Source organism: Eschrichtius robustus, chromosome 13 (assembly GCF_028021215.1).
Source record: "Eschrichtius robustus isolate mEscRob2 chromosome 13, mEscRob2.pri, whole genome shotgun sequence".
Classification (NCBI taxonomy): Eukaryota; Metazoa; Chordata; class Mammalia; order Artiodactyla; family Eschrichtiidae; genus Eschrichtius; species Eschrichtius robustus.
This window is the reverse complement of record NC_090836.1, coordinates 14,978,390-15,122,568: the sequence shown is the minus strand read 5'-3', so window position 1 is coordinate 15,122,568 and position 144,179 is coordinate 14,978,390. Positions and strand designations below refer to the sequence as shown.

The 144,179-nt window shown below is 34.7% G+C and overlaps 1 protein-coding gene and 1 pseudogene across 1 annotated transcript; one reads left to right on the top strand and one right to left on the bottom strand.

Moving 5' to 3' along the window:
- Positions 1-5,936: 5,936 nt before the first annotated feature.
- On the top strand, positions 5,937-14,513 carry RERGL (RERG like). The gene is made up of 5 exons (XM_068561463.1): positions 5,937-6,012; positions 7,119-7,175; positions 11,235-11,308; positions 11,799-11,947; positions 14,226-14,513. The coding sequence occupies exons 1-5, from the start codon at positions 5,961-5,963 to the stop codon at positions 14,506-14,508; spliced, it is 615 nt and encodes a 204-aa protein (XP_068417564.1). The 5' UTR covers positions 5,937-5,960; the 3' UTR covers positions 14,509-14,513.
- Positions 14,514-25,456: 10,943 nt separating this feature from the next.
- Positions 25,457-91,664, bottom strand: LOC137775757 (telomere zinc finger-associated protein pseudogene; annotated as a pseudogene).
- Positions 91,665-144,179: the final 52,515 nt, after the last annotated feature.

Genomic DNA, 144,179 nt, shown 5'->3' with positions numbered 1-144,179 from the left:
TATTAGTCAGAGTATTCTAGAGGAACAGAGACAATAGGGTCTGATATAGATAGATAGATGATAGATAGATAGATAGATAGATAGATATGTGTGTGTGTGTATACACACACGTATACATATATTAGTTGGGCCGAAAAGTTCGTTCGGGTTTTTCCGTAAGATGTTATGGCAACACAGCAATCTTAATTCTGAAAATTTAATTTTAATTTTGGAATATTTATTTCTAAAGGGTAATGAAAGAGTAGAGAAAATATGAATGACATTTTTCTCACATCTGCCTTGCTCAGCTTTTTAAACTCATTATTTCTGCAGAATGTGCACTCAATCAGGCTTCCTGTTGCAGCAGCTGTGTTACAGAAGGAAGACTGTTTTTGAAGACCACGCTTTTGAATCTACTGGCCAACTTCAAGTGATTAAGAAAGAGCTAACTAGAATTTTAGCCTACTTATGACTTTTGAGGAGAACTAAAGTAGCTTCAAAGATTTCTCGTGTCTGTGGAAAGATGACATAAATTTGTAGAGGAGACAAAGAGGGTAACTAGCTGAGTCGTAATTACTGTTAGCTATCATGTTTTAACTATTATAAACGTAGCGGGAAACTAAAACCTTATGAAACAATAAACACCTCAAGAATAATTTAAAAGAGTAAAATAAATACTGAGTCATTACCTTCAAAAGATAATTGCAATTAAAGTATACATGCTGAGAAAAACTAGCAAAGCCATTCAATTATTTAGTCTCACATATGCTTTGAAAACCCTTGAAAATTGGTGAAGTATTCATCATTTTTCTTTTGCCAAAAAAGCCCATGTAATTTAGTTAATTACTAACATTACATATTGAATAAAACATTTCTTTAGAATTTGATACCCTAGTGAAAGATTATCTTTCAAACCTTTTTCTAAAAGTGATTTAGAATAATAAAGGCATGAGTGTCATAGGTCAATTCTATTAATGATGTCAACTGAGTTTTTAAATTGCTTGGGGATGATATAAACATCTTTACCTTGTTCAGTTGCAATTTACACCCACACACACTTATCATAGAGAAAAAAATCATATGCTATAAATATATTAACACATAAATGTTTATTGTAACATAGAACAATACTAGTTCATAAAGGTGAATTTTATTACGATGAGGATTATGTCCAGTTACAAATTCTACTACAAAAGTTATCAAACTTTATCTTTTTCTGTAAATTGAATTTAATGTATGAAGTATTTTTTTTACAATACTAGCAAACAAGAAAGCACTCTTCTTCATAGTAACTACTTTTCATATTAATGGAAGTTTTGTATTGTAGCCACTATTGCAATATCTTCATCATTTGGTTATTAGAGTAAATGTCTGGATTTGAATAATTTCTTTGGAAGAGGTTTTGGAGGATTTGTGATTGCAGAGAAATTGCTTCTGATCTCTGGCTGGGAATGTTACCTGTGCTATTCGTGCCATGATGAATTGCAAAAAGTGCTTTGAGAACAGAAAAAAAACAGAGCTTAGCAATCAAATGTTGTTGTTGTTTTTTCTGTAAAATTTTCCCTTTAGATTCCTTACCTAACCCACTATAATGTGCAAATGTTCGTACACCTCAGTGCAGTTTAAATCTGTTAGCTGTTTGAAAACATGTGCTTTGTGAGATTAGAATAGCATTTTCTTCTTCTTAAAAAAATCCACTACTCTTCCATGATGAATTTCCATATTAGCACATAAAAGTATCCAGAAGTAATTCCATCTTAAAAACATTTGTTTCTGCTAGAACTTTAATTCCTTCAGTAACTTGCACTATAATTAGAGGTGAGATGAGTACCTCCATTCTGATTAAAAATGATCCATTTGTATGTAGATACTTATTGTGCTATTAATAAATCTACAAATGCACTCACTTTGGTAAATAATCCCATGGGACTAACATAACTGACACTTAAAGTTCAATTACGAAAAGTCACTGGATTATTTTCTTCTATATGTATTTTTCCTTTGTCTTTGGATTCGTTTTTTGCCTAGGAAGATTTTACCCTCCTCGAGATTATTTGGAAGATTCCCATATATATGTCAATTTGACCCTTTTCTAGTTTTTCATGCTAAGGTTTTTAATATTCATAATTCATTTTTCTGCATGTGAGGTACAAACATAACTTATTATTCAGTGACTTTTTCTGATAGTATCAATGCAATTTAATGACAGCACATATTAAAAACTTTATATTTATAATAAAATTAACTTCTATGTACTCAATTTCTATACTTAAATATCTATTCTATTAATGAGCATATCAATCCAGTTCTAATAAAGTAGCATTTAATTATTTTTTGGTATGATTTGGCTCATAAGAGATATTTTCTTACTATTTTACCTTAATTTCTCAATTATTCTTGCATATTTTCTTTTCCAAAACAGGCTGTCCACATTCAATTAAACAATCTTTGTTGGGATTTTAATTGTCATTACATTTTGCTTGCAGATTAATTTGGCAGTAATTACAACATTGAGTCTTTCTAGTCATGTTTGTCCACATAGTCAAAGTTTGTTTTATAATCTTCAGTAAAGGATTAGAGAATTTATCATATAAATGTTATACATTCCCTTTTAGCTTTATTCTTCTTTGCATCCTTTTTCCCCTCTTCTTTCTTTGTGAAAAGGACTGTATTTCTATCATGTTAGAAGTTATTAATGATACCTACTTCATGAAGTTTCTCAGAGGATTAAATATTGTATACCTGGAAAACATTTTTAAAAATTGTCTGTTATTATACTGTGTTAAACACGTGTTAGCTGCTAGTTTTACCGTTTGGAATTATTGCTTTGTTATGGTATCTTTTATCTGTCCACCTTACTGAATGGCTTTAATGCATGCTAATAATGCAGATAATATAGCTATAGAAAACTATCATTTGTAGATAATAATCATTTTGTCTCCTCTTTTTCATATGTGCTATTTCCTCATTGTGTTGGATAGGACTACCAATTCCATGCTAAAAAGTAACAGACAATATCCTCTTTTTAGAGGAAAATTAGGAGCAATAAATCTATAGGCATTTTTTTGATATTTGGATTTCTAAAAATTATAACCTTAATCACGTTAAGAAATCCCCTATTTTTAGATTACAAAAGTTGTTTTTTTTTTTAAGTAGCTGTTAAATTTCATGAAATGCTTTTGGGAGCATATAAGACATATAGTTTTTCTCCTTTATCTTGGTAATGTATTAAAATAGTCTACCAAGCGTCCTAATGTTCAACCAATTTGACATTTTTAGAATAAGTTCTACTAGCTCATGATGCTTGGCTCTTTAAATACGTTTCTGGATTTGATTTGCTCATATTCTTAGGACCTGGGCTCTATATTCATAAATGACATTGGTTATTTCTTTGTTCTCTCTCTGTGTGTGTATACCATTTATGTCTGGTTTAGGTTTATGATAGACACAGAAAATAAGTTGGGAAGTATTTCATCTTTTCAAGATCTGGAACAGGATAATGGAACAAAGATACTCTTTCTCCTTAGGTATTTGTTTGAATCACTCCGCTCTTGTGAATCTGAAGCTTTTGATGGAAATTATGCATCTACTCTAACAGAAACTATAGGGAAATGAGATTAGCTGAGAAGGGCTGGTTAATCTGACCTCAGAGAAACAAAACTAAACAGATTAAACTATAACATTCATGAATACCGATATGTAACTAGTTTTTTTTTTTTTTAGTGTTACTTGTCCATCTCCTATGACCAGAATCTATGAATACTTTGTTTATTGATATGTTTTTAGCAGTGAAGATTAGTGCCAAGCTCATGGTAGACACTCAATAGATTTTTGCTCATTCAGTAAATGAATAAAGTAATAAATGATTTTGCTTTGGTTGTGAATGGATGTTTCTTTAGGGAGATGTGAGAAAATTCTAGGTAGTATAATAATGTGTCTATCAGAATATTAACTTTTTAGCACCCTTTACATGAGGTCGAAAGAATATATATATATTGGCACTCTGTTTCTTAGAAAAGTATGTGCATAACTATATTCTCTTTGTTCAGGTTTATAACTTCACTCTGTTCTAGCCCCAGGCTGCTTTCTTAACTAGATTTACTTTGGGATACCAATGGACGTAGGGAGGAAGAGGCTATGATGAAAGAATGCAGGTGTCTTGATAACAGCCCTTCATATGTTGTTTTCAGTGTCATGCATGTCATGAAATGAAGTTCTTCCTTCCTATCAGTAGATATACTAAACTTCCTAAAGACATCAATCAGAAGTTTCTTAGGAAGATAAGAATAGGATTTCTCCAAAAAGAAGAAAAACATTTAATTCCATAGTGTACTAAATCAACTGTTAAACTTCCTTAAAAAAAAACCACTCTGTTACTTTTAATACAGTGGCATGGATTAAAGAGAAAACATAGCTTATTTAAAATTTTTTTATAATTTGTAATAAAAGGAAAAAATCTAAGTTATTCAGATGTTACCTTGTTGATCCCACAAACTGATATACTCTCTCTTGCCTTTTTTTCTTTACAGAGTCTGTTTCTTCTTTTAGAGCAGACACATCTCCCCAATCACTTTTTCCTTCCTCTTTTCCCTCCCCAATCACTTTTTCCTTCCTCTCTCTGTAGGTCCTGATCATGTTTCAAACTTTACCTACTTTTTGAAGACCTTTCTATCTACCGATCTGCTTTCTCCAGCTCTTGATCAGAGCCCCATTTTAGCAATGATAATATTCGTTGTAGTTCTGTTTCCATTTTTCTCTTGGTAGACTGTAGACTCCATCAGGTCAGAAAATTCATTATTTAATTGTTGACCTATTTAATTAAACCAAATATAGCTTTAACAGAGAGTGGCAATTAATCAATATTTGTTAAATAAATGCATTTTTAAGAAGCATGTATTTCTGTGATAGACCCAACCTGGAAATGAAACTTCTTTACCTGGGTCTTAAAATGTAGTCCACAAAAGTTGAATTCTTCTATTTTTCTGTTGTACTCTTTTCTCAACTTTCAAATTTATACATATACAAATGGGGAGAAAGAAAGGGAAGAAAATAATTTGGGGACTTGGAGTAGCAGGGACAATTGATGAAAAGAAGTATAAGAGAGTGATAATTGTGCATATCAAATTTGCCTTTTTATTTCATAGCAGGAGTGAATTATGTCAGAACACCCCTTCCAAATGTTCTTTTCTTTTAAAAAAGTACTGTGTAAGGAAACATGACATGTTCCTGTTTAGTGCTATTTAAACAACATGAGGCTGATTGCTTTATTGTTTTTTCCAGAAATCTTACTGTTGTCTATTGGTATAACACTTTTTTAAAAAGAAAGAGAAAAGTTACTTTTTAAGGAAGACATTGGAAAGGTGAAACTCTGGGGTTCCCACATTTCTCCTTGAGAGCCTCAAATGACACAGAAACATGGGCTGGATATTCACGTGCATTGCTGTCAACACTAAACTAATCCATCCAAGAGAGCCATCCTCTCCCTTCTCTCATTCCTTTTCATGATTGAATTAACTTATTCCCCCTTGTCTTTCACAGGAGAAACCCAAGAAGATGTAGCCTCAGGTATTAATAGAAAAAGCAAAACTGATCCACTCAAAGGAAATTTACAGGAATGTTTACCCATCCTCTAAAAACTTTCTTAATGAAGAGAGATCATTTTTCTAGGTTCTAGGAGAAGGTAGATTCCAGGTACATGAAAGTAGAAGATGAGGAGCTATGCTTCTGTTAAACTCTTAACTATTGGCTTAGTAAACCTTTGTGTCTAAATAGTAAGCCCACTGTTTTTTTATGAGACATGTTCAAAACTACTGTAGGAAAATATTTTTAAAGTTATTATTGGATGGTAGGAGTATGGGGTGGAGTTGACCTTAGGGAAACGAGAGCAGCAATAATAAAAAGGATTTTGGAAAACATATGCTTGGCTCAAGTCAGTATATCTCCAGAAGTCAGGACGGACCAAGAAGGAGCAGAAGAGCAAGATGAATGATGTGAAACTTGCTGTCTTGGGTGGTGAAGGAACGGGCAAATCTGGTAAGTGGTGTTGTTTTCTGTGGCATGGTGTAGAGTACATAAAGAGTGAGAAATATATTGACATGATATGTATTACATTATAACATATTATATGTAGATAAACTTGATATAACTATATATTATTTTTAAGTAGGAGTTTTCATTTTATAAGCAAGTAATGCAATTACCTGTATATAAAATTTATATACAGGTTGAGGAATATAACTGTTTGAAGTATTAATTTGTATCTTGTTCTACTGATGTTTGAAATTCATTGGAATAACAGGAAATCCCTCCCATCACTATCCCACCTACTTTTCACTCCAGCACACCTGCCTCCACACCTACCAGTGGCCAAACAATGCCCTTGAATAGATTCTGCTGCCCTGAGACTAAGGGTGGAGAGAGATGCGTGGAGACCTATGAATTATTTTTTAAATGCCATTTTTTCGCATTATCAAAGTGAGAAAAACTTTGGAGGGGCATGGCTTTTTAAATGCCCAGAAATGAGCAAGAAGTGCCCAGACCTTGGAAGCTATGTTTTTGTTTTCTTTTGTTTTGTTTTTGGTCACATTATGATGGTACTAAGCATGCCACCAATAGAACCACCGTAGCCTAATGAATCTTAACAATGGGCCAGACCCAGGAGCTGCAATAAGATAAACCAACACTAGAGGTCGTTCCTCTGTTTCCTGGATTTTGAAGTCCCTTATTTCCTTAAACAATTGCAAATGCTTGATACCGTCCTGGCCACTATTAGCATGCAGCACCGTGGAGCCACAATTAATTTTATAAAGAAAATATAGAGATGTTATAGTTCTTGCATCTCATATTTAATGAGAAATCTGTCTCTGTTACAAAGGTGAGTTGTCTTACGTGTCTTTGCATTCGTAAATTACTTATGCAGTGATTTGAGTGGGCAGCACACTGAGATCACTTTCTTTGTAGCCTCCTAATTTTTATGGCTGTACAGTGGAAATTCATAGACCAGAATTTAGTAAAGTTTTAAGGTCTTCATTAATACTTAGTAAATTTTGAGCTGAGATGCTAGATGCTTATGTACATTACTAAATTATTTGTATCCTAAAACAGATAAGACCCCAAATCCAGCTTGTTTTGTTTTGCAGCCCTTACAGTAAGGTTTCTTACCAAGCGATTTATTGGAGAATATGCTTCTAATTTTGGTAAGTCACTACTTTAGACTTTTTCACCTTAAAACTTCAGCATCATAATTAATATCAGAGAAACATTTTAATAGAATCTTCCATTTTTGCACTTTTTAAAGAATAAATTTATTTATTTATTTTTGGCTGCATTGAGTCTTCGTTTCTGCGCGCGGGCTTTCTCTAGCTGCCGTGAGCGGGAGCTACACTTCGTTGCAGTGCACGGGTTTCTCATTGCGGTGGCTTCTCTTGTTGCAGAGCATGTGCTCTCGGCGTGCGGGCTTCAGTAGTTGTGGCCCACGGGCTTAGTTGCTCTGCGGCATGTGGGATCTTCCCGGACCAGGGCTTGAACCCGTGTGCCCTGCATTGGCAGGCGGATTCTTAGCCACTGCACCATCAGGGAAGTCCCCCATTTTTGCACTTTTAAGCAATTTATTTATTCATGGGTTCTGGTTAGACAAGCCCAAATAAGTAATTGAATTAATTGTTCTTTTATGATAAAAAGTTATCCAATTTGATGTTAAATAAAATGGATTAGAAATCCAGTTGGTTTCAGTCTAGAACCAGAAAAACATTAAAACTGGGACCTGCTGCCTGTACCAAGTGTTGTAGAGCATGTGAGTGTGGATTTTTTTGTAAGCTATGAAACAATTTGAAATTAAAGCAACATCTGTTGAAAAATAAAGACAAATTAATTATAAAAGCACAAGTAACTACAAAATAAATGCTTATTTTTATTGCAAAACCATGTGACAATAACTGGAAAATTATACTATGATTAAAGATCATATCATAATTAGCTAGGTTGCTTATGTAAGTTTCAGAGAAATTCTAAAACAGATGCCAGGGCACCTTGATATAATCTTAGGATCGTTTCACTAACTCTACTATAAATTTCTGTTATTTTGATCAGAATTAGCATGACATATGGGAAATGCCACAGTGGGGAATTAATAACAAGTGGGGAATTTTGCCAGAGGTTTGAATATATTTTTGGCTCAGCAATTAATCTATGTAATGCTACTAATATCTTACCTGACTGAAGGTGTGGTGAGGAAAGGTTTTGTGGGTTTTTTTAATAAGAACGAAGATTTTAAGAAATATGAGAACTGGGAGAAAGGGAAATTATTCTTTTGTTCAATAATACTGATTTAGAGTAAGAAGAAGTTATGATTGGAAGTGTTTTCATGAGAAATAAACAACAAAAATCTTTAGCATTCATTTATGATATAGCATTATTAGAGTGTTTTAGAAAATAACTTTAAAGTATTGCATTGTTTCCTATGTGTAGCCCATAGTATTTCAGTCCGTATGCCATTGTAAATGTTTTAGGGCAAGCACTTGAAAACTGATTATAGAAAGAAGAAATATATAGGAAGAGAAATTCTTATTGTTTCATTTCTCAGGTCAACAGCCTCAGTCAAAAAAGGTAACACACAAACTAGGAGTCAGGCATGAGAAAATGTTCTAAAACTATAAAACAAAACATAAATAAAAGAACACACACAAAAAGCAGTAACAGCAACAACAAAATAAAAACATCACCTTAATCTTTTATAAGATATATCAGTAGATATATAGGTATATCAATAGATACATAAGCAAACGAAGTGTACACATTTCTGGCTGTTACATCTATATTAAAAATATAAGACCTAGAGACATTCTTAAAGACAACCAAATGAGCAAAAGTTCACCACCACATGAGGATTAATTAGCAAAAAAATGACCCCATTTGTAAATGAGGGCTAGAAGGGGAAAATAATAAAATTCTAAAAAGTTAAGAGCTGGTGACCCCTGCTGGCAGTTTTTGAGTTTTGAGAGTGAGTATTTTAAAATGTCTTAGAAGGAAAGTATATGGTTCACAGTAGTAAGCTTATAAAGTTTAGAATAAACTGTCTGAAGACATTTTAAGATTTAATGAAACACTAACAAATTTCATTAAATGTAACCTAGAAGGATTTTAAAATTCATCCCTAACCTCCTGAAGTCGGCTTTCCCAAATGTCTGCTACATTTTGCTAACCACAGGTTACAGAGTATTTGCCAGAATGGGTCATGATTTTGTGTCAGTATGCAATTTTGGAGAGAAGTAGGTCTTGTATTAAAACACTGGAGGGACAGTTACAGAAATGAAGTCTTTCGTTCATTCAACAAATATTTATTGAATACCTGTCATGTGGCAGGTACTCTTCTAGGTAGAGAGGCTATAGTAATGAACAAATATCCGAGCCTTCATAAGATTTACAATCTGGAGGGAAGGGTCAGCTAATTAAAAATACATTTATCTATCTATATCTATACATATATATATCTACATATATATATATAATGTCTTATGGTGATAAATGTTATGAAGGAAAAGAAAGCATAGGGGAGTGGTGTGTGGTCATTTAAAATAGGGTAGTCAGGGTAGACCTGGCTAAGATGGAGACATTTCAACAGACCTGCAGGTGATAAAAACTGAGACATGAAGATATTTGGGCAATTATATTCCAGGTAGAAGAAACAGTTGCCAAAGTTCAGAGGAAGGAACTTTCTGAAAAATGTGAGGAATGGTATGGAGGACTGTGTAGCTTCAGTGGAGGAATGTGAGAGACAATAGCCAAAGAGGTCTACTGAGATCCTAGGGGTAATGGGAGACTAGATAACTAGGGAAATTCTCAGGCATTTTAAAAGCTTAGGTTTATCCAAATGAGCTGTGGAGCCATTGGAGAGATTTGATCAGGCAAGTGACATGATCTGGCTGCAAACTGGCTTTTGCTTCTGGATTGAGAATAAACTGAGAGCAAGAAGGGAGTTAGGGGAGGGATGAAGCAAAGATCTGAGTTAGGAGGTTTTCTAATAATACAGGCAAAAGTAATGATGGCTTGGACCAGAGTGTGAGCAAAGGAGGTGATGAGAGGCAGACAAATTCAAAATATTCTTTGAAGATAGAGTAAAAAGGAATTTTTAATAGAATAAATATAGGATGTAAGAGAAAGAAAGAATCAGGGATGCCCTTGACGCTTTTAACTCGCGAGACTAGTTATGGATATGTCATTTAATGAAATGGAAACTTGTGGGATATGCAGTCTTTGCGGGGAGATCAGAGGTTCCATTTTAAGCATGTTAAGGTTAGATGTCTATCAGGTATCTAATTGGAGGCACCCAGTGGTGGTAGATGCCTAGAGTCCAGGGAAGGGGTCCAGACTACAGAAATGGGTTTATCAGCAATAATTGTTATATAAAGACTCTGACTGGATGAGATTAGCAAGGGAGTGAGTGTAGATAGAGAAGAAATCCATAAACTGGAATCACAGTTGGAGTGAGAGAAGATATTGTGGGACAAATAAAAAAGATTAATACAAAGCAATATGGAATAAAGAAAAAACCCAGGAGAGTATGTTGCCTTGAAAGCCATGTGAAAGAAACATTTTGAGGAGGTAGGTGTGATCAACTATACTAAGATTACCGACAGGGCAGGTAAGATCAAGAACTTTCCACTGAGTCTAAAACCATAACCCTGATGAGAACAGTTTTAGTCAAGTAATTGGAGTTAAAGCCTGATTGTAATAATTTGAAGGTCATGGAAGGAGAGAATTTGGACACAGGGAGTATAGATATTTACCAAAAGGCCAGCAGAGAAATAGAGCAATAGTTGGGATCCAAAGGGTTGTTAAGTTAGGAGAAATTCAGCTGCTAGTAATGATATAATAAAGAGGAAAATTTTATGGTGCAGAAGAGAGAGGTAGAATTGTTGGAGCCATGTCTTTCAGCAGGTCAGAGGAAATAGTAACTAGTTCATAGTGAATGGACTGGCCTTAGAAACACAGATAATTCATCCATAGTAATAGAATGGATGATAAGTACATAGGCAGAAAAACATGTAGGTGAATAGATATAGTGGTAAAGTTCATTTGTAAGAAATATACATTAGCAAATATATGTTTTTTTGACCACTAGCAATAAAGAAAAGCTACTGTAGTACTCAACTAAAATATGGCTGGTTGACTTTGCAAGACTGCGATCCAAATATAAGGCCATTTTTTAAATTCTGGAGGATTTCCATACTGACAATGAGTATATGCATATTTTTCAGAATCTATCTATAAAAAGCATTTGTATTTGGAAGGGAAGCAATTGAATCTAGAAATATACGACTCTTGTTCTCAGGTAAGTAAAACAAAATATGTTTTCAATCATGATTTGAAGAAGATATCCCTCAAATCTTTTTAGCTAAATCTTATCAATACTGTGGTTTTTTTTTTTTACTGATTTAAATCTAGTACAAAAAATCAATACATATTCCATTTACTAATAAGGATAGAAAATATCATCTCTTTTCAAACATATATGTGGATATTGATTTTAAATGCAATTATTAGGGCTTATCAAATTTTCAGAAAAAGAGTTTTTTTAGAAAAAAGATATCAAATGAGATGGATATAACTTTATTATAGTTCTTTATTTTTTAAAATTTAATCAGTTTTGTTTAAAGAAAGAGGATGATAAAAAAGAAACAGAGACTACATTTTAGAAAATATCAGTATTTGGCTTACTGAATTCTTTTCCAGGTGAAATGGGTCTCCATTAATTAACTGTCTAACGGGTAAAATACAGGGATCAGATCCCACCACTTTCAATGTGCTTGGTTTATTTTCAGCCACAGAAAGCAAAATTTTCCCTCACAAGTGAGCTGCATTGGGCAGATGGGTTTGTTATTGTGTATGACATCAGTGACAGGTCTTCGTTTGCTTTTGCAAAAGCACTAATCTACAGAATTCGGGAGCCACAGACTAGTCATTGTAAAAGGTGAGGTATTTTTCTTTCCTCTCTCCTTTCTTTTTAATAAATCATCATAGAGCTGTAAGCATCATTAGGAAGAGTTTAATACAGGCTTCCAATTACAAAATTTAACAGCCCTGAACAATCCACCTTCCATTCCACAGGAGTTACACATGTAGTAAAAGGAATAAGATGAGAATACTTTATATCCTGGCTGACATAAACAGTTACTTGCCCCGAGTAAATGGCTATTTTACAAGACAGCTTCTATTGTTTACATGCCATTCACTTGCAACATAATGGTCCTCTGTACACAAGATAGTTCCCTTTCCACCTTTCTTTTTCATGCCCACAAAAATGTGAAGGATACTAAATAAATCCAGATTTATTACACTTGGCATCCAATTCCTAGTCATTGAGCTGTTCAGTCAATCAAAGCAAAATAGACTGAATAATCAAACTGTTACAGATTCTAAGTATGAGAATACCTTTTTCTCCATTTCACCTCCTAAAACAAAGAGCTGATCAACGACTCCGGATTGTTAATGTCTTGACACAAGTGACTATGAAGGAAAACATAACTGTGCCTTAAACTAATTTTGCATTAGTAGATATAAATGTAAACCTATGAATTTCCCATTTCAGTTTTCCTTTTTTTTTTAATTGTTTTAGCCTTTCCATTTAAAATATTTATTTTTGTTTAACCTGCTGGTATAAGGGATTCTTTGTGCTCTTAACCAGATTTGCCCTTAAAATCTAAAACAGCATTCTAATCTGGGAAGCAAAAAAGCACAATATTATTCCTGAAAATTGGTACCTGTGCTTTTTATATCATTTTAAATGCCTACTATCAATAAATCATCAGATAATAATTGATAAGTTATATTTCCCTAGAGTCATTTGATATAAATTCTTGTTTATATCTGATTGACCTTGGGTAAACCCTTTAATCTCTAGACCTCCTTTTTCTGACTGTAAAACTGATAGAAACACGGTAGGAGAAAAGAATGTGATTTTACTAAGGTACCTCATGGCTCTGATTTCCTATAATATTACTGATTTTGAGGGACCTCCATTGTTTCAAGTGTTAAATGCCTTATATTTAAGCACCATAACTTAGGTAAGGGAAAGTAATTAAAATTACTTTCTATTCTTACAAATCAAAAGAATCACTCACGAATAGGCAAAAAATATGTATATTTTAAAAATTCCTATATTTGACATTTTTCAGGCAAACTTTTTAATGTATTGACCAAATAATTTTTGAGTTTTTCCAGTTCTCAATCTCTAGGTAAACTAGAGTCTCTTATTTGTAGATAAAAAGCAAAATTATGGCATTGTTTTATAAAATTACATCTGATATTTGTGATTCACCCTTCAAAATATTTCATTTATTCTTCCCCATTAATTCTTCACAATAATTTTCTGAGCTCTATAGAAAAAGATACTCTTAGTGCCCTCAAAATCCAACACGTACAGTGCTTTTTCCCTTACGGCTCACACTGTCACGTGAATGAAACCAGCCTGAAGACTGTTTTCATTTTCCCATTTCTTCCCTATAGGAGATATCTTGGCAGAGTTCCATGCCATTTAAGACCTAGTAGCCTTACTGTATTCTTCAAATGAAACTCTGCTTTAGGAATGTTACATTGTAACCGAGGAGATTATATTGATATTTGCCAGACACTACCTTACCAAAGCAATATACTTCTTCAATAAACAGAAAAATTGTACAGGGTCACGAGACCTTTTCTTTAAAGTATGCTTAATGAATATTAACAAACAGCAACAAATATTGAATTAGTAAAGAGGCATTAGTTAGTCCTTCTCTTTCAGTTGATAAAGAAATGAAAGATAATACTTAGTAAGCCTATTTTATTGCCGGGCACTGGGCTAGATTTTTATACACATCTTCATTTAACCTCTGTGAGCATTCTGTGTGACGAGGACTATTTTACCTTTTTTTTTTTTTTTTTTTTTTTTTTTACATATAAGGGAATTGAAAGTGGAAAATGTTACAATCATGTCTTGTTAGTAAACAGAGCCATAATTCTGGGAATAGGTTTGTACCACTTCAAATGTTATGCTTTAAGAGCCTTCTTGCTTCTGTGTCATTTACACATTTTATCTAAAATAATTTTTATAAGTAAATGAGATACACACACACATGACCACAAATAACACACATACACACACAGTATTCTTTTTTTTGGTCCATAATTCTTTTTGATATAAACCTACTTAATAAAAAAAAAAAAGAGTTGTTAAAACAGTCTTGCCAAAGAATTGTGTATCTGTGTTTCAGAGCTGTGGAATCAGCTGTGCTTTTGGTGGGTAACAAGCAAGATCTCTGTCATGTGCGAGAGGTTGGCTGGGAAGAAGGGCAAAAACTGGCACTGGATAACCGGTGCCAATTCTGTGAACTGTCTGCAGCAGAGCAGTCTCTGGAGGTGGAAGTGATGTTTATCAGAATTATCAAGGGCATCCTGACAAACTTCAAACTCAAAGAAAAGAGAAGACCCAGTGGATCTAAATCCATGGCCAAACTGATCAATAATGTATTTGGAAAGAGAAGGAAATCTGTTTAATTGACATGTGATCCTAAGGGATTTTTATTATATCAGAGAGTTTCAAACATTTGTATGGTAATTAAATTTACCCTTTGTATGCAATTAAAAAATTCTCTTAGAGATATGAAATAATTGACCATGAACCACAACTGTGTTTTCAAATATATAGTTTGCCTTCTTAGTTGTTTGTATCTTGTACATTTTGCTTCACACTTAACCTTTTCTTTATTACACAGAATAATATGAGTATAACCTATTGGTGGATTACTATATAATTTTATTAAATTACCATTCCACAGGGCTCAATTTACCTTTATTTTATATATATCTTTTTAATGAAATATATAGTTATATTCATATAGTTAATATATTATAGGGCTTAACTTATTAATTTGTGAAATTCATGATCTATTTAATTAAAATGCATGGATTTATTTTTGAAAGTGTCTTTATAATAAACCAGTGAATTATTTGATATTACATACATTTTACTTACAACTAAGGCCTTAAGAAGTTAAATTCCTTACCTGTAAGTACATAGTTTACAGTTGGTCTGATGATGAAAACGTCTGCCTTTCCTTATTGTATGCTAAGCAAACAAGGGCAATTATCATAGAGAAATTAACTTATACAACTAAGATACTTTTTAGATTAAAAAATTAGGGTTTTTTTTAAGTTCATTTAGAAATCCATACCTCATAGGAGAAGAAAAAAGTAAAAACTGGTTGGTAAATATATAACCTTGAAGGCCTTATTGTCCTGAAAGAAATATTGTATTAGATACAAACATTTTGGGCCTTCTCAGATTACGTTGGGTACAATTTCCTTCAGAAGTCAACTGTCCACCTCCTGGACTGCAGCATCCCTTCTGCTGTCCTTGATGAGCTTGTCACCTGCTGCGTTTCAAGTTGCAGCCCTAGGCCTCCCTTCAGCCAAATCGCTGACAAGTAAGGTTAGACTTTGGAGAAGTTAGCCTAGGTGTACATGCAATGCTGCGTGCACACTTGGTTAACATGTGTCAGCACTAACCTGGGGACCACGTAGAAGATCTTGAGTAGAGGGTGGTAGACTGGAGTCAGGGAGGGTGACACAGACTATTAGTCTGGGCAGGAGAGAATTAAGTCATCGACATGGTCTTGTTCATCGTGAGTCATGATCCAACATTTAGCTTTTTTTGTTCTGTGGAAATCTAACCTGGATGATGCACTAGAGTAAAAGGAGTGGAAGTAAGGGAACTTTGTGTGGTAGTATACAAAATAGTCCAGAATGTTCATGAAGATGGGGGAGTTAGAATTGCTATGGTAGGTTGGACCCAAGAACCCACCATCTGACTGTGTTCTCTGGGACGATTCAGAGGAGCTTCCTTTACTAAGGAAGTGAGGAAAGCCATGGTGAGGAGGCAAAGACAACTTTGACAAGCTTCCTAGTCACTGTGCTCCATGGGTCAGAGTTGACAGTCGGGATGCTTCCACTGAATTGCGCTCCTCGATACTAAGACAGATGATAGACTCTTGGGACAGCAGAATCTGGATGCCAGCATTTAACCTGATGCCTGTTTAACCTCGTAACCTGTTTACCCACTCACTCAGCCCCCAGAGAAATAGTGCCATATCCAGGGTAGAGGCTCCATTTCTGATGCTGGCTTGTTGGAAACCTAGAGGCTATATTGCGACAAAGTCCATATTGTGGCCTCAAGCATTGCTCCCATCCCTGCCACCAAGGCCACTGTTATCGTGGGTCCATTACATATAAGCACAAAGGTAGTCAAGAAAAAAGGCAGGTTATCTGTAGGGCAGTTCATCTTGTCCATTTGGTTGTAAAGTGACTTCTCATTGGTGGATGCTTTCCGGTTGGCATTAAAGTGATACATAAAGATCTGTAAATATGATGCCCTCTCTGAGAGATCCATTCACATGCTTATTCTCCAGTCCTTCTTGACACTGTTCTTCCAGTCTCACCTCTTTACAGATACCTCTGACCAACTGGCGAAACCACTGATCACAGCCTAGGACTCTCTACCACATTATACCTTTCTTGACTTATGAGGTACACAACAAAGTGTACTTCTTGAAGCTTTGGCAAATGAGATAATTTCCTTTTACTGATGAGCTTCATGGTTACCTCTGGGCAGAACTGTCATGAGGCCCAGTCTTCTTTTGCCTGGCACTAACACATCAAGCTTAAGTGAGGAGTGCTTCTTACCAACTAGGAATATTCAGATTAGATTGCTTTGTAAATGAGAAATAAACTTTTATTGTGTAGTTATTCTAGTAAATTCAGTTATATAGTTTTTTGATCAACTATTTATAGGGATTTTAGTAATCTTTTATAATATTAATCTTGACTATATAAGTATATGTGTATGTACATATATATCAGCCTAAGCATTTATACTTTAATCATTTTTTGGTTTTATTTTGTTCTTATTATTTGCCTGAATAATCTTAGAGTTTTGGTCTTCATTCTTTAAAATTCTTTTCCTAGTTAACGAAAGATTCTTTTGGGATGATTTTGCATTAAAAATAACATATTTATCCATGTTATATGGAAGAACTCTACTGTCAAAATGGTATGAAAATTCTTTTATAGCTTAATCTATGACTTAATCTTAATCTTAATCATAGCTTCATCTTAATTTCATAGCATATGTATCTGTGATGAGTCAGAGTTCAAAATTTCTCTGGTAAGTATACTACTCATATTTGTATATATTAAATTGTTTTTCCCTATTATACCCTGACTTTTTAGCAAGAGGATCTGAGATGACACATCTTGTTATAAGGAGTCTATGGAACAAAGGAATAAGAACAAGCTTTCTCACCAAAAAGAAAAAAAAAAGATAACTATGTGAGGTGATAGATGTGTTAGTTAACTTAGTTGTGGTAATCATTTCACACTCTATACATCTAAGAAATCATTATGTTGTACACTTTAAATAAATTGAAAATTTGTCAATTATACCTTGTTAAAGCTGAAAAAATTGTTTTACATTAAAAAAAGAATTTATATTTTAAAAATAGTTTCTGTGAGGCAACTTTAGAAATGAACCACTGATTATTTTTCATAGTGATATTTAAAAGTCCTGGGTTAATTTCCCCTTTTATAATGTGACAGTTATAAAACATGTCCACACATTTTTTGATACTTCTCCCATTAAAATGTTGAGTCGGATTCCCCTCCCCTTGATTGTGGATCATCCTTGTTGACTCTCTTTTAACACACGGAATGAGGTGGAAGTAATGGGAAGGACTCATGAGACCAGGTTGGAAAGAGCTCGAGCTCCCATCTCTTCCTGGGACTCTGCATTGTTCAGAATCAGCATGGATCAACCTGGCTGCCCTGAAGGCACTAGGCCAGAGATACCACATGGGGTTAGTGACTAAACAACCGACAAACAGACAAGCTAATCTTCAGGTGATTTCAGCCTCTAACCTTGGACTACTCTAGCCGATGCCAAGTAGAGCAGGGATGAGTTATCCCCACTTGCAGAATTGTGATCCCAGTGTGTATCCTTGTTTTGTTAGGGGAAGGTTGTTATGTGGCAATAGATAACCAGAACCGATAACTCATTAAAACCCCCAGTAACTCAGCCAATATGAAATGTTTGGCTTTCTTATTGGGCAAAAACAGGGTGAAAAAAAGGATTGTCTACAACATAAAGTTCTCCCAGTATCAGTTTTCTTGCGAATATAATTCATGTGTAAAGCAACTTGCAAAAACCTAAAAATAATAAACTGCAGTTTTCTAAAATGAGAGAAACCACATCTACTTACAGTAGAGAAACAAATACATCAACATAAGGCCATAGAATGTTGTAGGTTGAAGGTAGCAAGTGTGTCTAAATCTCAAAGATAGTTAAGCTGTAGCACTAGACTGGGAATTGCCTATGCTGCTTCTAGTAAAAAAAGATGCTGTCATTCACTTTGGATGAGCTTCAGTGAGATAACACATGATGAGGGGCAACAGCTGAGGAAGGGAATGTCAAAGGGGAGGGGCCTTTAAAACGGTTTTGATTTAATACAAGGCATGCACTATTAATAAAGAAGTTGAATGATACCTATATGTTTTATAGGCTTATAAATTGGCTGTAGTAAAATATTTTACATCTTAGATCACTAGGTATTGTTTCAGCTTATTATGGGAGATATCTATCTAGAGTTGACTGAATTGTATTAATCTGAACCTAGTTTAATGATGCCTTAACATTTTTATGGGGGAATTTAATGTTTGCAATATCCATGTTCCTTCTTTGAAAGTGTGACTTATAGGTTTTTCATTTTCCTTAAATTATGAAATCCTTCAGCTAATAAAGGAAAATGATTATAGTTTGCAAAAAAGGCAAAGTCATTTAACAATCCATATAACTGTCTGTTGTAGGACTTTGCATAATAATTGTAATTTAGCTATTAGGGATTCTAAAGGCAGTTATCAGTCATACTCTACACTTCTGGGGGAATCAGGCAAAGCCCAAATTATTTTAAGTATTTAAAATTCCCAAGGGAAAAAAAAAAAAGACACTATAAATTGGGAATATACTTCTTAGTGACAACATATTATTTCAAAGCAAAGAAGAAGTTCATCATAATATTCAGATGTATAAACCACCAAACATTCTTTTTGTTTATTTTGGATAGAGATATAATTTGTTTATTTTTAATAATGGAACTATTAGTTCCTGTAAGGAGGGAATTAGCAGATGAAAAGTATCAGTTGCAATGTGAAATTTGACCGACATTTTAGTAATCCTGGAACAACTAAGACATAAAGAATTAGGAAAAAACAGAAAATTGAAGAGTAAGATATGGAATTATTTGCCCCATTATGTGGAAGTATGACCATGCGTTACCTCTGTAGTTTTTAGACCATTTTATAAGACTGAGTATTTAACAACTCAGTTTTAGTTGTTTAGTCAACTCAGTTTTAGTTGTTTAGTCAACTCAGTTTTAAAAATGAGTATTAAACAACTAGATACATGAAAACATTTCAAAACACATATTAAATTAAACTGATATTTTTTCCAGATATAAATTTACTTTCAAGGTAAGAAACTATTTAGGTTTGCAAAATTTGGGGTTATTTCTACACACAGACATATTTGGGGTTAAAATTTTGGTGTTGAGTTGGGGACAGAAAGTTTAATTCATTCAAACAATAATTGTAAAAAAATAACCAGTTGGTTGACATTTATCAGAAGATTTTGAAGCCTTACGTAAAAGAAGTCTATATTTTACTCATATTGTTCTCCACAACAGGAGAGGTTTTGAGCAAGACCTGCTCAAAAATAGTTTAAAAATTTTGGAATTTGGTCATTCTAAATTAATATTTATTGTTTCCTTAATAACATCTTTTTGAAGATAAACATATTTGTTGGTAGACTTAAAACTAATACACACATATGGTGTAGTGTATATAGATATACTGTATATCTATACTATATATCTATCTCTATATCTCTCTAATGATGTTCTTTTATTAAATATATTTAAACAAACTGAATTCATCTATAAGAAAAATATAAAACAACACAGCTTTTGTGATTTTATTTCACCTTTACATAACCACCAGTAAGGGATCATCTATTACAGAACTTTAATATTGGACACATATTGGCATATATTATTTAATCATGGGGGTTTAATTGAGACATTGACTAGTTAAGAGGACTGAATCTGCCATTTCACAATTTTCTGTTAAAATTCAATTTTTAAAGTTGAATAATGACATTTTATAATAACATTGAAGTTTCATATAACAGAAGTCATATAACAGAAATTCAGTGTTTCACTAACTGAATCGAGAATAGAAATCAGAGATAAAATCATAGCTATCTTTGTGCTATCTTCTGGACTAAAAATGCAGTTTGCCTATATTACCCTTTTCTTAAGTCCTCGCTTCACATAAGCTCTGCACAACCAGAAAAGAGACCAGCTGCCCCTTCCCTCCATGAGAGTGATTTTCTGAACCATACACCTTATCTCTTATTACTCAGGACCCACTACCAACATCTATCTTTCTTTAAACTTACACAGCTTGAGGAATAAGAAGAACAATAGTGGCAAACTTTCTTAATCTGTATTGTACTCATGGATAAAGGCAAACACAGATGAAGTAGAGATTTGGTTGTTGGAAATGTTGGGGCAGGGTTTCAGAGAGCTGTGATTTAGAATTATTCATGGATAGCATTTGTTAAAAATAGACAAAAACAAAACAATTTGTGTCATGTTATTCATTATATATCTGTTCTTCCTTGTAATGAGAACATGGCAAGTTTGGGAACCCTCTCCACCTCCACAAAGCACAGCCAAACTCAATCAATTCTGATTATGCATAGAAATTATGCTGAGATGGCACAACAATCAGACTTCAAGTATGAGATTTGAGAAAGCTACACTATCCCTTTCCAAAATAATGACTGAGAGGGTGATGAAGATAAGGATAAAAATGGAAGCACCATATGTTGGCAAACCAGACCACAAAATATCCTTCCTTTTATAAGGGTCAAGAAACATAAAACAGAACAAACAGTTAAATGCCCCCCCACCATACGTACACATTAATAATAATGGATTTTTGAAAATATTACTCAAGACAAGAACATAGAAATATTAATCTGAAATGGGAAAGTATATATCCTAAAATAATTTTTTAAATGAAGAATAAATAGAAAGTCTAGAACAGACTTTAAAATATGCATTTTAGGCAACGAAGAGTTGCATTGGCATTACCGAAAATCAGTTCAGTGACACTGATGTAAAACAAGAGGAGATTTTTTTAGAATCCAAAGAAGGACAAAGAAATGAATATATTAAAACATATCGTAATACAATATAAATAAATATTATAGGCATGAAGATTAGAATCTAGCCTAAAATAATTATAATAAACTCAGAAATCTATAGTAGAAACAACAGTCCCTGCCTTCGTAATGCAAGGAGATAGGTAAAATTGTAAGTCTCAAATAGGATTCAGCGTGTTTCAGAAAAAAAAAAAAAAAATTACAGTCTGGTCTCCCAGAAAGAAAAAGCAGGTAAATGGAAAAATTTAATATGGCTTAAATTTCTTTGCAAGTACATGATAAGTTAGTTAAGAAAAGTGAAAAGTCTAAAGAGTTTTGAGGGAAACTTTTGCAAAATTCTAGTTATAAAGACAAAAATTCTGGTTGAAATATGACGACAAAGAATTTCAAATATGCAAGTGCTCTGAAAAATATACTCAATTAGTATTACTGAAAGATTATCAATGTTTCAATTCCAATAAACAGAGAATAATTAAAATTAAGAGTTTATGAACCAGAGGGCTATAGTATAAAACATTGTGATAAGACTGATTATATGCATAGAATGATATGTGTGATGTTATTTATCATCAGTGACCCTAAGCTGACAAGTCTTGACATCTAGGCTATGGTTAATCAGAAAATCAGACTAGTTCAGGTACACTTCATTAAAACAGAGAAAATTTGAAACAATAACATTGTCTAAAAGTGTGGTTAAAATAATTGTGGTATGTGAACTGTATAATCACTTACTGAGTACATGCTAGGTACATAGCACAGTGCTAGATGGTTTAAATACATTTTATATAAATATATAAAGGTGCCCTGCAAAGAAGATATTGTTATCTCATTTTGCCTAACTTAGTTATATCATTTACACACCTCAACACAGACAAAAAGATTAATCTAGTCAAAGGCTAGCTATTGGCTAAGCTGGGATTCAGAAAGGAATGTAGCTGGGTCTATATACTGTTTTCTCTACCACACCACACTCCCTCAGTACCACTGAAAAACAGACACACATTTAAAATCATATCTACAAATGGTTTTTAATCTGGGGGGTGATGCCTATGTTTTGATAATAAATGTGAAAGCCAGATACAAAAGTATAGGTAAGTATAATTTCATTCATGTACAAACGTATCTTTGAAAAATGATTGCCATAGAATATGCCAAATGATTATTAGCCCTTGGATGATTTTCTATCTGTGATTCCAAAGTTTCTGTAAATAAACATTGATTAATTTTGTAATCAAAGGACAACTAAAGATTATTTCATATTTACAAATATTGAAAGAGTCTATTGGGCTGATTTGCACAGTAAAATTTTTATATGGATTCTAAAACTCTCCTCAGTTTATTACTAATATCTATAGATTTTTATTTGTCAATCTAAATCTAATCCCAAATCTTATTAATCACATTTATTAATTTTCTATTTCAAAGATGGATTACCTCTCACTAATTTTCTACAAGACCAGGTGTTATAATTTAGAAAACAAAATATATACACTTTTGCATTTTTGATTAAGACAATTTACATACAATAAAATGCACATATTTTATGTGCACAGTTCAGTGAATTTTAACAAATGTATTCACCTGTGTAACCACTGTCAAATCATGATGTAGAACATTTCCGTCATTCTGGAAGCTGCCCTTGTGCCCCTTTCCAAGCAATCTGGAAATCAGTTTGCTGTATTTTCACAAATATAAATGTAACTTTATAAACAATAGAAAGTACATGCAATCTTTAGGCAATGAACAGACCCATATTACATTACTTCAAGCTCCAAGAAAGTGGAGTTCTTGCGATTCTTTTTCACTACCATCTACCCTGGGTCTTACCACAGTGTCTGGCATATAATTGGAGCCCATAACATGCTTACTGAAAAAAATGTTTGAGTGCATATTATATAGCAGGCACTGTGCTATTTTTTTAATGGTTAGTTTTATTATAATAGTCTTTGGTGATAGAAATACATGCTGTTAATAAGAAGAAAGTGCTTAAAATAATATGAAAGTATAAAGAACAAAAATGCTGGTAGTTCCCTTATACCATTCTCAAATGGTCACTCCCAGAGTAGTCAGTATTATTAGTTTGGTGTATTTCTTTCATTCTTATCTTTGCACTTACAAACATAAAACACGTATATTCTTTTAAAAAACAAAACAATTAATGTTTATCGATAATCTCTTATGGGTCAGGCTTTGTTCTAAACTTTGGAAATATAGCAGCAAACAAAATATAGTAAATGCCATATCTTCATAAAGCCTATAGTTTAATGGGAAGAGACAATGATAAAGAAAGTATGTAAATGATACAGGATGTTAGATAATGTTGAGTGCACAAGGACTGCAGAGGAAAACTAAGCAGCCAAGAAGGACACGCATGTCTCAGGAGTGGGCGAAAGCAGGGTGGCTATTTTAAATGGAAGTTAGGTATGGACTTCTTGAGAAGATCTTATGAGCAAAACATGAAGGTGGTCAGGAGTAAAGCATTCAAAAAAAAATTCATTTATTTTTTTAGAGTCCAAAGCCCTGTGGCTTACTGGGGGCCAGGGCCAAGTGGGCTGTGGTGGGCAGGGGAGCTACGTGTCACCTTTCTCAGAGATGGCAGCCGTGAGGATGAATGAGGGATGCAGGACCCCCGGCTCTCCTCTGCACACAGATGCTGACCAGGCCGCCCTGGGCCAGGGACTTCACCATCTCAGCTGAGCCCAACACCATTGTCTGGTTTTCAGTGACCAGGGTCCAGCTTGTGCTCTGGTGGATTGCAGTTCAGCACAGGTCATAGGTGGGCCTACTGGGTGAACTTGGAGCCACGGTCGGTGCAGTTGAACTTCGTCACTCCCTTGTGCTGTCAGACGTGCCTACGCAGCTGTGCCATCACTTTAAAGGTCTTCCCACAGATCTGGCAGAAGTGGGACCCTCCTGGTGGCCACCCTGCTGGTGGCGGCCAGTCATGTAATAGGGCAGAGTGGGCACGCAGCCATTAGCGAGTAACCACCATTGCTCAACAGTCAGCACGGGGGTCACATGTCCTGCTCCGGCAACAGTGGTCCTTGGTGCATTGAATGTGGCTGGAGGTGGATTCTGGCTTTCTCCCCAGGGCCTTCCAGGCCTTCTGGCCTCCGGGCCGGCAGGTGAGCTTGGGGGCCGGGGACAGGCTAAGGGCTGTGTCCTGCAGAGCTCCAGAGCCCTCACCAGGGCCTCCCGCTGGCCTTGAAGTAGCGGCGAACCTCTCCCCCATCCCCACCTCTGCGACCTAATGGCGGCAGGCGTCTCCATGGGTCGCGGTCCACGGAGGCCTCGGCAGCTGGAGACTATGGATGCTGTCATTAAGGTGACAGCTTCAGCCAGCTTCAGTCTCTCTGTGCAAGTTTCAAAACTTGGTCCAGCTGAGATCAGTTGTCTACCGCTAGGAGCTGGCCAGAGGTCAGGGTTAAGTAGCAAGGACATTGCACATCATTACCTCAGGTCCACCTCTGTGTTGGGGCTATTCTCAAAGAAGGGCAATTGCTGTGAGCTGGGAATTCACCTGACGGGTATTTGCTACAACCTGTATTCCTATTGATCCTATACAAATCATTCTCTCCAGTTTAAATGAAAAGCCTGAGGGCTGGCTGGGTCGTGGCTCCTGGCTCCCTCGGTGATGACAGCTGGGCAGGGTCTGGGCATCTGACTCTGAGGCGCCGTCAGCTGAGATCTGCCTCTTCAGCCAGGCCTGGGCCCTGGCAGGAGGAGCCAGACCGGGTGCTGGATGAGTGCCCCCAGGCAGGGTGACCAGCCTGCACAGGCCACTCCCCTCCCCCTTAGCCAGGGCCTGGACCTCAGAAGGCGAAAGCTGAGCCTTGGGACCTTGCCCTTTCTTTTCAGAACAGAGAGTAACATTTGTTTTGGTGGAAATTTACAGGAACATCATGACCTGATGGTGACCTGACCTCAAGAACAAAGGCTCTGACACCAAGAAGTGTGCACCAACTAGCCACGCCCCTCCCTCGCCTTTCCTATAAAAGGGCTTTGCTGAAAGCTTTCGGGGAGTTCGGGGTCTTTAAGGCGTGAGCCACCCTCCTGTTGCATAACCCTGCAATAAGCCTTTCTATGTTCCAAACTCCGACATTTTGGTGGTGTTCGGCCTCACTGTGCATCAGGCACAGGGCCTCGCGTTTGGTAACAGTCCCGTGCTTCTCAGCAGGGGCCCTTCTGGGTGCTGAACTCACAGCTGCAGGCCTCTCCCTGGTGTGGTGCTGTCGTGCTTCTCCAGGCCAGCTTGGGTGCAGAAGGTGTAGCCACAGAGGTGGCACTGGAAGGGCTTCTGGCCCACGTGCCTGCGCAGGTGCAGGTTGAGACCTGCCTTCTGGGTAAAGGCGTGGCTGCAGAATTTGCAGACACATGCCCTCTAATCCCTGTGTTTGGCCTTGGTGTGCATCTGCAGGCCATTCTGGGTGCACGCGGCAGAACTCCTCGCACTCAAACAGCTCACCGCAGTGCTTAAAAGCCTGGTGCAGCTGCAGTTCCCTTTGGGACAAAAGGAACTTGGCCCGGGTGGGACAGGTGTGGAGCTTGGGAGCTCCATGCAGTTTGGTCCCTTGGCTCTGCATGAACTTCTTCTTCCTGAACGGCTGCGAGCAGGCACAGCACTTGGAGGGCATCTCCCCCCGTGTGGGATGCCAAGTGTACCGGCAGCTCCGTCCTCCAGCAGAAGGCCTCCAGGCACTTCCCGCACGTGAAGACGTGTTAACGATTGGTTCAGACAGCTCCGGGCTTCATGCTTCAAGATGTTCTCCTTTGGAAGATAACACATTCCAAATCTGGGGCGCTAGAAGGTTTTCTCCCCAGTGTGTTTCCTGTTGTGCACTTTTTGATATTTGCTGAGGAACTTTTTGGAAGAAAAAAGAGGGTAAGAGTCTTTCTTTCACCTGCTGTTTAAGTGCCTTGAAGTCAAAATACTCAATGTGCCAAAGTGGCATATTTTGGTGTGACCTATTCTGATTTCCTTCAAACGGATATAGCTATCTTCTAGGATTATAGGGTTCTGTGCTTATTTTTGTGGTACAGAATGGAGTGGGGAAACAGTACTTAGAATGAAGTATTTCAAGCCTATCCAAAAAAAAAAAAAAAAAAAAAAAATCCTCTATGTACATGAGAACTGACCAGAACGTCAGGTTAGGACAGCAGTCAGGGAGGAGACAATGTGTAATGTATGGTGTAGAATGCTTGGCCCCGAAGAAATTCACAAAGTGTACAGGGGATCTGGTTAGAATTAACCAAATAAATTTGTCTAATATATTGTTTCTAGCTCAGAATCTTGTATGTTTACAGTTGTCTGACAAATATCTCACTATGCAAATTCCTAATCCTTTACCTAATTTTAGGATAAAAGATGTGTGTGCCTACATCTGGAATTATGATGACAGATTGAGTGAATGCACTTTGTAAAAGCAGGCTCTATCTGACTCGCATATGGATGAGAAACCATCTTAGCAGTATGCACTGGTGGGTATGTCTCTGGAATTTTTAATCCTCTTATTTTATTATCATGCTGGTTTATGTTTTAAACGTATTAAAATGGCTTGTGTTTTTATTTCTAAACATCTAATGTAAAAGTCATAACTCACATTGCTCCTTTAAAACACAATTAGAAAAGCATTTCTGGGATTATCATTCAATTTATTACATTCAGTGATATTTTGTTACTTGTACCATAGGAAGCTAATAGGCCTCATGAACTGTATCTAGAATACAAGTTGTACTGCTAGCATATTCCAACCTCTAAGTGCCTTTCATGTCAGCATGAGAGATACCATCAGGCATTTGAAAGCTCCGGCCTATTTATAAAGATACCATCAAAACCTGCCTGATGCAGCTGACTTATGAATCAATTATCTGAACTACACCAAGTGATATATCTATTCTGAAATTTAGAGTCATATATTTGAAGTTAAACTACAAACAGATAAACTATTCAACAGCCTATCATGATTCTTATCTCTATGTCTATATCTGTCAAATGCCGGGAGAAAAAAAAGGCAAAATCTTACTGATTTTACTGGGAAGAGTTTTAAAAAATAAATCACACAGATACAAATTCTCTCTCTCTCTCTCTTTCTCTCTTGCTCTATCTCCCTCTCTCTCTCTAACACATATACACAAACACACACACACACACCTAGCTATCAAATTACTTATGACCTGAGGGAAAATTTAAATAAAATCAAGAGCGTGCAAGGGATGACTCCCGTTGTAAAAGGGGAAAAATAACAATAAATAATATTAATTCTCTTAAATTTTATGTCTTCAATGAAATGGCTGAGTATTTCAGTAAATAGAAATGCCACTGTTAGGACAAAAGGTACAAAGCCACTGCGTGCAGAGAGACAACAGTTACGTTTCATCCCAGATGTTGTTGAAAATAAGCCAAACCTAAGACAGATGCGTGTCCTTTTGTTTTGTTTTTAGGCGATACCTCACAAGATGTATTCTATTTCAGGATCTACTCTTCATTTCTAAATATTAATGATCTCAGTTTTACTGCTTTGCCTGGTAGAGTTCAGATTTCAGGAACGTTTTATTCATGCTGACCAAAGTCATGAGAGACACGTGCACTAGGATGACAAACTATTAATGTAAAATGAGGAAATGTAGTAACTTTCAACTACACAATGAGTTATCTTCTCAATAGGAAAACTTGTATAAGAGACAAAATTAATATCAGAAGTCTGCTTTTCTCCAAAGAATTAAAATAAAAGAAACTCAACATTTTACTGCTTCCTTGAAAAAGTGACTTCTATGGTGAGTAAAAAAAAAAAATAAGAGGCAGTTAGGCAAGAAACGCTGAAAAAGGCCTTTGGAGTATAATACAATACAAGCCAAAGTTTCTGAAGTTGTGTCTCCTCATCAGAATCTCTTGGCGGTGGTGGGGTGGGGATGGCCTGAGATGGTGCAGGAGGTAAAGTTAATTTAAAATGCAAAGTTCTGAGCTCCACCCTGGGTTTACTAAATGAAAATCTGTGGGTATATGATAAGAATCAGTCTGAATATACTTTTTAGTAATTCTTGGCACACTCAAGCTTGTAAACCTTTTTGTCAAAGAAGAATGCAAGAAAAAATCTGGCATGATAAGCAGGAGACAGGTCAGGAATGGGTTAGGCACGGTGATTAGGGGTTTGGGATTTACGCTGAAACTAACGGGTACCCACGGGGCAAGGGAGTAATGTGCACACATTTGTGCTTTAAAAATATGATTCTACCTGCAACATAAAGAAAGGCAATGTGAAGGAAAGAATGGAATCAGGGAAACCAGAGTTAGGAGGTGGTTGGGTTGCCATGATCTAACCATGAGGTGGTAGTGACTTGCACTAATAAGGATTAACAATATTAAAAGTCAAAGCTAACATTTGCTGAACAATTATGCACCAGGAAAAGTGCTTTACAAGAATTTCTCATCTATATTTTAAAAGTACCCTATGAGGTACATGGGAACTATTATTATCCTTATACAGACAAAACAGAAAACCTGAACTCAGGGTAATTAAGTTACTTTATATAATTAGTAAATGGTAAGACAAGGATTCAGATCCACATCTCTGACTCAGCTACCATATTCTTAACAGCTATGTTATTCTGTCTAACAAATGAAGTGGCAGAATAGGGAGCTACATAGAAGGTAGAGTTGATAGGATTGATGGTTGCTTATAGGACAAAAGAGATAGAGAGGATGGAGATGATGCCTGGGATTTGAGGTGGGTTATGATGCTTTTCACCGGCACAAATGGATATAATAGGAGTGGGTTAGAGAGGAAAGAGAATACAGTCATTTTTAGACATCGGGTTTACGGTGCCTCTGGAACATCCATGTAGCATGTCCAGTAGGAGATGAGTATAACATTTTTGAGTTCAGGATATAAGCGTGTGTGTTACAGTTTGAAGAGTCAGATGTACATAGGAGAAATTCAAAGTCTTATAAATGGACGTTAATGTCTTGAGACTTGAATATAGGGAGAAGAAAAGCAGGCCTAGTACAGAAACCTTGAGAGGAGTAACAGGCAGAGGAGGAAATAACTAAGACTATTAACACATAATTTATTTTTCAAAAGAGGTCACTCAAGAGTGAAAGAGACACTAGTAATAATTACAGTGATAAGAGGTGATGGGCATAAATGGGTTCTGACCCAGACCAGGCAGGACATAGGACCGCCCTTCTCTAAGGAGGCTGAGAAATGAGAATTTTAAAAGGCAGGAAGAAAACCAGCTGAGAGTGTTAACCTGGAACCTGGAGGGTCTATAATATTATTGTAATACTTATATGGCATAAACGTACTTACTTTCATGAAGCCTACAATTTTAATCATGATTCCAGTTCTCACAATGAGTGCAAACAGGTAGGAAAAATCACCTAAAGATTACTTGTCTAATCTGGCTTTCCCAAGTATCATCTGCATCCAAATTTGTATTCCATTTAAGGATAAAATTTCTAAATGGATTTAAATGCTCATTTCAGTAGAAATTTCATCTCTTTTTTTCTTCAGTATTTTTCATTTGTTATGAAAATTTCCCATAACTTATATTGCTTCTTGAAAGACTCTATAATATCTTCATTTTTAGAGAAACACTGAGAAATCATAATGAAGATTAGGCAGCCCCCTTTATTTCATGCTGCCCAGAAATTCTCTCTTAAGTATACATCTCTGGGAAAATGTCTGTATATGACTAATCTAATCTGTGGTTATTTATTTTTGTGAACATATTTTTTTCGGAGAGTGGCATTTTTATGATAGTAATTTCAAATTGTGGGTTAAGCCTTATTTCAGTTTGGTAGCCTGATATGAACTTGCTGATATTATTTTCTTAAAATTAATGAGGAGAATATTCTCAGGATCAATTATGTCTCTTATTAGAAGAGTAATCTCAGGGCTTCCCTGGTGGCGCAGTGGTTGAGAATCTGCCTGCCAAATGCAGGAGACACGGGTTCGAGCCCTGGTCTGGCTGGGAAGATCCCACATGCCGCGGAGCGACTAGGCCCGTGCGCCACAACTACTGAGCCTGCGCGTCTGGAGCCTGTGCTCCGCAACAAGAGAGGCCGCGGTAGTGAGAGGCCCGCGCACCGCGATGACGAGTGGCCCCCACTTGCCGCAACTAAAGGAAGCCTTCGCACAGAAACGAAGACCCAACACAGCCATAAATAAATAAAACAAAATAAAATAAAAATCAATGAGCCACTTCAAAAAAAAAAAAAAAGAAGAGTAATCTCAGTGCCTAATAATGCCACTCAATTTCCTATTCTTCCATAAACATTTCCAGCATACTCTAGCCAAATAGGTTCCTTTTTCTTTTTTCATTCTCTGTAGTATTAGTGGTTAATTCTTTCCTTCATACCACTTGGGCTATTTTATAACTGTCTCTTAAGGCATGAAATATTTCTAGTTCATTATGCTGTTTCTAAGTGGATATATTCAGATTTTTATAAGTAGATGTGTGGAAAAAATTAATCTTTGATAGATGTATTTTTGTCCATTAATAATATTATGAAGCCATAATGGTGTAGGAAATTTACATGCATGGTCTAAGAATATAATAAGTATGCAAAAATCATTTATTGAAGGGAATGAAATTTCAGAATTATTCAAGTAGGGAATAGTATTTTGTATAAAGTAGATACAGAAAATTTAAGTTGGCACTGATAACCTAGTCCCTGTGATAGAAAGTGCCCGTCTTGTAGAACAGGGCTTGATATTAAAATGCCCCATTCTATTCTCTGCATTTATTAATGTTTTGGGGGGGATTTTCAAAATGCACTGGACCATTTTGGATAATTGAGTATCCCTTAGTAAAGGGATAGATAAATTGACCATTATTTACAGAAGCATTGAAGTTGCCATGTAAATATACTTTAGTTATTGAAACATCTCACAATGTAACTGTAAAAAATTCTTCTAATTTAAGGTTTATTATATCCTTAGAAATAATGAAAAATATAACAAAAGACACTATAATAGATCTGCCTTTGCACAGGATCTGATCAGAAAGTGTTCTTTCTCACACATTATATGTATTAAAAACAAAATATAAAAGTCAAGAGCTGCAAAAAAAATTCAGTTAATGATGAGTAAGGATGTCATAAAAATTTAAATATTTTATTTGTGGTAAGAAATAAATAAAACCAGTGAACTTCCAGAGCATATTTCTTTAATTTTTAGGTGATAAATGTCATGTCTTCAATACTTAATGTTGTCTCATAAATCAAAAGAAAATAAAAACAGCAGCAATGCCATATAAAATGAGTAAAGGTCACAAAGAAGAAAATACAAATAGCCGATGAATAGATCAAAAATCATTCAAGTTCCTCTTAACCAGAGAAATTAAAATACGAAACTGAAAATATTGTTTGGCCTATCATATTGACAAATGTTAAGATGAAGATAATGTTCAATGCCAAAACCAGTACAGTGAGGTTGGCATTTCCATACCCTGCTGGTAGCGTACACATTGATTCAACTTCACATAATCTATTTGTCATTATGTATCAAGAGCCTACGTACTAAAAATCTGATTTTCTTCATCTTTGTGTGTGACAATGCATAGATTTAGTGTTTTATGAAAAAATAAAATCAAATTAAAATTACAAAATAACATTTTAAATAACTCTATTATTCACTTTTTTTCTGACATAATTGTTACTTTATTACTAAATTTAGAGAGGGGTAGGACAAGAAAATATATGTATATTCCTTTTTTTTTCATTTTGGCCACTTCCACAAAAGTTATACACCCTATGATTTTATATAAATTTTCAAATTTAGAATAGTCAAAAGCATACCAAAATTAGTAGGTTGGTTTGAATTTCTATAATTTTTTTTAAAAGTTTAAATTATTTCAGTTACATTTTTATGTGAAAAGGAGAAATAAATTCTGATTTCCTTGTACCATTATGCATAGTTATATTCCATTTGATTACAGAAAGTATATGTATGCAAATTGTTTTTGAAGTTTAAATGATATGTCTTGGAGTGGTTATATACAATACTTAAGATATAGTTAAGACCCTAAAGAAAGTCCCTCCCTCCCTCCCTCCTTCCTTTCCTTCCTTCTTTCTATTTAAAAAAATTTTTAAAAATAGCACCCATTGTTTTCCAAACCCAATATTGACTTGGGTCAGAATTATTAGCTGCACTTTAATCATTGTTTCTAATTTTTTTCTTTTAATAGATCACATTTACTTCAAAGCCTAGTCCAAGTTGACTTTTGGTAAGAGTTCTTACCCCTCCCAGTGTACTCTTTTATTATTTCATTGGGTATTTTAAGGATTAAATGTACAACTTGGAAGTTTTAAATTTCTCGTGAACTAGGAGGGGAAGGTAGAAATAATACATAGGGAAATTATGCCCCCTTTAATACAATTCCTTCAAGACACACAGAGACACATACACCTCAGTCTTGTGAAATAATATTTGTATCTTTTTGTCATGAAATACTATTTCAGGAATCATTTTGCAAATTGTTTTCATTTCATGGGAAAAATAAGAAATTTTAAAGTTTTCACTAATTATCTAATTAATACATATTGCTGATTTTATAGATGCTGTGTCTTTAGCATAATATTATTTATCATTTCAGTTTTATACATTAAAAAATTCCACAAAGTAAATTATAAAGTTATATTTTATCTGATTTTAACCATCTATGTGACAATATTTTTTTTCACATAATTATCTTAAATTTCATCATCTTATTTTATGAGTGTAACACTTATTTAATCAATGCTCTATAGATACACATTTATGTTTTTTCAATTTTGTTATAATAAATAATGCTGTCATATGTATTATCATGCATGTATTTTTCCATAGAATCATTATATAAATAAGATAACATTCTAGAATAGGAAAATGTCAAATGCTATGCATTGTTTTAAGACTTTTGATACATATTGCCAAATTACTTTCTTGGAAAGTCTTCAAACTTACACCATCTCCAGCACTGTATGATAGCACATTTGCTTATCCATTCTTTCTTTGGTTTCTCAGCATCTCCTGCATTTAGTCCCCAGGGGATTTTCCTTATTGTAAAATGCATTTTCTATGTTTGAAAATATTCAATTCTCTTATGGAAGAAAGGAAAGTGAATGGAATAATTTACGTGGTAAGCAGAGGTAAATTAGTAAACTGTGATGCATTTTAGAAAGACAAAGTAGGTCATATATGAGTGAATATAGAAAGGGATGGAAGAGCGCAGAGATACCTACCTAATATTCACGAGGTACCTGGGACATTAGGTATTCCATGACATACGAAATATATATGAGACATTTAATATTCCTTTAGTCTTAATTCAGCCAAAGTTTGATGACTCCCATCATGGCCCCACGAATCCTCCACCCAAGAAACACTCAAACATCACTTTTTATCCTTGCGTCCAAACCATCAGTGGGGAAGGCTGATTTAGCAGAGAGACATATGAATATTAAAATCCCCCGGAATCAGGAAGTGTCCTTTCAATTTAATTGCATGATATCCTAAGCCCATTAACTCACCCATCTCTTTCACTTTGCTTTGTGCTGTGTGCTTTAAGTTGACTAAAAGAATTCAATTTTCCGTGATTTTTTCCTTTCCCTGATCTCTGTGAAACTTGTCTGGTAGGGTGCTTGGAAGCTACCTTTGTGTGAAGGTAATTTCCCACATGACACTTTCTTACTTTTGCAGCTATGCATTTAAATTTTTAAAAAATACATTTTAAAGAGGGTAGGGGGGAGAAAAGAAAAGAGAGAGGGAGAGAAAACGAGAGAGAGAGAGAAGGTAAGTATTTCCAAGAAGCAGGGTACTAGATTCTAATTTTATCACTAATATATGATATTGTGGACAAGTCACTCACTATTTTTATTGTGGTTAAACATGCATAACATATGATCTATCTTTTAACAAACTTTTAAGTGTATAGTGCAGTGTTGTTAACTCTACACACAATGTTGTGCAGCTGATCTCTAGAAAGTTTTCATCTTGGAAAAGCCACTCACTTTTATAAGTGTTCTTCCTGCATCTTAGGGGAGTTCTGAGTTTTAAGGAGTGAACTGATGAGAGTATGTTTTGAATGGCATAACATGATATACGAGAATAAAAGATTTTGGTATTTTGGTTATCTTATTCTTGGCTTTCTGTTGGTGCACCAAAGTCAACTGTTTAAAAGCACATTTTTAAACACTGATAAGAACTTTCTTCCTTATCCTGTAGTATAACTGCTACCGTAGTGAAACAGATGTTTGTATTATGTGTAGTCAGAGAAGACAGTATTTTCAGTTTCACTTTGAATAAATCCATACATGAGGCAGAATGAATCATTCGAGATTCTTTCTTTACTACTGTGAGTTACCAGGAAGCATGCAGAATGTGTTAGCTGCTGCTACTAGAATCATCCCATGATATACGTGTCCTATATGAAGATTAGGAAGTATCAGTACATAGGAGAAAGTACTCACCACTTTGACAAGTGAGGATGACAAGCTATGGGCACATGGGAGGCTGTCTAGGCTTAGGAAGAATAATTCTCTAGGGATATAGAGTGAAACTCTTTTCCTTCCATAGGCACCAAATAGTGTTCCTTTACCTTTTTGAACTGAAAGAGGGACCTCACACTTACATAGTAAAATTAAAGTTCCAAGACTCTTAGATCAAGTGGAATACTTTTATAAAACTATTCACTGAACACAACCATAAAAGAGATGAACAACTAGTGTAGTTGTCACAAAATAACCTCTATCGAGCAATAATTTAACTGCAGTCTTGAAATAACCGTGGTTTTATTATTAATGAAGTGTATATTTTTTAAGAATTGAGAGCTTGGAATTAAAGAATAAAACAGATGCCCCAGAAGTCATTTAATCTATACATTCACTGAGTTTTAATTAAAATCTTATATACTACTTGCTAAAAGTACTCTTGTGGTAGCTATTGTATGTGTTTTCTAGTTTATGGTTTCACACAAACGAAGACCTAACAGATTCACTACTCCCTCAGAAGAATACCTTGATATAAGGGTCACTAGCTGTATAAGGAGGAAGACAGTGAATTACATAAGCACCTGTAAATTCTAGATAAAGAACAGATGACATGCTTGTGTGCATTTCTCTCATGTAGGAATAAGGAACCCTCGGCAGGCTCTTAAATTTCTATTGACTGAGGTCATAGTCGGGGCTACACATGGATACACCTGCGCCTGCAAGAGGAAATGGTGTCACCTATAGTATAGAAGAGAAAGGACTGGGAAAATAAGCACCAAGGCATATGACACTTATTCTCGAGGAATTCACTATCAGTGGGAACACCTACAACTAATTCTAACATAACATCCATTCCACTGCTCTAGTTGTTGAGCTGTCCTGAAGCCAATTTCAGCATCAACGTATATTCAAAAGAGTCACCAATTTGAAGTCTGCAAAGCACCGAAAAGCAATTTATATCTTCACTAAAATTTCTCAGATAAGTGGCAAAAGAAATTATATCACATGTCACAGAGCAAACCCCCTAAAATTCCACTTACCTTTGCTAGTCTCCCCAAAGTCCTAAATATTACAGATGTCCTCCTACAATTTTTGTAATTCCATCTAAAACAAAAGTCTTTTCCTCTCTCAAAACACTAGTCCTAACTTGGTAATATTTTCTCCTCTTTCTTTTGTATTATTTTATAGCCTAATTTAATTGCCCTTGACATGGCAACTCTCCTTCCGTTATCACAAATAACTCAATAGTTTCAGCTGGAAATCTCCTTATAAAGCGGAGTAAGGGGAAAAGTTTGCTGTTTATCTGGATCACACTAGTGGTATAAAAGTGCCTTGGGACTATAGAGGAGTTTTCTTGTCTTCTCTTTAATTTTATTTTTTTTCCTCCTTTTCCTTTTTTCTTTAATTTCCTATTCTTTTTTTTTTTCTTTCCTTTTTAGTTTTTCTTTGTTAGGTCTCTGTCCCTTATTTTTTTCTCTTGTACAGATCAGAAAATGTTTCACAAAGGGAAATACAAATTGGCCATTTCTCCAGAAGCTTCCTTGCCATTAAAGTCAATAATCTTTACCGTGGCCTGAAATGCTTTCTCTATTATCTTCCTGTGTCAACCTATTGGGCCTTATCTAGTTACAGAATACAAAGTCATTGAGAAGGACTGCAGTTAATTCTTGGTGTTAATATGGATGATGGTAAATATTGTAATCGTATGAACACCACCAAATATACTCAAAACGCATCCTTTCTCTCTGTCTCTGTCTCTCTCTGTTTCTTTCTCTCTCCCTCTCTTTCTCTCTACACCTCCTTCTCTTAGGTCATTCCTAATGGAATCTTCTAAGCAATAAAATGGACTATATATAAAATGGAAGGAGAAAATGTGAAAAATTAAGCAAGTGGTCATCGGATTTGGGGGAATCTATAGCACTGCCTCACCAGAAGTTCATGAAGATAATGAAGTTGTTTTTAGGCACTCATTCTCTTCTTCTCCTTTAAAACTTTCCACCTTCTATTTGTCTGTAACTTTTACATTTAATATCTACTGGGTGGGAAAATTTGGACATACCTGCTTTTCAAATTAAAGATTCATACTCAGTAGCCTCGAGATTTGTGGCAAGGTGCTAAACTTTGTTTGTTGCAGTTGTTGCATCTTGAACATAAAAATAGCAATGTCTATTTTATAAAATTGGAGGTGTTAAATCAGCTAGCATATTTAAAGCAACTAGTATACTGTACAACAAGCAAAAGCCAGTCAATAAGTGTTTCTTACCTCTTCATCTACTTTTCTTTATTAAAATATATTTTCTTGAAAGGGTCTAATATCAGGAAATTACACTAAGGGGAGTTTTGTGAATGAATTGCTTGTTCTGAGGGCCTTCAAATTTTAAGCTTTATATGTAATAGTAAAGTATCAAATTTATTCTGTATTAAAGGGGATTCTAAAATGTTTAAGCTGGTGGAATTGAGATACAGTTTCTTTCAGTAAGTCTTATCTGTAGGAGGTGATAATACAGTTGACTCTTGAACAATGGCGAGGGTTAGAGGTGACAACCCCTTGTGAAATAAAAAATCCACATATAATTTTACAGTTGGCCCTCTGTTTCCAAGGTTCCACATCCATGGATTCAACCAATCATGCATCATGTAGTACTGTAGTATGTATTTATTTTAAAAAATCTCTGTATAAGTGGACCTGAGCAGTTCAAACCTGTGTTGTCCAAGTGTCACTCTATTTGAATATTTGGCTCTATTAGTCACAAAACTTCTATCACTATATTATTGTCAATAAAATCATTTAAATATATAATCATGGAAAAAATGAAACTTTATGATTTCCAAATCTTTACCTGGATATAGATTATCAACGTGTGAAGATCACAGTTTTACCATAAACACAATAATGTTTTATATCCTGTGCTACATATCATAAGAACCATTAATCTCTATGCCTATTAAAACTTCATAACTAGTTAAGTGCAGTTGTTAAATAATTTCCTTTTATAGTAAAAGCTTTACAATTAACAAGCTAGGCACTGATTCAAGTCATTATCAATTTCTCTGTGATTATTATAGCTTCCATAATAATCTGCATTCTATTAACATAGATTAGGCAGCACTTTAAAGACCAGCATCATTAGCTTTAGTTTCACGAAAAGATGAGAAGAAACCAGACTTAATTTCATGGAGTCTCATAGTTGCAGAGTAACACCAAAGCTCTCAGACAAAAGATATAAACAAATAATAATGTATATAATTTTGAATGTGACCCTTTCCTGGTTCTAAAACTATCTTTGGGAGCTTAGTGCATTAATATTTTTTTACAATTGTCTATTTTTCATTTAGATTTCAAAGTTAAACAGAGTAGCACCTAGAAACTCAGGCAGTTACACAGCAGACTTAATTAGTTATGATTTATGTTTATTATCCAAAGGATGTACATATAAGAAACATAAAAATACTCCCAGAAGGAAAGTCCAAGATGTAACAGTAATGCATCAGATATATTGTAAATGTAGTTGAATCTAGAGAAACAATGACAGTGTAAAACAGTAAGAATATTATGTCAGTTGAATAGATAAAGGTTCAAAACAGGACTAGAATGCTAGAAAAGAGCATGAATTTTCAGAAGAAGATTAAAGAAAATAATTAACTTTATATATTGTTAAGTTACAAATGTACTTATGATTTTTGCCTTGGGAATTTTCAGCTCTGATTAAGATATGGTAGTTAACAGCAGATGAGCATTCCCATCTAGTATAGATAAACATAAATAAAATACATACAATAAATAAAATACATCAAATATAGCTAAAATACAGAAAAAAAAAACCTGAAGGAAATGGAGGGTTGCTGGGGTCAAAAGAACTCAAGAAAATTCTGGGAGAAAAAACTTGGAGATGAAAGATGGCTTCTGAAACACTTAACAACCTGTGGGCATTTGCTAAGCCCAGGCATTTGAAGAAGCTGGAAGTCCATTACAAAATCCAAGAGAAGTTACTGAGAAAGGGCAGAGAAAATCAAAGACTTTGGATGTAAATTTAGAGACTCAAGTATATTGCTAATTTTCCTTCAGTACACTTGCCAAATGCTGGGGCTCCATGGAGTCCAAGGATAAGAATAGCAGAAAAAACTGAAGAACATAAGAGAGTTTTCAGCATTCTCATGAGAATAGAGATTAGAGTTTTTTACCTAGTAGGGAAAGCACCCCACAGAGTACACCATATTCTTAGTTAAAAATAAAAACAAAACAAAAACCTAGAAAGCAGTATAAATCAGAGGTAGATTAAACCTTACTAGAACTTCACTCCCTTTAATTTATCATAATCTGGTTGGATTAAGATGATCAGTCACTGCTCTATCTGTACAGTGAAACGAAAGATAGGCTTTTCCCAGATATAGAAAATAACATTTGAAAATATGATATGAAACTCTACAATATTTTAGAGTCATAATATCTGAAATTCAATCAGAAGTTAAAAAGCATGGCAAAAGACAGTATCATAAAGACAAAAACCAAGAGGAAAACAGAAAATATAAATGGGCATCTATGTAATGCAGACAGATGTAGATTCTTTTATTATATATTTATTTATCTTTAGGCAAAATGACTCATTAACAGAGTCTAACATTAGATTAGATACAGCAGATGATAGGATTACAGAACTAAATATTATGACAATGGAAGATATTTGAACATTTGCATAGAGAAAAATTATAAACATTGGGGAAAAAAGAGTGTCAGAGTAAATGTCAGACTCAGAAAGAAGGTCTAACATTGATATTGATGAAGTCCAGGAATAGAGGACATGGAATGTGGGGAAAAATTAATATAAGAACCATTAATATTAGAAAATAGTGGAATACTTTATACTAGAAAATATTGGAAAAATTAGTTAAAGCACTCAAGAAGTACTGAAAAACTCAATAAATATGAATACAGTAAAAATTACATCTAAGTACATACTGTTAAGACCATTGAAAATCATATATATATATATGTATATATATATGCACACACACATATGGTATATACATATATATCATAAAAAATGAAATATTGCCATTTGCCAAAACATAGATGGACCTAGAGGGGTATTATGCTAAGTGTAATAAGTCAGACAGAGAAAGACAAATACTGAATGAGCTCACTTATATGTAGAATCTAAGAAAACAAAAGAAATGAAACAAACATAACTAAATAGGAACAGAGTCATAGATACAGAAACTAAGCAGATGGTTGCCACAGGGGGAGCGGGGACGAAGGGAGGAGAGAAATAGGGGAAGGAAATGAAGAGGTACAAACTTTCAGTTACAAAATAATTGCGCCATGTGTATGAAATGTACAATGTGGGAAATATAGTCAATATAACTAATTAATTAATATGTGGAAAAACTCGGAACTTGCTTTTACAGAGTGATTGTTATTTTAGGAATTTTTCTATGTGGTTGGATATTTTACACATGTAATGATAATCATAGGTATTATAGTGACATAATAGTGAACCACTTGGAATCACCAGTGAGGCACTGGGTAGTTAATTTACATATTTTCTGTTTTATCCTTCTCCACACTTGTCAAGGAACATATTTTCGTCTCCATCTTACATGTGAAGAACTGCTACTCAGGGACATATTAAAATGGTTTGACTAGTAAGTGGCAAATTGGACTTAAACTATTCTAACTCCAAGACCTCACATTTTTAACAGGGTGATGGATCATGAGCCCATAACTAATAATACTGCAGAAAATAGCATAGCCTAAGCTATAGTATCCCTCTATGAACAACATGATCACTTTTTGTAGGTGCAGCTGAAAGCAAAATTAATTTACTTTCCAGGGACTATATAGGTGGTGAGAGTCCTATCTAAAATTTTTGAGATTCCGATTCAACCATCTGACTAAACTTGATTTCAATCCACTACAACTTTCTCCTCATCAAGCAGAAATAAATTGATTCTGACCAACTGGGTCTTTCCAGGTCCCGCTTCTCTTCATCCTCTGCTGTTTTTACTCAGTATCACCTTTCCTTTGCTGATAATCTGACCCTGATTTCAGGCTCTTCTTCTGAGCACAGAGGCCCATCTTGTTCTATAATCCCCTCTCCATTTGAGTTCTAGGTAGGGTCATTTGGTTGCAAGGAACAGAGGCTCATTCCAGCTGCTTTAATAAACATGTGATTTGTAATTAGGAATCACATGGACTGAACCTGGAATGACCTACAAGTTTGGGTTCTTGGAAAATATTTTGATTCGTCTTCTGTAAAATACAGATGATAGTAACACCTACTCTATAGGCTTGTGATAATTAAATGATTTTAGTACATCTAAAGCAGTTAAATTTTGACTGGGTCATAGTAAACCCTAGGTATGTGTGAGCTTTGCTACTGCTTTGCATAGATTTCGAAGTCACTTTTTTTCTTTATGTTTTGTTGATGTGAAATTCACATACAAGTTACCATTAAAAATTCACATTCACCATTTTAGTAAATTTGTATGCAGTACCTTCAACATGTTATGCAACCACCACCTCTACCTAGTTCTAAACCATTTTTTATCACCCCCAAAAGAAAACTGCATGCCTACTAAGCAATCTATCTCCATTCTCCCCTCACTCCAGAGCCATTTTTTAAAAAATTGTGGTAAAAACGAGTAACACGAAATTTACCATCTTAACCATTTTAAAGTGTACAGTTCAATGTTAACCGAGTTCACACTGTTGTACAACAAACCTTTAGGAGTTTTTCATCTTATAAAACTGAAACTCTGTGCCCATTCACCAACAACTGCCCACCCTTACCCCAGTCTTTGGCAGCTACCATTCTATTTACGGTTTCTGAAGTTTGACTGCTTTAGATACCTTGCACAGGTGGAATCCTACACTATTTGTCTTATTGTGACCAGCTTATTTCACTTGGCATAATAACCTCTGGGTTCATCAGTGTTGGAGCATCTGGCAGGATTTTCTTCTTCTTTTTAAATTAAGGCTGAATAATATTCTACTGTGTATTTATATCACATTTTCTTTATCCATTCATCTGACAATGGACATTCAGATGGCTATCACTTCTTGGTTACTGTGAATAATGCTACAATGTGCTCACAGCTACTACTGAATTTTTACTTTGTCTGCAAGTTCTCATTATTCTTCTCCTCTTACTACACACTTACATATTGTTTCCTTCCAATTCTTAATATCTTTCCCTACCTCATAGGTTTTGCTTATAATACCATTCTTAAGTTAATCATTATTAGTCTGATTTCATTACATGATATCACAAAGCATCAAATTTTGGTGGCAGATTTATTACTTTTGTGTATCAGTTATGATGGTTTCAGTAGCAAGATATAGACAAATGCAACTCAAACTGGGATTTGTTCACATGAACAAATATCCAGCAGCAGAAGCTCATGACTGAGGCTTTTCTGTGGATCTCACCTTTGCCCTCCATTTGCAACTGGCTTCTTTATCATGGCAACAAGATGACTTCTGTCAATTCAGGGGCTAAAGGCTTCCTCCTTCACAGAAAAAGAGAGGTCTTCTTTCCTTTATCAACAACAAATCTTGAGTTTTCCTTTGACTGGTTTGAAGTAGAACAAGTATTTATGGCTAAAGTGACCATCCCCACACCTGCACTGCAGCTAAGGGGTTTTGGCATACATCGAATGATTTAGCCAAGTCAGGGGACGCCCTCTGGAAATTCAGAGCCTCATTAAGAAGACATAAAGGGGAAATGAATGTTGGAGAAACAACCAAGAACAACCTACTTGCTCGGAATATTTTTCCTCCAACGATAGCTTCCAATGTCCTGTTGCTGTCATCTTGTTAAGTCGGTATAATCACGCTTTCTGAGTTTTCTAGTGGTTCTATCACATCATGCTTTTATTTACGGTCACAGTTCTTCAGGAACTGTGTATTCAGAATGCTCTGACATTATGCAGGATAGAAACACCTTGAGGGTAACTGCAAAATATCATACTCCTATCTTGATATCAGTTATTGTGACCAAGCACTGAGGCAATTAATAGACTCAGAAACATTGTCTTGACCTGGGGCATTTCTGATACATCCCGAGAGCATCTTTCTAGGAAAGTGAGGATTTTCTTTCTCTCCTGGTTTCCAAACTCAGGTACATAACTCACCCTTATTTATCTAGGAAGGGAACACATGAGGTTTGCATACAATTCAGAAAAGTGAATGATACTCTGGTGTGAAAATTAAACTCATATATCTCTGGATTATATTCATATCTGTGTTCACTCACACTACCTTGCACTAAATAATAAATACTAAACTTGTTTTAGTGTTATTATTCTCATTTTATAGATCAAGATACTGAGGCTCTGAGTTAGTACTCTTTTTATAAGAAAAAAAAATCACTTAATTTGTGTTGCAAGAAGTGAAGCAGCGATTAGAACTTCAGTCTTTCGAGTTCCAAATCCTCTTGTTGTTGTCTGTTTTAGAGGAATTTCACTCTTGGCAGTCTTCTTTACCATGTTCCATAAGTGTGCAATTTTATTTATAGTAATCTATTGTCTTACTTGAGCCTGTAGGTATCGTTTGGAAAGGTATTTCTTTACTTTGGATGTTGAAAACTTCTAGACTGTGCTGGCAGTGGACACACTGTCATTGTCAACTATTTTGTCAGGCTGTCTTTATTTTTTTAATTTTTATTTATTTATTTATTTAACATCTTTATTGGTATAATTGCTTTACAATGGTGTGTTAGTTTCTGCTTTATAACAAAGTGAATCAGCTATACATATACATATATCCCCATATATCTTCCCTCTTGCGTCTCCCTCCCTCCTACCCTCCCTATCCCACCCCTCTAGGTGGTCACAAAGCACCGAGCTGATCTCCCTGTGCTATGCGGCTGCTTCCCAAGAGCTATCGGTTTTACATTTGGTAGTGTATACATGTCCATGCCACTCTCTCACTTTGTCCCAGCTTCCCCTTCCCCTTCCCTGTGTCCTCAAGTCCATTCTCTAGTAGGTCTGCGTCTTTATTCCCGTCCTGCCCCTAGGTTCTTCAGAACCGTTTTTTTTTTTTTTTTTTCAGGCTGCCTTTAATATGTTAGTAGAACAAATCAGAAACTAGTTTTAAAATAAAACTAAATAATTGAAAAAATATTACTGTAGAGAACATGTCTTAACTAGCTACTTGCATCCTTCAGTGGGTTAAGTTATACGGTAAGCATCAATCACTAGAAAACAATTAATTGCAGAATTTTACTAATAAGAATTTGAAGTTAATTTTCCTAACTAGCATTTGAAGCTGGAAAAAATGAACTCCAGGTTTTCTAGTTGCAGTTTCCAACTCTGACATTTTAATTCAATGCCTTCATTCATGAAAGAACAGAATACAGATATGGTATTCTCTGAATGTGAATTGCTCTCCTTGGGCACAGTTTTAATATCACACTCCATAAGAAAGGCTAATTTTCCTGTTGGGAAGTTAGGACACATTTTGGAAATATTTTCTGTGGGATAGAAATAGTTTTTATATGGTTTTGTTTGTGGCAATTTTGTATAAGATGATTTTGTTGGTGCATGAATGTGTGTTTGTGAGCCTCTATTTTTGTGTCTATGCCAGGATTTTATTGTTTCATAAATATTGTATTTCTGATAAGCTCAAACCTTAATTTGCTATTTGTTATACCTAGGAAGCCAAGTCTATCAGACATATTCTGCACTTATGTGAAAGTCTTTTTCTTATTTGCTGAGTGGTTCTCTAGCACACTTGCAGATTCAGTGGCTTCATTCCATTAAAGTACTTGTTTTCCAATTTAAGACAGCAACAGGGAATTAGAAAACTATTTAAATTGGAATGTGCTGGTCTCTTCCAAACTGGATCTAGCCTTACACTAGTGCACACCAGTAAATACAGGGGGAAAAAAAAAAAAAGTATGCTCACTGGGCAAGATTTAACTTTAACTAGGGAGAATATTAATGAGATGTTCTGAAATATGCGCTTACATCTAAATACCTATACACCAGCTATTCTGTATATGCGTGTATATGCACGATTCTTTGCCTATTTGAACTGTACTTTCCATATGGCACTCAAATCACTCAGAATTTTTCTATTTAACAACTTAATTCAAAATGTAGCTGAGAATCAGAAGTACAATGAAGAAATCTTTCAAATATATATGAAAAAGTCACAAACTCATGAACAGAAGATTTTGCCTTCCCCTTTAAGCCCACTATTTAGATGACCTCATTGTTGCTGTGTAGCTGTCAGTACTCGGAAGGACAGAGTTGTAGGGGAGGAGCACCCCAAATGGTGTCCCTTTGGCATGAGAATTAATTTAGGCTGACTTCTTTTAAGCCCCAAAAGACTTAGGAAGAAACTCTGACTTTCCCCATAACTGCCAAAAAGAATGTAGACAGAGGACCTGTTCCAGGAAGGGAGCTCTCACCATAAATAACTATAGCATGAACTACGTGTGTAGACAGGGAGAAAACTTGCAAAGTCTGCTTGTTAAAATTCATCTCTTTGGGGCTTATGCCTCTAAAATAGTGTCATGATCTGTAGGATTAAAATCAACGTTAAATGCTATCAGACCTTACTAAAACATTCTAGATTATTTGTTTAAAAGTTTAAAAAATGCCAAAATTTTGCTTCTTCTCTGGTCCCATTAAAATGTGAACAATGATTCATGTTTTGAAGTAGTCGCTGTATAAGAATTTGAAGAACTTGGAAAACAAGCTATTTTCCACAGTCTTAAGCTTAACAGGGATATAACACATTTCAATATTTCTAACTAAACTGACATAATAGGTGATGATAACATCTGTTTTTTTGTAATAAAACCTATTGATGTGGCTGACCTGAATGTTTCTTATCTGTAAAAGACAACAAATGAAGATAAGTAGAGTTATAAAGGAGGAAAAAAGTCACCACAAAATAGCTAATTCTGTAACTCCAATATTAATTACCTCCTAGAAATAATATTCAAGAAACCTTTATTTAATAAACATTAAATATGAATTTTTCAGGGTATTTAAGAGATATTTGAACATAGATATAAAAGGTGCTACAAAAGTTTCTTTTTCTCTCAAAAATATATTCAGGTAAAAATTTATTCTCTTTAAGAGAATTTAACTTTTAAGTCACAAGTCAATAAAAAATTTAAGCCATTCATACCTATTAGAAATTTAAAAATTTTTGCTTTTTTGGTGTTTGTACAATAAAAATAAAAAGCCTCTGTGAATGACTGGACAACACTGTCAATGTTAGAACAAAGTAAGTTACCTTGTGTCTAACCCTTAAAACGTGACCAATAAAATTACACTAAAAGAGAGAAATAGGGCTATAGTAAAAAAAACATGGTTTGCAATGTTTGACATTACAGCAGAGATTTTTGCAATACAGAAACAGAAGTTTCTTAGAAAGCAGTCATATTTCTAAGCAGAGGATGGCATCCCTAATCATCATCAACTTCTGCAGTTTGACTCTAAGATGGCGGCCGTGTCAACAGATGTGTCGACACAAAAAACACACTGAGAGCTGGTCCTTTCAAACAGCCCAGAAGTAAATTACCCATGAACAAAATAATGCTACTTAACTTGTAATTGTGACAACCAGAACCAAAAATTACATCCAGGCTGGGCAAGCAGCATGTGCGCTTCCTTCTCTGTAATTATGCTGTTTATATTTTCTCATCTTTATCTTCTTTTCGGGCTAAAAGAATTACTCCATTTAGTATTTGTATTCTTTTTATTTCTAGAAGGTCTGCATTTTGTTTGTTTTCCACAGTGTTTAATTTGGTCATAATATTGTCTTATCTTTTGACTTTTTGGGCGGATTGTTGAAAGCAAAACAGTGTTTGGTGTGAGTAATTTACGCAAATAATGCGTGTGGGAGGTCTGCCACTAGGCGGAGGGCAAATACAGACTTGTGTGAGCTGGGGGAAGAGGAAGGGGACTTAACGTGTATTGAGAATGTACTCTCCCTGGACCTTGAGGCTTGGCATTTTTATACATATTACATACAATTATGTAATTCTTACAATAGCTTTGAAGATAGGACTTCTGTATTTAAGGGTAAATAGCCTTTCTGACACTCACAAATGCTGGGATTGGCCCCAGGGAATAGAATTAGAAAGCACTGGAGGCTGAATTTCAACCCAGGCTTACATCCTTGCTCCCCAGTTGGGGGTGCTGATAGTTCCTGATAGTAGAAGGAGGGGTTGAGAAAAATTATGACAACACTGGAAAGAGTTTTCATTATCCCCACCACTTTCTGACACTCCCTTTCTGACACTCCCTTTCCCACTGACACACAGACACAGACACACAAAGATCAAAGATTCTCAGTGTGAGATACACCAGAAGTCGCCAGAGGTGGGATCAGGGCACCAAGGTGCATGGCTGACTGGCCAGAGGTCTTCTACTGTGGTTCTCTCACCTCCTGCTGGAAAGTCAGAGTGGAGAAGTGCGGTGGTGGAAATGAAGACACACTTTCCTTTCTGCAATTGTGAGAAATGCAGGCATATTTTCTTATAATTGAGGCTCTGGATGCATTTAACTTCCATTACACTGCACGTTTTTTGTTTGATATATTATTGTTTATAATCTTGCTTTAACAATGCCTATACAGTAGTTTTGGGCTGTTCAAGTTGGCATCTTTTCCTACCTGTTTCGGTGGAATTCAGTGTTAACTGAGGTCGTATATCAAATAGTGTTATCACCTACTAACAAGGCTTATATATAAAGGTCAATTTTACAGAGCAATGTCCTAAAAATTTCTGTATTAGCATACCAAAGAGTTTTTCTTTTAGTCGTAATGAATGAAAGATATAAGGATGTATCTGACACCTTATATTTGACATATGATGAATGTCTCAGTTACTAACTTATTTTTCCCTATATTTTACCATGCTATACAAGAACTTTTCTAGCTATTGATTATAACCAGAATTATTTTTATTATACATAAATTACCAAAAAAAGGAACTAATTCAAGTGCCCTTTCTTTAGAGTTCAAAAGCAGCCTGACACTTAGATCAGCTACCTGGACATTCAAAGAATGAACAAAAAATTCTGATCCCTTGTTTTTATATACTAAAAACAAAACATCTGCTTTCAGGAAATGCATATGTGACATTACTTTTATAGAGCATTATTGAGGCAAATGTTTAAAAAATATATTTATAATACAATACTCTTTTTAACTTGTGTAAGGAAAAAATTTAATTAAATACAGAAAAAAATAATGTTCTGCTTTTCTTTTTGTCTTTCTAGACGTCTGGAACATGAATATCAAATTCTATTACAAAAAATGCTAATGAAGCGAAAAATCCCTCTGTAAGCAGAACACACACACATTTTTTCAAAAAGGTAAGTCCTAGCAGATTTAAAGCTCTTATTTCAAACAATATTTAATGCAAAATAATTTCAGTAGCGCAAGATATTTTGAACAATCTCTGTTATTCACTGTATGTGATTCAATAGACATGGCTTTCGTTCTATAATAGCCCTGATGCTTAAATACAGGGTAACCTTTTTTTAAAAAAATGAATAGCCTTTAAATCAAGTTTATTTTGGAGTTTTATTGCTGTTCTTGTGATATTCACATCCTAATGGTCGTGAAACCAGGATTGAATGCTGCTAGGTATTCGTGGCACATAAAGTAAATTATCTTATCAGCACCTCTTCCACTTCCTTGTGGCCTTTCCTTTGTTGTGCAGATGTGAAATGCTGAAGACTGCATTTTCAGGACTACCTTATAGCAAGAATTCTGGATGTAATTTGGTTTCTACTGATCATGTGTACTCATGTAAGACTTGAATTCAGAGCTGCGCTAAGTAGAGAGAAGGGCCTAGCATCAATCTGGCTGGGGGAGCAGAGCCTGCAGCCAGCCTTTCTGGTGGAGCCTCGTTATTCCTGGATCACAGCAGGCCGTGTGTTCCCCAAACCAGCAATTGCAATGCAGCTCTCTGCTCTCCAAGTTCCTGCTAAGATTTTGTGATCCTGAAGCCAGAATTTGGGAGAGCAGTGTCTTCATTTCATTTCCTGATTTTGGCAGTCTAGTGGTCAATTCCGTGACGTGATTTTGGAATTATTCAAAGAGGCCCAAACATTGATTTTTGTTAGCATTTAATTCCTTTTTAGTGCCTTTTCTGCAGAAATACCTACAGCAGTTTCTGGTAGCTGAGAGCTAGACCCTGACTGATGCCGGTATTTTCACAAAATGATTCAGTGATAAAATGAGAACAAAGCGAAGAATTTCTGAAGATGTTTGAAAAAATTACCTGTTAGAATAGAGTATCAGAGAGAGAGAGAGAGGGAGAAGGATGAAGAGATTGAGAGAGAATCCCGATACGTTGTATCTGGGGACAAGCGTGGGACAAGCGTAGAACAAGGGAATTTGAAATGATTTAGGAGACGATTCTTAGACAACTCAAAGACGAGACCAGTTCTACCTCAGTGGCCTCATTTCAGTTACCAGAAAAGCAAACTGTTTGCCGACTTATCATTATGTTTTAAAAGATGACAAAAACCTTTGTGACTTTCCTCTCTACAGAAGAGTATGAGTATTGTTCTAAACAGTCTTTCATGGTTTTGTAAAGAAACATTTGCAAAAGTATAACTCAAAATTAATGTTCTTCATCTCAGCATCATAGATTTGTGAATTCCCTCACGTGGTCTCTGACACTCTGAAGCTAAATGCAGAATGTTGTGTATGTAGATATGGAAAATTTTCCAGTGAATGATCTTCCAATGCAAGTGATCTCCAGATTCTCAAAAGGTCCCATGATTCAAAGGCCAAGAAACAAAAAGGATCCTATAGACCATACAGGAAAATCACTCTTTCTACACTGTAGTTACACTTCCTATGTGCATAAGAGAATTCCTATGTTCATGTGATATTGTATTTAATTTTTATCATAATTTTGTGTAAAGCACTCAGGATAATTCTTTGGCTTTTGATGATAGCCCAATGATGAAAATATTTAGCCCTATTCTATGTCCAGTTTAATGTAGGAAACTAAAGGCTTACATTTAGTTATTAATCATCGGCTCCGTATTTGAAATAAAAAGTCATTGGTTTACCCAAATAAGCATCTGTCTCAAAATGTTGGAAATTTTATATATTACTTTCTATGATTTGCCATAAGTAACTTGGTTATTTTTTAAAATTTCAAATCAGTACAGTCATCACATGATGGCATGACATGGATGAATCTCATAATGTTGACTGAAAGCAGAGTACATAGTATATGATTCCACTTATGTTAAATTCAAGAGGAGACAAGAAAATCTATGATGTTTCTTTTGGAAAGGAGAGGGGTAGTTATATTTGGCAGGAATTCAAGGGCATTTCCCTGGCATCAGTAATGTTCTATATCTTTACCTGGTTGTGTTCTCTTTCTGATGATTAATTTTACTGCACATTAATGATTTATCTACTCTTTCTTTTTTTTGTGTTATCCTTCAATAAAACATATTTTAGAAATTCCTAAAAAGTTCACCAAACACTATATTTGTATTAACTACTTGGTCAAGCTCTATGGATTCCCCTTTCTTTCACCATGTTTTCCTTCCTACCTTAAACCCCTCTAATATTCTGCCAGGCATCACCATTTATCTTTAGTTACTTTGGTGGTCACATCCAGTATTCGAAGGGAAGAGGTCCCTTAAGATATTTGCTCTGGGCATTAGCTGAAGGAAGCCTATGGGCTTGCTTGTGGCCAGGTGGGGAGTGGGAGGTAACAGTATTCTCATTTGATCTTTCATTTATTTGATCTCTTATTTATTTGTCATTTGATTTTTCATTTATTTGGTATAATCCTCTTCATTTCCAAGACTCAAAAAATTCTATGAAATAAATTTCATACTCATCTCTTCAGTATTTTATTTGTTACATATCCTAGATTCAGGAAGAGACCTAGTTAGTGAATTTTAGTCTCACAAGTTCTACTACTTTATCGACTGAATATGCAAAATTAGAACTCTAGAGGCTACTTCTTTCTGGGTACCAGTACTTACATATGAGAAAATTGCTACTTATAAATGGTATCTATTCTTAGAATGAGCTCAAGGTCTAAAAAGCTAAATTTGTCATTTAGCTAAAAAATAGAACCTATAGGAATACACATCCTTTTTGCAATTACTAATGATTTTTTACAAATCTTTTAAATTTAATAATACATTTAAACAATAATTAATTCTAAGGAGAATTAAAAGAAATACATATATCTAGGTATAAAAAGACCCTTTTAAAATACATTTTTGGAAATAACCTTAAAATCTTCAACTACGGTTTAATATACCCTAAGTTTTTTCTAAGAAGATAGCAATGTAATTTAACCTGTATTTGAATATAGAGAATCTTACCTCTAGGAACAGTCAAAACCTTATATCAAAATCCTTTCAAGTCATTTTTCTCCATTTATCTTCTATCCATCATAACCATACTAGTTACTATTTTTACATGATTAACTGGTGAGTGAGATAAGCTAATTTGCTTTTCCTATCACTACCAATCAGAAGAATCAGCAACCTCAAGTAAACTCCAAGGTTCATCATTCTTTTTTATGAAAACGTAATTTTGAGTTCAAGTTAACGTGGGAAGCACTGCAACCTATAACCGCCTCTTGAATACTTACAACTCACATCAGTATACTAAAACTTCCAAGAAGTTTTTCAGAAATAACACTTGACTAACTTTCTTTAAGCATTTTTAAAATGTATCTGCTAGAATTTTGTTTTGTATAACACTTCTTAATATTCTACTTATGTGCTCCGCAGAATACACTTTGAGTAACTCTAATATAGATCACTGAGGAATTATTACTCACTTCTGCGATTTCATAAACATTGTGTACTGGGCACAAGGTATAGAGCTTCATGCCATTACGTAGATCCTCATGAAGCGTACAAGCTAATGACATGCTTCCTCTATCTTACACCTTTCCTTTCACCTTAAGGCAAAGAAGAAAGAGCTCACTTTTCATAGTATGTGGAAAAGTCTTGCATAAGCCTACCCAACTCTTAGCAACTATCACCAAAATTTGTGTTATGATTTTGATGGGGTTTCCTCCTTCCTCCAGGTATAAATCCAAGCTTTCCAATGCATATTTAAATACAAACATTGTAGAATTAAGATATTCATTTTTTCTTATATTTACACTTTTTCTAACATTTCTTCTAGTGGTGAATAGAAAAATGATAAATAGAGTTTGTGGGCAAGTATTTAACTACTCACCAGTCAGAAAGAGAAGAAGAAAGTAGAATTAGGAAGAAGATGACGTTGTTCAAAGCATTCCAAATAAAACAATGACCTTCATACTGCCCAACCCAAGGGAATTTATTCACATTATTTTCTGTGGTTATGTAACAATAATGCAAATGGCACTCCCTAGACTTGGGCAAGGTGTTGGAAACATTTACAAGCTTTCAAAGGAAATATTCATAATCTTTTGGGATAGTTCAAAGAGGAATTTTATAGAGTGAAGTAGTTAAGATTATGTACCCAAATCTTGGTACTGAGTGTTGTTGGCTGTTAGAAAAATTCCCTCTGTGGCTCACTTTTCTGATCTGAAACATGATAACAGTAGTGGTGTTTCAATCATTTAATGCTAAGAAAAGAACGTGATATAATGAATATTAGTTTTATTAATTTCAAGTGCTTTCTAGTTACTGATGCTTAGAACATATTTGGAATTGTTAGATGATTTGATAGCTGTTCATTCATTAGCACAACAAAGACAAGGTGCTTACAATGTACTTTGTGAAATTCTGAGTTGAAAACCTGCACTGTGCTCATGGTGCCTGTATCTCTGCTCTCAGGGAGCACATACTCTAGTTAGAGTAGGCAGACAATAAATAATCTAAACGTGATAATAGAATTAAGACCCAGATGATACGATGGCGTTTGGCAACTGAGAATCTGAGAAAACAGCATCAGTTAAAAAAGATCTGATGTCAAATGGATAGATGGAAAAAGAGAGTATGTGTGCAAGTCAGAGACTACTGACTCTGACTACTTACCAGTCAGAGGAAGCAGAAGGGAGAACAATTAAGGGGTGTATTTGAGAACCAGGAGGAACTCCAGTGTGTCTGGGCAGTCATAAGCTTAATGAAATCAAATTATTAGGGAGTAAAACAGACATAATCCCACCTTTGTGGATGTTATTGCCTTGTATAATATTAACCTTTTAATTTTAGGAAAGCTCATTGATTTGAAAGTATCCCAAATGAAGCTGGTGCATTGCCCTCAGAATATTAAAATTTAATACAGGTATTGTTTATGACACTCAACTTCTTCAAATGTATTCTCTCATCTCTAAGACAAGGGTAGTTACAATTGTTCTGCGTACTTCGTAAGGTTATTGATAGCCTTGAATCTGATGATATATCAAGAATATTGTGCAAAATAGAAAACGATAAGCCGTTGGAAATTATTATTACAAATACCTGATATTTTTTCTATAAGGTGGCTTACTATCGCCTCTCTTTCTAGTCCATTACTATTGCATTGAGGACTACCCCATTATACTTTTTAAAATTAAAAACAACCACTAGCAGTCTCTCTTCACCTTACATGAGTTTATATTTTTTCCACAGCGTTTACATATTTATCACCTGCAATATAATAGGGTGAAGGTAGAAATTCTTGTCTATATCATCACTGCATTATCCTCCATATCTAGAACAGTATCTGGCACAGAGTAAGTAGTCAGTAAATATTTGTTGTATGAATGAATCAATTTTAAAAAGGGGTTTAGTTTACAGATCACCATTAACTTCATTGTAAGAATTATTTTTTGCATTGTTAGCATATGTTAAAAGAGACAAGGAAGATAGAATTATTGTCAAGGTGAAAAGCAGACGAGTCAGAGAGAAAAGAAAAATAGCCTAGTGGACACTCTTGCCTTGATTCTCTTTATATGACATCAGAGCACATCTCTGAATTGCAGTTCCTCTCTGTCAGCTATACATAACTATACCTCCTTACCCTGCTTTACAGATTGGTTAAGGGGATAAAATTGATATGGAGTATGAAAGCTCTTTGACATTATCTAGCTTACACAAATACCAAAATATTATCATAAATAAAGGCTAAAACAAAAAGTAATTATCTAGATACCAGGTGATCTGTGCCGAACAGGAGAACCACAGTCTTTAACAATTTTCTACTTAACCTAAGTTAGCCTCAGCACAATTTAACTTCTTACTTTAAAAGTTGCTTAGCATATACTGTATTTCAACCCTAATGATTGGATTTTACTCCTTTAATCAAGATAGTATATTAAAAGAATGAGTAGGGTTTTTTTATGCTAAGCAAATTATACTAGTAACTAGTTTTTAATTTGTGATTGTGCATGATTCTGATAGTGAAGAGATTTCATTATAGGTAGGTTGAAAAAGCAGAATGCATGGGCATTTGCACGTGTGGATGCAGGTAAATAAATAGTAAAACTCATTGATAACAAAGGCCATTATAATTTGAATAAGACTATATTCTCTCTAGGAGAGATAAAGGGTAATGAAAGACAATTCAGAGCTAGTTTGTTATTACTTCATCAAATACCTCAGCCTCAAGCTGATAAAACTCGCTTGTGTGGCTCCCTTGAGACATTAACGACAACGCCTGGACATATGCAATGAAAAGATAATTTCCCAGTGAAACTAACAAGGGGCCTTAATGACATATTAATTATGTTACGTATCAAAACTCAGAATTAAATAGTAACTTTATTTGCTTAAATCCTATTAACCAAATTTTAAAATAAGCACTTTCTTTTGCAAATACTAATTATGTTGGCTTTTTACAGATTACATTCATACTTATTGTCTTTATTGCTCCTTAATATATCAGTTCTTTGTGTGTAATCTTCCCTAACCATAGAGCCACAGATAGTTATTTCTGGAACAGATGATCTCCAGATTATGGTACAAAAGGTGATTTGGCATTTTGTTTTGGTTTAACGGAGTGTCTGTTCAATAAGAGGGTAGGTTGCATTTTGCCACAATTCACCTGGATATGATGCAAAATATCTACAAAGCTTTTAAAGTGCATAAATCAATCAATCAGTAAATAGTGATAGAACATCCTAGTTTTAAGCAGATATGTAAGATTAGACATATTGTCTTGCATCTGACAGTTACCGCTTTGAAAATTGTTACTTTAAATTCCAAACCTTAGTGTCATGATAGCTTTTTGCACCCAGTTTGCTTCCTGTTGATTATTAATTGTGACTGTAACTCAATAGGACACATCCTTTTAAAGAGAGGATTTTTTGAGCAGGAGCAAAATCCTAGTTTTTTGAAAAATATGAGGGTTGTTGATGGAAAAATGAATAAGGATATCTACAAGATAAAATATTCTATCAGAAGAGAAATTTTTACTTATATAACTTGTTTCACTGAAAAAATTCAGTCACATGACAATAGGTAGAGCTGTTTAATTTTTACATATGCCTCTATAAAATAAAAACTAATTATAAGAGTTAGAATACTCCAGATATCTTATAAAGCATAGACCTTATCATATAGTTACCAACACATATTTTATCATCTCATATTTTTTATTTTATTTTTTAATTGCCCTAATTGCACATAAAAAAATTAAATTACCATGGCCCTAGCAAAACCTTCTGCCCTTGCATAGACTGCACTTGGATGGAGTTGCTTGTGGATCCACAAAGGGATCTATTAAGTAGTAGCATTTGACAGCTTGCCTTTGGGGGTAAAATTTAACCTCACTGAGTGAACACTTGGTTATGCTGTCTCCTCTGCCTGCTTCTTGCCTTGTCATTCTTCCAGCTTCTGCGGTCGGGAGCAGCTTTTCAACTACATATATGTGAGTTCTATCCACAGATGGTCATCTCTTCTTGACAATTTTCTCAGCTGTGGTTCCCTGCCCCAGTAGGGAGTCCTCAACCTTGTTCCTATCTGTGCTTTAGTCTGATTACCTGTTGTATCCTCAGCCTATCTTGTTCTCCACCTTTAGTCTCAATAAAATACATTGTTTACCGGATTCCAGCTCTGATTTGCTGGCTCTGACAGCTGACTCACTGGGCAGCTGATACCTGGACATTACTGCAGAACTTTGCAGCCCGCCTTCCCTCACCCCACACATGTTCAGTCCTGACAGGCTCCTGATTATCCTATGCTTCTCTCTAGCCTCACACTTCAAAGAGCTAACATCAAAGTTGTCCGGTATTTGTGTCCAAGAAACTCTACCAGAGTTACCTTACAATTACTTCCGCACACATTTCATGCTTTATCAATTTTTTGCGGTTCCATCATCAGAGAACACATCCTATAGTTTTCCCCATCTCTGTGGCTTCCTTTATTTGCATTTATTCTTCTGCATAACATTTAATACCTAGTTGTTTTCTCCTTGTTTTTCTCCACCCTTCTCAACTGATGGTTATTTTGCTTCCTAAATACTTCCGGAAATGATTTCTCCTCTACAGCCCTGTTTACTATTCCCGCCATTCAGGTCCTTACCATTTCTCATTTGGATTGTTTCAGAGGCTCCTTACTAGTGTTCCTGGCCTCAGCTTTACTCCTTTGAATGCCATCTTCTAACCAGGTGCCAGATTAATCTTTCTAAATGGTTTACCATTAATATTTTTAAACATCTTTCAAAGGCTTCTTACTATTTGCAGGAAAAAAAATAGGAGATAGTCTTAAGTTACAGTGACCTTACAATTTATTGTTCAAATTAGGACATGTGAATAAAAGGGAATATTATTTCTAGTTGTGTCAGTGCAAACAAAATCTGGTCCAATGGAAATATATGGTTGCTTAGGTTAAGATGCTTTCTATAGTCTGTTATCTGACTTCTGCTCCAGTCTCAACTTTTCTGATCCCAATCTCAAAATTTGCATTCAGGTCCTATATCTGCCTCTATTATTCCACATCTCAAAGTCTTTTCATGCTGTCCCATCTGTCTGGACTACCGCCCATCACCCATCCTTTACCTGGTTAATGCCTACTTGTTCTTTACTACTCAGTTTAGGGGCCACCTCCTCTAGGAAGCTTTCCTTGACTCCCTCAGGGTATGGTCTCAAATTATATATATATATCTGCCAGAGTGCTTATTATATTGCTGTCTAATTTTTTTTGCCCATTTATTCTGCTAAACTTTAAGGAAACTTAAGGAAAGATAATTTTTTTATAAAGATACTTTTTTATGTTTTATTTTTTATTTCTGAAAGCTTAGAAAAAAAATTAGTAGTAATAACAGAGGAAGTAGTAGTAGTAGTAGTAGTAGTAGTAGTAGTAGTGGTAGTAGTAGTATTTATGGATATATATGTAATACTTATTGATATGAAAAGATACCATACTTGAAGTCAGGAACCTTACAGCCTTTTGGAGAGACAGATAGATAATAAAGCAGTATATATTAATAGAGAGAATATTCTAAAGAAATCAGGGAAGTCTTAAGAAAATAGGTGGAATCTGAACCTTACCTTGAGGTTGAGCAGGAGTTTGGAATAAGTAGAGGAAGGCATCAATCCATGCGTCCTTTACTCAAAGGATGACAAGGAACTTCACTTGACCAAATCATCAGAATCAATCATGGTCACCAATGAGGTTAAACGCTTCAGATTTTATTCTATGTCAATTTTCTGAAAATTAATGAATAATAATGCCCTCTCCTCCCTCAAGAGCAATTTGCTTAAAAACAAACAAAAAAACAACTTGTCAAATATTTCAATGGGAGGAAAGACTGAGTCACAAAAAACTTGTTGGAACTTGGGAATATTATATGAACTACATTTCCTGTCTTAAGAGTTAGGGAAAAGAGAGGAGTTGCAGGGAATGGATACCATTTTTTCCTATATGTCTTTTTATATCCATCATGTGCACAGAGAAACACATACACACTTAGATTCTTGCATATTAAAATCAAACTTGGCTTGTCAATGTACAAGATGGAAGTTTGGTCTGCACATGATTATTCACATTTCTAAGACAACTTAAAATTGCATTGTGCATATAGAATATTGAGCATATTATGTGTTTCAATATCTGATACATCGAACGTGTTTTTGTTTTTCTCTGTTGTGATGTTTTTTGAATCAGTACAAATTATACACCACTGGCACTTTAAAACAACTATCCTAATTGCTATGTCTTTTAAAATTGTAGGATTTATATACTATAAATAAATAGAGAAACAAGAAGTTTTATCAATTTGGTAGAAATTTGCAGAATCACGCAATAGGAAAGACACAGACTAGATTTAAAATGTGTTAAAAGAAAGAAATTCATTGCCATTTATAAAACCTTGACATTTGTGACATGCATAAGTCTTGAAATAGAAAAATAGAAAAAATAGACACAAAAGTATCTATCCAAAAATATTGCACTGAACTTTTAACATGAATTGGCACAAGCATGACATTTTATAAATATTTTTAAAAGTTTGTAAGAATACTTTTGAGGCATAAATATTTTGGTTATCTGGCTTTTGAGGACTGTGTCTGCATCCAGATAATATGTATTTATTTCTATTTTTTATTACAGCAAAAAGCAATAGTTTGTGCATAGTAGATGATCACAGAAGTTTTAAAAAATTTTGTTTAGCCAATTACCTTATTAATTACATGAAAATAAAATATTTGCCTATTTCAAATATTATGCCAGCTCTTCCGTTAGTTTCTGGAAGAACAAGTATGCAGGACTCCTGGTTAATGCATTGAGGTAGCAAATAATATTGTAGAAATTTAGGATATTTTTCTAAGACAAAGTAAACCAATTAATACAATGGCTTCAATAAAAATGTAGAGAGTCATCTATTTGTTTATACTATTACCAAGCAACTGGTTGCTACCATATTTGTAAGGTCATTAGATTGTGTAAGTATTGTGTAAGCATATTATGTTTTAAAGATCCGGTCTCACATCATTTGTAGATTTCAGTTGTAGTATCTTTCAGATTTTTGATGGATGTTAATCAAAAAAAAAAATGGGTAAAAGATTTGACCAGATATTTCACCAAATAACATATTTGTATGACAATAAGCACATGAAAAGATGCTGAGAATCATTAGTCATTAAGAGAGTGCAAATGAAAGCCACAATGAGATATCATTTCACACCTAATACAATGTCAAAAATTAAAAATAATTGCTATATCAAGAGTTTGCAAAAATGTAGAGAAACTGGAACTCTTGTACATGGTTGATGGAGTGTAAAATTGTACTTTGGAAAACAATTTGATAGTTTGTTACAACTTTAAACATACATGTACCCTAAGATGTGGCCTTTTCACTACTGGGTATTTACCTAGAAAAATAAAAATGTATGTACATAGAAATATTTGTACACAAATATTCATAGAAGCTTTATTTCTAACTGAAAACCACTCAAATGTTTATCAGCAGGTAAATGAATTTTTTAAAATGTGGTAAACCCACATAATGGACAATTGACTAGCAATAAAATAATCAGCTATCTATATACAAAATCAGACACATAGATCAATGGAACAAAATAGAGAGCTCAGAAATGAACCCATATTTATATGGGCAATTAATCTACAACAAAGGAGGCAAAAATATATTGATACAATGGGGAAAAGACAAACTCTTCAATACATGGTGTTGGGAAAACTGGACAGCTACAGAAAAAAAAAAAAAAAACCAAACTGGACTACTCACTCATACCATGAATAAAAATAAATTCAAAATGGATTAAAGACTAAAATGTAAGACCTGAAACCATAAAACCTCCAGAAGAAAACATAGGCAGTATGCCCTTTGACATTGGTCTTAGTATATTTTTTTGGATATGTCTCTTCAGGCAAGGGGAACAAAAGCAAAAATAAACAAATGGGACTACCTCAAACTAAAAATCTTTTGCACAGTGAAGGAAACTATCAATAAAATGAAAAAGCAACCTACTTAATGGGAGAAGATATTTGTAAACGATATATCCAATTCGGGCTTAATATCCAAAATATATAAAGAACTCATACAACTCATCATCAAAAAAACAAACAACCAGTTAAAAAATGAATAGATACATTTTTCCAAAGAATACATACAGATGGCCAACAGGCACGTGAAAAGATGCTCAACATCACTAATCATCAGGGGAATGCATATCAAAACCACAATGAGATATCATCTCATGCCTGTCAGAATGGCTATTATCAAAAAGACAACAAACAAGAAGCATTGGTGAGGATGTGAAGAAAAGGGAACACTCGTGCACTCTTAGTGGCAATGTACATTGGTGCAGCCACTATGGAAAACAGTATAGAGATTTCTCAAAAAATTAAAAATAGAACTACCATGTGATCCAGCAATTCTACTCCTGGGTATTTATTCAAAGAAAATGAAAATACCAATTCAAAAAGATATATGCATTCCTGTGTTCATTGCAGCATTATTTACAATAACCAAGATATTGAAGCCACCTAAGTGTCCACTGATAGATGAATGGGTAAAGAAGATGTGGCATATATACAATGGAATATTTGTCCGCCATAAAAAAGAATGTAATTTTGCCATTTGTGACAACATGGATGAACTTGGAGGGCATTATGCTAAGTGAAATAAGTCAGACAGAGAGAGACAAATATTTTATGATTTCACTTGTATGTGGAAGCTGAAAAACAAAACAAACAAAACAGAAACAGATTCATAGATACGGAGAATAGACAGGTGGTTGCCAGAGGCAAGTGGGGTTGGAGGAGGAAAGAAATAGGTGAGAGAGGTTAAGAGGTACAAGCTTGCAGCTGCAAAATAAATGAGTCATGGATATGAAAAGTAGTGTGGGGAATATAGTCAATAACTATGTAGTATCTTAGTATGGTGACAGACCTTAACTAGACTTATTGTGGTGATCATTTTGAAATGTACAAATATATCAAATCACTATGCTGCGTAACAGGAACTAACATGGTGTTGTAGGTCAATTATACTTCAAAAATGAACAAACAAACTCATAGAAAAAGAGATCAGATTTGTGGTTACTAGAAGTGGTGGAAGCATGGGATGGGGAGGTGGGGAATTGGATAAAGACTGTCGGAAAAACTTCAAAAAACAAACAAAAATTAACTATTTAAATATACTACATAGGTAAATAGCAAAATAATTATGTTGAGTAAAATAAGTCATGAAAAAGAGTATGTGTTGCATAATTCCACTTATGCAAAATTTTAGAAAATGAAAACTAGACTATAGTGACAGAAGGCTTATCTGTGGTTGCTTGGGAACGGAGGGATGGGGTTAGGAAGCCGTGGGAAGGGAGAATTATAATGGGGCAAGGGTGATAGACGTTTCATTATCTTGGCAGTGGTAATTGTTTCAAGGGGGTATACATATGTCAAAACTTATCAAAATATACATCTTAAATATGTGCAGTTTATTTTATGTTACTTGCAGAGGGATATGGGTCAAAGGGATTGAAGGAGAACAGCAGCCTGCCAGAGACTGGGTAATCCATGAGCTATGGTGCAAATGACCTTTCTCCCTTTTGTTGTCCTTTCACATCTGACTACAAATAGAAGAGGGTATTGGTGTATTAGTGGGAAGACAACACATTTGGGGATATAGAAGAACTCCTACTGCAGATATTAAGGCATCTGCAGACATCCTTCATTTGCAAAAGTGAAAGCCTGGCTCACAGTGAAGAAACTTCAGATGACTTGCCTCATTTTCTGCTAACATTGCTTGCCTTCAAAAGACTCAAAGTCCACTGTTTAAATAAAAAGAATGCCCAGAACTTTGTAGTAGTTGCCTGTGATCAATTTTATTTCTTATAAACAATCATTAGATAAACAAATACATGTTACAGGTACAGATTTATGATTACTTAGGCAATCTGCACAAAGATAATTCTTTTGTCTGATTCACCAGAATACAAGAATAAATTCTGTTCTGTTTCCACAATAGAATTCTGCTTTGCGTAGAGGTCACTTAATTTTAACCTTTATAATCTGACAGGATGTGTTGTTAAAACAAAGAACAATGAGGGAATTCCCTGGCAGTGCAGTGGTTAGGACTCTGTGTTTTCACTGCTGAGGGCCCCGGTTAGATCCCTGGTCAGGGAACCAAGATCCCCACTAGCCATGTGGCATGGCCGGAAAAAAAAAAAAAAAATGAAAACATGTTACCCAAAAGTAGCTTTTAGGTCTATAGATTGCCTTAAGCCAGGTTAATGAATTCAAATGATGTAAACATGTAAACATGTTTTACTTGATATAAAGTTTTAGAATTTTCTCAAAGCACAGTTGTATACACTTATATACAAACTGATTGGCACATAAGGTAACACAATCTCTTCCAATCTTATTTAATTACAAACTATGGACAACCTCCTTTTCAATAAAATCTGCTTTCCAGATTTGTGCTTAAGCCTTTTACTTATTTAATCAGTGATGTGGAATATCCAAATACTTAGTTTTTACCTATATGGTCTTTGTTCACTGTAGTCTCAAACTTCTTACCTGGATACTTTGGGTAACTAATACACAGAGCCCAAGGATAGTTAAAGCATAAGTCTGAGATTCGTAAATCTAACTTCTATCCTTTTCCTGTCACAACTGACGGTAACCTTGAAGAAATCACTTAATCTCTTTTTGTGCCTTCATCATTTCACTATAAAACTTAGATAATGATACTTATCTCACTGGATAAGAAGGAGATGTTAATGTTTGTAAAGCCCTGGAGATCTTTAGATAAAGTAAACTAGCACAGAATTGCTAACATAAATAAATCGCTATTGTTATATTCCTTCCTCTAACAATTTCAAGATATATCTATATCTATAGATATGTAGATATATAAAATATATAAATGTATATATAAGTGGATCATTACAAGTACTTCATCCATGTTACTTTGTTTAAATTAGTCACTGGTAAATGTAATATACTAGATGTAGAAGTTTTTTGGTGTAATACATATCAGTTGCTCCATTAAAATTAATAAACTTCCTTTTTACCTGCCATTCTTTACAGATGAGATTCTCATATACAATAAATACACTTTTATAGAATACACCTTAACACCTGCCTTACATAGATCTAGGGAATCACAACTCTGAATTGTTTTTTATTTCTTAATTTCTAGTATCTACAAATTAATGAAATATTAATTATTGAAATAAATAAGCATCCAGAACCTTTGTCCTATATGTTTCATATTTTCTCAAAATGTCCATTAATTTTACTCAGGTGACTTCATCTATTTCAAAAAGGAGGAGAGCAGACTGTTAGGAAAAGAACTTTAGGAGATGCAATGATAAACTGGACAAAATTCCCTACTCAAGGATCCTATACTTTAGTAAAATACATAACTACCTCCAATACAGAACCTGAGAAGACGTGATGATCTACTACAAACTAAATATGAGGAAAGCGTAGGACTGACTCATTCTGGCCGGTGTATCTGAGAATGCTTTATGACAAAGAATGAATTTAACATGGGCCTAGAAGTATAGGTGCTTAGGATGGCATTGGGAAGAGAAAAGGGCAGGAGGTCCAAAGAAGCAATTCTGTGCAGATATGACACTCGAAATATGGTGTCAATGGGGATGACTGGGTTCAAGAACAGCAGAAGCCAGGTAGCAGCACATAATTGTCAGACCCAAGGTGGATGCAATTACTGTAATGAGCAACAAGACTGGAACGGCCAGCAGGGGGCATTGATACATAGAATATACGATAAGGGGGAATAAACCATTAAGTTATTAGACCTAAGAAAGATGGGCAGCCAATGAGGTCATTATTTGACTAAACATCAAAAACAATAAACAGCTGGCGAGCAGTAGACTGATGTTAGTCACCACAGTGGAAAATCATAATCCAGTTTCCTTACTTGCAATAGGTCTTCCAAGGGCTATTAGATATAAATCAGGAACTTAAGCAATACCAAGGAAGCTAAAACAGCACGATGGCCCTCCATTAGAGAGGAGGAACACACAGGTCAGGTGATAAATGCATTCCTGCCCTAAGTTTGCCCCACAGTGGATCCAATGGATAAGAGCACCAACCAGTGGTCATTTTTCCAGTCATGGGTACATAATAAGGATAAAAACACTTAGCAGCTGATAAAACTTTCACACTGACTTCCTGTGGAGTAAGAACCAAGACTTTACTGTAGGGAAGCTGAAGAGGATGCCTTTGAAACTGTATACACATCCTTGGCTCAGTTAGAAAATCAGAAGCAATACAATTATCTCAAGTTGAATGGCAGGAATTAGTGCTATTTTCAAAGACTTAAAGGATTTAGGTGTGGTAGTCTCACCATTTCACAGTTCAATTCATCAAAATACCCTCTGGATTAGCAAATGGTAGAAGACTCTGTTAAGGTAACCAAATAATAGTCCCCATCACAGCTGATATGCTGAATATGGGTTTGGTACAAGAACAAATCAACAAAGCCACTGGCACTCATATGCAGCTATTGATCTGGTGAATGCATTCTTTTTGTCCTTATGGAGAAAGAGGAACAGAAGAGAACAATTTGTGTTCCTTTGGAATGGACAGCAATACATCTTCATTGTTTTATGCTATAGCTTGAATTATTTTCTTGCTCTTTGTCACAATATAGTCCAAAGAAAACTTGATCATCTGGATATTCTATGAAATCTCAAATTGTTCTTTTATATTGATGACACATTTTAATTATATTTGGGAAGCAGGAGATGGAAAGAACTATGACAAAGTAGGAGACATGAGCATGAGAGGATACAAAATAAATCCAACAGAGATACAGTGGACTACTTTATTAGTGAATATTGTAGAGGTACAATGATCTAATATATCCCATCAAAGATAAAGAACAAGTCATTGCTCTTTGTAACTCCTACCTCTCAGAAAGATGCACAGTGCTTTGTGGGCCTTTTAGGATATTGTAGACATAAGTAGCATACTTAGTGACTCAAAAGACCACTGGTATAGAGTAGGCTACAGAGCAAGAGAAAGCTCTGCACAAATTCAAGCTTTAGAACAAATGATATGTGATAAAATGAGAATACTAGAAGTCATTTCTGGCAAGTCCCAAGGAAAAGGCTAAGAATGTAGCAGCAGAGAACCATAGATTGCTGGTCCAAGACCTTGTCCTCTGCAGCACAGGACTGTTTATCTTTCAAAATGCAGCTTGACATGCAACTGGGCGCTTATGGAGAGACATATATGTGCATCTATCAAAAGAGACAGACATGTGGAGCCTCAAGAGCCTTTGATAGAGCTAAGTAATGCTTTTTAGTAAACAGTGGCTTAGGACAGCTGGAGTTCAGAGAGGTCTGGCTCAAAATTTTAAATCTGGGAATCATGAATAAATGTATGTTTAGTGTATGAAGTTCTGCGTGAATTTAGGTGGATGAGATTGACTATAGAGGAAGTATAGAGTAGAAGAGAAGATGACCTTGGAGATGATCTATTAATGTCTTCTCCAATCACACACTTTCCAATCACCCTCAGTAACCTGATACATAGTAACCTGTATCAGGTTACTGAGTCTCAATGTGTTTTTCAAGTTTATTTGATGTAATTTTTGCTGCTGTGGATGATGACGACAAAGGAAAGTATTATGATAATCATAAAACAAATAGCAGCTAACATATATGGCATGTTTACTGTTTATAAAAGATGAGCAAGATATTTATATGTATGAGCTAGGTATTTTCATTCTAGTCCCATTTCACAAATAGAAAAACAAAATTACAATGAGGTTAAGTGTTTTTCCATGATCACGTATTAGAAAGTGCTCAAGTGCAGATGCAAATCCAAGCACTCACCCCCAGAAACTTTGCCATTAATCATTCTACTGTTCTAAGAGAATATACACCCTTTTAAGGTATACATTAATCATTTACTAGGTAAGACAATATTCTAGGTCATAAGAAATGTCTTCCATCCAAATACTAGCCAGGCCTGACCCTCCTTAGCTTCCGAGATCAGATGAGATCGGGTGCGTTCAGGGTGGTATGGCCATAGACAACTTCTTATACTTTAGTTTCCTCTTCATTGGAATGACTATAGGAATAGTAATAATATTAGCTAACATTCATTGAAATCTTGCTATGTGTCATGTCCTGTTTGAAAAAAAAAAAAAATATATATATATATAATTCTTACAACAACTGTAGGAAGAAACTACAATTATTTTCTTCATCTGAAGAATCCTCCTTTCTTCATCTGAAAATGAGGAAACTGAGACAGAGCGCAGTTATGTAAATTTCTCATGAATATTCATTTAGTAAGTGTGGTTGGGATTCATAATCTGATAGTCTAACTCCAGAGTCTGTATTTCTAACGATGAAGAAAAAAACTAAACTTTGTTCTGATAAAAGTTACTAAAATTGGGGAATTATTTTAATGCATCGTAGCCTACCAAAATCTGCTTAATACTTTGGTTCTCCTCTAACATTTCCTATCTTAGTTAATAATATTACCATACTTCTAACTGTGTAATCCCAAAATCTGGAAATCATTTTTGTCACCTCCTGCTCCCTCTTTCTCCATAACTATCCCACCACCATATCCTATTAATTTTAACTAATTTAGAACCATGTTCTCTGCTTCTACATGGACATTCATTTAGACAAAATTACCAACATCTCCCACCCATACTACTGCAATCTATTAACAGTTCATCTTATGTGTACTATTTTTCCCTCTTCTAATCCCTGCCTTAGTTCCCAAAGTCAGAGTGATCTTTTAAAAATGCAAATATCATCATGGCAGATGTTATCTGACAGTAGTGTCTGGTCCTTTACCATTAATTAAGAGAGAGAATATACATGTATATTATAGAACAACGTGAATGCAAATGTTGATGTTGCTAGAAAAAAGGAGAAATTCCGAAGGTAAGCTTGGTTGTGAGGAAGAATATTGAAATATATTTAAACTGAGTTTTACTTCCTAATTTGCCACCAACTAGCTATGTGACCCTGGACAAATCACTCAATCCCTCCAGTTTGCTCATCTCTAAAGTGTGGGCTTAAATGAGATAATTTCTTAAATACGATATTACTCTGAAATCATCTGATTATATTTTAAAATAGAGAATAATGCAACTTTGCTTCTATAGCAAAGCACAGGTTTGTAACTGTAATTTACACAAATGAACTAATCATTTGATTTATGGAGATAAGCAAACCTCACATGCTTATGGGGATAGACATATTGTCTGAATGCCAGTTTTGTTAGATGTTGAAAAGCCAAATGAATAGGCTCAAAAACCAGAATCAGAAGAACATCTTTTCAGGACTTCCCTGGCTGTCCAGTGGTTAAGACTTTGCACTTCCACTGCAGGGGACATAAGTTCAGTCCCAGGTCAGGGAACTAAGATCCTGCATACCGCGAGGCAAGGCCAAAAAAATTTAAAAATACAAAAAAACACCCCAGCTTTTCAACTTAAATAAGACCAGAATTCAAAAAGTAGCTTAATTTTTTTTAAAAAAATCATTCCTTGAGAGATCACCACTCTCCTTTTATCCAAATTTTGTTCCTTGCTGACATTTACAAGGGTAAATGTTCTTTTTTTTTCTTTTCTTTCTCTCCTTCAAATAAACAGTGGTGACAACAACAAATATGGGTATTTTTATATGTGATTTAGAGGATGGTAGTCAATTGGATATTTGCTCCTGACCCTGTCTCCAATAAAACTAAATTGATGTCATTGACAAGTAGTAGTATTTGATGGATGTGTTTATCAAAATGGTGAGGAATTCCTGTGGATGGCTCCTGGGAATGTAAGTAGAAGAGATGGGACAAAACTGAGCCGCTGAAATTACAGCCTGGACATCAGGACAATTGCCCTAACAGTGCTTTGACCTCTTTGGGGAAATTGCAAAAGATCTATTTTTTTTTCAGTACATTCAAAACTTATAAGATATCTGGCAACTGAAGTCTGAAGTTCAGACTTCTGAATTTCCCCTCATATTTGCTGCTTCTCTGTTGGAAGAGAGTTATAATTCTGAAACTAATTTTCTACAAAAAACCTTGTTTTTGGCTTTGATGCTTTTAGACCTATATTTAGTCTGTCAAATTTTTTTTGCTTGCTTACTTCTTTATGTAATTTGCCTTGACTCCATTTATTCAATTACTTATTTATTCAATTCTTCAAAAGGTATGGAGGAAATATCTTCACTAGATACATTTCTATAATGTCTTAATTTGACTATTACAACTTACTCTATTACTGGTCTTTTTTATTTTTTACATATTACTAGCAGTCACTACAACCCATGTCCAAGCTATTATTATGCTCTTAATCGTAATAGACACAGTAATGCTCCCAACCCCAAAACAAAGATGTCCACATCCTTATCCCAGGAACCTGTGAATATTTTACCTTATATGGAAAATGAATTTTGTAGATATGATTAAGGCTAAAGACCTTGATATGGGGAGATTGTTCTGGATTATCTCATTTGCCCAATCTAATCACAGAAATCTTTAAATGCAGAGAAACTTTCTTGGCTAGGGACAGAGAGAGACAGGTCAGAGAGATGAGATATTGCTGGCTTTGAAGATGGATGAAGGGGACCGTAAGCGACAGAATGCACGCAGCCTCTAGAGGCTGGAACAGACAAGGTAACAGATTCTCCCCTAGAGTTTACAGAAAGGAATGCAGCCTTGCCTTGATTTTAGCCCAGTGACACTCATGTCAGACTTCTACCCTATAGAGCTGCAAGATGATAAATTTTTAATATTTTATGCTACTAAGTTTGTGGTAATTTGTTATGGCAGCAATTAGAATCTAATAGAATATTAGTTCCTCATTGAACCATTTTATCCTTTTGATATGCTATCTATGAAGACATCCCCAAATTTTTCCATTCATTTTTCATTCACTTTTTTCCTACATATATATAATATATATATATTATATATATTCCTATACATAGGAGTATATATATGATATATAAATAATATACATACATATTTTTTAGTGGCTACATATATCTAGCATTGTGTTAGGTATAGGAACTGTGAAAATATATAAGATATGTTAAAAAGCTTACAGTCAAGTATGTTATTAATAATAAAGCTCACAGTCAAGGATGTGATTAATAATAATAAAGCAATTTAGTGAGTATATATATATATATATATATATACACACACACACATATAATGCAGTTGCTACTATCAGAATTTAGAAGAAGTAATTGATTTTACACAGGGGTGAAGTGATAGAAGTGGTATAAAAGGAAGCTTCGAAGAAGTGAAATTTAAAGGCTGAGTAGTTTCCACTAGATAGAAATGTGAGAAGATATGATTTAACTCTAAGTAGAACTAGATATATGCAAGAGATGTGTACAGCTGGGTATAATTGCTAAAATAAAATTTGTTGCTTAGCTTTTTTATTTCTATTAGAATGCAACTTGCTTATTAGAATGCATACTAGTATGAGAAAAGTTTTGTTTACTACTGCATCCGCAGCACCTAGAACAGTGCTAGCACATTGTTGGCATACAAACAAGGTTGAAAACCCTATGTTGTATGAGCAAATGCCTTTCTTCTTTAAAGTGATTTAAAGAAATTTTTTAAATACAGAAATATTTTATATGTAGCTTAACAGATTTGAAAAATACACTTAGATTTGCATTCCACAGTAACTTGAGGATACTATAGAGTTCAATGTGCCAAACTTTGCTAATACCTGGTACATAGGAAATAAAACTTGAAAAATTTGAAAGCTTATATACCAGTAGATATGATAGTACAAGACATTTCATGGGCCCTACTGTCACGTCTTAGTATATGCCAACTTTATTTCAATTTTTTAAATACTGATTTCATCTTTAAATAATGTCTATTTTCAACAGTACAAATAATACAGAATGAAATTTTTTCCAAGACTGTGGTCTCTATCACCAAGTTTAATACACTTAAAATTTTTCAAAGCATCTGATTTTAGATGATCTAAAATGTGAAGATACACTCTGCAACCACTCCAACTTTGTTATAAGTAGGAACAGATGTTCAGCAATATAAATTAATGAACTCTACTTTTTATTACTTTGATTAAGTATTTTAAACCTTTTAATAGATAATTAATTTTAAAATATTCTTTTAGTTTATTGTAAAAATGTATTTGTCTAAATTTATCCTTTGCATTGAATATTTTAAAGGATTTTTCTAAGCTTATTTCTTTATTTAAATAAAAGAAAAAATTCAAGCATCATTTCATGTTCAAAAGAGTTTATTTCTTATAGCTCGTATGATATTTCAGCTTTTGTTCACAACTGAACACTCATATTAGGGACAGAAACCAAATCTTCCAAAGGCAATTTTTCTAAAATTTCCATCTCAGTTGGAGAACAAAAATGTCAAAGGATATCATTTGAAGAAATCAGCAATACTCTGCTTTTAAACACTAGAATCTGTGTAAGGAGATACGGATCTCCTCACTTAAGGTGGTTTTCATTGAAGTTACTAGCTCAAGGTGTAGCTGGAGTTATTAAGGTGTTTTGGATACACTGAGTTGACGGGGCATTTTATTTTGGTATGTAGAAAAATAAATTTTATGAAGAGGAGAAAAAGCTCAGTCTTCTAATCAGGGGGCAGATGATTACTTCCTTTTGAATGAGTTATAAAAAAAAGAAAGAAATATAAAGATATTTGTGTTCTCAAAAAAATAAAACAGCCCTCTTTTCTTTTCTATAGCAACAGAAGGCCTGAGTGCAAGATGGTTATAAGATATATTTAGTCTTTTTGTTTTTTTTGGTAGCACCAATAATGACTAAAGCAGAGACTGAGGAATATGGTTGGTCTAAATGATAAATAATTGAGCCCTTGATGCCAAAAGCTTGACATTTGAAGACCAACTGCCCAACTGATAAAAAAAAAAGTTATTAACTACATACTAATATAAAGGAACAAACTTATAAAGGATATTTTAAATGCTGCCTAATTTTATTGTAATGAATCAGTTATTTTAAAAGTTATTTAAGCCAGAGAAAGACAGATATCATATGATATCACTTATATGTGGAATCTGAAAAAATGATACAAGTGAATTTATTTACAAAACAGAAAGAGACTCACAGACATAGAAAACAAAGTTATGGTTACCAAAGAGGAAAGGGTGGCGGGGGGAGGGATACATTAGGAAGTTGGGATTAGCATATACACACTACTATATATAAAATAGATAACCAACGAGGGCCTACTGTATAGCACAAAGAACTATACTCAGTATTTTGTAATAATCTATAAGGGAAAAGAATCTGAAAAGGAATATATATAACATGTATATGTGTATATATATATATATATAGCTGAATCACTGTGCTGTACACCTGAAACTAACACAATATTGTAAATCAACTGTACTTCAATAAAAATAAATTAAATTAAATTTTAAAAAGTTATCTAAACATGCAGATTTGCATTTAAGTCTATGTGATTGGAACCTGACCAGAGTGACTTAAACAAGTAACCAATTTGATGGTAATAAGTTCCTGAAATCAGCTGATATTGTGCTTCTAGTGCTGAAAGATCTAGGCATATTTCTTACTGGTCTGCTATTTTTTTTTAAGTTTTTTAAAGCTATTTTTCCCAGTGTTACTGAGAAATAATTGACATATATCTCTATTTAATTTTAAGGTGTACAGCATGATGGCTTGATTGATTGACATGTATTGTGAAATAATTACCACAATAGATTCAGCTCACATCCATCATCTCCTATAGGTACAGTAAAAAGAAAAGAGAGAAGAAAAGAAAAAAGAAAAATCTTGTGTTGAGAACTCTTTAAGATTTACTGTTAACTCTTTTGTATATCGTACAGCAATGTTAACTACGGTCATCATGTTGTATGTTAGAGCCCTAGTACGTCTTTACCTTATAACTGGAAGTCTGTACCTTTTGACCACTTTCCTCCAATTCTCCCTCCCCATGATCCGCTAACTTTAATGCATGGCTATCATCTCAATGCTGATAGCAAGAGGTTTACCGAAGCTCTGGGCACTACGCCCATGTTTTATATTTTAAAAAATGGGGGTATGAGCAAACGGGTAAAACACATGTCTCTTGAATCTCTGAACTTTTTATCAGGACAGAAAGCAGTGGATTTTTATAGTTCTAAGGGTGTCTGGGGAGACAGTGTCTATAATCATGTGTGTTGCTATCCTCCCAAAATTGGGATTCTGCTGGCAAGAAAAAGTAGGTATCAGACAAGCAATTAGCAGCATTTCCTATTTTGTCTTTAAAGTTTTTGATTGTCTAATGTTGCTCATCAAATTATTGTAATTAATAATGTATTTAGCAAAAATAATCAACATGACCTGAATAAACAGCACGATTAAATCTCTGGGGAAAAAGACTATACCTCATAGTTTGGACTACAGTACTATCAGGATGATCTGGTGTCTATAAATCAATATTACAGTTTTATTTTTTAAGGCAATCAAGAATGATCTTAAAAAGAACTCTTCTAGGTCCATCCACCTCACTACAAATAACTCAATTTCATTTCCTTTTATGGCTGAGTAATATTCCATTGTGTATATGGGCCACATCTTCTTTATCCATTCATCTGTCGATGGCCACTTAGGTTGCTTCCATGTCCTGGCTATTGTAAATAGAACTGCAATGAACATTGTGGTACATGACACTTTTTGAATTTTGGTTTTTTTCAGGGTATATGCCCAGTAGTGGGATTGCTGGGTGGATGGACCTAGAGTCTGTCATACAGAGTAAAGTAAGTCAGAAAGAGAAAAACAAATACCGTATGCTAACACATATATATGGAATCTAAAAAAAAAAAAAAAATGGTAATGAAGAACCTGGGGGTAGGACAGGAATAAAGATGCAGACGTAGAGAATGGACTTGAGGACACAGGGAGGGAGATGGGTAAGCTGGGATGAAGTGAGAGAGTGGCATGGCCTTATATATACTACTAAATGTAAAATAGATAGCTAGTGGGAAGCAGCTGCATAGCACAGGGAGATCAGTTCGGTGCTTTGTGACCACCTAGAGGGGTGGGATAAGGAGGGTGGGAGGGATACGCAAGAGGGAGGAGATATGGGGATACATGTATATGTATAGCTGATTCACTTTGTTGTAAAGCAGAAACTAACACACCATTGTAAAGCAATTATACTCCAATAAAGATGTTAAAAAAGAAGAAAAAACAAACAAACAAAAAGAACTCCTCTAATAATTAAAATGTTTACTGTACCATTCTTTTGGCCAATCAGATACATGAAAGACAAATAATAGCTATGGGCTCTGGGAGGAGAGAGGCAACATTTTCATTAGCATGAATATGATTGCTTGTCTAAAACACTTAAGAGAATCAACTGACACATGTTAATGGAGTAATATAGTGAGATCAAAATTTTTAAATTCAGTAGTTTTTCTATATATCAAAATAATCAGAAAGAAAGTATAAGGGGGAAAGCTGTGTGCAATAAAAATGTAAACTAAGTAGGAAAATAATAAATCACCTTAACAAGAATTAATGAGAAGTTAATGAAGGCATACGCTTCAGTTTATTTAGAGGTATATGAGAAGTCCTGGAAAATGGAGCAAGATGCTTTGTTGTTCTTAGAATGGAAGACTGGATGTTTATTAACATGTTGATGCTTCCAGAATTATATCATATATTTCATATAATTTCAAAATACACCATGTGTATTGAAAACTTATCTGTTAAGTATGATGTTAAGAAGAACTAGGGTCATTTTGAAAACAGAGAAATGAGTATAGCCACCCAGGATATAATAGTCTTTTATAATGCACTGTATAAAAACATAGCTATAATAAATTGCCATTTACTTGAACCTAATACATAACTTATTATGGGATAAGTAAAGCAACACGAATCAAAGGGTAAATATCTCTTGACTTATGAAAAATTATATTAAAAACCTAGGATGCCATTATTATGAAAGTGTTAAATTTGACTTTAAAATTTTAAACTTTATATCCAGAAATTCATAACCAAAGTTTAGATTTAGCATCATAAAATTATGATGTAAAAGCAGTCACAGGGAAAAATGTCCAATATGTTTAAGTTTTTTGAGGCTGTAAGGAGAAATCATTGACAAAGCTTTATTAAATGTACCCTTATTATAAAATTATTTCTGAAAAAATGTATTTGTTTATTCTTAAAATATCATACTATTTAATAAATACAACTGTGAATTATTAATTTTTATATTTTTATTCATTTGTTACAGATATCTTTTTGAATGTTTATGTTATACAATTAGTTTAATTGAAATGATAAGGGTGAAGGAGACGGGGAATTTGAATTTCACTACGGCAGTTTGAATTTCAGTGAGGAAGGCATATAGGCAAATAACTGTAGCGATTAATAAAGAATTATGTAAGTAATAAAATTAAAATATTTGTGGTGGAGAATGAGTAATCAATAACTAACTTTATTTTCATGTTTTTCTCTGTTACCCAGAAGTAGCCATCATTATTTTCAGAGCAGATGCTAATTTCATTTATTTACTAAAACCCCCTGTGTATATAATAGATTTGAGGTTCTGTATTATATACTATAAAATCAGTGAATCCAAATAAAAATAAATTCTCAATTCTGTAATTCCTGAATTAAGAAATTAAAAAATCAAAATAAAATTAGAGAAACATGCACAGGGCAGAATTGGAATTCCAAATGAAGAATAAAGTTGTGACCTTCACAGCTCAAATATGCATGTAGGTTTAATTAATTTAATCAGGATCAATAGTAAAATGGGATGAAGCAAACAAAAATCACCTCATTACCCAGTTTTTTTTCATTTAAAATATGTAGTTGCTGCTGAATTTCTTTTGTTTTTGTTTGGTTTAGAGTCACTTAAATTTCCTGGGCAATTCCTTCCATTTTCAATTTTATAGCCTCAGATTAAAATTAATTACTTGGGTAACTTAATTCTGTCATTTAAAATGTATCTTTTATAACTCTTTATTAATACTATTATTTAATTAAAATGTTTACTAGAAATTGATTTTCCAAAGTTTGTGTATGTTTGTTTTGGTTTTGGTGGTTTTGACAGTAAGGGCAAAGAAATGCTATTGAGATAGGACATTTCATAATTCAGTAAAATAAAAGCCAATTATATTTATTTAAATCATATATTGTTCAATTTACCATTTACATAATTACGTCTTGTTACACACACACACATAGAGGAGAAATTAGTTGTTTGGGGACTTTAATGATCTTTACTTCATTAATTTAGGGCGTGCTAGTAAGGGTAGTAGAGCAGCAACTTGGATGGCATAAAACTAGCCAAATCAAGGAATATTAATGCTCAGAGTTTAGTAAAATTTTCAAGAAAAAAAAAGGAAATTTTGGCAACAGTACATAATCCACACAGATTTTTTTTCATAATAGGAAGGTTCCCATTTAAAGTGATTGATATCTATATATGATAATTTCTTTTGAGAGCAAGGACTCTCTTATTCACTATTATATTCCTAGGATGTAGTTGTGTAAGTGCCTAGAAAATGACTAGTGCTCAAGAACATATGAATGGGGACTTCCCTGGTGGCACAGTGGTTAAGAATCTGCCTGCCAATTTAGGGAACAGGGGTTCGAGCCCTGGTCTGGGAAGATCCTACATGCCTAGGAGCAACTAAGCCCGTGAGCCACAACTACTGAGCCTGCGCTCTAGAGCCCAGGAGCCACAATTACTGAGCCTATATGCCTAGAGCCCGTGCTCCACAACAAGAGAAGCCACGCAATAAGAGGTCCATGCACTGCAAGGAAGAGTAGCTCCTACTCACCACAACGAGAGAAAGCCTGTGCAGCAATGAAGACCCAACGCAGCCAAAAATAAATAAGTAAATTAATTAATTTAAAAAAAATAGTTAACTAAAAAAAAGAAACAGAGCTAAAACCAATCCTTTTAAAAAAAAATATGAATGATTGAGTAAATAAATGAAAGATACAAACAAATGTATAACTCAATTTAGTCAATGGATTAGAGAAATGGAAGAAATTGATACCTTAATACATTAAATAAATTGATAACTTTTTAATGTGTCTGAAAGTTCTAAGCAGTATCAACCTGCTTTAAAATGCCAGCCAATATTATTTCTTTAAAGAACAGAGCCTTAACAAATGCTGCAAGAGATAATCACTGAGATATAACTTCCTTTAGTTAATAAAGGAGCATATAGTTAACACAGAACATAAAACTGGGTAGTGGGCCAAAGAAAAATGTGTTAATGTGTCTGTGATTTGAGTTCCCATTTGTTATGTAGGTGATTGTGTGCCCTTCTACTGGAGCTCTTTTTTTCCCCTCCACAAAACATAAACTATTTAATTCTGATTTTTAAAGAGCAAAATAATTTACTATATTGAAACAGCCCATTCATCATATAAAGCATTTGATTCTGTCACCTCAAGTGCTTGTCAAATCACTTCCAGCTGCTACAATCAAGGGCCAGGTACTTCTAAGGTCTGGCACTTTCTGAGCTCTATTACACCTTTAAGTATGATTCTTCAATCCAATTCTAACCTTCATAATAATCAAGTGCCCACTCCAGTTAACTTCAACGTATAAGTCTGTATCTGATTTCCAATCAGACCTCTTCATCCAAAACCTGAAAGATTCTGAATATCTATGAAGTAGTATAGTAACATTTTCACCTAAAGCAGTGTCAAAAGCAGGATCATTGCAATAAAACTTTGACAAGGAAACTATGCTATAAAAGGGATACCTCTCGAGACCAACAAAGAAGTAGGTTAGCGATAGAACTGAGAAGTAATGTATTTCGTGATTGTACCTCCATGAATCTGTTGATTGAATAATTTAGCATCAAGGTGGAATTCAGTGACATTTAAATTACAAGAAAAAAGAGGAATTCCATGTTTAAGAATCTATAATGAAGAAAGTTTACACATTATCTTTATCTAGACATAATGTTTGATTTTTTTCAACAAATATTTCTTAAGCCTCTAGTGGGAGTATTGGTGATGTATACAAGTATAAATTCAATGTAATTCAAACATATCGTAAAAGTAACAAAATAGAATTCAATGATCTCTAAATGTGTAGTTCATGCATTCACTTCATTTTTTATTAAAAAAATTATAATATCTTTATTGAGATATAATTCACATACCCTAAAATTCATCCTATTCAATTGTACAATTCAGTGGTTTTTAGCATAGTCACCGAGTTACGCAACCATCACTACTATTTAATTTCAGAACATTTTCATCATCCCAAAGGAAAACCCTTAGTCCTTAGCAGTTAAATTTGTAGTACAGAGAGTTATTGTGTACCCACACTCAGTATACCCACATTATTATTAACTAATGTTTATATGCTAGTTAATTTCCTTAATTTTTACCTAATTTCTTTTTTCAATTCCAGGATCCCATCCAGGATACATTACTTCTAGTTATCGTGTTTCCTTAGTCTCCTCTTAGCTGTGACAGTTTCTCAGACTTTTCTGTTTTTGATGACCTTGGTCAATAATTTCCCTATCTTGTAATGTCTTTATCTGGTTTTAATATTAGGGTAATATTGACCTTATTATTTTTGTATATTTCTTTGTATTATTTCTTTGGTTTCATCAGTGAAACCAACTGGGCTTAATACTATCCTTTTGGGGGAGATTTTTTTTTTTTTTTTGGCCCTGCCTTGCAGAATGCGAGATCTTAATTCCCCGACCAGGGGTTGAACCCATGCCCCTTGCATTGGGAGCACAGAGTCTTAACCACTGGACCACCAGGGAAGTCCCTGGGGAAGATTATTAATTTTTAGTTCAATTTACTTAATAGTTAATAGGGCTATTCAGGTTATGTCTATTTCTGTGCATTTTGGTACTTTGTGTATGTTAAGAAATTTATTGTCAAATTTGTGGGCATAGAGTTGCTGGTATTTTGCTTTATTATTCATATTCATGAGATCAATTGTGATGATCAATCCTTGCTTTCTGACGCTGGTGATTTGTGTCTTCTATTTTCTTGATTAGCCTGGCTAGGGTTTATTAATTTTATCAATATTTTCAATAATCCGGTTTTAGTTTGGTCAATATTCTCTATTTTTGGCCTGTGTTTCAGTTTTGTTTATTTTTGCCCTAATTTTATTATTGCTTTTCTTCTTGTTTACTCTTAAATTCTCTTCTCTCTCCAGCTTGCTCAAGTAGAAACTAAGTTATTCATTGCAGATTTTTCTTTTTTCTAATACATTTTCCTCTAAGCACTGCTTCCACTGCATCCCACAACTTTTGATAAATTACATTCTAATTTTCATTTCATTCAAAATATGTCTTAGCTTTCTTGAGAGACTTTTTGAAACCATGGATTATCAGAAGTGTGCAAATTAATTTCCAATTATTTGGGTGATTTTGTAGCTATCTTTCAGATATTGTTTTCTAGTTTAATTCCATTGTCATCTGATAACATACTTTGTTATAATTTCAACCGGTGGGCTTCATAGCCAACGTGTCGTCTCTTTTGGTGAATGTTCTATGTGGTTTGGAAAGACTGTGTACTCTACTCTTGTTGGTTGGAGAACTCTTTAAATAACAATTATATGACGTTGATTGATAATATAGTTCAGGTCATCTATGTTCATACTGATTTTATATCTCTTTGATTTGTCAAATACTGAGAGAGGGGTATTGAGTTCTCCAACTAAAATAGTGGATTTTTCTATTTCTTCTTTTACTTTTAAGACACTTTGATGCTCTCCTATTCGGGGCATACATGTTTAGGATTGTTATGTGTTGTTAGAAAATTGACCCCTTTACTATTATACCTTTCTTAATCTCTATTAATTTTTCCTGTTGTAGATTCTACTCTCTCTGAAATTATTATAGCTACATTGCCTTTCTTTTAATTAGTGTTGTTATTGGATGGTTCTCTCCATCCCTTTAATTTTTTAAAAAATTTATTTATTTTAGTTATTTTTTTTTTGGCTGCATCAGTTCTTCATTGCTGTGCGCGGGCTTTCTCTAGTTGCCGTGAGAGGGGGCTACTCTTGGTTGCGGTGCACAGGCTTCTCATTGCGGTGGCTTCCCTTGTTGCAGAGCACGGGCTCTAGGTGCGTGGGCTTCAGTAGTTGTGGCACGTGGGCTCAGTAGTTGTGGTGCATGGGCTTAGTTGCTCTGCGGCATGTGAGATCTTCCTAGACCAGGGCTCAAACCCGTGTCCCCTGCACTGGCAGGTGGATTCTTAACCACTGTGCCACCTAATTTTAACCTATAAAAGTCTTTATATTTAAAATGGGCTTCTTATATATATCATAGTTCTTTTTAATTTAGTTTAATTTAATTAATTTCAAATTTAAAGAGATTATTGATATACTTTTCTTAATATCTATCATGTTTATAACTGGTTTCTACTTTTTGCCTTTGTTCTTTATTCCCCCCCCCACCTTTTTTAATCTTCTCTTGTTTTGATTGGGCATTTTATACGATTCCATTTTATCTCTTCTTTTAGAACATCAATTATACTGCTTTTTATAATTTCTGTAGTACTTGCTCTAGAGTTTAGGATACACATTTTTAAATAATTTAAGTTTACCTTAAATTATACTTCAAATAACACTATATGGTTTCACATGGAGTGTGGTTATCCTACAACCAATTCCTTCCTCCCATCTCTTATAACATTGCTGTCAGTTTTTTACACACAAGTGATTATAATCACCCATTATATTATTACTATTCTTACTTTAAACAGAAACTTTAAATCAATTAATTGTGATAAACATAAAGAATTTAATTTTATGTTCATTTATTCCTTCTCTACAGCTTTCTCTTTCTTTTTGTAGATCCAAGTTTCTGCCTATGTCATTTTTCTTCTTTCTAAATAACTCTTTTTAACATTTTATGCAGGGCAGGTCTGCTGCTGCTGAATTCCTTAGTTTATGTTTATCTGAGAAAATCTTTATTTCTCCTTCAGTTTTGAAGGGTACTTTTGCTGAATATAGAATCCTAGGTTGGATTTTTTTCTTTAAATATTTTATTTTACTCTCATTTTATGGTTTCTGACAAAAATTCCACTGTAATTATATTCTTTTCCTCTATAAATAAGGTGGTTTTTTTCTGGCTTTTTTTTTTTTTTTTTTAATTTTTATTTATTTATTTATACTTATTTTTGGCTAATGTTGGGTCTTCGTTTCTGTGCGAGGGCTTTCTCGAGTTGCGGCGAGCGGGGGCCACTCCTCATCGCGGTGCGCGGGCCTCTCACCGTCGAGGCCTCTCCCGTTGCGGAGCACAGGCTCCAGACGCGCAGGCTCAGTAGTTGTGGCGCACGGACTTAGTCGCTCCGCGGCAATGTGGGATATTCCCAGACCAGGGCTCGAACCTGTGTCCCCTGTATTGGCAGGCAGATTCTTAACCACTGCGCCACCAGGGAAGCCCCTGGCATTTTTAAAAGAATTTTTTTCTTTGTCTTTAGATTTCTGCTGTTTGAATGTAATAGATTTCTGCTGTTTGAATGTAATAGGCCTAGGTGTTTTTTTTGTTTTTTTGTTTTTGCACATTAATTCTACTTGGTATTCTCTGAGCTAGGCCTGTGGCTTTGTGTCAGTCATGAATTTTGTAAAGTTCTCTAATATTATTACTGCAAATATTTTTTTCTGCTTCATTCTTTCTTTTCCTTTTGGTATTCCAGTTACACACTTGTTATGCATAGAAGTTGTCCCACAGATATTGGATGTTCTGTTATGCTTCTGTTTTTTAATTCTTTTTTTGTCTTTGCATTTCAACTTTGCATGTTTTTTTATTTAACTATTAAAATTCACTGATACTTTCTTCAGCTGTGTTGGATTTATTGATGTGTGTCACAGGCTTTCTTCATTTCTGTTAGTGTTTTTAATTTCCAAAATTTACATTTTATTCTTTCTTAAAGTTTTCATCTCCTTGTTTACATTACTCATTTCCTTGCATGTTGTCTGTCTTTTCCATTAGAGCCCTTAACGTATTAATCATGGTTATGTTAAATTACCAGTCTTATAATTTCCACATCTGTGTCATATCTGAGTCTGTTTCTGATGTGACTTCATCTTTCTGACTGCTTTTTTCTTTTCTCCTTTTGACACGTTTTAATTTTGTTTTTAAAAAAACCTAGACATGTTGTATTGGGCAATGGGTACTGAGGTATATAAGCCCTTAGCCTGAGGGTTTATTCTAATCTAGTTAAGAGTTAGACTGTGTTTAATGTTTGCTATAGCTGTAGATGCCACAAGCTTTAAAGTACTTTAGTGGCTTTGTTTTTTCCTTCTCCTCTTTCATCTGGGTTTCCCTTTGTATTCCTCTTGAGAGGGAGAGATTGTGTTTTGCAGCTCATTCAGCTGTAATCCACTGTTAATACACTAGACCCTCATTGGTGAGGTGTAATGTGTGAGGAAGGGTTATTATTCTACAATTCTTCTATTGAATCTCTGTTGTAGTGGGTCTGTGTCTCAGGGCTGTGACTTTCACCACTGTTTCCACAGTGATATACCTTTTTTCAACCCTTGTCCTTTACACCCTTATCTGGCTGCAGTGTTCTCAATTTATTTCCATGAAGTCCTAATCCATTTTGACTATGTTTGGTGTTTTTGTTTTTTCCTTCCTCAGGTGAGACAGGAAAGCTAAAGGTGCCTGGGGTGAAGGGATGAAATTCTCTAAATATGGGATTACTCATTCTCTCTCCCTGCAAAATCCATGAGGGAACATTCTCATAGCTTTACCCTGAGGGACTGATGGGTTTCCTTGGTGTAAAGTTCAGGAAAGCCTGGGGGCCTCCTAAGATTGAAATCCCCAAGAATTTTTCACTCTTATGCTGTCCATCCTTAGTCTCAGGCAATTCATTAAAATGACCATTTAAGGGTTCCATTAAGTGTTAAGTCATTGATTTTCAGTTTGCCCACCAATTTTTCTGGCTGTAATGACAGGGATGACAACATCCAAGAGCAAGTAGGGCTAAAATCAGATGTCTAAAGAGCTATTTTTTAAATGTTATATAGCATGGTTATATGATTATGGCAACCTATTAGAGAAGGAAAAGTTGGATGTGAAGAACAGGAAATTTGCGTAAGAAAATGAGGTCCTTGAATAAGTGAGAGGAGTTAGGATGAAGTTCATAAAGGGAGAGTTTAACCTTGGCTAAGAGTATAGATGATGTATGCATAGAGCTATTGGGTCTTTGAAGATGATCAAGTTAAGATGAAGTCATTAGGGTAAGCCTTAATCCAATATAACTGTGTGTTTATAAAAATGGGAAACTTAGACAAAGACAAACACACAGGGAGAATGCCATCCTAAGATGAAGGCAGAGATTGGACTGATACTTATAAGCTAAAAAATACCAAAGATTGGCAGCAAACCACCAGAAGTCAGGAAAGAAGCATGGAAGAGATTTTCCCTCACAATCATTTGAAGGAACCAGCCCAAGGGCAAAACATCGTGCCTCACATTTTAGCCTCCAGAACTATGAGAGAATAAATTTCTCTTGTTCAAGACACACAGTTTGTGGTATCTTGCTATAGCAGCCCTAGGAAACTAATATACACAACAACAGAAAAGTAGAATACACTGGCCAGAGTTTATAGGCGGGATGATGAAATGGAGGAAGGGAGTAGAAGTTGTCTTCTAATTATTTTTATTTTTTCAAGGAGAAAGGGAGCAATGTCATAAGTTAAGAGTGAAGACGGAGATGCAGATATTGTTGGGGGTTATGAAATAGACGTCTGTGAGAGTGAGAGTAGGAATAGAACTGGGAAATTTAATTGACAGCCAACTTGGTGTTAGTGGTTTGAACTTATAGTTTTCAATAATCAAGTAGGAAAATGTGGCTCAATTCAGAGAAATTACAGTGACCATGGAGGTGAAAAGGTAGATTTTAGAAGTATATATAGGGCATAATTAATATTACCTGGTGATTGAAAATGGTGAATGAATGAGAATGAGGAATTAACAGAACTAACCGGATTTCTAACATGATGACACTATTAACTGAGAATAGCAAACACAGAAAGAAGAAAATAAAGTTCGGTTTTAATCATTTTTTTCATTTTTAGCCTTACTGACATTATATCATATCAGTTGTCCTAAATATTTAACTCAGTTATTTGACCAGAATTCATTCATTGGCCAAATTGCCAATTAAGTGCCAATAGTACATTACTAACAGGATAATAGAATTTCTATCTACTACTTTGTAAATTATGTAAACATCGTAAGAAATACTTATTTACTTTGTTTCCATTTTAAGCACTATCTAACTGTAAGTACAAAAGGCAGGTCCATCAACACTTTTTGGGAAAGGTTTAATCATGAAGACGGTGATTTAACTCAGGAAAGTTTTCAACTTCTGGTTCATAGGAACTGAATATTTTATCAGCCAAAAAAGTTGATTATTTGTGAAAATTCAAAAAGTCATAGGCACAACTTGTATGTGTGTGGGAGTAGGTGTAACTGAAGGCCCAGCTGCCATTTATAACGATGAGATTATTCTGGTTTCCAGTGATACATTCTCTATACCAATAAGGTAAAGTATTAGGTCTCATGGAATTAAGGCAGACTATTTTCTCTCCAGTCGCTGAATACACAGGAGAAATTTCTTTTATTACTGGATAATGCTACATATTATTTTACTTTAGAATTATCTATGCACATCAGAGAAATAGCTTCTCTTTTCTTTTTCAGTTTCATCTTTCTGAATGTCTTATGTTTTAAAGATAACAACAGCAGCTTATATTAAGATAATTATTTAATTATTAATCCAAATGTATTTTATCAAGCCTCTACTATGCGTTAGGCTATTTTAATTAATTTGATTTTCTCCTAAAAATAATGGAAAGTTACTGAAGGGGTTTAAGTAGAAAAATGAATTAACTAATCCTACCCAAGAAATCACCCAAAAGCTTAGTGGCTTAAAAAAATGACTCTCTTAAGATTCTACAGGTCAACAAGTTAATTAAGATGAAATGATGCCTTTTTTGTTGCCGTTCTTGATCTTGGCTGAGATTCTTCACGCACCTTCTGTCATCTGAGAATCAGCTGTGTTGATCTTGTCTAGGCTCCCTTACCTGTCTGGGGCCTCAGCTGGGGTAACTGAGCTGATTCAGCTATGCTCCATACTCTTTTATCTCTAGCCCATGGCAGAGACAGAGGTCCTAAGAGGAGTAGCAGAAGCACACAAGGACTATGGAGACATGGATTCAGAACTGGTGCATTATCATTTCTTATACAATCTGTTGACCGGAGCAAGTCACAAGGCCAGCTAAGATGCAAGGGGTGGAGAAATACACTCCCTCTTTGATAGGAGGAGCTATAATGACACATTCTAAAAGGTGTAGATACAGGAGCTGTGAAGAAATGAGACCATTTTTATAAGTGATATACCACAGAGAATGGTATGCTAAAGCTTACACTTTAGATAAAATGTTCTGGCTGCAGTGAGGAAAGCAGAATGAAAGAGAGTAAAATATTATCTATTATCTCAAATATCAATATTTAAGGACCTCATATTTTCCTTAAAAGACATTTGCTATATGGAAAGAGTTACATATTTTATATGGTTTTTGTGGTTGTTGTTGAATTAGAAATAAATGTATTCTTAAAAAAATTAGCAAACTGAATTCAACAGCATATTTTAAAAAATATATATACCATGACCAAGTGGAATTTATTATTGGAACGCAAGGATGTTGCAACACGTGAAAATCAATTAATATAATACACCACATTACAGAATGAAGGAGAAAAACCCATTTCAATTGATGCAGAGAACCTTTTGACAAAATTCAATATTCCTTCATGATAAAACATTCAACATATTAGTAATAGAAGGAAACTATTTCAACATAATAAAGGACACATGTGATAAACCTGCAGTTAACATCATACTCATTGAAGAAAACCTGAAAACTTTTCCTCTAAGATCAGAAACAAGACAGGAATTCTTGATTTTTATTTTTCTCTTCAACATAGTACTGAAAGTCCTAGCCAGGAAATTAGGCAAGACAAAGAAATAAAAGACATTCAAACTGGAAAGGAAGAAGCAAAACTGTCTGTTTGCAGAAGATATAATCTTATACGTAGAAAACCTTAAAGTTACACACATACCTGTACAAACATCAGAAACAAACAAAAACACTGTCGAAACTAATAAAAGAATCCAACAAAGTTGCAGGATACAAAATCAAAACACACAAATCACTTGCATTTCTGAACACTAACAAAGAGCAATCCAAAAGGAAATTAATAATACAATTTCATTTACAATAGAATCAAAAAGAATAAAATACTTAAATAACCCTAACCAAGGAGGTGAAAGAATCGTACACTCAAAAGTACAAAGCTTTGCTGAAATAAATTGAAGAGGACACAAATAAATGGAACTACATTCCATGTTCATGGATTGAAAGACTTAAATATTCTTAAGATACCAACATTGTACAAAGCAATCTACAGATCCAATGCAATTACCATCAAAATCCCAGTGTTTATGCAGAAGTAGAAAAGTCCATCTTACAATTCATATGGGATCTCCAGGGACTCCAAATCGCCAACAATCTTGAAAAAGAAGGACAAAGAGATCTCACACTTCCTGATTTAAAAGCTTACTACAAAGCCAGACTAATTGAAACAGCGTAATATTAGTTAAAAGACAGACATATAGACTGATGGAATGTTAATAGAGTGCCAGAACTGAACTTTTGCACATATGGTCAAGTTATTTTCAACAAGGTTGCCAAGACCATTTAATGGGGAAAGGACAATGTCTTTGGCAAATGGTGTTGGGAAAACTGAATATTCATAAGCAAAAGATAAAATTGGGCCCTTCCCTTACACCATATACAAAATTAACTCAAAATGGATCAAAGACCTAAATGTCAGAGCTAAGAGTATAAAACTCTGGGAGAAAACATGGGGGAAGATCTTCACGACATTGAATTTGGCAATAATTTTTTTACATGACACCGTAAGAACAGGCACCAAAAGAAAAATATATAAATTAGACTACATCAAAATTTAAAATTGTGTGCATCAAAAGATGCTGTCAACAGAATGCAAAGGCAGCTCATGGAATGGAGGAACACATTTGCAAATCATATATGGGGTAAGGGATTAATATTCAGAATAACTAAAGAACTCCTACAACTCAATATCAACAACAAAAAAAACCCATCTGATTGAATAATGGACAAAGGACTAGAATAGATTTTTCTCCAAAAAAGACATACAAATAACTAATAAGAACAGGAAAATATGTTCAACATTCATTAAACATTAGGAAAATGCAAGTCAAAATTACAATGAGATATCACTTCATACCCATTAGTATGGTTATTTAAAAACAAAAACAGAAACAGAAAGTATCAAGTGTTGGTAAGAATGTGAAGAAACTGGAACCGTTGTGCACTGCTGGTGGGCAAGTAAAAGAGTGCAGCTTCTGGGGAAAATGGTGTTAAGATAGAATTCAAAAAATTAAAATAAAATCACCATATAATTCAGCAACTCCACTTGTATGTATATTCCCCAAAGAATTGAAAGCAGGGACTCCAAAAGCTATTGCATGCCCATGTTCATAGCAACATTATTCTCAATAGTCCAAAAGTGGAAGTAACCCAAGTGTCCATTGGTGGATGAATGGATAAACAAAATGAGGTATATACGTACAATAGAATATTATTCAGCCACAAAAGGGAAGGTAATTCTGACACATACTACAACATGTAAACCTTGAAGATATTATGCTAAGTGAAACAAGCCAGGTACAAATAACAAATATGTGTGATTCCACTTATATGTGGTACCTAGAATAATCAATTCATAGAGACAGAAAGTAGAATGGTGGATACCAGGGGAAGGGGGTGGTAATGGAGAGTTAGCAACTAACAGGTATACGGTTTCAGTTGTGGGAAATGACAACTTCTGGAGATGAGCAGTGGAAGGTGTTGTACAACAATGTGAATGTACCTAATGCCACTGAACAGAACACTTAAAACAGGTTAAATAATAAATTTTATGCTGTAGAAATATAACCGCAAGAAAAAAAAAGAAAAAATGCATGTTTTTAAAAAATTGAAATCTTTTCTGATATCTGTATTATGGAAGTCTTCAAGGATCCAAGGTAAGTATGTATTAAGTCTCTAGGAAGAGCCTTGAAGTAGATTCTAAATATATTTTCACTCCTGCCTACAGGTCTCTATCTGGAAGGTGAATCGTTTTCTTTTTTTTTTTTCACTCCATTGTCATCAGTCTTGGCAATACGACAGGGTTTAGCCCCTGAAATATGAGTGGAAGTTGTATGTGCCTCTTCTGTGCAGAAGAAATAAGGGGAATCATGCATTCTGATAATACTTTTCCTGCTAGAGTGAGATTGTCATGTTCCAGCTAGCTACTTAAGTCGAGGTCCCAAAATGCAGAGAATGTGAAGCAGAGCTGTGGCTGACCTGAAATGGATACAATCTTGAGCATGAAATATAGCTAAACCCACTAAGATTGTAGGGCCGTTTGCTACTGCAGCATAGCTGAGATTACACTGACTAACGCAGTTTAGGATAATGAATTATTTTAAGAACCTAGTATATTGTCTTCTTGATCCCTATTTGACTATGTTATTATTTGTATCGGAAACTGAATTTTTTTAGGTGTCAGTATACCAAAATTCTTGTTCCAGAGTCCTAGCCAGACACAGGAAACAGTAACTATCTCTGAGTTTGTTTTCAAATCTAAGAGAGATTATTTGGTGGACCTAATTTATGTTCAGTGTACATAGCTGGCATAACCCTAGTACAATTGACTGTGATGGTGCCATATAACAAGAACATGGCTGCCAAGTCTACATCTCCGTGCATAGGAAGGGGTGATATTTATAGACTGGATGGGCACCCAAACATTGCCCACTGCACCTCACATATACCATGTGTACAAAGAAGAAGCATAACGTAGGAAAACACAGAATCTAAACACACATGTAGAAATTGATCATATAAATCAAGGGAAGGGAAAGCAAGGGAAGCCAAAGACCTCAAATATATTCATACACCAGTAATTTAGAAATTGCGTGTGGTTTGGGAATAACCAACCCTCAACCTCTCATTAACTTTATGTAACAAATAAAAGCACACTGAATCAAAAAGACGCCTAGAGTTCCTCCCCAATTAACACAGTCAACAGTGTTCTGTTTAATTTTTTACCCCTCTGCTTATGGTTTGAATGAGATGTTCTGTGAAGATAAAGAGTTTTTTTTATACAATGAATTTTTTTTTCAGGCAGTTCTTAGCAAGTTTCTTTGAAAAACTACCTATTTGACTTGAAATTCTTATAACTAACTTTTGCCACAAGGTTTTAAACCAAGCAATTGTCATTTAGTAAAGGAAAATGTGCTTTATTTATCTGAAATACCCATGTTCTTTGATTTTTTTTGAAAAAAGCTTTGGAAATTATAATACAGAAAAGTAGCATAAGATTTAAGCTTAATTTCTTCAATTGCTAAAACCTTAATGCCCAATTGTTTATTGAATGCTTACCGTTATTTTAAAAATAGCTATTTAAAGGTTTACAGGTCTTAAATACTTCAACTTGTTGTTGAAAATCTGACATACCGTTAGATTTCTACTAACATTTTAGATAATAATGTTTCATATATGACTAGTCATCAGTGCTGTCCAAGAGTACTGCTGTGAGGGTAGAAATATTCTTTATCTTCAATGTCCAAGCCACTAGCCACTTGTAGCTACTGAGCACTTGAAATGTGGCTGGTGTGACTGAAAAACTGAATTTTAACATTTATTTAGTTTTAATTTAAACAGTCATTTAAGGCTAGTGGCTATTACACTAACCAGCACAGATCTAGATCTAAATCTAGATAACTTGAAAATACACTTAATAGTTTTGAAAATTCCCCGGTGGTCCAGTGGTTAGGACTCTGCGCTTTCACTGCCTAGGGAGCAGGTTCAATCCCTGGTCAGGGAACTAAGATCCTTCAAGACATGCAGCATGACCAAAAAGAAAAAATACACTTAACTGTTTTATGTTTTTATTTCTGAATATTATCCAACTCAGTGGTCTAAATGACACCCTGGACTTGAAGGAAGAGAGGAAAAGTTATTAATAAATATGTTAAGCTTATACTATAAGATTCATTTTAATTAAAAAGACTTGTAGAAAAAGTATTTTTCCTTAGGACTGTGGAAATAAGCATTTCTTAAGGCTTGCACACATAGGTACAATAAAATTGTAGAAAAGCTGAAAGGTTATAGTGGGAAAATATAATTATAAAAAGCTTTTAAATGTCACAATGTTTTATTTGGTGAAATTAAAGAAACCACGGTACAAATTTTAACAGTATAAAAAATACTCCAGAAGCATTTATGTGAGTTAGAAAGGCAATTTTTAGATCAAAATTAGAAACTATTTCTCTATGTATAACAAAGGTGGCAATACCTCTCTCCTGTATCTAGCTAGTCATTTTTAAGATCAGAATAAAACATTTTCTGGTGCTCCATTCTGTTTATTTTATATATTTAGTTTCTGTGACTAAATTAGTAATGGCAAAATTAAGTGATATTCACAGACATAACATGTGTTTTATTCTCTACACAGACTTAAAATCCAGTTTTCATAGGATTTGCACTTCCCGCAACTTTTCTTCAGGAGACACTTGATAATAGGATGTGGAAAGATAGAAATATTTGATAAATATATATTAAAATCATGAATATTTGGGAAAAAAATGTATTGCAACATAAGTGGAAGAAAGAGTATCTTGGGACCTGTATTTCAACAAATAAGTAAATTGTGGAAAGTCTTTTTATAAGTCGAAAGTATAAATAACTTGAAATGTTCAATATTAAAGAATCATACAAAATTAATGCATACTCACTTCATAAGTAGAAACAAAGAAATTAAATATCCCAAGGGTATACAGTTTCTAAAGTAATATTTATTAAAATATTACTTTGTGTAAAATGAATAAAATATAGATTCTTTTTTCCTTTCAAAAGATCTGTGTTTGTGGGTATCCTAGCTCATGTAAAATGTTGATTTCATTCCCCTTGAAGCCACTTTCTTACTTTAATTACACTGCAAATGTGATTCACATAGTGAACATACCAGAAATACAGACTTCAAAATTGACAAGTTTGGATCATTTTCCTTCGAAGGCCAAAAGATGGCGCTGCTGTGTAGCTGAGTTATCGTTCCTCAATAATCAATTGCCTTCCACAGTTCAATCCAACTGCTAAAATGGCGGAAATAAATCTGTCATAAGAGCAAGTAAAACAGGTCTGAAAATGCAGTGAAACAAATCAGGTAACAAATTAACTTAGAATGGGACCCAATGATAATTGGACTTAGTGAAAACTGACAGTTGCCTAGCGGCAAAGAGATTGGTAGTCTCTTTTTGTGTAACATGTAGACGTTTCTGAGAATGCAGGTTAAACACTCCTTATCAGGATGTCACAGGTTAAGGGAGAAGGGGGAGAGGGAGAGGGAGAGAGAGAAAGAGAGAGAGAAGCCCACTTTGGAGAAATTGCCTATCTTACGAGAACGACCTAATGAGACAACTACTATCATTTCCACGCCAATGATTTAGTAACTTTATAATTTCAGAGTAAACCTCAAAATTATTTTTACTTTGACACTATTAAACTTTTGTTGCCATTAACATTGAATTGTAGTGTTATTCACTGTGATCAGTGTATTATGCAGAGCTAGCCTCTTCCCATTTTAATTTTATTTTTTATCACATCTATATATGTACATTCTTTTAAGTTAAATAGTTCTACAGGGTTTATAGTAGGAAAAAAATTTTTTTAAATACTTTTACACACCAACAACACTCAATCTCTGCTCCTCAGAATAAACCCTTTACACAAGTTTTATTCCTGTATTTTGTTAATATCATATTACATATATAACATAATGAATAACATAATTATTCTCTTATTTCTTGATTTTCCAGTGTTAGATGTATCTTTTGACTTCCTACTGCAGGTTTTTTATTTATCCACCTTTGTACATGTGTCCTTTATATTACCAGTATAGTCATAGCCATAGTTTTTGTTAAATTGATAATTAATATTATGATTATGTGAGCATTATTTAACAGTTGAGCTGTGCAGTATACTATGATTACATTTAATTTCTGTACAACTTTTCCTAGACGATTTTGGTCTAGATGATTATGGTCTATTACAGTTTTCTTAACACTGAGTGCCTCTCACTGTAGGTAGTTTATAATTTATCCCCAAACCCTACTGAAGTGTTAATTTCCTCTCCATGTATTTAAGCATGTTATTTGTATACAATACAGTGTTAGCTATAGTGACCCTGCTGTACATGACCCCCAGAACATGTTCTTTCTATATCACTGAAAGTTCACATTCTTTTGCTGGAAGAGGTCATCCAGAGGATGTGACTGAGGTGTTGACCTGTGAGCTTGACCTGCTCAGTCGGAGGCTCCTTACCTACTCTCCTCTCCTTGGAATGTGCATTCTGCTTGCCTTTCCCACACTAGAAGCTGCCCCAAGGACACAACCTTGAGATCGTAAAGTGGGGTTGAGATCATCTGGATGGTATACAAGACTGAACCCAGTTAAGATCTCTGTATAAGATTCTGGTGGACGAGTGTGGAGATCTACTCATCTTGGGACCACCCAAGACAAGCCCTGTATGTAGTTCCCTTGCTTATTAAACCTGCCACTTGCCCATCTGAAGTGATCTGCCTCTTTCTTCAGTCTCTCCTTGCCCTCTGTGTACAAGGGCCATTTTTGGAACCAACAATTGGTGAGCCAGCCAGAAGGTGGAAGAAATGGGCCTTGGGACAGAGGCATCCATGGGGGAAATCCTAAGTTGGCCGTCGACTCTCTGTGGAGAGGTGTGGCCCGTATACTAGACACTTGTGGACCACCATGTGAGGGTGGGGATGCCCCAAAACGCTGGCTGGCTTGATGTGCTTGTTTGAGGAACTGCCCAGAGTGTGCTGCATCAGAGAAGGGAGTGAATGGCTGTGCGGTGGGCTGACCTCTACTGTGGGCAGTTGGCCTCACCATCGACGCCCAACTAGAGCCTGGAGCTTGAGTTAAGAAGCTGGAAGAAATGCGGAGGTTTGAGAAGGACGTGTGTCTGTCCACTGCTCTGCTAGTTTCAAGGCTGGCATACAATGTGGGAGAGTGAGATGATAAATTGGAGATCTTATCGTGCTCTTTTATAAAGCTAGGAGGGCACAAGCTGCTGCAGACTCAGGTCTGAGCTCTGGTGACAAAGCCTGACTGGGACGCCAAGAGGTGGGATCCCTGGGAAAGTGAGGAGAGTGAAGAGGAGGAGGCTGTGGTGACTGACAGTGAAACGGACAAATTGGTTGTGCAGTCCAACCCCTAATATGAAGGAAAGCAAAGGCAGGACAACAGCAACCCCAGCCAGCGGGGCGGCCCCCAGCTCAGGAAACATTCTCGGTGAGAGAATATACTTCTGCTGAGCTTATTGAGATAGCTACCAAGTTCCAGCAAAAGGCCAGGGATGGATTCCAGGCATGGTTAGCGCAGCTACGGGATACCGGGTGTGATGTCATTTCTCTGACTGGCAGGAGGCAGAGGAATTGAGCAACATCGCAACCCATCCTGCCACCTGCAGTGCCTGCATGGTGCTCGGTGGGTTCAAGGTACTCATTCTTATAGATAGGATTATTCTAGCCTGTAGGGAGACTTGACCCAACGAGAAGGATCTCCCTGAGCATGTGGTGCCCTAGAAATATATAGAGGAGGTCTATCAACTTCTTTGGGAATTGAGTATGAGACAGGCCATCTATGGCCAGTTTTTGAAGGCCCTAATGGGGCCACATTTACTGCAGGAATGAAAGCTAAGATACTCCAGTTTGCCCCCAGCACCAGGTATGGCACTCTGGTATCCATGCTGAGTCTAGTCCTGGGGCAAGCCATGTACGAAGTGGGGCAATCTGTTGCTGATCTGGGGGAGACTGACAAATCCCAGGAATGGGTATGGGCTGTGAGAAAGATCCAAGACAGAGAGGGAGCTTGAAAGCTGAAGGCTATCTCAGTTGGCTGTAAAGAGTCCAGTGAAAGTAACCTGGGAGCAAATGTGGTTTGTCCAGATAGACCGGAGGGCGTAAGGAAATAGGAGAACCTATCCAAGAGCTACACCAAGTGGTTATCGTATGCACTGCCTGTAGTGCTTTCAATAGCCCAGGATGCCTGGTGGAAATAGCCTTGTGGCAGATGGCCATGAACTACTGAGAACTGAACAAGGTAATGCGCCCCCATCCATGTGACTGAGCTCAACGTTGCTACCAACTTAGATTCCTTGTCCCGGGTTCTCGGAGGATACCATGCTGCACTGAACTATCAAGTGTTTTTTACAGTAGACCCCTAGCCACTGAGTCACAAGATCAATTTGCCTTCATGTGGGATGGTAGCCCAAGACCTGTGCCTGTTCTCCTTCCCCACATCAGCAAAATGGCCTTGATGATATAATGTTAACATGTGAAGACTTGCCTCTGCTGCAAGACCCTCTGCAGACTCGCTGGAACATCTGTGAGGGAGAGGATGGGCAGTGAAACCACAGAAAATTCAAGGTGGAGGCACTGCCCTAAAGTTTTGGGGAGCCGTTTGGTCGGGTAAGATGTGTATTTTCCCAGAAGCTGTGATTGCTAAGGTGTAAGCCTGTCCAATGTGCAAGACTGTGAAAGAGGTCCAAGTTTGTAGGGATCTGGGATTTTAGAGGATTTTTCTTCCCCACCTGGAACACTGCCTCCATCCTTATACCACCTGGTAAAGAGAGGGCACGTGTGAGACTGGGGATCAGAGCAGCTGGTCACCTCTTAGAAGGTGAAAATATTAGTGAAGCAGATTAAAGCTCTGGTCATCTCCCAAGCAGGGCTGCTGTTTGAGTTAACTATGTCTGTGACTCCGAAAGGTATGGCTTGGGCACTGTGGCTGAGACAACAAAAGGAGAGAGAAACCCTAGGACATTGGTCTCAGCTCTCGAAGGAAACAGAAACCGGTTCTACCCCGGAAAGCGGCAGCTCCTCCCAGTGTGCAGAGCACATCTGCACGTAGAGCCTCTCAGGAAGGAAGAACGTAGGAAGGGTGAGGGATGAGATGAGGATATGTCCCATCCACCCACCTCCACCATGCCTCAAACTTCCACTTTGCCTAAGTGGAGTGTCTATTTGCAGCAGGGGAGCACCCTGCCCGCCAGTCTTAGAAATTCCGGTGCTACTAGGTTTTGTGAGTATGTAGAACCTCCAAATTCCCCCACCCCTACACCTGTGGTGGCTCCTGCGGGTTTCAGGGAGGGAGTGGGGGAAATTCCGCTGATGCCTGAGATACAATAAATCTAGTTGGGAAATCTATCCAAGTGAACTGCAGCCACTATTTAACCCAACACTGACCTCGTCTGGATGGAAACGGGAATGAACCATAGCAGCCAATGAGCTCTGGCTGTTAATGCTTTGCACTGAGAGTTGGGTTATTCTAAAGGGAGTAACCCTGTGGCTTGGATAACGGGAAGCTGACGGGTGAATGATCATGAATAAGCCCTTGCAGGTCAGGATATGTGAAAAGACATTTGGGTTTGCCTGCAAAAGCCTGAGGCAGTCTTCACTGTCTTCCACATCCCGGATCATAAGGCATTGTCACCCCCTGTCATCCCCTGGCAATCAGGAAGCTGATGTCCTAGCTTGAGTAGCAATGACAGTTTGGTAGGTACAGCAGATTGGGTACACCCTAGCGCCCAGGTGGAATGGCATATTGCCAAGGATGGCCGATTGCCCTTGAAACACGGTGACTTGGTTAATGCAGTAATAGCATGTCCTGTGTGTACTAAGCAATGCCCAAGGCAACTGCCAAAGGAGTCTGGGGCCATCCACTGGTGTTCCCAACTGGTGAAAGAAGCTAATATTATTGATTTGACAACTTTCTTCTTCTAATGTGTATTGCTATAAATTTCCTCTAAGTACTGCTGTAGCTTGGTCCTAGAAATTTTCTTATGTTGTGTTTGTCATTTTTTTCACTTGAAAGTTTTGCATATCCCCCTGATTATTTCTTTGATGTGTGGGCTATTTAAAAATGTGTTATTTAGATTGCAATTATTTGTGGGTGTTTCCAGATATCTTTCGGACATTGCCTTGTAATTTAATTCCATGATGTGTAGAGAATATACAATGTATGATTTGAAATTATTTATTGATTGTTACTTATTTTACGGCCCAGAATATAGTCTGTCTTGGCAAAATAATCTGAGTTTAATTGAAGATAGCATATTTTCTGCTTCTGTTGGCAGGGATGCTTTATAAATGTATGGTAGATCAAATTGGTTAGTACTAATGTCCAAATTTTCTACATACTTAGTGACTTCCTGTCTACTTAGTCCATCAATTATTGGATAGGAGTACAAAAATCTCTGGTTATAATTGTGGATTTGTCTATTTCTTCTCTGGTTCTCTGAGCTTTTGCTTCTTGTGTTTTGAACTCTGTTATTAGGTGCATGAATGCCTAGAAATTTTATGCGTTCTTAAATTGACCTCAGTCATTATGAAATGACACTGTAACCCTGGTAATATTTTGTGCTCTAAATTATACTGGTCTGATATTAATATGCCCTCTCCACCTTTCTTTGAATAGTGCTAGCATAGTATATTTTTCCCTTTATTTATTTTTGTTTTACTCATATTTTTATATTTAAAATATATTTCTTATTCAGAGCATATAGTCCAGTACTGCTTTTTAAAAAACCCTAATCTGATAATCTTAGCTTTTTAATTCCTGTGTTTGTTCTATTTACATTTAAAGTTATTAGACATACAGTTGGATCTATATCTACCAACTTGCCATTAGTTTTTAATTTATTCTGTCTCTTCTTTGTTCTTTCTTTCTTTTCTTTTTCTATCTTTTGTACCAGTGGAACATTTTTTAGGGTTCTATTTTATTTTTGTTGGCTCATTTGCTATAATTTTTGTTTTATTGTTGATTGCTTCAGAGATTATAGTATACGTCTTTAACATATTACAGTCTATCTTCAATAATACTACACCACTTCAAGTGAAGTTCAGTAACTTTACATAAGTGTTCTTCCAATTCTCCCCTGGCTGCTTTTTTTTTTTTCTATTAAACTATTCCTGATCCTATGTGATCACATTTCCGGTATGTTGTCAACTCAGGGATCAAATTGTTTCTTGGCTTTCTTTCACTGCTAAGTCAATTACTTTGGACTACTTTGGAAATTATTTGTCTAAGATTTTGTCACTCATACCTCCTGTCTCATTCACTTTGTTCTTTGGCTATTATGTCCTTTTTAATATGTCCTACCAGTATTGAATGGGGCTTTGGGAAGGGAAATAATACATGCACCTGTTTAACCAACAGAAACCCCCATTTCATTTTAATGATATATTATGTTTACATTCACATACTGCATTGTAGTAAGACAATTTTACCCCTTATATATTGCTTAAATATGATGCTTACACGTCCTCTATTTTTTCTTACTCTCAATCCATTTCCATTCCAGCTCCTCTACAAGGTCTACTGTTTTTTAGACTGAGAACCAAAATTTCATTACCAAATCCTTAATATTTACCTTACATTTTCTTTTCTTTCACAGACACTCATTTTTCCCTCAACCTTGTTCACTTCCCAAGCCAGCATTCCCAGTGAATGTGGCTCTTTTTTCATATATTCCTATTAGTGATAGAGATAAAAGTCAGTTTTGTATCGTTTCTATTGAAGTCCATATCATTTGATTTTACCAGCTTTTCCCAATACCCAATAGTGTGGCTCATCAACATCTAGATTACTCCCATATTGGTTCACAGTTTTCCTCTTTATTCATTCATCATTGGTAGTGGAAGAGAATGCACATTGGTATTAGGGTGAAACCCATTAGACTTGATGCACTTCAACCCTGCCTTTCCAGCTCTGATATTTACCTAACAGGTGTTGTGATAGATTATTTGCATTGATAACTAAAATTAATGGTTTTTATTCAAATATTCTTTGCAATATGACTTTGCAGCTTCTTCCATCAAGGATGAAGTCACTTTTCCACCTTTATATCTGTAGTGGATTTGTGACTTGCTTTGGCAAATAGGATGTGGGGAATATGAGAGTTTGCCAATTTCTAACCTAGGTTCAAGAGACCTCTTTCTCAGAACTCTACTTCTGCTATGGTAACAAACCCAGTAAAGGAGATAGACCACAAGGACCAGAGATGAATCATCTCAGCTGAAATCATCTTTGACCAGCTAGTTCCTAGTCTACTGGCCAGCTGGCCGCAAATACATAGGTGAGCCCAGCTAAAATCTACCAAGCTTGGATCAGATTAGCAGGACCTCTTACAAGGACTAGAGCATTATTGTGCATTGACTATGGGGCAATAATTCTACTTTTAGTGCTCTTGAAATATCACATGTGCTACCCAAAGTGCATTGTTTAATTGCTGGCACATAGTAGGTATTTAATAAAGGTACTTATTATTCTAAATATTATTACTTACAGAAGGTCCAATACCAAAGTTGATACTTCTTTTGACACCTTGACCTAATTGTATCTTCAACACTTCATAACTATAATAGCTTTAATCTTCATTCTATTTCAACCACTTATAGAAACAAATGTATATCGCATTATATCAATATCACTACTTGAAATATTCCACCTATAAGACTCAAGATACGAAGATTAATCTTCTGATTACAATCTTCTTACATTGTAGAATGCTATGAAGTCAATAGCTATGATAGACCTTGGTAACTTTAATTCTAATATTGAGTTGAATTCAAGGATATAGACAAAAATGTTATAAATAAAAAATAAGAGACTGGAGGAAAATCGTCAGTTTTGTTGGGTCTGCTTTGAATGACCAAAGAAAGTTTTCATCAGAACTGATTTTTAATGGATATTTCTCCACAGAGATCCTGGTGTTGAGTTTATTATGACTAGATATGCGTAAAACAGCAAGACCCCAAGTACTGCTATGAACAACCCAACCAAATAGATACAGACCAAATAACTACGAAAATCACAAAAAAATATGTGGAGTACTAAAATGACCCTTGAACATAGGTGGGTTTAGGAAACTCTCATGAGTTTTGTACAAAAAATAGAAACTCCCTGGAAAACTCTTCAAATCAACTCCACATCTCTGGAAATTTAGTAGCCTTGATCTCTTCTGAGTCTAGTTTATGTCAATAAAAATTACGTCTGAAGAAGGCTTGTGTATCGATTCCTAACTGAGGCTCAGGAAGTCTTGCTAAGTTCCATGCTGTCTTGCTCTCACAATTGATCATTTCAGTGTTCTTTTTAATGCATAAAACCTTGAGGTGAATATTGCTAATTTGTCCTGCACCATTCATGATATCTAATAGTATAAAAGATATTATTTGTTTTATTTCGTGTTATCTTTCCATCTCTAATATTCACAATGCACATTTTCTTCATTCTCATTACAATTTTCAGATGTTCCACAATTCCCATTTGCTTCAGCCATCAACTTTTTTTTTTTTGGGAATCATTTGTCACACCCGGCAGACATTTGATATCACTTGATTTCCTACCTCCTACTACTTTGGTCAGTTACTTCAAATCCCCCAAATTATTGTCTTCCTGACATCTTACCTTTTCTTTCATTCCTCTAAACACACTTCCTTCTGACTCTGATAACATCTGATTTTATTATTGCCTCACTTTCCAGTATTTGCCCACCAAAATTATTATAAAAGTTTTTTATTCCCAGATTCCATTTTCTCAGATCCAACTTATTTTGTGTCTGATTGCAGTCTGTCTCTTACCACTATCCTATTACTGAAATAGTTATGGTCAGTCTCTTTCTCTTCCTTTTTTTACACTTATTCTGTTTATCTCTTCTTAACTGAGATATCTACATAGTCATAAGTCATTGTTCTGTTCTCCCTTTGACTTTTTTTTCCCATTTATCACTTTTTCTTTGAAATGTAATTCTTCCTTGGATTCCTTAGGAGGTCAAAATTTTAATTTACCTCTTAATGCCTAAAGGACTTCTTGAGATTCTGTGAATCTTCATTCACTAATTCGTTCACTTAACAAGATCGCTTGAATACTTGGTATAAGTCACACACTACCCAAGCCTAGAGATATATAACTGTAAAAATAAGAGAAAAAGTCCCAGATTTCTCTCAGGTTTGTTTTTTATAAGACACAAACAAGAAAGCAAGTGATGACAAAACTGTGTGCTAAGGATGACAGTAGGGATTTTATAGAGGACCAGACTCGGGGGTATATGGAGCAAATACATAGCCTATACTGGAGGGATGAAGGTACTCAGAGAAAAGTGTGTCATTTAAGGCACTGGCATGACATAAAAACAAGTCAGATGGTTAAAACTAAAGAGAATTAGTGAGGTGACTGCATACAAAGATAAAGAAAGATTTTAGAGGCATTCAGAGGCCAACAAGAGAAAGGGGTCATCACCACCCACAGGACTGAAGAAAAAAAGGGGAAAATTGTGAAAGAAAAGGAAATACCTTGAATTCTCTATTTCCCTATCCTTCAGTCTCCCACTAGTGCCTGTCTTTTGCCAAACTTAACTAAAAGCAAACTGGCAGGGAGTCCATGGTATCAACCACCTGGAGTGCTGAACAGGGAAGAGAATGCATGAGTTAGGGTGAGGGAGTATGGCGTATAACCTGTATAGGCTACTTCCTTTGCCCTTTACTCAAATGAAGAATTTCTTATTTACAATGCAGAGGAAACAAACTACCATCAGACTCAGCATCATGGGATGATGTCAGATCACTTTATTCTTATCTAGAACCTAAATGATAATAATATGTATAATCATTATTTTTCATACTATTGGCATGGAAAAGGAGGAAAACAAATAATCAAAAAAGATAGGTAAAATTTCTATAATCTCTGACTCTTTCTGGTCATGAGGTCAGTATTTAAAATCATAACTTTCTTTCACCATTATCTATTTCGTATTCTCTTTATCCTCTACCAGCTGGCAGGATTGCCCTATCTGATGGGTTAGCTAATTGACTATTCCAGTGGAATCTGGGTCTTAAGTCATTCCCTCTTTATTGGTTGTCCTGCTTTTCCATTTAATATTATTCATGAACTTGAGAGCTCTAAGTGTCACCCGACTTAATCCCCTAGGTTCCCGATATATCTTGCTTCCAACTGTGTAACCAGAGCCCCACTCTCCCCTGGTAATAGGGAAACCATTACTCCAACCGCTACAATAACCATCTTGATGCCTGTTGATTCCAAGACATGTAAAACCCAAAATGCCTATGATCAGTCTCATTTTCCATGAATGTGCTCCCCAGTAAAGCTTTTCTCCTTTCTAACCATGGCCTCGGAACCTGTTGTATTATTCTGCTGCTGCTCTGATAACCATGCATGACAGAGAACCCTAAAATCTCTGTAGACTAAGACAAACATTCTTTTTTCTCACTGATGATTCTTCATCCTGCATGTTATATGCAGGTCTGCTTCATGTCTCTCCTATAAACAGCAGCTAACCACAGCGTGCTCTTCTCACAGTGGTTGACATAAGACCCATAACTGCATGAGCCACATTTTGCATTGGACCCAGTTAAAGCTAACAGACTTATTGATTACTGAGTAAGTGGATCAGAATAGCAGACATCAAACCTAAATAGGCTCACCATCTGTTGTGCCTCTTTCTTCATGGTGAGTAGTGTAAAATGCTGCAAATTGTCACTCATTTTAGAGAATCATCTTGGCATTCCAAGACCATTGGACCCCTAAAGCTTCAGTAATGTGCAGACCTCAGATTTGTGTGGATAGTTTTTTTTCCCTCACCTTCTAACTAAGATGTTATTTACTATGGCATCTACCATCTGTGGTACTTACTACTTCTGTCTCATAAAGTAAAATAATGTTACCAATGTATTGTTCAAGAATTATGCTTTATAGGTCATATCATGACAGAATGCAGTAGGTTTGACCTAACCATGATTTAAGACAGTAAAGGCCTACAGAGGTCCCTGCTAGGTAAAGACAAACTATTTCTGATTGTTGTAACTACTTGGAATTAAAAGAAACCAGTCTGCTGAGGCAATACCTGTATATTGAATGTCAAGGGCTATGCCAGTTTGATGTGTTTTTAGATTATTATTGTAGTGGTGGAAGGGAGTCAACTTTCAGGGGATTTTTCTTCATTTGTCTTGAATCTTTTTACAAATATAGGTCAGGGAACAAATGTAAGGATTCTGCTAGTTGCCAAATATTTTTACTTTAGCTATACTTTTAAGCACTAGAGAAATAGCTGTTGGATCCACTGTGACTTGGACTTGGGATATGACTTCATCTGTCACCTAACTTCTGTAAGCAAACATTACTGATGATTGAATCACAGTGATATTTTGGTTCCACAGGAATTAATGTTACTTCCGGGTGAGTATTTAATAACTCCCACACAGTTCTAGGTATTTCCATTTCCGTAGCATATAAACACCACCTTATATAGCCAAGTTTCTCTGGTAACGATTTAAAGGAAGATTCAGAGTGTACGTTTGAACCTCCATTGCAGGTGGTTTATTCACAGTGAGCTAGCCTTTCCCTACAAATAAAAGACTCTGGTTGTACAAACTGGCTTAGGTCTGGAACTCATTGAGACTGCAATTTCCAGACACAGAATTTTTTTCTGAATATATAGATCAATCAACATCATAATGACCACCAATCTCTTTCATGCATAGCGATTTCACAATCAATTAACTATTGCTACAGATTCTGTGGTTAAAATTCTTTGAATGCCACTTTGGCCCTTAAGCCTCTTGTCTCTAATCATTAGTATCACTACCACCCAGCTTCTACAACTTTGGGATCCCATTATTCACACTGAAATTGGGGAACCCAATTAAATGGCTCAATCTACCATGGCCATCTTCAGCTTACAGTGGGAAGCCGCCAAAGAGCTTTATACAAAATGCTGGTACTCCACCATAAATGATTTTTTCTTAAAGCTTTTGTAAAGGGAATATATTTGGGCCCTACACATGTGTACATTTAAGAAATGGCAGAAAAAATTGCATACAGTAGATCCACTCCAATATTGCATATCCTTCATAGTATGAAAGACAAGTTCCAGAATCTTAACTTCAGTGATAGGAAGCCAGTATTGAATCTAGGCTCCAAATAATCAGCCAGGCAAACTCTTAGAGCATTCCAAATGTTATGCTCAGAGAGAGAGAGAAAAAGAGAGAGGACTAAGTAAAGGAAGATGTGTGTCTTCTAACTGTAGGCATTTTATGAGACTCTATCCTTGGAACACTCTCGTCCTTCCTACAATATTTTCCTTGTTAAACCTGTTTATAATTACAAATGCCTCAATTATGTCAGTGTAGCTGATTCTCAGCCTATACTTCCAATTAAAATCTTAATTTTTTTTGGTTGTTGAAGTCCAGTCTCACGTTAGCAATTGCAGGATATTTCTACCTAGACATAACACCAATTTCTGAAACTCAACATATTTTAAGTGAACTCATCTGTCTTTCATTCTACTTCTATCCTTTTTTTTAAAAAAAAATTCTGTATTATTTGAATAGTACCATCATTCTCTAAATTTCTCATCCTTAAAATCTTGAATCATCTTTCATTTATTCCTCTTTATAGATTCATCATTACATGCAATCAGACAAATCTTGTCAAACTTAACTTTTTATTAGGTTAACATACTACGCAAATAAAGATCAGCTGCTTGAAACAGATATTATTTGAACCAAAAGGAAATAAAATCAACAACAAGTGGTAGAAACAATTTCTACCACAGCAAGTAGTAGAAACACGGAGGAGGGGGTTAGCACCCTTCAAACTGAATTCTTCATATCCCCAGGGTACTATGGATGCACCTAAAGGCCATGCAGAGGTAGAGACGAGCCATACACCAGAACTCTGGAACCTCCACTCGGCTTCTATCTAAGTAGTTTGTTTTCACTTGTTTGATATACAGAGGCTTTTCCCAAAATCTACTTTTGAGAAAAGGTTTCTGTTGTCATGTTTTCTCCTCCCTGACCCTTGGCATAGTGACTTCTCCCAAAAAACAGCTTGAAAAACTCTGTTGTAGAGTAAGGTATTTCTTTTCTGCAGTGGGTATTTTACTCTGTTATAGCACATTGGAGTAATTGATTCAAATTAATGGAGATGTTATGTCATCAAAAAAGATTAAATTATGTTTATACAATTCTCTATCAGATGGCAAGTGAGTATTAGTGATAGGCTGAATAATGGCCCCCAGATATGTCCATGTTCTGGTCCCCAGAACCTCTGAATGTTACCTCAAATGGGAAAAATAACCTTGCAGATGTGATTAAGTTAAGGATGTTGAGAAGGGAAGTTATCCTGGATCATCAGGGTAGATTCTATGAAGTCATAAGCATTCTTGTAAGAGGGACCCAGGAGGATCAGAGTCAGAGGGGAAGGAGATGTGGGTATAGAAGCAGATAGCAGAGTGATGTACTTTGAACACAAAGAAAAGCGTCAAAGGCCAAGGAATACAGGTCTCCACTAGGAGCTGAAAAGGGAAAGGAAATGGATTCTTCCTTCATTCTCTAGAAGGAACCAGCCTTGCTGGTACCTTGACTTTAGTCCAGCGAAATTGTCTTATGACTTTCAGAACTATAAGAGAACGAATGTGTCTTGCTTAACCCACTAAGTGTTTGGTAACTTGTTATAGTGGCTTTGGGAAACTAATACAGTATGTAAGACATTTGCATATCTGTGGTTGTGGTAGCACTGTGTATGTCATTATAGCTTCATTCGACCACATTCTCTATGCAAGTTCATATGAAGCTTCTCTAAGTCATTCACACATTTGTTTGTAAACTACATGTGTATCGTGTACTAGTGGCTGTGTTAGGTATTACAGATAAATAAATTATTGTTCCATAGGCCCAGATCTTGAGAGTCTAGAAGTCTGGTTGAAAAGAAAAGTAGTCAAGAAGTAATTACGGTAATGTGTTGAATCTTTGTGATATTGTGATTTATAATAAGAAATATATATTTGGTCTTTGTTCCCAATCCTTGACACAGGGCTCTTAAAACCCTTATAAATCCCTAAATGATGAGAGCATCTTTTGTTCTAATGAGGAGACTCTCTGTGGACTCCTGAATGGTTCCTGGGTGAGGGTTGGTCACTGGAAAGACCAAGCCATGATTAGAAGCTTGGAATTTTCATCCCCTGCCCCCTCTAATTCTCTTGAGAAGGGACAAGAGCTAAAAACAGAGTTAATGCTATATCATGCCTATGTGATAAAGTCTCTGTAAAATTCCCAATAGCATGGGTTTCAGAGAGCTTCCAGGTCAGTGAACTCATGATGTACTTGATAGGTGACACACTCCAGCTCCACAGGAACAGAAGCTCCTGCACTTGAGATCCTCTCAGACCTTGCCCTACATACCTCTTTATCTGGCTGTTCATCTGTATCCTTTATCATATCCTTTAATAAACTGGTAAACTAAGTGTTTCTCTGAGTTTTGTGAGCTGCTCTAGTGAATAAATTAAACCCGAGGAGAGAGTCATGGGAACCTCAGACGTACAGTGGATTGGTCAGAAACACAGGTGACAACCTGGATTATTGAATGGCATCTGAAGTGAGGTGGAAGCAGTCTCGTGGGACTGAGTCCTTAACCCGGGGTCTGATGTTCTCTCCAGGTAGATAGTGTCAGAATTGAGTTAAATTGTAGGATGTCCAGCTAATGTTACAGAGAATTGCTTGGTGTAAGAAACCCCACTCCCCTCCTCCATACATCTTGTGTCAGAAGTATTGTGAGTGTGGTAATAGTGTGAGAATAAAGGAGACACACAGAGAAAGAGAAAGACTTAGGGTTTTCTAACCCAATCCTATAAATGAGGCATGCATAAAGGAGACTTGTGACAGCCTGACGGAGAACCTAATGCTCTCTGGGAAAGGCTAGAAAGACTTCATGGAAGAGATGATGCTTGGGTTAAGTTACAAAGAATCAGAAGAAACTTTTCTAGGGATATTAAGTTTAAATAGGAAATTCTAGGCAGAAAAAGGGCAAATACAAAATATAGCAACATGAAGAATTTTAGCCTATTCAAGCAACTACCAAAAAAATTGGAATTTGGGAATAGATTTCAAAGAGGATGGCTAAATACATTAATATTAGGCTGATGAATGCATGCAGTGGAATACTACCCACCTACTATCTCTCATAAATAATTTAAAGATAAGGAAATTATATCTATTAAGTTATAAATGAAGGTGGGTGGAATGGTTAATTTGTTGTATGAGAGAATAAAAACAAGATTTTAAAAAAATATGCATTGTGTCTTCAAGATGAGCATTGATGTTCCTTCCAGCTATAGGTTTCCATAATTCTGTTAAATCTAAGTGAAATTTTTTTTCTAAGTTCCTAAGCTGATAGAAGTAAAGCTTTTGAGTACATGGTAGAAAAAAATACATGTTTGTTAGAAAGGTTGTGTTTTCTTTCATTTTTAAAGAACCTGTTATTAGTGTTTCTTTATTAGTGTTTCTTTCTTTTCTTTTTTTTTTTTTTTTGCATGGCGTGGAAAAAAAGAATTTTTTCCAGTATTTTTACGTTACAATGTCCACAAATATCTGAGGGTTGGAAAGGATTATTTGTTGTTGTTGTTCGATTGTTTTGTTTGTTTTGCATTGCTTTTCATTAGGATGTTCCAGGATTATGCAGCTGTAGTCAAGGTCTTTATTTATTTTGTTCTATTCAAGATAGCCTCTTACTTTAGCAGTGGTAATTTCACAGTCCTCACTCCTTTTCCAACACTCTTTTAGTGAAGTATGGATGTCTATTGTCTGCCACTGCTGTTACTCCTCTGATGTGAAGGCCGCCTGTCATTGAAAAGAGTTGCCATGCTCCAGTGAGGCAGATATGATGTTTTTAAATATATTCTAAGATTTATTTAATAGGTTTGACCTTTCCAGAAATTGGCCTTATCCATCATTATATTACATGATCAATCATTTTATACTTCATCATCTATAAAACAAGCATTAACAATAGGGGAAGGAGTTTACATTCCATTTTTCTCTAGAGATTTATATCAAAACAGTGTGGGCAGCTCTGCTAATTAAGGATAGAAAACTAAAAGATTTGTACTGATATGACGACCCTTACAAGGGTCAAGGTTTTTAACTGAACTTTCTCTGAATCTATATATTACCTTAGATTTCAGGGATATAAAAAGTGGGCCCAGTAATTTTCTTTGGTTTATTTCTATGTGACTTGTCTATTTGAATAAATATGCCTTGAATTCTGAATTCCTCATTTATTTTCCTAATATCTTGGATAGTTTAAAATTCGGGTGGTATTTATTATTTTTGAAATATAAGAAAATAAACAGTTGCTGGACTGGTTAACGAATCACCTTCATTCTCTGACCAGATATTGACAAAAATTTAACTGTTTCAAGGTTGGCTTTATTATTTTGACTCTCACTGCAGTCTTACTTGAAACACTGGACAGATTTTGAAGGTTTACTTAGTGAGTCTGCGTTTAAAATAAATAGTTTGGAGTAAGTAACTTTTAACTTGGGTACTTTATCCAAATTAACCTTTTGTAAACTAAATTTAAATATCTTAGGAAAAAAAGGTTTCCCATATCCTCACGGCAGGGGCACTTCTTGAACAAGATCTGGTCTCACCTTTCCAATATAATTTATAACAATGTCTACTGGAATAAAAGTAATTTTTTTCTATCAGCCAGTGTATGGGCTTACTAAACACTAGTTGGATTAAAAATCACCAGAAGAAAGCTTAAGGTATTTTATTAGTCTCTTTTAGTCCAATTTTAAACTAATAAAATAGTAGTAGATGGAGAAACAGAAGTGACAATTTGTTTTTAAAATAAAAAAAAATACAATAAGCAAAAATCAAATCCACATCTTGACTATTCTCTAATCATAAAATCAAATTTATTTATTATTATTATTTTTTAACATCTTTATTGGAGTATAATTGCTTTACAATGGTGTGTTGGTTTCTGCTTTACAGCAAAGTGAATCAACTATATGTATACATATATAAACAACAAGGATTTACTGTATAGCACAGGGAACAATATTCAATATCTTGTAATAACCTATAATGGAAAAGAATCTGAAAAAAATAATGTAAACATATATATATGTATAACTGAATCACTTTGCTGTACACTGAAACTAACACAGTAGTGTAAATCAACTATACTGCAGTTAAAAAAAATAAAGATAAAAAAATCAAATTTAGTAACAAAAAAATTAGAGGAAGGACAGCTGTTGAGGTAGAGACAGCTTATATCTATTCTATCTGGGCTATTGAAGATGAAATATGCAAAGATGTTATTTCTAATATTATTTTTAAAATATGTATATTTAGCAATGTAGGTCATCAAAATTCAAATTTAAGGATAGAAACAATTTTCCACTTAATGATAAGCATAACCTAGATATGATCACAAGCATACAGCACAAGAGCAGAGCAGATCCCATTCTGCTGAGCCTTTGGTAACAAACTTTTAGGGTTTTTTTTTTTTTTTTTTTTAAAACATACCGTGTTTTATATAATAAAATTTCATACGGTAATAACAATATTTATGATGCTTTTATCAATCTGTTGAAACTAAATATTTATTCTTTATCTTCATTTGAATAAATCAACAGGCTAAAGATTTTTAATATCCAGTAAAGATAACAATGATCTCTCTGTACTGTGCCTATTTTGATTGATATCTGGATTATCTCTATAACATGCTGAAATATTTGAGGGAAAAGTAAAAGCAACAACAGCAACACCCAGAAGAAAACTTTTCTCATCCAGATGTTTTCCCTACATGATAATAAATACTTAAAAACATCTGGATGACTATATCTTTCATTTTTCATATAAATATGAAATCAAATTTATAATTAGATGCATTAATTAGTCTGTAATTGAGTAAGTTCTGGATACATTTATTAGATAGTGGAACATCCTAAGTGTTCTTGAAAGTCATTATTTATTTTTACAGAAAGTCATTGTCTTTGGTTCAAATGATTAGTCTGGTAAACTTTTGAAATAATTAATTAGAAATGATCAATTCTAAAATAACCAGAAGAGAATCTCCCTATATCTTCATATTTGTTTTCATGCAAACAAAATGTGAGAATTCAGCTTTACTCAAAATACTTACACCAAACTCAGGGAAATAATAAAGAACAGTGACAAGGAATGTGATTGATGCTAACCTGATGAAACAGCTGTGAATGCAAGATATCCCAGAGAGATCCACCTGAATTCATATCAGTCGTGAGCTTTCCTTCTATATTTTGGTAATTTGAAAACAAAATTCCTCACTTGAGTAGTTTTTCCATTAGCATCCCATTAAACCTGTATACTGTTAATTAAGAATGTTAGTTCTTGATATGCTGCATGTTATAGTTTGAGAAGATTTTGTGTATTTAACATTTAGGCAGTGAATACTATTCTATTTTTAGATAAGTAAAGTAGAGCACAAAGAAGGTCAAATAACTAACTCGATACCTAGTACCTAGTAGGTAACTTTCCTAAATTTGAACCCAGTTTTTTTTTTTTTTTTAACCTAGGCCTTTGCTCTTTGCACTACATTAAGTCATCATAAAAAATAGCTGAATATTAGACCATTTAAAAGAGAATGTTAATATTACAAAAATTCAGACTTAAAATGATAATACAATTGAGAATTGGAAACATGCGTCCAATGAACAAAGATAATATTTTTATTACTATTGGATGTGAATAAAAAAGACCAATTAAAAAAAAAAATAGGTGCCACCCCAGCTGCCTCACTGCATGTAGAGAGTTGTCCTCTTGTAAAACCAGTTACTAAAGTGGAAGCACCAAGTAGGTATGCTGAAAACTGGACATGAATGATCTTTAGGAAAGTTTTATAACATGAAGGAAAAGTAGAAGTAATCTTAGTTTTCTGAACTTAAAACCTCTTTGAATGTTATTTTTAATCAGTTTTAAAAGCCCCAAATATTTCAAGGAAGAGCCAAATTTACATATTTTGAAACTGTTAATCCTGATCTTAAATAAATTCAAAAATTTCACTTATTTTATGGATTCAGATTAGTGATCTCTAGTCCCAAAGATATTGTTTCAGATATGAGTGATGGCCTGTGTGCCTGGCAACCAGAAAGATATTTCAGCTTAATGCAACTAGTTGCTAAAGGACTAAAACCTACAGAAGCCCTCAGAAGGTAAGCATGCAGAGGAATATTTGAGAAGCCTCATAACTCCCCCAAACTAAGGTAAACCAGTTGTCCCAGAGGAACAAAAGTCTGGAGGACAAGAACTTTATGTGGCTAGGAAACAGTAAACAAATTTTAGATTAAATTAGGGGTCAGAGAGTCAGGTAGTAAAAGATAAGGCATCAACAATCCAAACTATCCAAGTGAATCAGAGACAAGAGCAAGATCTACTGAAGATCAATGTTAATAAATAGGAAATTTTAATTGGCTCATAATAGGTGATAGAATAATAAAAAGTATTGCTATCTCTTTTATGTTTACCCTAAAAACTGGATTTTCCTTTATAACTTTAATATTGGTTTGTAGATGATAGTTAAAGGTCAAACAGTCATATACATCAGTGACTCCAGTAGGACGTGTTGACGACTTTGGTTGTTTCTAACTGAGGCTACGGGAAGCACCATTTTGAACCCTGATCACAAGGGCTGATGTTATCCTGAGTGGTTGAATCTTATCCTTCTGTTGCTGAGTAAGAACAGTCTTTGTCAAGAAGAGTCCTTATCTCCCCACATGACTAACAGAACTTCTGTAATTTAAACTCACTTTTTATTTTTTAATGACTAGCTTGATTTCTGTCATCAATATTTCTCATTCAGTTTAATCTTTTAAATTAAAAATCGTTAAAGAATCAGACAAGATTGATTACTTGAGATTCAGTGAACATATCCAGCCCACGTAGGTTGCTTCTAAGATGACACAACAGCAATTTGGGATTGTTCAAAACAGCAAATAAAAGACAAATCCCACCTCTAAAAGAATCATTGACATATTCTGGAAACATCATTGGAACGTTCTCTCCAACGTGAAATAGAAGGGAGCTGATCAAACTTTCCATGTGAGGTCCCTGGTGGGGCAGTAGGAACAGTAGAAGCTTGAGAGTCCGGGAGACCATGGATCAGTTCCAGTCCCATTAACTAGGATGAGTTATCTAATCTCTCTGATTCTCAGGTACCTCATTTTGAAAACTTCTCCCTTGCAGGACTATTAGAAAGATCAAATTAGATCATTTACATAAAACTTTTAGCAAGTTCCTAGCATAAAACTTTTAGCACAAAGTAGCTATTTTGCCAAGTAATAGAAAATATAACTGTGTCTGTGGCTGAATTTAAAGAAATACTCTTCCTGAAATAGTATACAGACTGAAATTTGCATTTTCATTTCAGATATCTATACCAGCTCAATTTATAATACATAAAGGCATTTCTTAAGATAGAAAGATTTTATTTTGGTATATGGTACAAAATTTAAAATAAACAACTTAGAGAAAATGTTCCAGTGTCAAATATAGTAATTTCTTTATTGTTCCAAAAATTCAAATATTTCATTAAAATACATTTGAAAATGGCATATAAGCACTCATACTGTACTTAGACTTTTTATATCTTAAATCAGAATTTTCGAAACTGTTTTTGCACAAATAGCTCAGTTACACCCACAAATCACTGAATCTATTTAGCATCTTTTGAAGAGGTGTAATTTTTTGAAAAATGTGACATTTGTTTTTGTGCCAGTGCATTTGTCAACATTAGTGTAATTAGCTCAAGTTTCATCAACTAGCTGGTGCAATCTGTTCAGAAAGCAACTTTGAATTTTGAATAGTCTTACGGACTCCAGTTAGAGTTTAAGCCTATGGGATTTGAGTTTAGTTTTTATATGTGAAAAAAAGCAGAGAATACCTTTTAATAAAGTCAGCATGAGTTTTAAAAATTTGTATTATCTAGTATATAAATGAGCATCAGGATTTTTATAGTATCAGTAAAAATTTTAGGAAAGTATTAAAAATATTATCTCTTTGAAATTCCCACTTACCCAGAACAAGCAGTTATTTTGTTACATAGCAAATAACCACATGATGTGCTATCAATGCATTTATTTTAATTGCAAAAATAGTTCAACTTGGCTTAGGTCAGGAAAAAGGGACAAAGATACTAACGATTATATTGCTTATTGATAGGAATTTGTCTCCACCATGAGGCAGCAGAAGAAAAGGCTTAGGAAAACTTTAAATAATAATTTTATCAAGATATATTTTTTGGGGAGTGGGGAGATAGATAAAAGTACGCTTTTACTTATTCACATGCTTGACACAGATGCTTTTATATTAGTAAGGGGAATTTTAGAAAGTGTGAGAGAAAGGCTCATTTTGTTTTTTTATGCCAGTAAAAATATGCTTAGTGCAAAAACCATATTTGAGGAACAAAGAATAGAAGGCAGTATCTCTGAAAATGAATAATTTATGCTGTGATCATATTCAATCTAACAAATAGGTGGTCTCAGGTTCAATGGCTAAATCTAAATAGAACAACAAGAAGTAGAAGGTTGAAAATACTCATTTTTATTCTAAATAACCCAGGTGAAAGAATTGCAATTTTTTTAAAAAAACATACAAATATCCAACATGTGTTTACTGCCAATTTCCCTGTAAAGATACACACACGCACACACACCCCATACACCGTAGTCCCTGTTTCCAAGGAGCGTATGTTCAAGTTAGGAAAGATATATGGAGTAAAGAAAAACTTATTTTACTGCCAAGTGATGTCTAAATAATCCGAGAAATGCAGCAGCGTCGTGGAAAAGATGGTTCTTGAAGAATAGGACAATTATTTTAATTGCTTGAAATACATCTTTGGATAAGTATTGCAGATGAAAGGCATTACAAAAAATATAGAGGTGAGAAATACAAGAGGCCATATTCTGTAAATGGAATGTACTTGTGGAAGTGAGTTAGAGAAAGGCTTTAGTTGTATTCATTTACTGATTATTAAATAAATTTGACGGCCTGCCAATTTTAGTCCCTATGTTTATTTTAGGTAGTAGAGATGATTAGTGTAGGCTTAGCCCTTGAAATACTTAAAATATTAAGACATTGAGAGAATGTAAATATCTGTAAATATCCACAACCATATTTATTAGAAAAATTGGTTGTAAAAAAGAAGAAAAACACAAAACAATTGTAGTGTCGTTCTTAAGATGGTGAAACTGCTTCAACATAGGAGATTATGATGGTGGTGGCATTGGGAGAGCCTAAAGGATGGTAGAACTTAGATATAGAGAGATCAGGTGGTGACACATTAGTTCCGCAATCTGTCACTGCCCTCCTGATGGAGTTCCAGTCACCTTTGTTAATTCCTTAGCCCTCCATACAAGTGTGAGGAAAGAGGGACTTATTTAATATTGGAGAAATGGAATTATAAAGAAATCATTGTACACTGTTTAATAAGAGTGGTGAATATTGAGTGCTGAGTAAAAGCAGTGAGACTGGATACCCTTGCCTTGTACCAGATCTTAGAGGGAAAGCAGTCTTTCACTATTTAATATGCTGTTAACTGTAAGTTTTTATACATGCCTTTCATCAAATGGAGAGAATGCCCTTCTATTCCTGATTTGCTGAGAACTTTAATCAATAACAGAACTTGTATTTTGTCAAATGCCTTTCTGCATTTATTGAGGTAACCATGTGTTTCTTCTAGACTGAACATAGTGCATAATACTGATTGATTTTTGAATATTGAATCAGCCTTGCATTCCTGAGTGAATTCTATTTTTTCATGCCATAATATTCTTTTTATATATTGCTGGATTTAATTTGATAATATTCTATTGAGGATTTTTGTTTCTATGTTTATGAGAGAAATTGACCTGTAGTTTTTCTGTTTCTTTGTTTTTTTGTCATTGTACTGTCTCTGTATGGCTTAGGTATCAGAGTGATCATAGCTTTGTTAAATGAGTTGTGAAGGATTTCCTCTCTTTATCTCTTTCTGGAAGAGATGCCAAAGAATTGGTGTTATTTATTCTTTAAATATTTTGTAGAATTTATCAGTAAAACAGAGCGTACATAGAGAGATTTCTTTTCAGATTTTACCTACAGAATCAATTTCTTCAATAGTTATAAGGCTAATCAGATAATCTGTTTTATCTTCAGTGAGTTTTAGTAGTTTGTGATTTTTGAGGAATTAGTTTATTTTGTCTAATTTTTCAACTTTATGAGCATAGAGCTGTTTGTAGTATTCTCATCTTTTCAACAACATTTTTTTGTGTGGTCTGTAGTAATATTCTTGTTATCTTTTTAATAACATCATGTCAGGATCTATAATGATGATATTCTTTTATTCTTGATATTTATAATTTGTTACTTCTCTCTTTTTTTAGTATTGCTAGAATTTATCAGTTTCATTGCTCTTTAAAGTTTTATGATTTTCTTTTTTTTCTGTTTTTGATTTTATTGATTTCTGCTCTTTATTATTTTTTTTTCTTCTCAGTTGATTTTAAATTGTCCTTTGTTTTCTAGTTTTAAAGGTTAGATTATTGTTTTAAAATTGTTTTTATAGCATAAACATTAGATTCGATAACTTTTCTCTAAGTACTTCTATAGTAGTATCACACAAATTTTGATGTATTTTATCTTCATTTTCATTCAGTAAAAAGATTTTTAAATTTTCTCTAATACTTTCTAAATTTTATCCATGGAGTTTTTAGGATTGTGTTATTTAACTTACAAATAATAGGTGATTTTTTTCCTTGTTATTTTTCTCTTACTGATTTTTAGTTTAATTCCAGTATGCTCAAGGAACATATTTTGTATGGTTTTAAGTCTTTTAATTATGTTAATGTTTGTTTTATGACTGAAGCTATAGTCTATTAGGTTGAATTTTCCATGTGCACTTGAAAAGAATGTGTAATCTGGTGTTGTTGAGTGTTCAGACAATGTCAATCAGATCCAGTCAGTTGATAGTATCACTCAGCTCTTCTATCAATACATACTTGATTTTTTCCCTACTAGTTCTATCATTGAGAATAGAGTTTTGAAATATCCAAATATGATTGTATATTTGTCTATTTCTTCTCTCAGTTTTGTCAGTTTTTGCTTCAAGTATTTTGAAACTCTCTTGTTAATTCAATATCTATTTAATGTTGTTAAGTCTTTTTAGTGAATTGACACTTTCTTCAATATGCAATCTCCCTATTTCTGTCTCTGTCTCTGGTAAATTTATTTGCTTTGAGGTCTACTTTGTTTGATAATGCTATAACCATTCCAGCTTTCCTTTGATTAGTGTTCGCATAGTATACCTTTTTCCATTATTTTAATCTATTCATATCATTATATTTGAAGTAAGTTTCTTCTGAGCAGTATATATTTGGGTCATTTTATTTTTTATCCATTCTAACAATCTCTGTCTTTTAATAGATGTGTATAAACCATGTATACTTAGTATTTTTGATATGTTTGGAATTAGTTATACCACTATTCGTTTTGTTTGTTCCCTCTTTTTTTATTCTCCACTTTCCCCTTTCCTGTTTTCTGCTTCTTTTGTGTGATTTGAACATTCTAATATTTCATTTTCACTTTATCACTTTGATTCTAACAAAATCTCTTTTGGTAATAGTTTTAATGGTTGCTTTAGGGATTACAAAATACATAATTCCCTTTTGAAAGACTATTTAGAAATAATATTTTACCACTTTAATTGAATGTAGAAATCTTACTACCATATAGGTTACTTTGTTCTCCTACTAATGCTATAGTTGTCTTATATATTACATCTACATACATTGAAAAGCTAGTGTGACAATATATTTTTTGTTTTCAATCATCACATAAAATTTGAATAACTCAACATGAGAAGAAAAACCTTACTTACCCAGACATTTACAATTTCTATTACTCTTTCTTTATTCCTGGTGTTTCATATTTCTCTGATATCATTTCCCTTCTTTCTGAAGAACTTCATTTCATATTTTGTTTTCTTTTAGAACAAGTCTGCTGGCTATGAATTCTCTTAGTTTCCTTTCCTTTGAGAATGTCTTGATTTCCCCTTCATCCCTGAACGATATGTTCACCAGATACAGAATTCTGAATTTATAATTATTTTGTTTCAACACTTTGAAAGTGTTATGCTAGCTTTACCGGGTTCTGTTGTTCTGATAAATTTACAGCCATTTAAATTATTGTTCTCCTGTAGGTATTGTGCTCTTTTTTTCTCATTGCCTTTAAGATTTTATTAATTTATTGATTTATTTTGCTTTGTCTTTGTTTTTTAGCAAAGTTTGACTTCAAAATTTGACTTCGAAGTATCTAAGCATGGGATTCCTTAGGTTTTATTCTGTTTGGGATTTGCTTACCTTCTTGAATCTGTAGGTTTCTGCCTTTTGCCAAATTCGGCAAATTTTATGTCATTATTTCTTCAAATATTTTTTGTTGAACTTCAGTCAGCATCCTTTGGATTATATTGGACATTTCGAATATTATGTTAAATATTATGTTATGAGAAACTGAGCCTTATTTAGATCCTCTGGAGAATGTTGATATTTTTGTTCTGGCAGGCAGTTGACCTTGTTAGATTTAGGCTAAAAATTCCATCCTACATTCTTTGAACTGGTACTATAAGATCAGTTCAGTTTTCAAAACTTTGTAGTGCTATTCAGATCTGCCTATTTGTGAGTCACTCAGTGGTCAGTCTGGGATCTGGGTGGAGATCCGCCATTATTTTATTCTCAAAGTCTTCGATATGAGAGTCTGGGTCAGATTCATAGGTGCACAGTACAGTGGCGAGCTCAGGAGTTCCTATTTGACTTCCTGGAGTAGGTTTCCCAAGCTTCTCCCTCCCTGCTCTCTACCAAGTACTTTTTCTTTCTAAAGGGCTTACATTTTGGTGTACTAGCAGACACTGCTCATTTCTGTGATTGCACTGAACCTACAGCCAAGAAACGGAGAAAGAGAGCAAGAGTAAGAGTAAGAGAGATAGAGATAGAAATGGAGAGAGAGAGAAAGTTACTCATGGGACACCAGTTTTACTGAATGGAGAGGAGAGTTTTTATCCCTTAGAATTGTTTCCTATAGGCTCCAGTTGCCAGTGTGAAATTCCTTGGGAGTTAGAGCACAAAAGAATGGTGAGAAAGGATAAAAGAAAAATGGGACTTTTCCTCACTCTGAGTTGTAAGGAGTTCCTTTTTCTACTCCTCAAGATAGAATACTCTCGTATCTCTCTCTTAGTCTGCCCTGCCTTACTTACTTTTGGGTTCTTAGTCTTAGATGACTTCAGGTTGGGGCATACTAGAGAAAATAAAAGAAAAAAAAAAAAAAGGGAAAAGGTAAACTCAACACAGATTTGGTAGTACATTGGATTCTGGTGTTCTTCCCCAAACTGCTTGTTGCTATTTTGTTTTCAGAGTCCTCAAATAGCTAGGCTATACATTCTGTACAGGTTTTATAATAGTTTTCAGTGAGAGAGAAAGGAAAGCATGTGTTTACTCCACCTTACCTGGAATTGGAACCACCCAATGAGAGTGTGAAAATTTTGGTATAAAAAAAGTTTCTGAGACTCAAATTCCAGACTTGATAGTAAATGTTTATATAACTGATAAAATCCTTTCTTATGATATCTAATGTTGATTTTGCTATTAATTCATTCCCTGTCGTTCATATCCTGGCTGTGAGTAACTTTATATTTGCTTTGTTTTGGCTTATTTTATAGTAGCTTTCTTCATTATCACCTCATTATTTCACCCAAGATGAGATGTTTCCAAGGTGCCACTGGAACAGGGCTTGGGTGAAAACTTTTTAAACGTAAGCTTTCACCCACTTCATGCGCTAGTTGGATGGAGCCTTTTTAGCTAAGCCTATTTATAGACACCAACAAGTCTGGAATAAGAACTTTATCTCCCATGTGTATATGGTGTATTAGTGAAGAAATATTGGACATAATTGAGATCAGGGCTTAATTGCATATGGTGTGGAGTTAGCATTTTCATGAGAATTTCCAGCCAATCAATATGAGAGGAAGGATTGCGTAGGTTGAGGGGGAGGACAGGAATCACATATATTGCTATGTGAATCGAAAGCAGCAAGAAGTTCAGTTTGCCTTATTAAGAAACTGAATGGAAAGATAAGCTGGAGTCAAAATCATGGAATATCTTGAAGGACGGTCTTGACTTTTTTAGAGACTAATTGTGGAGAGCCTTTGAAGTTGTCATAAGTATCAGTTAAATATTTAAATAAGATATCTAAGAAACTAAAAACGATTTGTAATAAAAAGCAGGATGCAGTAGCAATTCATATGACTGAAGGCTGTAATAAAGTTCTAAGAAACTTTATGATATTTGGTAGAGTATCAAGGCATTGATCTAATTTATTTACATATTCAAAAGAACAAAAAGAAAGACTTTGTAGGTATAACCAACTTCGGAAATCAATTAGTTTAAACATTTTAGTTGGATAGCATTTTTTTCCATGTGTTTCTGATAGATAGCAAGACATTAGTTACCTAAGGAAAATGATTAGCTAATATTTAACTTGCTTATCATAGGTCAGGAACACTCGACATCTATGAAAGCACTGATTCTCACAGCAAACTTAAAACGTAGATACAATTACCCCACTGAAAACTGAGGCATAGGGATATGAAAGAGGTGCCTAGCAACTGAACACTCCAAAAGGAACACGTTTTCAATATGTTTGGCATAATATGTTACTTACATACTTTGTAGCAAAAGTGTAGTCTGAGAAATCCATGAGAAAGTAAAATATAAACAGCTTACCAACCAATTGTACTAAACATTCAGAAGGTGGTACATACATTTACATATTTACATGGAAAAGTCCCTTTATACTTGGGATAAACAAACACACACAGACATTTATGTTAGTCTTTAATTTAAGCAAATGAAACTCTTGAGTGAAATGAGGAAATTGACAGCAATTCCAAGAGAAAACGTATAGTCATCTGCATAGAATTTAAACACAAATACAAAATTAAAATATAGGACACTCTATATACCTACTTAGATTCCCAGAGAAAATAGGAAACCTAGCTAGCTCTTGTGCAAGTAATCTGATTTGATATCCAGTGAGAAACTACTAAATAGTGACTACAAATACTAACCAAATTACCTTATTGATAAAAATATTCTTGTATTTGTTGCCAAATGTGCACCTGTGTGGCACTTACATCTGGAGATACACTTTTATAATTTTTAGATGAATAAAACAATTTAGACTATGTAGGCATGGAGGCCATTGTAATCTTCAATTTTAAAAGACTGTAAGAAAAAGGGCTTCTGATCAAATGTCAATAGCCCACTCAAGTGTTCTTTGATGTCTTTAATTTCCACCATTGTAATAACATTTTCTAAGTTTTTCATTCCAGAATGTCATTTATAGATATCTCCATTAGGCATGCAGGTTCTCACACGAACAAAGAAACATTCAAGTTCTGCATCAGTCTTAAATGTGCTCTGCATGAATTTAATCATTTATCCTTTGTTACTGACAATAGCTACAACTTTTGCTTTTGTAATAAGCTTCAATATTTTTCAAATTGAAACTGATCTGGATTTTTTAAAATCAAAATATAGTTGATTTAGACTGTTGTGTTAGTTTCAGGTGTACAGCAATTGTACAGAAATTGCTTTCTTATATAACGGCAATAAACAACTGGAATTTGAAATAAAAATACACAGCACCATTTATATTTGCACAACAAATATGAAACACTTAACTTTAATTCTAACAAAATGTGCATTAAAATTATATGAAGAAAACTGTAAAACTCTGATTACAAAAAATCAAAGAAAATGTAAGTAAATGTGGAAATATTCCATGTCCATGGATAGGAAGACTCAATATTGTGAAGATGTCAATTCTTCCCAATTTGATGTGTAGATTCAAAACAATCCAAATCAAAATCCCAGCAATTTTTTTTTCCCTTTTGGATATCAACTACTAATTCTAAAGTTTATATGGAAAGGCAAAAGACATAGAATAACCAACACAATACTGAAGAAAAAAAAAAAAAAAACTCAGAGGACTGATGCTACCTGAATTGAAAACTTATTATAAATCTACAGTAATTATACTATGGTATTGGAAAGAGAACAGACAGACTGATCAATGAAACAGAATAGAGAGCCCAGAAGTAGACCCATACCATCATAGTCAACTCATCTTTGACAAAAAAGCAAAGATAATTCGAAGGATTGTCTTTTCAACAAAAGGTGTTGGAACAGCTGGGCACCAACATGTAAAGAAATGACATTAGACACAGACTTTACACCTTTCACAAAAAATGACTCAAAATTGATCATAGGTATGAATGTATAACACAAATTATGAAATTTCTAGAAGATAATATATGAGAAAATTTAGCTGACCTTGGACTTAGTGATGAGATTTTAGGATGCACATTAAATGGATGATGCATGAAAGAAAAAATTAATAAGTTGGACTCATTAAAATTAAAAACTTCTACTCTGCAGCATCACAGTTAAAAGACTGGAAAGACAAACCATAAACTAGAAGACAATATAGGCAAAATACATATGTGATAATGGTTTTTATTCAAAATATCCAAAAAACTCTTAAAACTCAACAATAAGAAAGCACACAACCCAAAGACATGAACTGATATCTCTGCAAAGAAGATAAACAGATGGTCAATAAGCATATGAAAAGATGTATAATAATTTCATTAGAGCATTGCAAACTAAAACCAGGAGATACCTCTACACACCTATTAGAATACCTAAAATCTAAAATACTAAAGACATCAAATGCTGAAAAAAATCTGGAGTAAGAACTATTATTCCTTGCAGGAGGGAATGTGAAAATGGTACAGCCTCTTTGAAACAGAGTTTGACAGTTGCTTATAAATTTAAACAGTGGCTTATGATAGAGAAATCACACTCCTTGCTATTTACCCAAATGATTGAAAATGTATGTTGATACAATAACCTGCACACGAATGTATGTAACAGCCTTATGCATAATATCCCAAAACTGGAAGCAGTCCAGATGTCCTTCAGTAGATGAATGGATAAATAAGTTGTGGTATATTCATACAGTGGAATATTATTCAAAAATAAAAAGAGGACTTCCCTGGTAGTGCAGTTGTTGAGAGTCCGCGTGCCAATGCAGGTGACACGGTTGGATCCCTGGTCCAGGAAGATCCCACCTGCTGTGAAACAACTAAGCCCGTGTGCCACAACTACTGAGCCTGTGCTCTAGAGGCCACAAGCCACAACCACTGAGCCCACATGCTGCAACTAAGGAATCCCACATGCCTAGAGTCCATGCTCCGCAACAAGAGAAGCCACCACAATGAGAAGCCCACGCACCGCAAGGAAGAGTAGCCCCTGCTTGCCGCAACTAGAGAAAGCCCGCATGCAGCAACGAAGACCCAACGCAGCCAAAAAATTTTTAGAAATAAATAAATAAGTAAATCAAAGGAAATTAACACAGACCACTAAAAGACATGGAGAACTCAAATACATATTGCTAAATCAAAGAAGGCAGTCTAAAAAAGCTGCATACTATAGATTTCAATTATATGACATTCTGGAACAGGCAAAACTAAAGGTACGATAAAAAGATCAGTGGTTTCCAGTGGTTTGTGGAGAGGGAGAAATAGGTGGAGTACAGGAGACATTTAGGGTGGTGAAACTATTCTATATGGTACTGTAATGGTACGTACTTGACACGCATATTTCAAAACCCATAGAACAAAGAGTGAATCCTACCTACAGACTTTAGTTAATAATGTATAAATATTGGTTCATAACTTGTAACAAATTCACCACATTAATGCCAAATTTAATTATGGGGGAAAAAAATGCCTGAGGAGAGGTGCAGAAGAGTAAGTGGGAACTCTCTGTACTTTCTGCTCAATTTTTCTGTAAACCTAAAAGTGCACCAAAAATAAAGTCTATTAAAATACAAAGAGTTATGGAACATATAATACATAAGAATTTTATATAAATATGTAAACAAAAGTATACATGTGCACTTATGTGGATATGTGTGTACATATATATGTTTATGTGTATGATTATAAAATAAATAACGAATACATGTTTGCCTAACACGTTTGCTGATTCCTGTTCTTCACATATTTAGGTTTTGTCTATTTTTGAGTCTATAGCAATTATGCACACACACAGAAACACATTTTATATGTGTATATATATATATATATATATATATATATATATATATATATACACACATCTATTCCAAAACATTATGGTATATATGAAGTTAATTACTATATCTATACTTAATATAATATATACATACAGATATATAATGTTCAGAATGTATATCTGTATATGTACATATGTGTATGTCTATATATATATGTGTGTGTGTGTGTATATTTTCATGTGTGTTGCAATTAAAAATTTTTCCCCTGAGTAAAGTAAGGCCTGGACCGATTATTTGATTCTAATTGTCTAATTGTCTAATTTCTCTTTAATACTGCACTTAAGTTTACAGTGGATTCATCATTTCTGTTAATAATCAGTAAGGAATCAGTCCCCACTTCCACTAGTCTTCATTTTCTTTTGTTACTCTTGTCCTTGTTTTGGATCTTCTCTGTTATCTGTCCTTTGGTGCAAACTGAAGAATTTTTAAAAATCTGATTATCAAACTGTCTTTGGAATTCTAGTTGGAATAACTCTACATGTATATATTAATTTTAGTAAAATTAGCATTTTATGATAGTAAGTATTCCTGTCCAATGACTTGGTATACTTTTCCATTTTCCAACTCTTGCTTATGTCCTTCAATAAGACATTTTACTTTTAAAATAGGTTTTTATACATTTATTGTTCTATTTATTTCTGAGTAATGCAGTTTTGCTTAAAACCTTTGTGGATAGAAATTTGTACTTCGATTTTTTGTTAGTTAAAATCAAAAAATTTACTGGCTTTGAATATTTTCTTGTATTTAGCAAGATTAACAAATTCTACTGTTAATTAAATTCTAATCTTATATAAAGCTAGAGCTTTGCTCTTTTTGATAAACTATTACTTAATTGAGGAAGATTTTTCTATTCTAATATTTGCATCTTTAAAAAATTGTTTGTTTTTAGTTTATTTGCTGGAGTCTCCAAAACAATGTTACATAATAATAGTGATAGTGAATAATCTTATCTTGTACTAGATGTAAAGATATGGCTTTAAAATGTTTACCAAATAAACAAAATTTGTTTTGTTTTCATCTCTATGGCTTTTGGTCATATTTAATTAATCTTATTCTCTGCCTTTTGGAGTTTTTGTTAGGAATGGATGCTGAATTTTATCTTAGCATACTTGGGATTCCCTAAGATGCCTGGTGAGTGGACAATCAGTGCTTCTGCTAACTGGTCTTAGCATGACAGCAGGAACAGATACAACGTTTCTGCCTAGTTTGATTGCTTCTAACAGGGAGTCTATGTTTTTATGTTTATGATGCTAATTGGATGTCATTGATACTTTAACTATTCATCACTGGATATGTCCCAACCAATCCAACACTCTGAAAACTCAAAGTTATACTTTACAAATTCAGTCTTATAAACATGTATTAATTTAGGCATAGCACTGGTGACCGTTTTAAAATAATTTTACAACTAAGTACTGGAGGGAGATGCCCATTTCAATGCTTGAGTTTTCTAAAGTTTTCTCAACTGTGGTTTGTGTGGTGGTGAGAAGTTGTAAGTTTGGTCAAGGAAAGGAATCTCAAAGCATTATACAAATAACAGTATAGGAAAAGATAGAACAGTGGATGATCTTTTATACTGGATGATGAAGAATGATAATGTTGATGTAAGGCGTGATAGATTTAACTGGCCATACATAGGATTAGAAAAATAATTAACTTCAGCAGTTTCATATGTGGAAGAGGCCCTTAATCTATAAATGCTGAGGATAGTGTGAGTAAAAGTCTGGTATATATATATATTTTTTTTTTCTTTTTTTTTTTTTTTTTTGCCCAGCCCTGAGATGTGGTATGAGTCTGACCAAGAAATAAAGCTGAGTTAGGATAGTGGAAAGAGAAAGCAAGGGACAGAGGCATGAAGCACTGAGAAAGTAGACTAAACGGAATGACCATGAGCACTCAAGTATATAATACCCTATTATGCTCTCGAAATATCCCAGTGTTTATAATTAATTATTGATTCCCCTAACTAAATGCTTACATAATATTTAGTAAGTTTTTTTCCCACATAAATAAAGAATATTTGAAGTATTTTAGAGCATTTTCTTATTAGTAATTTTAATTGTATTAAATTCTCTGAAGACCCTGACCTTTATTATTCTCTTCTAATAGAAGCAATACTACATTTTCTGCTCTAAAACATTAACCTACAAAGTTTCATGTATGTGAACTGGTCTGTTGAAATATTTTGAGATTTGGGTTTTTTCCCCCTGACTTGTCCATTCCAAACAGTGAAGGTAGATCTCAAAAGTGTGGTATCATGTTAAATCTGTGCACTTGAAGTCAGAAAGAGTTAAGTTTTAAATGACAATTATACAGCTTACTAGTTTTATGACATCTACCAAGTTAACCCTCTGAATCTTGCTGTCACTTTTGCCCCTTTATTAAACTTGACTTCAAATTACCCACTTTGAGTACGACATCTATTTCCCTCTGGGGACCTGACTTTTCCCCTATGTGACTATAATAAATTTTAAAAATCTGCAAAATGTCACTCTTATTCCTAGAAAAATGCTAAATACTGTTTTTTTGTCCATTACACCTGTGAGTTAGGAAAAGCATATTGTAGAAGCCATGAATTTACATATTTTCACACATTAACATTTCATGTAATGATTCCTGAGTCCAGTGATGCAATGTTGTGTGGAACATATATCCTTGGTGGCTTTCATCAGAGAGTCAAAAGTGTGTTTGCTTCTTCCTGATTATGCTATGCATGTTGTATAGATTATTTACCCTAAGGGCGAGCTGAAAGCATTTAAAAAAAACCATCTCGGATTTTCACTGAATTATTAAATTATAGTTGAATTATTGTGATAACTGAACATGACTAAATTATTAACTAATAGCTAAGAGATGAATGACTACTTTATTGGCTTAGCTATCGACTGTGAGATCAAGTGATATTTTTAATGTAAAGGCTATAATTTAAAAGAAAAGAGCTATTTCGTGATAACTCTAAAACTCTAATGTTACTGCAGCTGTTTTTTGCCTCCACTCCTTTGGTTATTTCACTATTCTAATGCTTTAAATTCTATTTCTAAGCTTACCACTCTCCTGGACTCCAGATCAATGCAGCCAACTGCCTACTCAATATTTCCACCTGAATGACAGGTAAGCACCTCAGACTTTGAATATCAGAGTAACACTCCTTATATTACCTCCAAAGCATGTTATTTCTGATATCATTAAATGAGAACTACATCTTTCTACAAAAAAATCCATTTCCCTCTATTTTCAAAATACCTAAAGAATAAAACATCTTCTCCTTACCTTTGATGTAACATACCCTTGGACCAGTCTCTTTTTCTAGATTTTTCACTACAGCTTCTTGACTGGTCCTCCTACTGTCATCCAAGCCTTCTTCTATCTATTCTAAACACAGAAAATGCAGTAATTGTGCTGCATTTAAGTTAGATCATGCCACTTTTTTTGCTCAAAGCCCTCCAGTGGCTTCCCATCGCACTCTGAATGGATGATGAACTTGAAGGTCTCACATGATCTGTTCTCTTGTGAGTTTTTTGATCTTGGCTCTTATGATTCATCCCCTTCCTCATTCACCTCCACCACACTGCCTTCCTTGATATTCCCGAGCTTGTCAGGCATGTTTCTGTGGTAAAACCTTCACACATCCTCTTCGTGCATCCAGAATGGCTCTTCCTCTGAATATCCACATGGCTTTACGGTTTGTTGTTTCACCCCCTCAGACTTTTATTCATGTTACCTCAATGTGTCTTCTGCTGACCACCCTTTCAAAAAACTGCAACATTCTTTGTCTTCTTCATGTACTGTACTTTTTCCTATTTTACCTTTATTTTTCATAGTTTTTATCACACCATCTTGCATACTATATATATATATATATATATGCATGTATACAATTTACCAACAGTATACTTTTTAAAAAACTGTTTCTCCTTGTAAGACTCTCTCAGACTATAAGATCCATGGCATCAGGGGTTAGCGTTTTATTATTATCCTATTCCCGATGTCTAGAAGGATACTTGGCATATATCAGAAACTCAGTAAATATTTGTTGAATGAATAAATTGATATAGAACATCAGCTATAAAAATTCTAATAATAAACAATAACCTCAACTTTTCCTGTTTAGTTCTAAACCATTTGCTTTTTGATTCCCAGTACGTTTTCTATATCTTGACTTTTAATTCCACCATATGAAGTAATGCTGTCTTTTGAAGGTGCTGGTAACAATCTTGTAATTCTTAGGCTGATAAGATTATCATAGCTCCAAGGTCATAGGCCTTGTAATTCTTACCACTAATTAATAGTAAAAAGCTGGACTCACCTATTGGGAAGAGTTAGATCTGTCACTGATTCTGATAATGTAGCACCAATTTTGGGTTCCAGTATTCATAAGTAAGGGTGTTTCATCTGCCTACAAGTATAAGAATATGCCTACCCTTGTTGGTATTTATATCTTCAGAAATACAATCGGATATCTTGGAATAGCAGGGTAAAACTTATTTAGAAAAAAAAAGGTTTTCCAGCTCCCCAGTCAAGATTGAAATTATAAAATTACACGAAGTTGTTTTTAGTTTTCATAGTGGTTCAGAAAATTATCTGATTCAACATTTATACAGTGGCATGAATTCTATAACTTGTTCTTTTCATCAGTCAACTTTTTAGTGAAATATAGAGAATAATATCCAAATATGGCAATTACCAGTTCTTGGTATTTTGTCTTATTTACAGAATTAATTTACTCACGATGTTGGATTTTATTAGCTTTACCAATTTCTTTACGAGAGATCTAATTCTCCTATAATTTTTTTTTTTTAAACATCTTTATTGAAGTATAATTGCCTTACAATGGTGTGTTAGCTTCTGCTTTATAACAAAGTGAATCAGTTATACATATACAATATGTTCCCATTTCTCTTCCCTCTTGCATCTCCCTCCCCATCCCACCCCTCTAGGTGGTCACAAAGCACCGAGCTGATCTCCCTGTGCTATGCGGCTGCTTCCCACTAGTTATCTATTTTACATTTGGTAGTGTATATATGTCCATGACACTCTCTTACCCTGTCACATCTCACCCCACCCCCTCCGCATATCCTCACGTCGATTCTCTAGTAGGTCTGTGTCTTTATTCCCGTCTTGCCACTAGGTTCTTCATGGCCTTTTTTTTTTTTTTCCTTAGATTCCGTATATATGTGTTAGCATACTGTATTTGTTTTTCTCTTTCTGACTTACTTCACTCTGTATGACAGACTCTAACTCCATCCACCTCATTACAAATACCTCCATTTCATTTCTTTTTATGGCTGAGTAATATTCCATTGTATATATGTGCCACATCTTCTTTATCCATTCATCTGTCGATGGACATTTAGGTTGCTTCCATGTCCTGGCTATTGTAAATAGAGCTGCAATGAACATTTTGGTACATGACTCTTTTTGACCTATGGTTTTCTCAGGGTATATGCCCAGTATTGGGATTGCTGGGTCGTATGGTAGTTCTATTTGTAGTTTTTTCAGGAACCTCCATACTGTTCTCCATAGTGGCTGTATCAATTTACATTCCCACCAACAGTGCAAGAGTGTTCCCCTTCCTCCACACCCTCTCCAGCATTTATTGTTTCTAGATTTTTTGATGATGGCCAGTCTGACCGGTGTGAGATGATATCTCATTGTAGTTTTGATTTGCATTTCTCTAATGATTAATGATGTTGAGCATTCTTTCATGTGTCTGTAGGCCATCTGTATATCTTCTTTGGAGAAATGTCTATTTAGGTCTTCTGCCCATTTTTGGATTGGGTTGTTGGTTTTTTTGTTATTGAGCTGCATGAGCTGCTTGTAAATCTTGGAGATTAATCCTTTGTCAGTTGCTTCATTTGCAAATATTTTCTCCCATTCTGATGGTTGTCTTTTGGTCTTGTTTATGGTTTCCTTTGCTGTGCAAAAGCTTTTAAGTTTCATTAGGTCCCATTTGTTTATTTGTGTTCTTATTTCCATTTCTCTGGGAGCTGGGTCAAAAAGAATCTTGCTGTGCTGTATGTCATAGAGTGTTCTGCCTATGTTTTCCTCTAAGAGTTTGATAGTGTCTGCCCTTACACTTAGGTCTTTAATCCGGAAACACAAAAGACCCCGAATAGCCAAAGCAATCTTGAGAACGAAAAATGGAGCTGGGGGAATCAGGCTCCCTGACTTCAGACTATATTACAAAGCTTCAGTAATCAAGACAGTTTGGTACTGGCACAAAAACAGAAATATAGATCAATGGAACAGGATAGAAAGCCCAGAGATAAACCCACACACATATGGTCACCTTATCTTTGATAAAGGTGGCAAGAATATACAGTGGAGAAAAGACAGCCTCTTCAATAAGTGGTGCTGGGAAAATTGGACAGGTACATGTAAAAGTATGAAATTAGAACACTCCCTGACACCATGCACAAAAATAATCTCCTATAATTTTAAAGTTCTGTTTTTAAAGTGCCTACTACGACATTTCAAGTAGATATAAATTAAGGAGATACTTTGTGATGAGAAAATAACATCTGGATACATACCATTAGTACACAGTTACCATCACAAGGTCAAGTTCAATGAGTATGTATTTTCTCCATAGTACAAATACCAAAATGATGCAGAAATAGCTTTCTGCCTATCTGGATAAGATACAGAATAAATGAGAACTGGAAAAGTTCTTGTAAATCACCCAACTCAATCTTCTGTCGTATGGGAGGAAAATGAGGCCCAGATATAAAAAGATATTTAATTTATTGAAAGCAAGACTCTATCACGTTAATATTACTAAACCAAGAAAATTTACACATAAAATAATTTAGAAAATATTTGTGTAATTGACTATACAAAGTCACAAGTTGACAATCTGATAGAACTCTGAAACAACAAACTTTTAAAGGCACAGTTAAGGCAGCAGCTTGAGAATGACATTCTCCTGTCCTTCAAGATACACTATAGATTAAAAAAAAAAAAAAGACCACCGCCTGGTTCTGTGTTCCTGATAGCTAGACTACATAGGTCCAGAAACCAAGTGTTGGAGGCAGGAGTGACCACTCTCACAACCCTTCCCTGTGTTCCACTTACAAAATATGTGCTTCCCATCCCATGCATCTTCAAGATCCATGTGATTAAATGTTTTGGTTCTTTGGGGTTAGGGGACATTTCGTTAAGAGTACAAGGCAAATTAAACCTATGGCTGCTGTTTGGGGTTCTCCTGCCAGAAGACTAATGGGAAAAGAAGAGACGTAGGTATGCTGGAAGTCATAATTGATATTTATTATCATAAGAATATAAGATTGCCGCTACCTAATAGTGCAGGAAACAGTTTGTGTTGAACTCACTGAATTCACTGTGATGCCTCTTGGTGTTCTTGCCCTAGCAATAGCCTTGAAAGGGCAATTGAAGCAGTCAAAGCCAGACAAGGACATGGTAATAAGAGCTCAATGCCTTCAGAAATGAAGGTCTGACTTAACTCACTTGGGCAAGCAATCAAATTACTGCCCGGTGAGCCAACTGCAATAGTAGGGATCCATAACTTTCCCCAGTAACGCTCCTGTTTTAACATTTTATTTATTTATTTATGAATTATGACTAACCATCACCTTAAAGAATCAATGATAGATAAAATGAATGAACTTAATATGGGCAATGAGTAGATCTGAATTGTGCAAAAGGTGTACTGTAGCAGACAATGTCTGTAGCAGGCGCTTTACCTGTGTGTTCAGATCTAATGGCTTCTTACTGCAAACACTTTCAACAAAGTGCCTGAGGGCTTTCCATGGCTTTCCATGGCTGCCTGAACATATTCTGCATATGCTTGCAGAAAGGAGGAACTGCCATAAGTGAACTGACAGTTAAATACTCCAGTTTTCTCACAGATTGTGTAAGATAATGCAGGTATTTTCTCTACGGTGGCCCATATGTTCCCATGACAATTGAGCCCTAGTTAATTAACCACAGCTGTAACCTGCTCTTTAATACATTCTGTATTGGTAGCCTTCCATTTCCTGTTTCACTTCTCTATTACTCTACTGGTACTTTCTGGGATTACTTGCCTAATAAACTACTACTTGCAATAAAATTCTTGTCTCAATGCCTGCAATGGGAGAAATTTAACCTGATACCTATAGTACGTCACATCAGCATTAAGAAAAAGACATCAGGATTGAGTAAGAAGAAGTGCTGGAGGTATTTTGGAGCATTGTAATTTTAAATAATTTTCTTAGGGAAAGCCTAATTGAGATGCTGACATTTAAGCAAAGATCTGAAGGAGGTGAGGGAATGGGACAATGTCTGAAGGAAGAATATGCTAGGCAGGGGATACAGCAAAAATGATGAGACTGGAACATTTCTGGCATGTTTTTTAAATAATGGGGTAACCATGGACTCAGGAGTAGAGTAAGAGAAGGGGAGAGTAGTAGGACATGAAACCAAAGAGAGGTGAGAATGACACGGTTGGGGGCGGCAATACTGGGTCTCATAGGTCACTGTAATATCTTTGCTTTTTACTTTGAAAGGGAAGAGACACCATATGATGGTTATGAATATCTGTCTTTGGTTTTTAAAGAACCAAAATCCAAAGAATCTTTGGATTTTGTGGTAAAAAACAGACTCTATTGAGCAAAGGCAAAATGGAAAGACCAGTGAGGAGGTTATCATAGAAATTCAGGAGAGAAATTATGATAGTTGCACCAAGATGGTGACAGTGATAGTGGTGATAGTGTTTATGTTCTGGAGACATTTTGAAGGTGGAGTCAACTGAATTTACTTGAGGATTACAAATGATGTAAGAGAGAGAGAAATCAAAGATAATCTCAGTGCTTTGGACCTGAAGAACTAAATGAAGATAGAGATAGAGAAGATAACAGATTTTTCAAAGAGGAGGTTTGGACCCTCACTTTGGGTTTGTTAAATTCAAGATGCCCATGAGACATCTAAGAGGAGATATCAAGTAGACAGTTTTATAGGAGTCTAAAGTTCCAGAGAAGTGTCTGGGTTGGGAATATTAATTTGAAGTTTGCAGCAAATAGTAGTCAGAACACATTTTATGTGTATTTTTCTAAGTATCAAATGTTAACTAATACAATGTCTACAAAGGCTGTGATTAGAATTGAAACACTCCCTGATCCATTTTTTGCTCTTCTGTCACTCAGCACTGATTAGTGATTGGGACCCCAAGGAGTTAAATAGAGGATAAAATCAATCATCTTTTAGCTGACACAAATTAGTCACATCATCAGAATAATAAAAGTTAAATTGTTAAAGTTTTGTAGGGGTAATAATTTTTATTAGCTAAAAAAAGAATAAACAAAGAAGTAAGGGACAACTGAACATGGCATGATGTGTACTGCCAAAGTAAATGTTATCTGAATTAATGACAAGATTACCAAAGGAAAAGCCAAAACAATACCAGCAGCACTGTCTAAATAATCACAAAATTCCAATGGGAGTTTACTATGTTATTCTGTCAAATGAACAGAGTCTTGTTGTATTTGGACAGGTCCTTAGCCCTGTGATTTCAAGTGCTTATAAAGGGATGCTCTCGCAGTGACGTAAATATATGAAAAGATTTAGTACATCCATGAAGGAGTGGAGAGTGTGTTATATAAGAACCTATTGTGGATTTATGTAATTTGATTAAATAATTCTGTCCAACCTACTCACTGGACATATTTTATCCAGAGTTAAGCAGAGCAGATCTAAACTCTTTAAATTGATTCAAGCTGTATATCATCCCAGTATATGAGGAGCATCTTTTCCATGGCGTGGCCTCATTGGCTGCTGTTCTCTGCAGCACAGGACTCTGTTGTCTGACCCAGATGACTGAGGCTGCTCTTGACCAATTGGCTCCTCTGAAGTCCAGGGATTGAGTCATAAGAGACTTCTAATTTTGCAATAACCCTGTGTTCAATTTATATCAACGTCGCAGAAACTACACAATGGGAAACTAACAGCAGTATCAAGGCTTAATCAGAAGAGTTGCTTAAACAGATACCTTGAGTTTGCCGGCTGTGTGATTCGAAGATACTGATTTCTGGCTCCTTAGTCTCTTAAAGAGGGAGATAAATCCTGCAAGGGGAAGGGAGTTATCTGGGCATGATTATTCATATGTTGTTTTACTCTTCCTCTTCTTATACCTTATTCATGAATAAATTATGGAATAAGGCACAGAAGTTTTCTGTGAACCCTCCTGGGCTTTTAGGCACATTCTTAAAGTTAGTTTCTAGTTTCATTTCTTCTCTATTTGACCATCACAATGACTCCATGGGGCTATGTTCTCTGCCTGATACTAACAACAGGGTAGAGACATGGATAGATTTTCTACCAAATATTTCTGTGTTTTAGCATCTAGTGAAGACAAGGTTGTTCTAGTATATACATTGGGGGGATAATTTTTAATGTAAGAAATACATTTGTCTCCATCTCATGGACCCCCCAAATTCCCCATTGAGCAGTGATTCTCCTATTTTCAGTAGAAAGAATACCATTAGAACTGCCACCAGCCCTGGGGTATGCAAAGGAAATAAATTAATGACTATGTCACCACAAACTGTCTCCTTGTTCAAGCAAACAGCATAGGTCTTAATAGAGAAGTGTTAAGAAAAACATGTTTGCATTTCATGGGGATTTAATTTGTAATGCCAGAGCTAAATGAATTAATAAAAAATTACTCCTGTATTATTTAGGAAGCTTAACTGAAGCTTAAAACTGAAGTTTTAAAGCTCACTGAGAAAAGTGTGCCAACTTATCATTTTCATTGATTCTTCCTGACATTTAGGTAAAAGGTCTTAATATTTTAATACAAGGAGGTAAGTGATCTATAATATAGATTTATAGCCATAAACTTTAAGAAACCATCAGAAAAGCCAACTTATCAAAATCTTAACCTTTAATACACTGGATGCCCCTGTTTCAGGAGAATGGGCACACTCTGCTAAGCTCCCAGGTCGAAAAAGCAAGTTATCATAAACTTTACTCTACAGGATAGACTTTGGATCCCTTGCTCCTCATACTGTAATATCCTGGATTTGACCAATCAAGTCCAAAGGTGAGTCTTTATAATCATTTCTGCAGAGACAGGATAATTTTCAGGGCTGCTGTTTCACATAAATTGGAATAGTAACTCTGATTTATGTCACCCTGTTTAATTATTTTCCAAAAAAAAAAGGAGATTTACACCAACATTACTCAGCAAACAATACATATTTTCTACATTTGTAAAAATGTGGAACAAAATTTTTGTTTCTTTTAAATTTATGTTGTATATTTCTGCCTACCTTCACTTCCAGTTGCATCATTAATTCAATTGATCAAAAACCCTTTATTGTTTTTAGTTGCTTAGGTATGCCAAGAAATGCCCATATGCTACCAAGCAACTCATATTTTAGCACTCAACCTTCTTTTGCCATTTCTGTGATGCATTAACATATTAATATTATTATATATTTATTTTAAGCCCCTTCCCTCCATACTCTGTGAAACATTTATGGAACAATTTAAAAATAAAAATAAAAATATGTTCATAATAGAAAATATGCAAAACAGCTCATTAAGAGTTTGTCTTTTTTTAAATTTGTTTGATTTGTGTTTATTTTTTAAAAGCCACAATGCTACCACCATAAAAATTTTGGTATATTTCTGTTGGGCTGCACCCTGCGGGCCTACAAGGCCTGCACTTGCCCAGCTTCAAAACTGAAGAAAGAGCTCAGAGTTAGTGACAGAGACATCAGTGGTGTAATGGATGGGGGAGCTTACATTTCTGAAGCAAGGTCTTGGAGCAACACCCCACCCAGTGAAGCAGATGGAGGGTAGGACATGGTGACAGTCTTTGCTCCTGGGAGGGAAGCAGGAGATTACCAGTTATAGGAAGAATTGACTTCAGGTGGGCTCATTAGTTACCAGGGAAAACCAGCAGAGGTGCACGCCCCTTATTGCAGGCTGGGGCCTAGGGCAAGTATGCAGGAAGGTCAGTCATGTGATAGGGTGTAGGCAAAGCAGGCAGTGGTCTAGCAGGGGATGGACCGAGAGCAAGAGAACAGCCACCGTGAGTGACCGGACCATACAGTTTCTCCCCCCACCCCTTTTTCTTTTTCTTATTTATATTCTTTACATCATGTTGCTTGTATTCCAGGAGACACATATTGAGATGGCATCTGTGATACTGATTCCCTCAATGCGCATGTGTCTACTCCCTTTTATATACTTTGAGGAGGAAAGGAGTTAGCATTGCTACACTCAGATCCACTCCTTAGTCTCTTAAAGCCAGAGATAAATCCTGCAAGGGGAAGGGAGTTATCTGGGCATGGTTATTCATATGCTGTTTTACTGTTCCTCTTCTTATACCTTATTCATAAATAAAATTATGGAGAGACTTTCCCTAGGGAAGTCTTTCCTTTGTGGATATAGACATATTCATATACTAACAAAAGGGGCCATGGTTCCTTCTGCGTATAGAATTGTGCCTGGGGAAGGAGAGTGTGAAGCCAAAATTCAAAGAGAAGGCAAGGTAAGAGATGCAAAAATTGGAAGCTCTGGCATCCTTGGTTATAATCTTTGTGTTCCCTCATGCTGTCTTGGATTCTGTCTTTCTTAAGAGTTTTGTTGTTATTGTTGTTGTTGGTGGTGGTATTATTTTTAGCATTTTGTTTAGCTAGGAGAACAACACTAAACTTTATCAGTCGTACCATAAGCCAGCTGATTTGAATCTCTCACTTGCATCCGATTAAGTTTTGACCAATAAAAATATCACATATGCAAATAGTATTCTATTTCAAGTTGATACCTGGTATTCCAAGTACCAACGATGCCCAATCATTCTTAGCTTCTAAGTTCAATTGATATCAATCATGTTCAGGATTGGACCGTGGTCTTAGCATAACACAAAATAACAAGTATTTCCCTTCTTATTAAAATAAATTAATGGCTGGGTAATATTACATCATACGGTTGTATCATAGTTTAATTAATCTCCATATTGTGGGATAATTTTTATCAATTAGAAATAATGCTGGACTAGACATTTATTCGTACTTTTATTTCTGTATTTCAGGTTAGTATCATAAGATAGATTCCAAAAAGTGGGATTAAAGTGTCAGTGAGGATAGACATTTTAGTGGTTTTAAATTCCTATGGACAAATTGCTTTCCAAAACAATGAAGTGATTTCTTCTCTGACCAGAAATATTTTCATCATTAAGTAGTATTACTTTTTCAATATTTCTAATTTAGAAAGTAAAAAAGTAACAATTCATTGATGTTTCAATTTGTGTTTATTTAATTAGCAGTGAGGTTAAACATCTTTATATATGCTATGCTGTTTAATACTTTTGGCCTCTTTGTCTAAAATCAAATACGTCGTTAATGAGAAAAACTGCTTGTATACTCACTTTGTGTGAATAATACTGAACAATAGTCACCTAGAGCATTAAGGCTTGAATGTTACAAATACCAAACTGATTTCGTTTGTTAATTACACTAACATTTTTGATCTATATTTAGACATTGGTGACAGAATCATCATGCAATTTTTCTTAACGTACTACCTATGCAGGAGCTTCTTGAGTGAAAATATGTTGCTAAAAAATTCTCTGACATATGTCGATGAACTATCGTGGTTATTTATTCAAGTGAGAACAGAACAGATATATTTCAGAGCTGTCTCCATTATCATGGGCATCTTACTACTAAGAAAAGCATCACTCCCAGTAGCAGGTATAAAAAAAAAAAAATCACCCTCTCTCCAAACAGCAGCGTGACTTTTGACACTTTCAGGCAGATTAAGAACTGAAGTCACAGTGGGCAGCCATAAGAGTCTAAACACACAGAGCAATGGGTCTCTCCATTGGTGAGAGGAAATTAGTGGCTAAAGCCCTTAAAACCATGGATCAATGGTGGAGATGTGCTACAGGGAATCTATGAACAAGCTTCTTTCTTTTCTATCTCACAGGGGACATCAGTAGAGAGTGTGCTTCGTTGAAGTCAATAGAGACCACTGTGAGAGTAGCGTGTATATGTGGATTTAAACGGACCTGAGAAATCGCTAAAAGGAAAGTAAAATATGTGGCTAAATCTGTCATAATTACTTCCTACATTGTTGGTCCAAAAAAAAAAAAAAAAAGACTCAAACATCTAACAAAATGAAAGTAACAAAAATCCATAAATGTACAAAATTATATTTTTTATTTCTTAAATGATCTGGTTGTAAAATAATTTCATTTCAGGAAGAGTAATAGAGAAGGCATATGCTCTCTCTTCTGACTTGATGGAAAATGACCGTCTCCAGAGCGTCATAATTGACATCGTATGGATGATGATATACTAGAATGCCAAAAGCATGGAAACAAATAGGCAGCTGAATTCAAGTCCAGGTGGCTACATTAAAATGTATTACATGTTGGAAGCTTCCATTCTGTTGATAAACAGGTTAACCTTGGAATTTTCCTGTCCGCCTTTCTCTTGAGTTCTCTCCCGTGTCCCCACCGTTTTTTTCTGGACAAGAATAAGGCAACACAGAACTGGTATTGAGTTGAAGACAATGTAGGAGGTAATGCTGAAAACAAATCAAGATGAAAGAGGGATGTTTCACTGAATTGTTCCCAGCTCCCTTAACAGAAACATTCAGGAGTCACCATCACTTGTTAAAAACATATGCTTTTACTGCTAAATCTTGATCTGTCAGGGTTTTTTTTTTAACTTTTAATTTTATGTTGGAGTATGGTTGATTAACAATGTTGTGAGAGTTTCAGGTGTACAGCAAAGTGATTCAGTTATACATATACATGTATCTATTCTTTTTCAAATTCTTTTCCCATTTAGGTTGTTACATAATATTGAGCAGAGTTCCCTGTGTTATACAGTAGGTCCTTGTTGGTTATCCATTTTAAATATAGCAGTGTGTACATGTCAATCCCACACTCTCTAATTATTCCTTCCCTTGATCTGTCAGGTTTGAACATTGTTTTTTGGCTTCCAGTAATGAGACAATTGTATTCCTCTATACCATCTCTTCTCTCCCTCCTCATTCTTCATAAACATCGATATACCTACTTTCAGTTAAATCACTAATCAGTGATGACCTAATTGTGATCACGTAAATGTTGTCTCAGCGTAAGTTAGAGGGTATAATATGATGACATTTGTTTACGGTGCAGGTTTATGTTTCTCCTTGAAATTGTGTTTACCTTTCTGTCCCTCCTGAATTAATTGCCCAATTCTTCATCCTCACCCCTTTTCAAATATCTTGCTACACTATCTATTGTTATTTCTGCACTCCAAGATCTTCCCTCTAAAAATTCAATGTTCTCTTGCTCCAAATGGGACTAAATTTTTCTGTAAGTTGTCTCAACGCTGTCATCCCAGGCTTTATTTTTGTTTCTCTATTAGGTTTGATCAACTATCTATATCTAATGGTTAGTTTACCCTCTTATTTTACAGTGGTGCATTTTTAAATGACTTGCTAAGAAAAGATGGGTGGGAGTTAACTTTTCTGAGTTCTTACATGACTGATAATATCTATAATCTACCTCATATAATTGATTGATAGTTTGACAGGGCACGCAGTTCTAGGTTGACAATCTATGTTGAGAAGTTCAAAGTTAGTATGATTCTTATTGCTCTTTAGATGACATGTAGAGAAACATTTAAGATTTTCCATCAATTTGTATTCTAAATTTCACAGTGATGTTCTATGTATTTTGTTTTTGTTTTTTCCCATTTATTTTCCTGAGTGCTTAAAACTCTCACGCTTAAAACTCTTCATTGATTTTGATTTATGGGCTTTTTATTTCTTTACTTTCATTAGAGTAGTTTTTCTGGAGGGATACAAAAGCTACACCTGTAGTCAATCTACCATCTTTTATTAGAAGTCCTTTAATGCACTTTTAAAAAGAAGTTTCCTTTATAATCAAAAAGTGAAGTGGGGATGTGTTCAACATTTTTTAACAAAGGTTAAACATGGGAAAGAACAATTTAATCTAGAACTTTGGAGAGTTTACCGACTAAGCATTGTCTTTTATTTGAGTTAGCTTGACTTCCTAGTACACTTTATAAACCCTTTCCCTTTTCCAAAGAATCATACTATTTTGCATCTTTGTGCTTTCTGATTCAATTTTCCAAAGAATCATGCTATTTCGCATCTTTGTGCTTCCTGATTCAATTTCCTCCTCCTTATTTTTCAAGAGGTAGCTTGTATAGCACCTCCCAGGAAACCTCTGATTCTCAATATGTATTGAGTAATCTTTCTCTGCGATCCAATTACATACTGTTTGCATTTTATTGAACTTTATATGAATTCAACAGTTTCACCAACTATATTGAAATCCTTATCTTATTTGTATCTTCCCAGCACCTCATACAGCTTTAAACCAGAAGTAGTAGTGTGTATTCTTAAATATTTATCAAATTGGATAAATGAATAAAATAAACCATGTCTTTTATAAGTATGTGTTCAACATGAGCCAGCAGTATAATATAGCTGGCAAAAATGTTATTGAAATCTGAAGTTGAGTTAAAGAAAATATGATATTTGTAAAAAAAAAACCAACAAAAAACAGGTAAAATTTGGTATAGGTCCAATCACATCTTGGAAATTGTATTTCTGGAATTTACATATTTCTGGAAATTACATTTTAGTAGATATATTAAGAAACATAATTATAGTGTGATAGAAATGGTAGTGCATGATTTATAGGGGTCTGCAAACCATGTTGATGGGAGAGCAGTTGAAGGAAATAGGACTTTTTCATCTGCTATGTTGAAGCTCTAGGACATGATGGATAGTCCCAAATATGTGAAGAGTTTTAGTGTGATTATAGGATTAAATTTCTTTCTGAGTTTGACTCCAAAAGAAAAATCTAGATGAATGCGTAGTAGAATTTTGGTTCAATATGAGTAAGAACTCCCCAACCAGAACACATTGCTTATGATGAAATGACTTTCTCTTTCATGAGAGGTTCCAAACTGACCACATCTCTGGGATGTTTTAGAGAGTTTTTCTGCATAAAGTTAGAAGTTGGACTATAGGACATTTTAGGAGCCCTCCAATATCACGTGTTTGGACTTTTATAGTGGAATAAAAAGACTTATCTAAATTGAGATGTTATCCAAATAGCAGGATTGGTGAATCATAAATTAGAGGCTATCTACATGCAGACTGTGTATGGTAAAAAATAAAATGATAATAATAAGAAAAACTTGGTGGTTAAAACAATATCAAGGGGACTTCCCTGGTGGTCCAGTGGTTAAGACCCCGAGCTTCCACTGCAGGGAGTGCAGGTTTGATCCCTGGTCAGGGAACTAGGATCCTGTATGCCACATGGTGTGGCCAAAAAAACAAAACAAAACAAAAACAAAAATAACGAGAATGAACTATAATCAAAATTAAAATTATAAGAAATCTTTCTGGGCTATTAATTCATTTCATGCAATCCATAATGTATTTTTTGCTCACAATTGTCACCATTTAATTGATATCTTCCTTCCAAATGTAGGTATCTCAATTTTGTCAGGTGATTTTACAGGTCTTTAAAGGCTGAAAAAACTAAATAATTGAATGGCCAAATTCAATTGCTTTCATAAACCTGACCAGATAATGAATTAATTATAACACTTAGACTTTATATGCTTGCTTTAAAACCTAACATTCATATGACTGATATAATGTATAATAGTTAAGATTACTACATTTTAATATGGAGGCTAAACTGCATGATAAAAGGGTAGTGATTCTGAGTGATTTTCCACTTACAACCTTTGAATCTATAGAAGAAAATTATCAACTATGTATTTCTTTTTACAATCACAATAGGAAAATATACTATCTCCTTTGCATTAATTATTGGATCCTAATGTGATTAAGAATATCCTTCTGCCTATTTGTACTAGAAGAGTGACCGGAGTTTACACCTCTCCCAAGTTACTAGCAAAACTAAACCACTCTCTTTTTAACCGTCCCCAAAAATATTTATGAAAAATATACTGTGATCTATTAAATTGTTTCTGTTACTTCAAAATATAAAGATAGAAGTTTCTAAATTCAGTTTATTCTTTATACTTAGGACATACTTGGTGTTTGAGTTTTTCTTATAATTACATATAATATGAGTAATCTATGTGTAGTTGACACTTGAATTTTCTTTTGTTGACACACATATTGAGTTCTGCATCTAACAACATTTGGCAGAAAAAGGTTCTCTCAGAATTTTGATTTTTGTAGACAAGAGTCTGCACAAATCCCGCAAGGTTACTATGCAGAGGCAGATGTTTGCTAAAACTGCAGTTCAATCCAATGTCCTGCCACTGTCTACTTTCCCTTCCACATATCATCACCAAAAAATAACAAGATAGTAGAAAACAAGTTTTGATTCCAGAATGATTTTTGTTGATGATGATGAATGAAGCAGAATAGACAGCTTGATTTTCATAAGTTAAATTGAACTTGCAGTAGTAAATGCAGCAACAACAGCAAAAAGATTAGCAGACATGACAAGGGAAAAGAGAAGAATTTGTGTGCAAACCCATAATGCCATTTGAAAAAAGGTGTTATGAAAATGTACAAATGCATAGATACTAAAATGCTGCCGGGGGGAAAAAGCCTACAAATACATTATCTAATGTTGGAAGCAATTGTAAAGGAGAATCAAGGCCAAGTAAATAGAGCAATGTAGTTTCAGGAAATTATTTTATTTGGGCTATATAAGAAAGCATACCCAGGTTCTTTTGGCATACAATACAAGTAATTAAAAGTGACTACAATCTATGTAGTATCCAAGAGAGAAAATAGCCTAGGTGGACTCTGTTAATACGTAAAATATATATATGACAAACAGTCCCCATTATTCACCAACCAGCCTTTGTAAAGCAAAAAGAGTTCCAACTGAGACACAGTCTTGAGCTTACACTATGAAAAGTAAAATAAGATGTTTCTCCATTAGTAGATCCAAGAAATTATGATATTAATTCCTTCCTCAGGTTGTGGCTTCTTAAGGGGCAAACTAAGAAATTAATCAAAATAATTTTAAAATGCATATTTTAATCTAAAGATCCTTTACATTTTGCTTTATTAATGGAGTCATTTATGTTTTTAATCAATTACTTTAAAAGTAAATTAATGGAATTGCTTTTATCCTTATATCAAACTGAAACAGCTATTATCCTAATCCATTCAGGCTAAATCGAAAACTTGTTGATGTTTTCCCACACTAACCCCCAGGTTAATGAAATATTCCAAAAGTTTTAAATTATTGTTATTAAAGTGACTTTAAGAGTTTGTTCCCTGTGATACTAATTTCCCCTGGTAGGGTATCAAGTTTGATTTGTAACTGCAGAAATTATAAATTCATCTCAAGAAAATAGCCTAATACCTTAAAATCACCATCCCAGAGAAATTCATTATTTATAATGTCAAGAGCAAAAGACAAAACAAAACAAAAACCATGATCAAAGATACGTAAGTCAGTGTCATATTATTTTATGTAATGCATTTCTGAAACTGTTGTCAAAAAAAAGTTTAAAAAAAGAATCAGTGGTAAATACTATAAGTAGGGGGAGGAACTTTCTAGAGAGATTTTTTAAAAGCCTAAAAAAAGTTTAGGGAAGTTATTTTTTTCCAAAATATGTTTTTCAAAAATATTATCTGTCTCAAAAATAATAAAAAAGCATTGACTTCTGTTCTTAATCATAGAGAGTAATTGGTACTATAATCTTCCTCCAATTGTAAACAACTATAAAGCTGGACAAAATGTATGCAGCTGTTGTCAGAGGTTGACTAACAGGCAGCATAGGACTGTGATTACTGAAACAAGAGAAACAGATAAGATTAGCCCCACAATTGAACAGAGTCTCTGCCTAGGCACTGAGCTGACATCTCTGACAACTCATGCTTTAGGAGATTCATGTATCAGAAATTAAAAATAATCTTCAAAAGAAACACACAATAACCCACCAGTAAATTAACTGCTCATCAGAACAAAAAAATCACTCTAAACAAACAAACAAAAAATAAATAAATATTACAGACCATTGAAAATGTTAGATATATAATATTTATCATAAAACAAAATTACTAGGTATGCAGAGAAGCAGAAATGTGACCTACACAGGGAGAAAAAGAATCAATTGGTCCAGAGACTAAGATGATCCAGATGTTGAAATGAGTAGAAAAGGAAAAGTAGAAATCTAAAGAAATTTATATGGGCTTAAAGGAAAACATACTACAAGTTAAAGCTGGAGTGGCTATATTAATATCAAACAAAAGAAAATGTAAGCAAAAAAATGTTACTAGAGATGAAGAAGGATATTTTATAATGATAAATCATTTGATATGTTAGGAAGATTTAACAATGATAAACTTAAATGCACGGTCTTCTTGCTTCCATTAACGTGCTGAGAAATCAAATGACCATCCTATTATTATTCCTTTGAAGATAATGTTTCTTTTTTCCTCTTGTTACTGTCAAACTTTTCTTTTCATTTTAAGTTTCAGCAGCCTTACTCTAATATTACTTTTTTGGTTATTTATTCTGTATGTATTTTCAATAGACACCTGTTTGTCATGATTTTTGGAAAATTCGCACTTGTTATATCTTCAAATTTTTTCTTGATTCTCTGATTTCTTTTGGAACCCCAATTTCATGTATATTACAGTTTTGTATGGAACCACTAATATTTGCATTTCTTTTATTTTTAATGTTTTCCCCCTTTAATTTAGATGATGTATATTCTATCAATATTTCCTAGTTTTTCCACTCACAAATTCTGACTTCTGTTGTCTCTATAATTAATATAATTTAATTTGTTTATTAATTTCAGATATGTGTCTTGTAGTTTTTGATGTACTTGTTTGTTTTTATAGATAATAATTCTCTGGCAAATTTATTCATCTGTTCTCAATCTTTATCATCTTTTTCTTTATTCCCTTAAATGTACTAAACATGATTATTTTAAAGTTCTTTTCAACTTGCTCCAATATTTGAATCAACTGTGTCAGCATCTATTATCTGAATTTTTTTAGTTGCTTTTGAGTCATGTGGTTCTATTATTTGGTAAACAGTCATTTCTTAAATGCTGATCCTTCTATGTAAATATATATGTATATGGCAACACTAGACAGCATCTTGCTCTAGTGAGATAATTTATTCTTCTTCAAACCATTACGATAGATTTATGGATGAACAACTACATCTAATTAGCTTCTACACCAAATCAAGGCTTTTTCATTCAGAGAGCCTCTGGTTTACACTCTTCTGGGTCCCAAACTCAAACTTGACCACAAGACAGTGAAACAACTCTTCTGTTATTGTAGAGACTCTTGGATAAGGTCTTCAAGACTCTATGCTGTGAAAACTAGTATTTCACAAGTATCATGTGGGGAAACCAGACTTTTATTTGAATACCTTACCCAATTCACCTAAATCTCTGTTGGTATCTCAGTCCCACAGCAGTGACTATTTATGGTTACTTAGTGTATTTTCAAATTAATCATTTTTAAAGACACAAACAGTATGGGTCCAGGAGAACTGCCATAATCATTGGCGTAAACAAATGAATTTGGTAAAGATCCTGTTATGGGAAAAAAGAAGCAGTGTATTGAAACTGAAGGAAGCGCAAAATAATATGGTTGTTTTTATTTCACTGTTCTTGCTGGTTTGTGCTGTGTGTAGTTACAGAACAACTCTGAAATTCCAAAAAAATCAAGAGAGTATACTCAATCCAATCCATCTTCAAAGAATCCTAAAGTTGTTTAACCTTAATCAGATTACTTAATCTTTTTGGATCTTAATTGTTTTCATTTGTAATATTTTGTAGTTGGTTTGAATGACTCCTAATGTCCACAACAGACCTCTTATATTATGTCAGATTGCCAGAATATCCTCAAGCACTGGCTTTTAAAGGTCAACAGAAATTGTTTGACTATTTTTATTATTTAACAAAATTGTTTATAGACAATATATTTAGCTGAGCAAGAAGATTGCATTAAGCTATGTTATCAGAGAAATTACTAGTAAGCTTTTGCAAAAGTATTATTATTACTTCTTGCAATAAATAATAACCAATCTGATATGGGAGAAATTATTTGGAAGAATGTTGGAATATTATTTAATCAGTGAGAAAGGCAATCACGTCTAGTTTAAATTCTTCCTTTTTTGAGGTAAAAAAAGTAATCTCAATTTTTGCAAACAATGTTCACAAGTGAAGACATGCATACGTACACACACATACCTACATGTGCACATAAGAATGTGCTTATGTGGATGAATATGGAGAGAGAATGTATTATTTCATTTTAAATAAAACGTTGTACATACTATCTTTATTTTGCATACAAATGTCATGTATTCATACATCGATACATACCAGGATGTATAAGGAAAGAGCAAAAAATTGTTGCTGCTGAATTTGTTTTTTGCAGGAAACTTTAAAACTATAGCTAAACTCTTTGATGTCACTATTGTCATCAGAGAATACATTAGCGAAGAAAGTTCATGATATAAATTATTTCCTGCTCCATTGCCCCTTTATATCCTATTTGCAACAACTGAAAGATTCTCATATTTGGTGCAAAGTGATAACTGAAAATTAGGAGGAAAACTGTTGTAATTCTGTTTTCTTCTGGGGATATGCTAAATATCTATTTTTCAGTGTTGATAACATCCCACCTTTCTAACAACGCACAAACTACATTGAGAAGAGTTGATCTGATCATATACATCACCAAAACAACAGATCAGATACTTAATTTTTTTTATTTAACAGAACATTATTGGTATTTTACACATTGTCAATTATTTATATTTGATATTATAGTAATCATTTCCATTTGTCATCATCTGCTTGCTGAAATGTTTCAAAATCTTAATAACACTTTATGGAGAATTCTATACATGAGCCAAAACAGAGAACAGTGAAATGCACTCCCATGCCCTCATCACCCAGATTCCACAATTTTTAGCATGTGGCCAATCAAATTTCATCTATATTGTAGCCTTCTTTCTCTCCCTCAAATTAATTAGAACCCCAAGCTTCAAATGATCTCACTGTAAAGTCTTTGAAAATGTATTTCTAAAAGATGAATACTCTTTTTAAAATATAACCACAACAATATTGTCATAACAAAATTTAAGTAAGATTATCCAGTCTGTGTTTGTACTCTTCAGTCTCTCATCTTTTTCCTTTTATTGGTTTGCTTAAACTGGAATCCAGTCAAGGTCCAAATTGCATTTTGCTTCTGTATCTCTCAAAGCTCTTTTAATATTGAGGATTCTTATCCCATCTTATTTATCCTTACATTTATTATTTTTTTAAAAAAAAACACAGATCATTTTTCCTGTGAAGTT

Coding starts and splice junctions, on each gene's coding strand:
- RERGL (XM_068561463.1), top strand. CDS start 5,961: ATGAATGATGTGAAACTTGCTGTCTTGGGTGGTGAAGGAACGGGCAAA. Junction 6,013..7,118: donor TGAAGGAACGGGCAAATCTG/GTAAGTGGTGTT, acceptor TTTGTTTTGCAG/CCCTTACAGTAAGGTTTCTT. Junction 11,948..14,225: donor CAGACTAGTCATTGTAAAAG/GTGAGGTATTTT, acceptor TCTGTGTTTCAG/AGCTGTGGAATCAGCTGTGC.